This window comes from Tursiops truncatus, chromosome 6 (genome assembly GCF_011762595.2).
Source record: "Tursiops truncatus isolate mTurTru1 chromosome 6, mTurTru1.mat.Y, whole genome shotgun sequence".
NCBI classification, from domain to species: domain Eukaryota; kingdom Metazoa; phylum Chordata; class Mammalia; order Artiodactyla; family Delphinidae; genus Tursiops; species Tursiops truncatus.
In genome coordinates, this window is record NC_047039.1 from 8,146,366 (window position 1) to 8,288,606 (window position 142,241).

General features: G+C 50.8%; 2 protein-coding genes across 5 annotated transcripts; one reads left to right on the forward strand and one right to left on the reverse strand.

Moving 5' to 3' along the window:
- Window positions 1-15,622: 15,622 nt before the first annotated feature.
- Window positions 15,623-64,060, reverse strand: BLK (BLK proto-oncogene, Src family tyrosine kinase). Of its 2 annotated transcripts, XM_033857566.2 has the most exons (13): window positions 63,895-64,060; window positions 38,259-38,367; window positions 35,911-35,965; window positions 34,336-34,429; window positions 33,308-33,406; window positions 32,178-32,281; window positions 27,689-27,835; window positions 27,095-27,247; window positions 25,658-25,837; window positions 24,454-24,530; window positions 21,781-21,931; window positions 20,544-20,675; window positions 15,623-19,845 (listed from the first exon to the last, which is right to left on the reverse strand). In XM_033857566.2, exons 2-13 carry the CDS (start codon window positions 38,364-38,366, stop codon window positions 19,640-19,642), a joined length of 1,506 nt encoding a protein of 501 aa, XP_033713457.1. In that variant the 5' UTR covers window position 38,367; window positions 63,895-64,060; the 3' UTR covers window positions 15,623-19,639. The 2 variants fall into 2 exon arrangements, with proteins under 2 accessions (XP_033713457.1, XP_033713458.1); XM_033857567.2 differs by lacking the exon at window positions 25,658-25,837.
- Window positions 64,061-83,284: 19,224 nt separating this feature from the next.
- FAM167A (family with sequence similarity 167 member A) lies at window positions 83,285-118,381 on the forward strand. 3 transcript variants are annotated; one of them, XM_033857568.2, is made up of 4 exons: window positions 83,285-83,485; window positions 89,264-89,363; window positions 99,095-99,874; window positions 115,258-118,381. In XM_033857568.2, the coding sequence occupies exons 3-4, from the start codon at window positions 99,506-99,508 to the stop codon at window positions 115,519-115,521; spliced, it is 633 nt and encodes a 210-aa protein (XP_033713459.1). In that variant the 5' UTR covers window positions 83,285-83,485; window positions 89,264-89,363; window positions 99,095-99,505; the 3' UTR covers window positions 115,522-118,381. The 3 variants fall into 3 exon arrangements, 2 of the variants coding, with proteins under 2 accessions (XP_033713459.1, XP_019787946.1); XR_004526881.2 differs by lacking the exons at window positions 83,285-83,485; window positions 89,264-89,363 and having other exon boundaries at window positions 98,532-99,874; window positions 115,258-116,585; window positions 116,806-118,381; XM_019932387.3 differs by lacking the exons at window positions 83,285-83,485; window positions 89,264-89,363 and adding an exon at window positions 98,532-98,777.
- The last annotated feature ends 23,860 nt before the right edge of the window (window positions 118,382-142,241 follow it).

The following is a 142,241-nucleotide window of genomic DNA, read 5'->3' on the forward strand; positions in this document are numbered from 1 at the left end:
CTTAGACATTACTTAATTTTCCTTGACGTTTGTCAGATGTGGAGTATGACCTGCCAGTGGGTTAGAGACTACTCCACACAAGATCTGTGGAGGCAAGTTACACTCATGCTACTCCGCCCCAGAGACAAGGAGTAAGACCAAGGGGTAGATGCTATGGAAAAGCAAATTTTGTTCTGACCCAGGGTGAGCTTTACAATAATCAAAGGTGTCAAAGATTTATGGTAGTGAGGTCTTCGTCACCAGAAGTATTCAAGCTTGGGCAGATGATTCTTTCTTAGTGATATTGTAGAAGGTCCTCAAACATTAGGTGAGGTTGGGTTAGGCGGCCTTTCCAACCCCGGGAGCCTTTCCTGTTATTTTACTAAAGGAAAATGACGATAAGGTCTTGAGCTCATTGAAGGAAGCAGTGTACCTTATTTGCCAGTGACTCACCTGTCCCTAGAACATATAGGCACATGTGATAAATATGTCACTAGATACGGCAGCCTTATTAAGCAAACGGGGGCCAGAGAATCGGGATCAGAGCTGCTGTTAGCTCACCTGAGTAACTTATGAGGCCCCTCACCTGGCTGATGGTTAACGAGGACCCTTCCCACCTCCCCGATGGTATCTTACCCCCTCCCCAATCTCTCTGCTGGTTGCCATGTCTGTGCTACCATCTTGAAACTTCGGGTGAGCATTCAAAGAACCCCACCTCCAAACACCAGCTCCCGGCATCCACCAGGCGTAAGGTGGTAAGGGCAATAATCCCTGTCATTTTTCCTCCGTCCCTCTCTCGGGAGGTGGAGCCAGGCAGGAGCGACACTGCCGCTTTGTACCCGTCTGGGGAGCTGGCCTAAATCCAGCTGAGAACTCAAAGTGTCCTAAAAATACCAGTCCCCACCCGAGTGTCCAGTCCCAGCCCGCACGTCCAGAAAGCCCTGACAGTAACCATATGCCACCACCAAGTCAGTCCAGGCAGCCTTGGCAAATGTCAGCCACAGTTGCTCGTAATCTTCCGGGAGGGAGGGCGGGGCCAGAACTGACCGGTTTCTTTATCCGCATCACCCAGATATAAACAATATCGGGGAGCTGTGACAGGGAGCCCCCCTGAACCATTTCTCCCTGAGCAGAGTTACCCTCAGGCTCGGGGCCCTAATGGCTCCCGGGATTTCGGCTTATGACTCTTATCTGCTGGAGGCAAAAGCACCCCAGCGAAAGACATTTTTGGTGTCCTGTTCTGGATGGCTCGGTAATCCTCTCATTTATGTACGCAGACAAGGAGATCAAAGCCCCCAGGGATGCATAAAACATGTCAGGGCTGGGAGTTGTACATCCATTAAAGCTGACAAATGCTTTGTCCAGCTGATGGGCGGTCAGATAGCCACTCCGGGGGGACAGGAGAGCTGCGAGGGTTGAAGCAGAGGAGGGCGGCCCCAAGCAGGGATGGGGGCGGGAGAGGCAGGGCTGAACGCAGAGCCAGAGCGGGGCACGCGGGGTGGGCGTGGTACCCAGGCCCCAGCCTCCGGCAGCGCCCCAGTCTTCCATGTGGATGGTGGATGATTTCTCAGTCTTATGACAAGTGCTGTGCAGAAAAGGAGGTTCAAGATGCCCTTCCAAGAACCCCCAGGGTCTTCTGTGTGGACATGGCGGGATCAACAGACATGGAATAGGACTGGAAATCCTGAGAGCCAGGAGGGCAGAGAAGAGGCAAGAAAGAAAAAGGCAAGGAAGGAATGTCCTCAGTTCTCTTTTAAAAAAGCACGAGACTGAAGTGCTCATCTGTAGCCCAACCTGTCACCTCTGCGGTTGCCATCGTGTCCTCCAATTCTCTGGCTCAGGCAGGAGTGTGCTCTCTGGGGTCCGCGGGAGAGGGAGACCTTCCTGGAGTTCCTCCTCAAGGGAAATCGTCAGTTTCCCTCGGCTTTCAGGGGGCTCATTCTGCAAACGGTGGAGTAAAGCGTCCCCGAGGGTGGCAGATGCTCTCCTGGTCTGTGGGAGAACACAGGCCGTGTTCATGCCCAGATAAGGAGAGGTCTAGGGCAGAATGTGCTTGGGTCTGTGTGTGTGTGTGAGAGAGAGAGAGGGACAGAGGGGCCGAGACCTGCACCAGGAGCTCTGGCTGCTGCTGCGCCCCCAGGACCGTGGCACAGAGGTCATTCTTCATAGGTGCAGGAACCCATGATTCGAGCTGCTGAGCTGTACCGATGCCTGCAAAGATCATTGTTTTTTTCCTAACTTGTGGGCCTTCCAGGGGAGCCTCGTGGCAACGGCACAGCCTGTGCTGGCTTCTCAAGGGAAGTCTCCCTCCCTGCACAAGTGAGCAGGTGGGAGCGACCCTAGGAACTGCCAGGGAGGCCTTGTCTTTAGTTCTGAGAGATGCTCTGTACAGTTGCTAGGAGAGAAACTGGTTCTCACAGTTGCTCTGGCTTTGCTCCTCTGCCCCCGGGTCCGTTTGTCCAGTGCCGGGCTCCTGGTTGTAGTTCTAGAAGAAGTGCAGTCAGTGAGCCTTCCCTTTCTTGTGTAGGGATCTGCTGTCCCCATCACACCTCCATTCGTCCCCGTAGACCTTGTCTCCACCTGGACGCTAAGGAAGTGATGCTCCAGGGAGCCCCTACTTATGGATGGGTTTGTTTGGAAATAGTAACACACTTCCTTGTGGAAACAATGTAATAGTTCCAATCCCCTACCCCACCTCCCAATCTATTTAAACCCATTGTCTAAAATGATGTGTATTTGCAACAAAAAGTAAATGCTCTTGCAAACTCATCATTTACATGAACAAAATAACAGATTCAATAAAGCAATCATTTTCCTTTCCTAAATGCTAGTTCTTGAGGAGACATAGAGTTTTAATCAGAAGAAGGTGGAGAAATAGATGGAGACTTTTGCATGTACCCGAGGGCGCTCCTGAGTATCACCTACGAGTACTGTGCTGTAGACATTGATAACATTGCTCTGCTTTTTAAAAATTGTGCTTAGTTTCAAACCTAATGTATTTTCCTTCCATTCATACAGATCCTTTGCTGTCTTTTATTAATGGTGACTGGGGTCATTTAAGGAAATCCCCCCTGTCCCAAAACAAAATTCAGGAAAGAAGAAAAGAAAGCAAGATAGGAAGGGGGAGAGGTTTCCCCTGAGAACGCTGGGAGTGAGCTAAGGCAGAGATGCAGGAGTTAAGAGGGAACATGTGAACAAGTGTCTGATCTGGAGTGAACTAAGTTGTGCACAGAGAACCACAGAACGTTGTAAAGAGGTGAGGGCAGAGTGTATGTAATTCCTTCAAAGAGAAAGGGGAGATGCCCACCTAGAGATCTGTCTCTCGCTTTTTCTCTCTAGCCACCAGAGGGCAGCACCAGCCCAGAACGCTTTGGTTGCTTTGGGCAGCGAGTCTGGTGGGTGAGACCTGCACCGGCAGCTCTCCGGCCCGGACCTGCTTAGTTCTCAGCTCCCCCGCCTCACAGCGAAGACCACTTCATTCCCACCTTCACTCCAAGCTCTGAGACAAATCTTGATGAATCTGGTTTTCATGTTTATTCCTGTGTCACCGAAGCTTTGATTTTTGTCCCTGGCATCAAATTCTCACTTGTACCCCAATTCCCACCGCTCCCTTTTACCTCCTGACCACTGCTTCCTCTTAAAAAAAAAAAAAAAGCTCTCCTAGATCTTTATACCTCAATCTCCTCTCTCCCCTGTGCCCCCAGGATTAGAGTCCTGTCCCCCTGCCTCACAGAATTTCCTGACTATGCAGAAACCGGCATCCACTGCAAGGTTTCCCACTGCTGACGTATCTGATAAAACTGCTTGCCGGGATGTTGCCTTTGCCCACGATGGTAGGTCCTGTCTGGAGTCTGTCCCATCCCCTGTGCTGGGGTTGCCTCTTCAGCTCTGCCCCTCCTGCCCGGCCCCCAGGCTACTGAGGTTAAGTTTCTCAATCCAGCAGTATCAGGAAGGGAGACAGCCACACGCTTAGACCCTCCATGGTGCACATGGTTTAGGACAAAGCCGACACTCCTTAAGACGGTAGATTCCAGGATCCTTCCCCATCTTCTTCTCCAGCCTCTCCTCTCTCATCCCTTTATGCACACCTTTTGCTCAGTCATCCCCTGCGTAAGCTCTTTTTGTTGGTGTTTCGAAGTCCCTCGTGGGCTTTTCCTTCTTTCTAAAACAATCTTCTCCGATACGAGCCTGGCTAACTCCTCAACTTGATTTAAAGCTCAGCTCAAGCAGCTTGTCCCATGGCAATCCCTCCCCGATGCCTGAGCTGGGGTAGGTGCCCTTTCCCGGGCATCTCCAGACCCTACTCTGCCCACTATTCCAACTCCTATTCAGTGTTTTGTGGAATTACACAGCCCCTGCGAAGCCAATTGACCATGGTGTCCCCCATACAGTGTACGTCTGGTGGAAAGGGACTGCACTCATGTACTCTGCATTTCTGGTGCCTGGACAACACGGGTCTTTGTGAGCGAACATTGACTGTTCAATGAATCGTGGGGTGAGTCAAGGGTATTTGAATGATATACTGAAGCATTTTCCTAAGTATGTTCCTAGAAATTCTATTTCCACAGAATGACAGATATTAGTGGAGAAAGGTTTTTGTAGAAAATTACTTGGAGAAATGCTAGATTAAGCGAAGTAAAACAGACTTCTTTTTTGAAGTATTTTTCACACTTTAAAGTATGCAATATGTGTTACTATCTCAAGGAGTGATTACATAGAGCTGCCGGGCGCATCTCTGGGAAACTCTGCTGTAATCCTGTATCGGTTCTCATATGAAGCACAGGGAGAGACAGCACTGTGATCTCTCTTGTGGGAATAAGTCATCACGGCCATAGTAACAGATATCCTGCTTCCATGTTTAATTAACCAAGTATCCACTACTCTATCTTCTTATACTAGTAACACTGTTTTTTCATAACCTTATAAGATCTGTGGAAAACTGATTGTACATCAGCATTCCATCCCAGGAATGTTGGGAGGTAAGGCCACTTCATCATTTCTTTATATCTTCAAACCAGACGTTCCTTTAGTCAGGGACCCTCTCCCTTTTCCTTACTGGATGGAATTCATTTGCCTAATTTGTGAGTGTTGACATTAGTTGTGCCCTTCTGCTGCACAATTACTTCCCTGGGTTTCAGTGGGACCCAGCAATCGGCCACCATTGGCCTCTTGGAGACACACTCGTCACAGAGAGTCTCCAAAATTCCATTATTCACCTCTTGGCTGTTGTGAATAAGGCTGCTATGAAGTTGGATGGACAGCCAACTTTCATTTTACTTTAATGGTGTAGGCAAGCGTCATTTCCGGGAGGAGAAGGGGGAGAGGGTGGCATCCCTGAATCACACCAGGCAAGTTAGGATGTCATGCATCTAAGGTGCCTGGCTACACAAGTGTTTTGTGGCCGTAGCCTTATTCCAACAGATCTAAGAGGCAGGAAATAGAAGGTAAGAGACTCCAAGGCAGATCCTGAACTCATCTGAGGTGGATCTTTGCAAGTTCAGGGGAAGAATCAACCTAAGGAAGGAAACGTGAAGCAGAGCGTGAAATGACCCTGGGGGCTCTCCACCTCCTCTCAAGGTGGGTGAGGCCAGATTGGCAGGATAAAGAACGTGAGCTGGCAGGCATGTGCCAGACTTCCCTTAGAGACCGTGCTGTAAGTGGAAGTGTGGCATCTCCCTGGCCCCAGAATTCTTACACCCTGCGGTCTGCACACCCACTAGCCTGGCCAGGGTGGGTACTAGGAACTCGGTCCGGACGGTTAGCTGGAGATTCTTTGGACCCCTCGTTTTCCCCTCCTGGCATATCCTGCCACCACTTCTTTGCTGCTTACTTTTTTTTTTTTTTAAACCAGTAAAAGTGAGTTGATTTGAGAATAGCCAAAGGAATTGCAATTCAGGAGGCATGAACTATGGAGGCCCATAGGCAACTCCAGAGAACAAGGAAGGGAAGCTTAATTTTATAGGGAAAAGGGAGGGAGTTGAGAAGGGCTGCAGGAACCACAGAATCTATTGGAGGAAGCTGAGTCCAAAGTATTTTGCTGCTTACTTTAAGGCACGTGTAGAGGAAAAGAATGAAGAGGAAACGTAAGTCTTTACACAGATTCTTATGAACGGTCCTGATCAGGGAGAGGAGATCGCTGTCAAAGTGTTTGCAGTATCTGAAGATGTCAGTGTATTGATCACTCGCTAAGCAATTATTTCCTGGCCCTTCAGTCCTCCGAAGCAGGTGGAGGCTGAGGCAACGGGCCGGGGATCCTGGGTCTGGTGTGGCGGAAGTTCAAGGTGGGGGGAGGTGAGGTCATGTGAGGCACGCTGGGAAGCCAGATGGCGTGATGGGGAGAGGGGAGGAACCAGAGTGACCCAGAACAAACATGGCTGGAGGAAGACAGAAAGGATGACAATTATTTAAGATGCTGAGCATTTACTGTATGCCACACTTCATCCACAGGACTAACGGGGAGAATATCTAGAAAGAACTGTAAGACGAAGGGCAAGAATTTTGGTGTCAGAAGGACCCAAGTTGTGATCCAGTCTCAGCTGATTGTTTGCCTAATCAGTTCTCAGTTTTCTCATCCATAAAATGAGAATAAGACTAGAACCCACTTCATAAGGGCAGAATTACATAATAGGACCAAACTCTGAGGGTGTAGTAAGCACTTGGACATGGGAAGTACTTAATAGATGGTAGCCTCCATTATTTTTGTGGTTTTGACTATAATTTATTCCCCTCTCAGGCAGGGTCCGTGCCTGCCTGTGTGTCCCTCGAGTTCAGTGCCATCCCCGGCACATGGGAAGCCGGGGCATCTGTACCTCAGGGATGATGGGGGACGATGAACAAGCCAAGTGTGTGGCGGGCCTGACCCACAGCGAGCGGTCCCCATACAGCAGCTACTGGTATTGAATTAGGACCCGCGGTGCTGGAGCCTGGCTTTAGCCCCGGGCTGTTCGGCCCAGACCCCGGACTGGCCGCCTCTGTGGACCAGGGAAGGGAGGAGGCTTAGGGGTCAGGCCTGGTGAGACTGACTCCCAGCTAATTTGGGGAAACACTTAGCTACGTGAGCCTCTGAAAACAGTGCAAATAACTAGTGAGACGTTTTCTCATGCCTCCCCTCATCAGCAGAGCGGACATAATTATCACCCCCACGTTAGGACCTGGATGCTGGTGTTCAGGAGGTTGAGAGCCTGCTTGAAGCCCACACACCTGGTGAGTGGAGGTGCCACCTGAGCCAGCTGACCACAAGACCTGTAGCCTTCACAAAGGAGAGAAATGTGACTGGGTTTGCCCAGCTCTGCAGGGGCCTTGCAGCTTCAAAATTCTGTGATTCTATCTCCATGTTCCTTCACTGACGGATGTCACAGACCACACTGCCTCTTTGGCCCATCCCAGGGGCCTTAGCATCTTAGGAAAGGACTTCTGGGGAGGGCAGAACTCATAGCGGGAAGGTGCTGACTGATACTGAGTGCTTCTCTGTGTCCGGACACTGCACTGGGTACCGCACAATCTGATGCTCACAAATATTACAGGCAGAGCAAGAGGAGGCATTTTCCTCCATTTGCAGAAGAAGAGACTGAGGTTCACAGTGGTCCCATGGAATGCAAAGGAGTATAAGGGGGTATGCCAGGAGTAAAAATGCCAGAGGGGCAGTGTTTCAGGAAAGGGGGCCTCAGAGAAGGCCCATCCCTTACCCCACCATCTGCACAAGGTACCTTGGGCATACCTGTGGGCACTGGGTCTTTGGGACAGGTCCTCCTAGGCTGGGATGCTGCTTTTTCGGCCAGGACCCCCTCCCCCCAGGCCTGTGGCTTCCGGCAGAGGGAGAGATGCTTCCTGGTTCATCCAGATTTGCTGCGGTTGCTGTCGTGTTCATCTCGGTGTTTACACCAACGTCTCTGAGAGCCTCAAGCCTCCGACACAGCCCCCCATCAGCAGGGAGCGTGGAGAGATCCGGATGCCTGAGCAGCTGCTGGCCCCAGGCTGACCCCCATGACCCCAGAGTTATCGCAGGGATTCAGTGCTGCGGTGGGCCTGAGACCACCAACGACGCAGCCAGGGCAAGGCGGGGTGGAGCAAAGAGGGAAACTAGGGGAGGGTCCCTCAGGCCCCTGGACCAGCCCTGGCTCCACACGGGTGCTTAGTAAATGCACGAGGCTTGCAGGGACAATAATGCAAACATTGGCTAGCATCTCCTGGGAGCGTTACAGACACTACCTCACTCACCCTCACCACAGCCCTCGAAGTAGGTACCGGTGCTCTCCAGATTCTGTGGCTGAGGAAGCCGAGGTATGTAACAGAGGTGGGGTAAATGCCTTTCCTGGGGGCACTCCCCACCTGGGAAGTGACAGCACTGAGATGGTAATCCAGGTGTGTCAGCCCCAGAACCCCTGCCTCACTCTACAGCCCTGGCCTGAAGGCCACTCGAATTCCCACCAAGCCTTTACATCACCATCTGGGATCCGGAATCCTTGTGGGACATAAGGAACTGGGAGAGATGGAGGAGACGGTTGGGGGTTTCCGTGTCAGTGGGTAGATGGCCTGTCTTATCCTAGCCCCATTCCCAGGGGATGCGGCCATCGACCCACAGCACGTTAGCCTTGGGGCTCACCAGCCATGGGAGAAGGGGCTTGTTCAGGACCATGCAGCTGTCACCTCCCCTGGGTGGGTGGTGGTAGTAGAGCATATAGAATCTATTGGGTCCCAGCCATTGCCCCAGTAAGGCTGACCACACTTGCAATTAAACTCAAGGGACAAATCATAGAACCCTGAGGCAGAGAGAGGTCATTTCCTCTAGCCCTCGGTCTCCAGACACTTTTTCGTAAGGTTGTTCCGTACTCTTAGGTGGAACCTATGAAATTGGTAGTATTCAATTATTTTTGACCAACAAAAATGGCAGTTTCGTATGGTCTAACTTACTATTGAGAGGGTCGCACTGACCCAAGAGAATTTGCTGGAAAGACCCAGATTGGAACTCTGATATCCTGCTTTACTCCAAGTCCTTTCTCATCCAGCAGCATGTTCCCGGCACAATTTATCCAGAGCCCACTGGGTTGCAAGCAGTCTGGTCCCCATCCCGCAAACGTCACCAGCTGAGGAGTATGGATAGGGGACTGGGCTGGAAGTCTAAAGCCGTGTGAGTTTGGGCCATTCACCCACCTTCTCTGGGCCTCAGTTTCCCCATCTGTGCCTTCTCATGGGGTTTTTACCGTTAGACAGAACGATACATGCGAAGTACCTAGTTCCAGGCACCCAGTCAGTGCTCATGCAGTATGTGCTGGGTGAATCTGAGTCCCCAGGATCAATGTTCGGCTCAGAAAGAGTCCCCACAAAGACGCAGCTGCCACTTGGGCATTGGCCACCCCCAGCCCAACTCCACTGCGGAGGACGCCCTGCCTCCAGCCACTGGTGGCTGCCACCGGTGTCCCCGTCAGCCTCTCTGCATTCACATCCCCTGCCAGCTCTGTCTGTTCTACCAGCCTGCCTGGGTGCTGTTTTCCCAGAAGATTCACAAACATGTTCCGACCTGCTGTTGGGGGCTCGGGGTTCAGGAGACTCTGCCCTCTGCTCTAGCTGCGCCCGAGACCAACTACACAATCCTACCAGCCTCCCTAAAGCCCACCCGTTATAACGTCCCCAGACCGTGGCACCATCCCCCTCCATAGCCCACCAACCCCCATGACACCCTACACTGCTCTTGATTTTTTTCACCCTGGACCCTTGGGGAGGGGTCCCCAGCACTTTCAGTCAAACTGGGAAATGATACTGGAAGAATGGAGCAGAGTCACCATGGGCCTCAGAGAGAACCAAGAAGTTGATGTCATTTCCCCAAATCAGCTCCCCTGAGTCTTGAGGGGGGTCCTAGAACCCTAGGACACAGGACGGGACGAACTACAATTTTCCCAAGAGAAACCGGAGGCACAGAGAATTTAGGTGACTTGCTGGAGAGCACACAAAGGTTGGACCCAAGCAGGGGAGATTAGGGGAGCTCTGAGTCTCTCCAGGTCTGATGGTCTAAGGGTCCTTTCTAGGCTGAGGCCTGGGACAGCTTCGTCCACTAAAAAAATAGCATTAGGACCCAGAGGGAGCTGTGGCTGCGAAACCAAATAGGGATGGAGCTGGGAGCAGATGGTAAGCCTCTGAAAATCCAGGTGGCTGCTTCAAAGACCAGAGATTCCTGCTCTCTCAACTCATGAAGGGATTTTATCCAGAGTTTTTCCAAAGCTCCCCAGATCCCCGGCTCCCGCACACTTCCCTGAGATGCCACAGCGCCGGGGTCTCCTCCCGGTCAGCCGTGCCAACCCTTCTGAGTGGGGTGGAGGTGAGCCTGACTCTTGGAAGCTCTGTGCTGGAAAGTTGAAGATTTTAAAAGTAAGGCTGTCCTGATACTTTCAGGGATGTAAAGTAACTTGACGTAGGGCACTGCCGGGGAATTGCTTCCAAAGAGTGGCAGATCTGTGGTGAGCACGCTCTGTAGGTTTCCGGAGGTCCTTGGAAGACTCTGCAAGTTGTATCCCGGCCCTGGTGAAGGACTGGGAGATCTCTGCAGGCTCGTTTATGCTAGTTCGGCAAATCCTATTTCCTCCAGGGGGTACCAAGCAAACGTCACCTTGGCTAGCTGGGATTATAGAGAGAGTTGGCAGAAACATAAAAGATCATATAACCTTCCTCTTAATTTTTACACATGAGGAAACTGAGGCCCTGAGATTGGCACAAATGACGCTGATGATGTTGTTGTTGGTGGTGGTGATGCCACAGTTCCTGTCACCCATTTACTTGACTCCCAAGGGTGTGATCTACGTTGGTACCCCTTTTACTTGCACAGGGACTTGTACTATACCACTTTTACAGATGAGAAAAGCGAGGCTGGCCAGTGGCACAGCGGAGGTTCAGAGAGGCCTGCCAGGTCTCTGATCCTATCACGTGCTCTTTCCACCCACCCAGTCCCTCAAAAAGCCGAAAGACACAATTCTCAATTAGCAGGACTCAAGTGTAATGACGTTTGTGTGAGTCAGCTCAAAAGGAGAGGGCCCCTCACCCACGTCCAAGGATAAGGGGCAGAATGAGTCACTGCTGGGGTTCCGGGCAGCTGGGGGAGACCCGGGGCTGGAGCTGACGTGGTCCACTGGGACCCCCTGCTTTCTGGGCGCATGTCCATTCGGTGACCTGTGTCCAAATCCTGGTGCTGCCACATATTGGCTGGAGACCTTGGTCACTTAATATCTCCGAGTGTTTCCTCGTCCCTCCGTACTTCCCTGTTAGGTCTAAAGATGAAGAAGCAAAAAAGCAGGCCCACCAACTAGCACAGTGGTAGGGCCCGGGGTAGGCGTGCGATGCATTCTAGGTGCCATGACCGGTACTGTAGGAAACGAGGGCAGCCTGAGGTCTGAAGGCTGTCACAGGGCTGTCCGAGTCGTGGAGAGAGGAGTCGCTGGTGGTGGGACGTTAGGCTCCCCCCACCCCGACCCCATTAGGATGAGGAGAGGGGCTTGGTCGCCATCAACCAGCCCTGCCTGGTCCCTGGACATGCCCACCCCCCCCCCCCCGCACCCCCGGCCTCCCTCAGTGCAGGGTGATAAGCCTGATGACTGCACATTAAAGGTGTGGTGCCGAGCTGGCCTCCCCGTGAGGAGGCCGCTGATAACCTGGTGGGGGGTGCTATCTGGAGAGGAAGTGGGCTGGAATCGGGGTGGGGGTGGGGCAAATGAGGCCCAGCGTCAGGAGGCCTCTTGGAGCCCCAGGGCCGGACCCAACCCCGGGGTCACGTCACCCCGTCTCTGCCACCAGGCACAATTGCATCGCGCAATCCATCACTGACGCTGCCTGGCTTTTCTTCTCCAAGCGCATTACTGCATTCTCATCCTAAAAGATGTGAGCCGGTGGAGGACAGAGTAAACTGTGAGCCCCTCCCTCGTCCGCCTTTGTCCCATGAGCCCTCACCTCCACGCCAGGTCGTGCTGGGCTCTCTCTGGTCCCTTTGCCGCACTTGTACGTGTAAGGGTCTGTGTGATAAACACAAAATTGTGTGTGTGTGTGTTAAATCACGCCATGTGAATTTTTCTGCACCTTCCCCATCCCGACCACGCAACGTATCTTGGGCGTGTTTCCATAGCATATGGAAGCGCCCCATTCATTTTAATGACAGAATACGAGTCCACAAAATACATGTGCCTAAATTTACTTCCATCTTCCCCATGGTTGTACCTTCAAGTTGTTTTCAATGTTTGCTTTTGCTAAGACAGCATGTGGCCGCGAAGGGTATCATACACATGTCTTTGCGAGCCAGGGCTTGTTTTAGTGTAGGGTAGTTTTCTAGAAGTGCAATTACTCCACCACTGTATGTAGGCTTCCCAAATTTTGAGTGGTACTGCCAGAAATGCTCCCCAAAACGTTTTTTATCAAATTACGCTCCCATTGACACTCGATGAGGGTAACAATTTTCCCGCGTCATCATCAATATTATTGGATATTAGCAGTATTGCCATTTTGCCATTCTGATGGCAAAAACACTGCATTACTATTTAATTTGCACTTCTCCATTTACTGCTGTGACTGGACACCTCTCCCTATGTTAGTAGCTGTTTGTAGTTGTCTTTCTGTGCACCGCCCATGTCAATCATTTGTCCATTTGTCTTTAGGTTGTTTAGAAACAGGAAGGACTCCTTACTTTTTCTTTGCAGTAATCCTTTGTTATACAGCTACTGCAAATATTTTCTCCCCGTCTGACACTTACTTTTAACTTGTTCAAGTCCTTCCTGAGGCTCTTATGTCCTTTGCAGGATTAGCAGTGATCCCATCCTTTGCTTTTGGATGTTTAGCCCTCATTTCTCTTGCAAACATCTGGTACCAATAGTAACAGTTACCCTTTTATCGAATGCCTGTCATGTGCCAGGCTTTCTGTGGAGGGCTGGAGACGCACCGCCTGTATCATGCACGCAAGGTAAGGCCCCGCGTAGTGGGTGCACTTGACAAGGGAGGACTCGGGCTTGAGGAGTCAGCTGACTTGCCAAAGGCCAGCTGGCTGAACAGGACTCCAGCCCCCAGAGCCACGACCGCTGGCTCTTGTCTTTCCAGCCTCAGCCCCCTTACTGATGTGGCTCAAACCATCCTTGCCTGAGCCCTGATTGGGCGTATTGTTTTGACTTTAATATGTTACTATCTATCGGATGTGGACAAAGAGCAAAATAGCAACTTGTCCCCATTCATTCATGTATTTGACGAATATCCACTGAGCACTTTCTAGGTTCCGGGCTCTGTACTAGGGACTGGGGACACAGTGGGAAAAAGAAACAGCCCAGCTCAACAGAAGGGCTGGCCTGGCCAAACCTTTCCGCATTTGACTTTATCATTTACTCACTCACTTAATAAATACCCGTGGATCATCTGGGATTCAGGAGGCCCTGCCTATTTTTCTTAATCTCAGGTGGGGTGCACGGGGGTGCAGCGGGCCTACTGTTCAAATCTAGGGGCTAGAAATGAGTAAGAAAGAAGCAACACAATCAAGAAATAATGCCAATGGCAAAAAGCTTGCACAATTCTGGGACTGAGTCTCTTTCCCAGGTGCCCTGGCCTGGTGAGTTAGGCGTGCAGGCAGGCCTGCTGGTGCAAGCACTCATACACCCTCACGTGCACATGCCCCACCCCTCTTGTCCAGCCTCTGGAACAGAGGCCACATATTCTACTTCCCTCTGGAGAGCGGAGGGCTCGCAGGCCAGTCGGTCTGTGCAAGCCCAGTCCTGGTGGCTCATGGGAAAGGCCGTTCAGTCCAGAGTGATGAGCTGCAGAGCGACCTTGGCCCAGAGGGAACGGCTCCAGCAGAGGTGCCTCCAGATGGTACCCTTGTCCTTCCAGAAGACCTCAGGCCGAGATTAGGGCCCCCCTGTCCTCCTGCCTCCCCTTCCTCGCAGGCGATGCTGTCAGCTCACGGGCAGCTATCCCCTTCACCTCATCAGTCCTCGGTAATCTGCCTGAAGACCTCTTGGGACTGGCTCCCATCAGCCCCGACAGCCTCTGCTGCCCACGGGGGCCTGGTGGCCCAGGGGCCAAGCTGATTGGAAAGAGGAGGCAGACGGGCCCTGGGGTGGGCAGGCTGGGCTCCCACACTGACTCCCAGGTGACCCCAGGGAGATGCTGTCCAGCCTGGGCCCTGACGGGGGAGGGGCCGTGCATGTACTGACCTTCTACTGCACGTGTGACCCACACCCGAAACTTTATGCACGTTATCTCAGCTCATCCTCAGCTTCCCTGTGAGCTGGTACGTTTGTGTCCAATTTAAACATGATGGAACTGAGGCCGAGAGGGGTTAAATAATTTGCCAGGGATTCCACAGCCAGTAAGAGGCACAGCCAGGAGGTGAAGCGAACACAGCCTGGTTCCTCCAAAGCCCGTCCTTCCACAGCAGGCTCGGCAAGTGGCCAGGGAGCGAGGCCACAGGGGTCTGGGCCCAGCCCGCGGATGGGTCTGGGGCAGCTCCAGCTCTGTCTCCAGCAAAGCCGTACCTCCCTCACTCTCCCAGGAACTCCCGCAGGAGGAAGCTCTGCACGGAGGCTTGCGTCCCAGATGCCCAAGCTTGGCAGGTGACCTCAGCAAGTCAGCTAACTCCTCAAGCCTGAGTTCTCCCTCGTCAAAGCCATGGTTTTCTCATCCATGAGGGGCACGGTTTGAAACATCTAGACCAGATTCTTCCTGGAAGAATGGTTAAGAGTGGTGAGTCCTCACTCCACCATTTACCAGCTGTGTGGCCTCGGGCCAGTTACTTACCCTCTCTGTGCCCCAGTCTCCTCATGTCTAAAATTAGGATCATAGGATCTACCTCTCTCTTTATACCCAGTAAATGTTGACTGGTCATAAAGGTCTATTCAGCTCAGAATGTACATGTGGTGTCAAGGTTAGCTCTTTCTTTAATCCAGAAGACTTTATGAGCTCAGCTTGGCTGGCTGTGGGACGCACTGAACAAGCCTATGTCAGTTGTCTGTTTTCCCTGATCTGCCTGCGAGTCATGGTGGCCGCTGCCCGCAGCTCTCTCCTTGTTGCCTCTGCGGCTGGGTGCCCAGAACAGGATGTGTTTCTTCCCTGTGAACATGTTGGGGTGGAGGTCTGAGCACGTGCCCACAGATGCAGACCCGCCTGGGGACGGCTGGTGAGAGCCTTGGGCAAGTAAACCCCGAGGCAGTGCTGGGCAGACTCACCCAGGGGGAAAACAAATAGAGTCCTTTCCCCAGAATAGAGTCCTGCCCGCACCCCCACCCCAGACCTCCACCCAGCAGGGACCTCTCAGCCAGGCCCACGAAGCCCCCAACACCCAGCCTCAAACAGCAGAACTTCAGAGGCACCAGCCTGAAGGGGTTTGTCACCAGCAAATACAGGGAAAAAAACTCGGGAAACTCAGACATCAAAGAGGACTGAGGTCCTGTGGTGTCCAAAGTCACAGAAACTTGGGTTAATACTATTAAAATGACACTAGCCGCCCCAAACCCATTAGGATGGCTACTATCAAGATATCAAGTGTTGGTGAGAATGTGGAGAAATCAGAACCCTTGTGTGCTGCTGGTGGGAAGGTACAATAGTGCAGTTGCTGTGGAAAACGGCATGGTGGTTCCTGAAAACATTAAGAAGAGAACTACTAGATGATCCAGGCTTGGGTCTCAAGAGATACTTGTACACCAGTGTTTATTGCAGCATTATTCACAAAAGCCAAACGGTGGAAACAACTCGTGTCCATTGACAGATGGATAAACAAAATGCAATATATATAATATACAATGGAATATTACTCTGTCTTAAAAAGGAAGGAAATTCTGACACATGTCACAATTTGGATGAACCTTGAGGCCATTATGCTAAGTGAAATAAGCTAGTCACAAAAAGACAAATATTGTATGATTCCACTTACATGAGGTTCGGAGAACAGTCAAATTCAGAGACAGAAAGTAGCATGGGGATAGCCAGAGGCTGGAATGGGGAGTTAGTGTTTAATGGCAACAGACTTTCAGTTTGGGAAGATGAAAAACTTCTGAAGATGGATGGTGGTGATGGTGGTTCAACAATGTGAATATACTTGACACTGAACTTAAAAAGTGCTGAAGTTGGTCAATTTTATTCTATGTGTATTTTACCACACTTAAAAAAAAACCCCAGACAACATGAAGCCTGGGGAAACTCGAGCCTTCCTTTTAAAGTACCTAAAGGAGTATGTAGTGGACCCCTTTGTAAGATAAATCATTGGAGACAGTTGTATCCTTTGCGTAAATCTGGATTATCGTGTGTGAGTTTGCTGAGAGCTGGTCCACTTGGTTCTTCCTTATTCGTAGATGGGAAGTTTATTCACACTAAATATTCTTGTTTTTAAAACTGGTCAGTTACAAGGATACATTGACACCTACTGTACGTCTTGCACTGGGAAGGTAGAATGGAAGGTACAAAGGAAGAAATAATTATTATATTATGTCTACGTGTCACTATTTGCTATGGGCTGAATTTTGTTTCCCCTAAATTCCTATGTTGAAGTTCTAACTCCCAGGACCTCAGGATGTGGCTGTATTTGGAGACGGACCTTTTAAAGAGGTGATTAAATTAAATGAGGTTATTGGACTGGACCTTAATCCAACACGACTGCTGTCTCTGTAAGAAGAGGAGAGAAGGACCAGACACACACAGAGGGAAGACCACGTGAGGACGAGGACACAGGGAGAAGACGGCCGTCTGTAAGCCAAGGAGAGAGGCCTCAAAAGAAACAACTCTCCTGACACCTTGATCTTGGACTTCCAGCCTCCAGAGCTGTGAGAAAATAAATGTCTGTTGTTGAAGCCCCGCAGGTTGCGGGGTTTGGTACTGCAGCCAAACGCACCAACTCAAAGTCTCTTTAAATCCTGAAAACAGCCCTGCAAGGGAGTCACTGCTCTTCCCTGCCTGGAGAAGGGGAACTCGAGGCTCAGAGGACTTGAGTTACTAACTCAAGGTCACACAGCTGGAAAGTGCTGGGTAAACCCAGGTCCCTGACGTCAACACCCGGGGCCGCTCTTCTCGCAGTTCTGCCCCGAGGGTGGGAGCAGTGTGACGGCAGACAAAGAAAAATCCTAGCAACCAATAAAGAACAAAACGCTGAAGGGCACAGTTTGAAGCCCACCCTGGGAGACAAAGAGGACAGGGGACACCCAGTTAAGGCAGTTGGAGGTTGTGGATCAGGGTCTCTGAAGGCCTTTCTTTGGGGGCTGTCAAAATAATAAGAGCTTGGGCTTCCCCGGTGGCACGGTGGTTAGGAATCCGCCTGCCAATGCAGGGGACACGGGTTCAAGCCCTGGTCCGGGAAGATCCCACATGCCACGGAGCAACTGAGCCCGTGCGCCACAACTCCTGAGCCCACGTGCCATAACTCCTGAAGCCTGGGCGCCTAGAGCCCCTGCTCTGCAACAAGAGTAGCCACTGCAATGAGAAGCCCTTGCAGCGCAACGAAGAGTAGCCCCCGCTCACCGCAACTAGAGAAGCCCGCGCACAGCTACAAAGACCCAACACAGCCAGAAAAAAAGAAAAAAAAAAAAGAGCTAAAGTTTCTGAGCATTTACCATAAGACAGGCACTGGGATAAACACCCCATGTGTTCTATTTTGTCTAAACCTGAAAACAAGCCTATAACGTAGGAGTTATTAATGTGCCCATTTTCCAGATGAAGAAACTGAGACTCAGGGAAGTCAAGCAAAGTGTCTGAGTTCACACACCCGGAAGAGGAAGAGCTTGAATTTGAACCCAGGTGTATCTGATCCCAAAGGTCTTGCTGTTACTCATTTTACAGTAGCACTGCAAATGCCCTGGCTCTGGGGAGGGAGGGAGAAGGGGAAGCACAAAATCCATGAGGGGTCCGAGGCTGGGGCGTACTCCTTACCAGAGCTCTGGTTGGGGGGCAGCAGTCATAGGCTCCACTCTCTCAGGCCTGGGCCCCTTTCCAATACCCTCACACGGACAGCTTGGGGCTGGGAGAATACTACCTCCACAGCCATGAATAGGGGCTGAGGGCAAAGAGTGGGTTCAGATCCAGGGTCCAGCACTGGCCAGCTAAGAGCCTCTGGACAGGCCTGGTGTGTGGAGTCTCTGCCGGTTTCCTCATTTGGGAAAAGAGTTTAGGCATAATAATGGTGAGCCCCTGCCCGCCTCTGCATCCCTCCCGGGGCTGTTTGGGAAAGCACCCTGGAAACAGCAATACTCTGCAGATGTCTGTCCTCCTTTGCCTGTGTGGCAGCCCCTCCTTGAGGCTCTCCCAGCCCAGCATCCCCCATTCTCTGCTGCCACAGTCCAGCTGCTCTGCTTGGGGGCACATCCCTATCCTGCTACTAATGAGCTGTGTGACCATGGAAACACCGCGTACGCTCTCTGTTGCTGGTTTCTTTCTCTGTATTCCCACCTCCTTGATTGTCACATGATCAGAGGAGTCGAAACAAGGCAAGTTGGCCAGAGGTCCAGGGGGAGGGAGAGAGGAAATAGGTGGAGCGCAGAAGATGGCAATGAAAGTATTCCGTACGGTAGTATGACGACATGCGATTTTACATTCGTCCAAACCCACAGAATACAAGGCAAAGAGTGGATCCCAGCGTAAACTATGGACTGCAGTTAATAATAATGTGTCAGTGTCAGCTCATCAGTTGTAACAAGTGTACTGCCACTATTGCAAGATGTTAATTATAGGGGAAATTGGGGGTGGGGCGGGGTGAGGGGTAAATGGGGATTCTCTACACTTTTCATTTCTTTTTCTGTAAACCTAACAGCTCAAAAAAAGGAAAATCTGTTACAAACAAAACAAAAACATGACAAATGGGGAGCCTCCATGAACAGTGAGGAACCCTGGAAGCTTCCTTGGTGTTACCAGCCCTGCCTCATCAGTTTAGGCGTCTGGTCCCGGCGCCACCGGAGCCCAGGGCTGCTTCGCCTCCCCGGTGCGCGTACTGTCAGCTCTGCGCTCTGCAGAGCAACGGCCCTCCCACCCGCGACCCCGACTCAGACCTGGAGGCCGAGGATTTCTGAGGTGAGAGCGCCACCTGCTGGTCCTACTCAAGCTGCCCTAAAAGGCAGTGACTGTCGGGTCTGCGTCCTCGTCCTGGGGGGCTGGGGGCTTGACTTTCACCCAGGGCCGTCCGCGAGTCCCTGGCGGCACCACTCATGCAAACACGAAGGTCATGTATGCGATGTCCAGGCTTGTCACCAGGAACGACACGGGAAAGGTCAGATCTCGTGACTTTATTACGGAAAAGTCCCAAAGTGCTCGAGCGCAGTATGGGTCGGGTGGGAGCCCGCGGGACTCAGGTCACCTGCGGTAGACTCCTGGCTTTTGGTGCCAGCACAGGAAGCCTTACATGACATGAGGACAAACACTTACGAGTGTGCCGGACACTATTCTGAACACCTTAGCGGGTCATCCTCGTGAAGAAGATACAAGGTAGATACAACTGTGGCTCTTCCCCGTTGTGCCAATGAGAAGGCGGAGGCACAGAGAGGCTAAGTAACTCGCCCAGGGGCACACAGCCGGAGAAGGTTCGTGCTGAGATTGGATCCGGAGTCCAAGCCGTGACCCACCTGCCAGGCCGCTCTACCTCTAGTTTGCTCATCTGAGAAATGGGCTTGCCGACCCCTCCCTGCCTTTGCAGCGCATCTGGGGCTGAGGAAGCTGCCAGTTGCACACGGGCCTAGGGCTGCAGCTCGTACTGGCCCTCGGTGGCCGTGTGGAAGTCCTCGAGCACCGACTGCAGGAACTCAAAGGTGGGCCGCTCCTCAGGCCGGCTGCGCCAGCACTCGGCGATGACGCTGCTGTACAGCTCGGGTGGGCACGAGTCTGGGCGCGGCATGCGGTAGCCGCGCCCCAGGTTGCCAATGACTTCGGGGTTGCTCATCCCTGGAGGCGGAGGGGACGCGGCTGAAGGGCGGCAGGGGCCCGCCAGGCACGGACCGCCATCTCCGCCCTCGCAGCCCGGCTGGCGCCACCTTTACGCATCCCACCATTTACTTTCCATTGCTTGGAGAACAGCTGGAAACGAGGCTGTAGATTATCTCAGTGCGGGACAGTTCCTCCTGGGTGGGACCCTACCTCGCTTACCTGTGACTGCGCGGCACACAGGCGAGCATCACTCACTGCGCAGGTACTTGGTGACCAGGCCCCAGCCCCTCCCAGAGGCTGCTAAGAGGTCCCAGCCCTCCGGGCCTGAGGCTGCGGGGCTGGGGGTTGTTGACCCTCAAGATGGGGCTTTGTACACAAGGTGCAAGACCAAGGGAGGGGCCACCTGCCCTCAGGTGAGGGCAAACGAGTTGGAGGAAACCTGAGTTCAGACCCCGACCTTAACTGAATTCCAGGTCTGGGGGCTCACTGACCTCTGCTGGATGAAGGGGACACAACTCTGTTGCCAAGAGCAACGTTGAGGAAGGGGGTGGAAGCCCCGCCCCCAGAGTGGCACACTTGGGTTTCTGTTTGAACCACTGGGCTCCATTCTGACGTGCAGGTGGGCAACCCCAGGCACTGAGGATGGGACATCTGCCATCGCAGTCACGTCAGGACAGCCCTGAGCAGTAGAGTCGCTGCACGATGCAGCCGCCTACCTGGGTAGGGCACACGCCCATAAGTGATGATCTCCATGAGGAGGATTCCAAATGACCACACGTCTGCTTTGATGGTGAACACCCCGAAGTGGATGGCCTCTGGGGCAGTCCACTTGATGGGGAACTTGGCCCCTGTGAGACAGCCAAGAGCAGCTCTGTGAGGCCGTGACTGACCGCCCCTGCACGCCCCCCGACGCCCTGCTGTCCCTCCCCTCCACCCTGCCCTGCCTGGCGGAGTCAGGGCAGCTGCGCCAGACACAGATGCATCCCGGGAGTCACTCCGACCCCAGGACACATGACCAGGAGCGTGCAGACCCCGGGCGTCCGCAGCATGAGAGGACAAAGACCACCCCTGTCACCCGCTCTGGGTCTTTGCCCAGTGGGCTTCATTGGGCAACCAGCACGTGTTTCCATCTGGGATGGAAGAATCCTTTGGCACCTCCCATGAGTCTTGTTTACTAACAGGAACTCATGGCTTGGGAAAGTCATTTAACTTGTCCCTGCATTCATCCTCTCCTGCAAAAGGGAAGTGGTGACACATGACTCATATACCTCCTAGGGTCACAGTGAGGAAGGAATTCAAATCCTGCTGTCCATGAAGCCCACCGGACGGCCCTGCCCTTGATCACCTGCACCTTGCCTGGCTTTATCCCCTGAAGCTCCCTCAGGGAACGAGTCATGTCAATCCTTCTCCCGTATCAACTGAGGAAGGTGCTGAGCTAACACTGCTCACTAACTTGCTTGATGAAATGTATTTTGATCCTTTCAAATCCTCTTGTGAAGAGGGTTTTTTGCCAAAGTTTTACAAAGTAAAGTAGAGACCCGTGGAGACCCCAATTCAGGTATTAGGTTTCGCCGCTCATACTTTAGAGCAGTGTTTTCCAAAGTGTGTTCTGTGAACCCCTGGTTCTGTGGGAGGTTCACAGAAGTTACATGGAAAAAGTATTCGGGATTCCAATTAGTTTGGGAGACCCGAGGTGAGGCACAAGTACACTGTTCCTTAGCTGCAGGACTTCTCAGTGCCTTTAGTATGCTGCTGTGGGCTGGGAGTCTCCAAGGGAGGGCTGGATGGACTGGGCGGTGTCTCCAAACTTACTCCCTCGCAGAGCTATTCCTCCTGAGGCACCTGTGCTCTACAGAACACTTTAGGGAAAGGCTGGACTAGCTGGGGGGCAAGGCCAGAATTGCATGACAAGGAGTCCAAAGGGACTGGGGGGAGTTGGGAGGCTCCGCTCACCCTCTTGGGCGGTGTACTCATTGTCGATGATCCGGGCCAAGCCGAAGTCACCGATTTTGCAGCACAAGGTCTCAGACACCAGGATGTTGGCTGCCCTCAGGTCCCGGTGGATTGAATTCATCTGCTCGATATACGCCATTCCTTCTGCAATCTGAGGGAATGGGCCCCACGGTGAAGGCCAGCGCCCCTCGGGGAGAAGGACTCCGGCCGCCCTCTGCGTCAGAGCCAGGGGCCCTGCCCTGCTCACCCACCTCTCCTCTCCTTCCAAGGGTCTGCAGGGCAGGAAGGTGGCAGATGGCAGGCAGGAGAAAAGGAAGGAAGGGGCGTGAGAGGAGGGGAAGGCAGGAGGTTGGGCAGAGGGTTTCATTTCCTCAGCAAGTTGCAAGCAGTGGTCCTGGAGCAGGGAGTCCTGGATTGCAATCACTGCTTAAGCTCCTCGGGGGAGGGGGAATCACTGCCCTGACAGGGAACGTGAGGGGATGGGTCTCCAGGGCCCCAGGGTTGTGGAGAGCATTAGGTGAGACCGGTAGGAGGACCTAACCCAGCAGGATCCTGACAGAACGGAGGCAGTGAAAGAAGAGAGTTGTTTCTGTCCCAGGTCACCAGCATTGGGCCAGGAGGAGCTGTTTGTCCTGCTCTTGTGCCGTTTAGCCAAAGAAAGGAACTCAGGGTTTATTCACTGCACTCCCAGTGGATGGATGAAGAAACTGAGGCAGAGAATAGAAAGCCAATGTACCTCCTCAAAGCCAGCACTGGAATTGATCCCCCTCCTACTTAGGCTTCCCTTGCACTGGTTTATTCATTTATTCATTCATTTGTATATTCTATCTTCATATTTATTCCTTCGCTAAGTCATTCCATCATACGTATGTGTTGGTATGGTACTGCGAGGACTATAAGGCTGAATACCAAATATCTTATATCTGGACAGCATTTAGCAGTATTCACCCCATTAACAAATATGTACTATATTGTATTCACGTATATATGTACTATACGAGCGGTATTAGAAATTTTAAAAAAAGGTCTAGCAGGACCCGGATCTGCTTTCAAGAAGCATCCACCTGGCACGATGCTAGGGGAACACATGACCAAGGTGCTCTCTGCACTTTCTTGTCCAGAAAAATTGAACAGAAGTGAGCTTGACCTGGGTCCTGAACATTGATTAGGATTCTGCCAGCTGAGAAGAGAGGCAAAGGCATCCTGGGCAGAGGGGACAGTCTGGGCAAAGGCTCCCAGATGTGACAGGACAGGGGGGAGCTGCCGTGTGGCTGCAGAGTGGGGCACACGGGCTTGTGGTTGGAGGGGAGCTTGGCATTTCATGCCTTAGAGCAGGAAAAGGAGCGCCCAGGAGGCGGTGAGGGTGTGCGTGTGCGTGTGTGTGTGTGTGTGTGTGTGTGTGCACGCAGTGAGGTGTTAGCATGATCAGAATGTGGTTTAGAAGCTGCTCGCCTGGAAGGTTCTGATTTTCTTGTTTCCTAACCTTCAGACTCTTGACCACACCTACTTATAAACTCAGGTGGCTTTTCGCATCTTTTGCCTCTGGGTGACCCAAGATTTCCCAAAGGATTGACTAAGAGACAGCGGAGAGAGAGAGAGAAGGAAAAGAACGGGGGAAAAAAAGAGTGGGCAGGCTGATCGCTGCGCTGTGTTTTGAAACCGGTCACCAGCGTTAATTTTCCGAGATCACCTCACCAGCCTGTTGGACCCGGCCTGTGCTCACCTCGGTGCAGAGAAGAGGGGTGGTGACCTCAGTGCCTGTCCTGATATTAACAGCAGATAACGGTAGAGGAGAAGGTAGATGCGGGAGGGTGCCTCTCTGCAGCAGGGGTGTGTGTGTGTGTGTGTGTGTGTGTGTGTGTGTGTGTGTGTGTGTGTGTGTCTCACGGGCTGACCACAGACCAGAGCTTTTCTGCTGAGAGTTCCAGTTTTAACCTGGAGCCACCAGATGTGCTTTGCTGCCGGTTAGAACCCTCAGCTAAAATCCCCGGGGAGGAAAGATCCCTCCCCTTCCTTTTGCTCTTTACCTCACGCCGTCTGAGTCTACAGAAGGCATTTGTGGGCACCGTCTGAGGACAGGCGAGGTCACCACAAAACACGGGCCTACCGTGTGGCATGGAATTCGTGGGAACTCTCTGGGTCTCCCACACCATCCTTTCCTCCTTCTCGTCCTTAGCAATAGAACCCACCTCGCTCCTTCATGGCTGCCCAGGATAAAGACTACATTTCCCAGGTTCCCTTGCAGTAGGTGTTGGCTGGTGACCGCTGGCCAGGGGGCTGGGAGAGCAAGGGTAGTGGGTGACTTTGGGGACGTGTCTCTAAAGGGAGGGAGGTGGGCTTCCCCCCACCCGCCGCCCCCCTACTTCTTCTTGCTGGCTGAGGAGGACAAGATGCTAAAGTGTGAGCAGTCTCCCTCGGTGGGAAGACGACCTGCTAAGACCTGGAGGGTGGAAGAAACCTGGGTCCCTGCTCTGAGGAGTGGCCCCGCTGCCCGCCCCAGGCTGCCCACCTCTGGTGTTTACACATTTAAGCCATGATGACTTTGGGCTCTCTGGCCTTCACAGCCCAGCCTAAATCTAATGGACACAACCTCTAACTAGTTGATATTGTTAAGCCATGGGGACGGAGGAGAGGGTCTGGGGGCCTGGCCCGCTGCACTCGGTTCTCACAAACCTGGGCCGACATGTCGATCAGCCTTGGGAGGGACAATCGGCTACCTTCATCCGTCTTCAGGAAATCCAGCAAGCAGCCTGAGGAAAGAGAAGTTGCAGCTGCATTTGTGCAGTGACCCAACCCTGGCTGGGCCGGCCTCTCAGGGTATGGGCTGTTCCCCACCTGCGGCAGGAAGTGGGTGGCACCGGATCTCTAGTGCCCAGAGACAAACCCACCCACAGCTGCAGGTGCCTCTGCTCTACAGAAACTCCCATCTCAGCCCTCACAGCGCCCAGGAGGTGCTGATCTGCTACCAGCTGCTTGGAGGATGTTAGGTCTCGGCCAAGTTCAGGGTCATGCAGCCAGGGAACCGGAGCAGAACATGCTCATTCCCTGCACCACATTCCGAAGCATCTTCTTGCCCCCTTCTCTGTCTGTTGGCAGAGATTCTTCCTCCGAGGACCAAGGGCACAAGAAAGCACCATAACGGAGAGACCCGTCTCCTGGGTTGGTGCAGGGAACAAACGCAGCTCCCCTTTGGCGTCTAAGAGTTGGGGGATGCTCACCACAGGGGTGGCTAAGAGGTGAGCTGGGGAGTCAGGTGCTCAGCGTGGGCCCCTTCATAACGACCTTTCAGGAACTGTATTAGCAGAGCACGTTAGGATCTGACCAGAATCAGTGTGTGGTCAGGGCCACAGGAGGGGTGAGAAGGAGCCCCTGTCCCGGGAGAGCGTGGCCACACCATGGACCTCAGAGGCCATCTCGCCCAACCTCTCTTTTCATCCATGTTGTAAAATGCTCATAGGGTTGTCAAACGTTCTCTGGACTAGAACCGTCTCTGGACACCCAGCCTACTGTTCTTTGGACTTTGCCTCGCTCTGTCCTCCCCAGGGGGCATCAAGCAGTGCCAGGCACAGAAGGCGCGCTCCAAAAATGCTGGTTCAAGGGCTCCTGCACCGAGGACACCGCTCTGTGAGGACCACTTATCCGTCTTGTTCTCATCATCCTTCCCTCCGCCCCCCCACGCACACCGAACTCCCTAGATCTGAAAGATGTTGGCTAACCGATCCAGCCCGTGGCTCAGGGATCTCCTGCCGAGGTCTCCCGGCCAGGCAAGCCTATGGCAGCAGATCAGCCTCAGCCTTCTCGGGCCCCCAAGCCTGGACTCCCACCCTCAAGCCTCCCTGCCTCTGTCTGAAGGATGCAGTCCCGGGCAGGGCACCACCTCTGGCCATGTACTCGGTCACGATGTAGATGGGCTCCTTGGTGACCACGGCGTAGAGACGGACCAGCCTCTCGTGCTGGAGAGTTTTCATCAGGTTGGCCTCACCCAGGAAGGCCTCCGGAGACATGGTTCCCTCCTTCAAGGTCTTGATGGCCACCTTGATGTTGTTTTTGTAATAACCTGAGCCCCAGGGACGGAGAATGAGGAGGACATTCAGAAGACCCAGAGGCTATGGGAGGTGACCCCTTAACCAAAATCGACATAAGCTTCCAGGAGCCATCCCTGTTCTATAGATGGGGCACTGAGGCCACAGCCGCCCCCGCCCCGCCCCCGGAAGTGGTCCTGGGCTGGCATGACAGCTCCTGAGACGGACGGATGTGCCTGCTTACCTTGCGGGATGCCAGCTTGTCCCAGTCTCCCCTGCCAGTTGGGAGCGCCAGGCAGTGGAGGAACTTACCCGGCCTGGGAGGGGGCCCATTTCACCTCCTTGCCCCTACACCCGGGTCTGGGGTGCATCTCTTGTCCTTCACGTAGCCTGCCTCCTACCCCTACGTAATGAGTCTCTGCTACCACTTGATAGCTTCAGCGTGGCAGGGAGCATCACAGCCCACGACAAAAGCATAGAGAACGCAGAGGGGGCCTGGAGACTCCTTCCCCCTTTCTGCGCCCTGTGATGTTTCCCTTACAGCGCCGGCACCTGCACACACCCACCCCCACCATGAGGTCCCCATCCACACTGAAGGGAGAAGGTGAGTCATGACTCAGACTTGCAACAATCCAGGTGGAGCTCCTGCCAGGGGCGCCTCAGGCATCAGTCCTGGGTGCCAGAGGACTGCGGGGGGGGGGGGGGGAGGGGGGCAGCAGGATCCCACCATGAAATCATGCCCATAGACATGGACCTTTCCGGGGATAAACTAAAGCACCTTGTGTTCTGAGAGTGCCCATGCTGAGCAGAGGAGCGACCGTCAACTGTCATTGAAGGTGAGGCCACAGGAGTCCAGAAGTTAAGGGACTGGCTAGTCTCACAGCTGCAAGTGCTGGCTTTGGTCTGTTACCACAGTCTTGGGGCCCCTGGTTCACCGCTCACCACGGTTAACACGTGTTGCCACTCTATGAGTTAGCAAGGCGTTTCAGGTCACACACAAATCAATGGCAAAGGCAGCTCTGGGCAGCAAAGAACCAAGGAGGGACTGGGCTGAGGGGGTGGGAGAGTTGGGTTCTACTCCTGCTTCACCATCATGTGCGGAACAGCTGAAGGCAAGTCACTTTAGTGTCCTATGCCTCCATTACCTCATCTGTAAAATGGGTATATAGCCGCAGTCCCTTCCCCCTCATAAGCCTTTATGGGAAGCACGATGCCCTGTGCAAATCCCGAGACTTCTGTGCTTCGGGACGCAGGACAGGAAGAGAGCGGCTCCCGGCATGACACATACTCACCCATCCAGACTTCGCCAAACTGCCCAGACCCAAGTTTCCTGACCAGCTTGAGGGACTGCCGGGGGATTTCCCATTCGTCCTGGGCCCAGGGGTTCTGGAGAGCCAGGCTCACACAGGGTTGGGTCAGCCTCTGGCACAAACCATCCCCCTTCTCTGCATTAGGAAAGAAGAGGTGGGGCTGGAGCCAGACTGGTCTCATTCTCATGGGAGCCACATCACTCTCAGCTGCGTCCCTGCCCCCTATTGCCTGCCCTACCCCACCCCTACCCGTCGTGCACACACCACACACACACAGCTCTCTGCATTCGTTTTGCACTAAGCAAGGAATGCTATCATTGTCTTGCTGTCTCTAAGACTGAAAATACTTGTTACTCCCCGAGTGCTCACAGCCAGTAGAGGGGATGAGGGACACAGAATGTGAATCAGTATGTTGACAGTTGTCAACTCCTTAGGTCCAGCCTTGGGATAATCCTCCACCCCTCCACCAAGATGGTACCAGTAATTCACACCATCCTGAGATCTTAGTGATAGGGAGATACAAGGGCTCCTCTGGTACAAGCCCCCCACGCGCCCTCATCAGACGCCCCCTCTTACTAGAATAGTGCTGCACCAGAGCCTGCAGGGTGGGGAAGGTGTTTCGGGGGGAGATGTAATAGCCGCCTTCATCCAGGGAGCGGATCTTATAGTGTTTGATCACCTCCCCCTGGGTGGTCACATCCTTCACAGACAGAGAAAAGGCACCTGGAGGGTTAATAAAGACACATACATGAGAAGCAAGGCATAGAGGGAAACCCAGGACTGGGATTTGGGCTTCATTTCAATACCCTGGAAAAAAGTTCCCCAAATTCTGCTCTCCATTTTGACCACTTCCATCAAAAGTTATCTTTTCCTTCATCTCACCCTCCACCCTCCTGGAAGCCTTTCCTCTCAGCTCCATCTGACTCTGTCCTTGACGTTCCTCCCCAAAATCTCCCAAAACTCAGCCAGAGAATCCCAGAGCTCTGGAGCAGGCAGGATGTTATCTTAGCAATCAGGCTGTCCCCCAACTTGGGCCCTGGGGCTTGCGGACCCTTTGCCATGGGATATTGAGAAATACAGAGTTGTTGGAGGGACTAAGAGACTGACTCATTCATTCATTCATTCATTCCAGCTGAAAGGCTGACCCTACCCCACATGCAATACTAAATTACAACCCCAAGCACTCCTGTCCATGGGGGAGAACATAAGACACTCCCCAGGGGTTCTGTTCAAATCCATACACACAACTAGGTATTCTGTCTTCTAGGTGAATGTAGCAGATGGCAAGCGTTAAGAGCAATTTAGGTGGCAAGAGTTTTCAGCTGAAAAACATTCCACGAACTTGATGGTTTTTATAAAGCGCCTCTCTCCAGCTCTCTGGGCACCACACTCCTCCACTCTTATTTGGAAGATGAGGAAGCTGAGGCCCAGAAGGGGGATGTCGCTTTGCACCAGGGTCCTCCGCTGGCTAGCAGCAGGCTTGGGGGCTCCCGTGCCCTTTCTAAGGGCTCGCCTACCTCGAGCAGTACCAGCCCTCCCCGCCAGGTGTCAGGCTTGGACACCTCTTGTCCTGGGTGTGGGCGCTTGATTTTGCTTTGCGGTGTTTGTCTTTACGCGTCTTTCCTCCCCCATCAGCCCATCAGCCCATCTCAAATCTCTTCTCCCCTAACCCTTGGCCATTGCGCCTCTCTTATTGCCCACCTGCAAAAGGATGCGGAGAAGCCTTGCGCCCCGCGGCGCGCCCTGCCTCCGCCACAGCCCGCTCCACGCGCCCGACCCCAGCCCAGCCCGCACGCGGCAAACTGTGGCCCCGACTTCGCCCCGGGTGGGTGCAACGTGCCCGGTATCTCAGGAACCAGAGAGTGGCTCTAGTGAGTCCATTCATCCGCGCATCACCCTAGTGAGGAAGGGAGCTGTTCTCCCCGTTCCCTCCGCTGCACCCTGCTTGTGAATCCTCTAGATCAGGCAAGGAGACCGGGCTCTCCTCCAGCAGGGCTGCAGAAGCTCGGATTTAGGGCCTCTCTCTTGTGTGGGCTCCTCCTAGGGACTGTCCCGAATATCTATCTACAATCTGGCATTCCTTCCTCTTAAAGGGGACTTCAATCCTTGCGGTTCACAAAATCTGGATCCCCTTGTCCTGTCTCCACGCTGCGTGTGGGCTGCGCTGGGCAGAGGCAAGGCTGGGCTCCCAGACATTGAGATTTCTTAACACTGTAAGGACCACCTGCCCTTGAACTGGGAAACTAGTCAGTCCTCACACAGATACCAATTAAATGAAGCTTGAGAAGCTAAGGGATGTCCTGGAGGCCTCTCGGGGCTAGAACTCGCTCCCTGGCTTCTGGGGGCAGTGTTCCTTCCCCATCTCCCATCCTCTGTCTGTGGCCTCCAGATGCTTTGGAGTTCGGTGGAGTGTGCACATGTGTATGCAGGGATGTGTATATGTGCGTGGGGTCCTGAAGCCTCAGCTCCATCTGGCCAATCCCAGCCTGGACTAGCTGGGGAGGGGGGCAAGGACAGGAGGAGACACCCGCCACCCTTAGAGACCCCTTCCTCCTTCACACTGAGGCTGGGGACGCCCTTTCCCTCCAGGGGGTCCCTTAGCAATAGGCAACAATTAAAACATCATTTCCGGGTGAAATGACGTGATGTCTGGGATTTGCTTCAAAGTAAGAGTGGTGGGTGGCGATATACACAAAACGAGATTAGCTGGGTTGATTATTGTTAAGCTGGGTGTTGGGTACAGGGGCTCCATTATACTATTTGCTTTACTTCCATATGCATTTGAAATACTCTACAGCAAACAAAACACTTATGTCATCTCTAATGATTCCCATATTGTTTCTTGGACATAGGTGCCCTGCTATTCAGATGGAGTAGTGGCAATATCCTAATATGTACGTGTATATAATTTAATGCATCCATCGGCGCATATCCGGAAATTCTGCACAGAGCGCCCCAACGCACCATTGCATCCCTCCACCTCCCCCACCTGGTTCTGACCCTTTGAGGGGCAGTGAGCTGTGGGAGCTCCCCTGAGCCTCCAGTGGGCTGTAAGCAGCTCTCTTTGTCCAGCTTTTGCTGCTTTCGTGTTTCCACTCACTGCAGTTCTCAAGCCATGGATGGAGCTGAAGCGTAAGCCAGCGGGCGGGGGAGGGGGTGGTGCTCCCACCAGGAAAGCCCTGTCCTTTCTCTTTGCCCCAACACAGGGGGCCAGGCTCACAGCCCGGCCACCCTCTCTCCCCTTCACCTCTGATGTTGCTGCTGCCACCTCCTCTCCTGTAACAGGTCCCTCTGTGCAGTGTCCTGATAACAAAGGCTTTCTTCGCCCTGCTTGGGAAACTCCCCTCCATCCACCAGGTTAGGCCAGTTGGACACGTTTTAGAGCTTGTGAAGATTTTTGGTGCCCCTCAGATGATCTGGGCCCTGACGCTTGTTCACTGTTGGTCTTGAATGAGTCACTTCTTCCCTCAGGGAGTCAGTTTTCTCATCTTTCAAATGGGGGTATTGGCCCAGTACCTCAAAGATGGAAGACTAGTGGCAAACGTGTACCAGGAAGCATATATAGCAAGGTTCATAGCAGCACGGTCATAACAGCCCCAAACCGGAAACAACCCCAAGTCCACCAACGTTAGCGTGGAGAAATAGCAATAACTTATGGAATATTCATATACTAGATTCCGTATAGCAGTCAAAGTGAGCTGTTGCTATCCTCAACAACACGAGTGAGTCTGTTATGGGCTGAATTGTGTCCCCCCCCTCCCCACAAATTCCTGTGCTGAAGTCCTAACCCCCAGTACATCAGAATGTGACTATCTTTGGAAATAGGGTCTTTAAAGAGGTGATTACATTAAAATGAAGTCATTGGGGTGGGCCCTGACCCAATATGACTGGTGTCCTTATAAGAAGAGGGCATGAGGACACAGACACACACAGAGGGACAACCATGTGAGGACACAGGGAGAAGACGGCCGTCTACAAGCCAGGGAGAGAGGCCTCAGGAGAAACCAACCCTGCTGACACCTTGATCTCAGATTTCTAGCCTCCAGAACTGTGGGAAAACACATTTCTGTTGTTTAAGTCCCCCAGTTCCTGGTACTTTGCTTCAGAAGGCCTGGCACACGAATACAGAATCTTACAGTGTTGAGTGAAAGGAACAGGACACACACAAAAACTAAAATACTATGATTCCATTTGTATAAAGGTGAGAAACAGACAAAACATGGGTGGTAACACTATAAAGAAAGATAAGGAAGGATTTCCATCCAAGTCAGGACAGTGGTGGCTTCTCTGGCGGGTGGGGAGGTGAATCAGAAAGGGGCACCGGTGGGGCAGGGAGAGGGGCTCTGGGTGTCTGGAATGTTCTCGCTCTTGTGGTCACACAGGTGTTTACTTAGCATGACTCTATAATTATGCACTCATTTATAATTTATGCAGTTTTTAGATGCATTTTATACTTTATAGCAGAAAGAACTTTGAGGAGGAAAGACAGAGAGAAAACTAAAGACAGAGAAAGAGAGAACCCAGTGGCCTGAGGGTGGTGGCAGAAACGTTCTGCTCGGTCGGTGGGTTTGAATCTGTGAGTCCATCAGATCTCAGTGATCACTGCCCCCTCCTTGTATATCACAAACTTATACCTCACAGGCTCTTGGAAGTCTCTTGAGTCACAGCCTCTAGCTGAGATTATCTCTAAGGATTCTTTCAGCTCCCAAATCCTTTGATTCCAGACGTGGCCCTGGGTCACACCCCCTCTTCTGCCCCCGCCAGCCTCAGCACCCCTTCTGACGGAGGCAGTGCGAGACCAGCCCGAGATGGGAGCCGCTCTCGTGCTGGGCACATTTCCAGCGGGGCCCTGGGAGAACTGTCCATGTGTACAGCCTCACGCTCAGTTACCGGATACCCATGGGCTGTCCTGGCTGGCCTGATGTGGGAGGGACCCCCCGGGGTGGACGCTGCCAGGTTCTCCTGCCTAGCACCCCACACGCTGGCCCCCTCCCAACTCCCAGAAGCAAGGCTGCAGGTGGGGCTCCCGGGCTGCACAGGGAGGGAAGCGGAGGCCCAGGCTTACCTTTGCTGGTTTCGCTCTCTCTAATTAGAAAGGAGCCGGCCTTATTGATTGGAGCCAGAAGCTGCCTCTCGGCATCTCTCCGGCAAATTGATCTAAAGAACCACCTGGAAAAGAAAAGCACAAAGGCAGACAGACCTCAGAGAGTGGCCACACTCCCGGGGATACTGTCACCCAAGTCCCTTCCCTCCAGAGATGAAATGTGTTCCCGTTGCCAACTTAACCCTGAGCTGAGCCCCTCACATTTTGATACATGAAATACCCCTCGGTCCCCTTCCCTGCTGTCAGCGATGGACTTGGTGTTTTCTTGAAATGAAAGGAGAGCAGTATTTGGTGCCCTTTGTTAATTTTGCTCTGGGAGAATGCACCTGACACCTTCCCTCACAGTCCACCCTCCTTGGGTTTGGGTCTCTAGTGCCCCTTGAGCACAGGCTGGTCAGGGTGGATGTGCCCGCCCCACACTGGTCCAGGGACAGGCACAGGGCCGGGCGTGCTGGGCAAGGAGCCCTCCTGGGGGCGAGCATCGCTGGATGGGAACGCTAGATGAGGCGGCAGAGCCGTGCCAGCTTGTGAGTTTGACAGACTCTGAGCTCCTTCAGGGCAGGGGTCACGTCATAATGGGTTTTGCATCCTCCTCGGTCCTGGGCAGAGCTGGGGCTCTGGCTCTGTTTGCTCAGGGCACTAATGCTCGAGGCCCTGGCTGGTGCCGCAGGCAGGTAGGTTATGAGGATGCTGGGGTGGAGCTGTCCCTTAAGGCCCCCATCCTGTGAGTCCCCCGAGGTGCAAGCCCTGAGTCCTGTCCTGGAGGCAGGGGAGGAGGGTGGCTGATCAAGGTGGTGGGACATGGGGTCGTCTCTACCAGGTTAGCCAGGAAACGGGCAGCTCCCGTTTTACAGGTAGGAAGGGTGAGATGGGCTCCCTGAGTGACACCCTCAGTGTCACACAGAGATTTAAATGTTGCTGGGACATTAGACAAGCCTTTCCCAGAGGCACCAAGTCCCCACCCCTCTCCTGCCCCCTCTGTGCCGGGTTCACACCCTGCTCTGCTATTTAGCTACTTTCTGGCTCTGCCCTGCGCAGACTAGAAGCCCCCAGCACACGCCTCTGCTCTGAGGGGCCGTCTGTCCACCTACTTTTCCACTTCCAGGGTCTCTATTCGGGTCACAAAGTTGCTGGGCACGTAGCCTTCTCTTCCTGTGATGAGAGACTTGGCCAACCACCAGTCTCCAGCTCTAGGTGGGAAAGAAAAACAAAACAGGTAGCGGCTCCCACAAGGCTCTCTGGGAAGCTCACAGCCCACAGCATCTCACCCCTGGGAGGCAGAGAATTCGAGAGGCAGGTGGTCGGGTGGAGGGAGGGAACTGGGGCCAGGGGCTCAGTGATGCGGGCTGTCCAGGTCATTCCAACTCGCCAGCATCCGTTGGGCCCAAGATGCTCCTGGCCCAGGGGAGGAAAGGGAACAACGCAGCCTCCGGGGGGGGGGGGGGTTTGTCTCCGTAGCCTGATCCACCCACGAGGGCCCCAGTCCTCTGGTGAGCCGCCTTCCTCTCGATTAATGGGACACGTTTAGGGTTTGGGGAGTGAGGTTGGACTGGATGGGAAAGACAGAAACAAGGAGGGCTGCGGAGGAGAGGACCAACCGGAGCCCACAGATGGTCAAAAGGTCAGGGCCTTCACACTTTATCGCAGAACATTGAGAAATAAAGGAGTCCTCAGCCTCCACAGGACAAGCCCGACGTGCGACAGGGTGGCTTTAGAGCAGTTTCTGAGAAGAACCTCTGGATAAACTAAAGCTGAACTCACAGGTAGGGTCTCAGGCGAGATCTTGTCTGGCAAGGGAGACAAATCTGGACACAACAGAGTCCAGTCCGGAGCTGTGACGGAGCAGCCAGGCAAGCGTTGTGGGCATCAGGAGGGCTTCATGGAGGAGGTGACGTTAAAGGTGGGTTTTGAAGGAAGAGTAGGGTTTTGACAGCAGAGCAGGAGGTAGTGAATACGAACCCCTACTACTGAGTGACTGGGCTGGGCTGCGCTGGGCTGGGGGGCAGGGCACTGGAGAAGATATTCTGGAGGCAGCCGTGCAGGGCGGTGCATTGGGGGAAAGGTAGGTGGGTGGGGGGTGGGGTCCTGCAGTCACAGGGACGGTGTCTGGGACACTTACTCCTTCAGGATCTGCAGCTTCTCCCCCTTCAGCATCTGCAGGTCCTGGTCGTTCACGGCTTTGTAGTCATACAGGGCCACCACGAAGTGCTCCTCTAGGGTGAACAGGGAAGAGATGGTCACTGCTTGGGCTGCTAGAGCGATGGTAGGGGCTGGAAAAATCCTGAAGATCTAGGGAGATCAGCTGTGTGGACCTGAGGGACGCAGACCCACGTCTGGGAACCATCCCTTATCACTTCGGAGGCCATGACCCTCCCCTCTCTTCCCCTTCTCCCCCTGCCCTCCCTGCCTCTGTTCCAAGGGCAGTAGTGGTCTCGGAACATAGCAGCTGTAACTTTGACCTGTAACGGTACCCAGGGCCCTGTCACAGCGCTCTGGCTGGCAGTACCCAGACGAGCTGCTGGTCCCTGCAACGCAGCGGGCTCTGGAGTGTGGCCTATCGTCTTTCCAATGACCGCTGCTTTTCTGCACAGCCCTGGGGAGCGAAGACCCCCTGCCCCGAAAAAGGTCACCTGGAGACCACTTAGCGTCCCCAGAAGTAGATGACTCAGCTTGGTCACCAGAGTGTGGCTGTTCCCCTCCCCTCGGCGGGAAGGGGGGCTGGAATAGATGACAGAGGCCGCCTCCGGTTCTGAGATTCAAGGTCTTGTGCCAAAGGCAGTTGGTTTTACTTCCTTCTCCTGGACTTCCTTCCTGGAGATGCGAAGCCCCCGGCAGGAAGTAAGGATCTCCCCTGATGGTAATTAACCGTGATCCTCAGCACGGATAAGAAACACCAGGCACCAGGTGAGGCCACTAACTGGGTTGCCGCTCTTGACTGACAGACTCCGAGCTCCTTCGCGGAGGGGCCCCATCGTAATTAGCTTTGCATCCTCCGCAGTCCTGGGGCAGAGCCGGGCTCTGGGTTGTTTGTTCAGTGCAGTCGTGCGAGGGCTCTAATGCCTGAGGCCTCCCGGTGCTGGATGCAGGTGGGTTATGAAGATGCTGGGGCAGAGCTCTCCCGGAAGCCCCATCCTGTGAGCCCCCTGCCCCGGCCTGAACCCCCGAGGTCATTCATTATATCACCTCCACAGTCCGGCCCATCAGAGTGGAAGTGGAGACCGGGGGTGGTTAGAAGGCCGGCAGGGGGCCTTTGAAAGTGGGCTGGGAAACTAGATATGGGAAACTCCATATGGAACAGAGCAAGGGCTGGGACGCAGAGCCATCGGCCTTCGCCCTTGGAGGTTGGGAGCTAGAATTTTTGAAAGCCTGGGTTTGACGATGCTGTTTGTATTTGCTGTAACTCTTTTGGTGCTCGTTCATAGTTTGTAAAGTCTTTAAAAAAAAAAAAAGCCCACCCAGGCTCAGGTACACTAAATGAGCCGGTGCTTGGCTCCTGGAGGGACACCCCCCAAGGGCAGGTGAAGCCTAGGGCACCTCACTCAGCCTCCCCCCAGGCCTCCTCCTCTCCGACCCTCGAGGGCCCATCTTCCCCAGGAAGCCGCTCCCACCTCGGCCCCTGTTCCAACTGCACGAAGCCGGGGGCCCGGAGGACATGGCCAGGGGAGCCCCAGCTGCCGAAGCAGCGCCTTCTTACCTTGGTCCGGGTGCCTGGTGTCAGGAGGGGGCGGAGCCACGTGGTTAAACACGACCTAGAGCGGAAATGCACATGCTCTGTGTTAGGTCACGGCCCCGAGGCCTGGGCAGGGCAGGAGGGGTGAGACTGCTGCGTGCCAGCTGGAGGGTCTGGGGGAGCCTCTCTGCTGGCCCAGGAGGCTGCACAGGTAAATTCTACACGTGCTGCCTCAAGCCCCAGGTGCCAGTGCCACGTCCCACAAGCCGGGACCGCCTGCCCAACCACACACGTGGCTGGAGGAGGGGTACGTGGGGATGCCCCAACTTCGTAAGAGGCAGCTGTGGAACTGGGGGAGGAAGCCGTATCACCCAGGTTAAAGTCCTGGTTCTTCTTTAAAAGAGAAATTGCAAAAGGGTATTTGCTCTCAAGGGAAATTATTTTAAAAGTATATTTCCCTCAAACTCAACAGATGTATTCCCAGGTTTGTACCCTGTAGAGAAACCTTTGCACCGGAAGGCTCCCAGAAAAAAAATTAAAAAAATAAAAATCGTTGAAGTGTGGAAATCACCCTTTGACCAAAAAGATAGACGAATAGACAAACTGGAGCGAGTCATGCAACGAAACCCGGGGCAAGTTGGTGGCTACAGCCCCAGGCATCCCCGTGGATAAAACCCACAAACGTAACGGAGATCCAAAACCCACGTCTCGGACGAATACGTGCTGTCTGATTCAAATGATTTAAAGTTCACAACGGGTAAAATCAAACTGAAGAGTGTTTAGAAACACATACATATGTGATCACACCGAAAAAGCGAAGCTAAGGAATGATACACACTCTCAGGATAGTGGGGCCCGGGGTGACGAGGATAGACTGGGGGCAGCAGACAGTCTCAACCGGTCACCTTCTACTTCTGAAGATGACGCAGCTGTGCTGGCTCTTCATTCTGTTCTTTGTTCAACTTGACATATGCGTTACAAATTTTTTTTTTTTTGGCCACGCAGCATGTGGGATTCCCCCACCAGGGATCGAACCCGTGCCCCCTGCATTGGGAGCATGGAGTCTTAACAACTGGGGCCGCCAGGGAAGTCTCCAAATATTCTTTTTGTATTCCATATTTATTGAACACAATTTTGAAGTAGGATTTTGCAAAATGGCATGTATAGTGTGGTTCCATTGACAATATAAACATGTAATATAAATAACCCACAGAAAAGGGGTCTGGAGGCAGGAGCTCTGAAGTGCTAACTCCAGGTATCATTGGGCAGTGGAATAATGAGTATTTACGATTTTTTTCCATAATTAATAGATATGATGTGACTTTTAAAAAAGTTTAAAACCTTCCAGGCTCTACTACTTATTAGCATATAATGAACACAGTCGAAGTCGGCGTTTTCCCAGTCGATCATTCATTCATTCAACAAACATTTCATTGCTACCTGCCAAGCCCTGCACTAAATTGGGACATGGATAGATAAGATTCCTCTAAGAAACAGGATTGGCAATTCCCCCTCCCCTCCCCCATCAGGTCACTGTCAGAATAAAGCAATGGCCAGTCGAATGTGCTGGTGAGGGTTGGGGGACCCAGGCATGACTCCCAACTGACCCAAACCAAAAGGGGGTAGGTGGCCGGGCGGGGGAGACACAAACATCATCATCTAAAAGTGCCTCTTTGGGAATGCTACCGTCAAAGGGTGCCAACCGTTTTGTGAACAGACCAGAACTGCATGACAGGCTCCATGAGAACTTGAGGGCCTGCTGCGGAGGAGAGGGCCCCTCCAGTCCTAAGCTGCCTTATCCCAGGACGGCAAGCTGCTTGGAATACCAGCAGCAGTGCCACGAAAGGGACAATGACCATCAGGAGCTTCTGGGCAGGGGGTGGGGGCAGCAGATGTTGCTAAATGCCCCAGACCCCCCCTCGCCCCACCCTTTGTTCAAGTTGACATTTTTGATTTCCTTTCCTCTTCAAGGCTGCCTGTGTGCATTGAAAACTGGCTAAGGATTACCGGGAGCCCCCTAGGCCCGGTCCTGTGCCTTGCACACCTGCATATGGTCACGTCCCCATCAGAAAGGCATTCTTACTGTACCCATTTTACAGATGCGGACACTGAGGCACAGAGGAGTTAAGTAACCTCCCTGGAAGCACACTGCCCATAGATTTAAGCTCGGCCATCTGGCTGCTAAGCTTGGTACTATGCCACCACTGCGACGTGGGTCGTGGTGGCAGTGGGAGGGGTCTACTTGTTGGTGCCCCGCGTTGTCTAGAGATGGCGCTGGTGCTGGCTGGAGACGAGCAGCAGCCCCCGAGCCGCGCGGGGGAGCTCCGTGCACCCCTCTCCCACCCCTCCAGCTGCGCACAGCAGTCACTCACCAGGGGCGGCAGTGGTGGGGCCTCTTTGCCCTGGGTGCTGGCCTTCTCGGGGCTCCATCTGCCCTTCCCCTTCTCCTTGACCTGCCTTTTGCTGCTCACCACTCCCATCCTGTCGGAGAGCACACAGCAGATTGGCCATGTGAGTAGGTTTTCAGAGCCTCTGTGCACAAGAGCGTCCCCAAACCCCCTCCGGTTGCCGATTAGAAAGGTGGGGAAGCAGGGGGGGCAGTGAAGGTCAAAGTCAGAACATGGGGTCAGAAGGGGCTTGGGTGGGCTAAGCTTGCCTCCATCGTTTTTCCCAGAGCAGGAAGAAGTGGCCCAGAGAGGAGAGACTCCTGGGTTTAGGACACAGAGATGGTCTGGCCTGACGAAACTGCCAGAAACCGCCAGGGTGGATCCCAGGCCCCTGGGGGTAGGAGGCTTGCCGTCTAGAAAGAGGCTGACCAATGTGTCTGGTGGTCTGGGTTTCAGTCTTCACTTGGGAAAGTCACATTCCCTCTCCTGGCCCACGTTAGAACATTCTGAGGTTCTTTCCAGCTCAGATTTTCAGGTGAGATGCTGTAACTTAGGTCACAAAGATAGTACAGGCATTTAATGCCAACTTTTCAACAATATCAGGGAATCTTCTTGAGAGGTGAGTGAAATACGATCAAGATTTTTCTTGGGTAAAGAATCGTCAAACGACAGATGTGGGAAAGACCCCGGGGACCACAGCCAAGAGCATCGCCACTTCACCACCACACCCATTCCAGGGCCGGCTGTTCAAGGAGAGCTTACTCTTGACCAAGAACTTCACCTATCTTGTATCATCCTTTCAAGTCTCTAAAATAAGTGCAAGTAGGAGGTCTGAGATGTTAAGCAGCTGGTTCCCGGTCAAAGAGTTAAGCAATGCAGAGCCAACCGTGGAGCCCTGGCGGACACTAGACCACCACACTTACCCACATTTTGGATAACAGATTATGGGGCTGTACTAGGAAGCGCTGCTGACTTTTATCAGGGGACTATTTAATATCTATTTATATGATAATTTTCTTCTTTAATCTGTTGATGTAATGAGTTATGTTGATCAATTTTCTGCTACTGAAACATCCTTGCATTCTGGAATAAAAGCTATTTGGGGGCTTCCCTGGTGGCGCAGTGGCTGAGAGTCCGCCTGCCGATGCAGGAGGCACGGGTTCGTGCCCCGGTCTGGGAAGATCCCACATGCCGCGGAGCGGCTGGGCGCGTGAGCCATGGCCGCTGAGCCTGCGCGTCCGGAGCCTGTGCTCCGCAACGGGAGAGGCCACGACAGTGAGAGGCCCGTGTACCGCGAAAAAACAAAAACAAACAAACAAAAAGCTATTTGGTTACAGTGCCTTAGTCTTTTGGATACACGGATGGGTCCTATTTGCTAATATTTTATTTTGAATGAAAATCTATATTCCTGAGCATGATTGGTCTATAAGGAATTAACCTTAAGATGATTCTGGCTTCATAACATACCGGGAATCTCTTTGTCTTTGTTCCTATGATCTTGAATCGTTTAATAACATTGGGGTTATCTGTTCTTTAAAGACTACATGGAACTCAGCTGGTAAGTCATCTGTTCCTGGGACCCTTTTAATAGTAGATCTCTAAATAAATTTCCAGTTTCTTCCACAGGAATTTGTTGCCACTTTTCCTCCTTCTTGCACCACTTTGATAATTTATATGATTTATAGGACATCTTTGATTTCCTCTCCATTTCCAATTTACCATGAAGTTTACATCGTATTGTTTTCTAATTATTTTCATCTCTTCTCTTTCTTGATTATGACTTATTTGTTGTTCCCAATATAAATTAAATGTACTTTCAATAATTACAATTTTTAATTGGATAACATTATCTGAAGGTTTCTATGACCAAATAAAGTCCTACCCTAGCTTTAAAATTATGAAAAAGGAGAGTAAAATCAAACCTGCCTGAAAGTGGAATAGGAATAGACATATCATCAGTGACGCATAATAATTAGAATGCAAACAGATTCCAGTACGTATGGAAACTACATATATGAAAACAGTGGCATTTTAATTCAGTGGAGAACTGAGGGTTTATTTTAATAAAAGGTATTGGGGAAATAGCTATCTACCTAGAACAAAATACAATTGGATGCCAATCTCACACCATATTAAAAAAATAAATTCCAGGTGTATTGAAAAAATATATTAAAAATTAAACAATTTTAATTGGAAGAAAATTTAGGAGACCATACATATGACACAGAGCTTGGAGATATCAATTGACAAAGATGGAATAGCTAGAAGCTGAGAGAGGACAAAAAAACATGCTCATAACAAAAGGACAGATTCATAAATGTTAAAGGTACTACACAGTAAAAGAAACCATCATGAAGATAAGCAATAGATTGGGGAAAAGATTTGCAAGGCATATGGCAAACAAATGTCCACTTATACGCAGAGGTCATGAAATTTGGCCAGAAGTATGGGTTTAGCATATAATCTACTCGATAGAAAAATGAGTAAAAATTATAAATAGACAATCCATCCAAAACAAATCCAAATCACTAAATAGGCATGTGAAAAATGTTGAAATTACTTACCAATTGGAAAATGCAAATCAAAATAACAAGAACGTTGCATCAATAAGATGGGGAAATATATAAGAGGAATGGTAGAGGGAAGAGATATGGGAACATATGTATATGTATAACTGATTCACTTTGCTATAAAGCAGAAACTAACACACCATTGTAAAGCAATTATACCCCAATAAAGATGTTAAAAAAAGAAAAAAAAGAGGAATGGTAATACCAATTGTTGATGGTAAAGAAAAGGAAAATTGTGTTTTCTTACATTTCTGGTACAAAAGTATTTATTATTGTTATTTCATCTGTTCTTTCCCACTCCATTTCTAAGATGAAACCTCTGTGACGTCTGGGATCTTTGCATTATACATTGTTAATCCCAATTGCTAAAACAGTGCCTGGCACAGAGTAAGTGCTTAATAAATATTGAACAAATAAAATATGAAATATTGCCAAACTTGTAGAAAGCAATCTCTCAAGTTCTATTAAAATGAAAAACTACACATACCTTTCGATTTACAATCCCACTTCCAAGAATCTCACTGTGTACTAAGACATCCTTATATAGGAATATATGAGATACAAACACGTTTATTGCCGCAATAGTTGTAGCAACAAAAAACAAAACAAAGAAACTTTGTAACTGCTCACCAACTGGGGAATTGTTGAGTAAATCTGCACTTTAAAAGTCTCTAAAATATTATGCATCTATCAAAAAGAACATGTTAGATCTTTACCAGCAAGGCTAAGAGGAATTGCTACAACATATAGTTAGGTGAGAAAAGCAGGATGTGAAAAGTGAGGCTGTCCCATATTCGGAAAAACCAAGGAATGAGACAAGAAACCCCTATGTAGGCACATGCACGTGTTTTTATATTACATGGAAATAGGTTTGGGAGGATAAACACGAAGGTGTTTACTTTGGTGACTGGTGGAGGAGGTAGAGACAGAGCGGAGGCAGAGACAGAAAGGGAGGAAGCACGCCCACACCCAACAGAAAAAACAGCAAATTTTAAAAAGTGCGTGTGTGGGTGTTAATGCAAAGCAGGACTCCAAAAAGACATTTCCTAAAGTGTTAATATTGTTTATCTCAAGTAATGAGACCTCGTGTGACTTTTACCTTCTTTCTTATGATTTTATATATTCCTTGAATCCTTTAACAGGAAACATAATCTTATTGGTACAAGCAGAAAATGAAAAGAGATGTGAATGACTTGCCAGGGACCAGAGGGGGCGTAAGGCCTGGACCCGGGTCAGGCCCAGCTCTGGAGAACGGCTGCCTGGGCCTCAGGCCTTTTCTCCCTCTCCCACCCAGCCTCCTGGCGCAATGAAGCGTCAACCATACTGCCACCAATTTTAAACTTCCTGGGCAGACCTTTATGTCCACTTAAATAGCAGAACTGAACATCTACATAACTTGACAGGAAGTAAAATTCCTCCGATTAAATCACCACTACTTACACTTCCTCGTCCTTTGACTCCTTAGCAGTGTGTATGCAGATGCTTTTCCACGGGTTTTATAAACACATCGGTTCTCTAGGGTCCCTCCACCCCAGAGGCTCTGACTGGAGCCTGAGTTACGCAGGAAGCCATGTGACAAGCAGAGCTGCGTCCGCGTGCTCGGGCTGCCACCCCGCTGTGATATTTTAGAAGTTTCGGGCTGGGTGGAGCCAGGAAACAAACGCAGCGTCCACGCAGAAGCCCAAGGCAACACGTGCGGCTCCCTGGGTGTTCAGGGGGCTTTGCTGCACTTAGCGGGTACTGGCCTCCTCCCAGCGGGGAAGGATGGATGGGAGAAGGATGTGAGTTGTGTGTGTGTGTATGTGTGAGAGAGTGCACACACGTGCACCTGCGTGTGTCTGTGAGTGCATGACAGAGCAAGCCTGTGAATGCATCCGTGTGTGTGTGTGTGTGTGTGTGTGTAGTGCAGGGGGTAGGGGTTAGAAAGAGGAGGGGATGTTGGGGGAGGCGACCTCTGCTTGTTTATTTGAAATGAATTAGACGCCGCTGCCCACCTTAACCAGAGCAGGGAGATCAATGTAGGCCCCCGGGGAGACGCTTAAAACCTGAAACAGGGGCTCCCCTGGTGGCGCAGTGGTTGAGAGTCCGCCTGCCGATGCAGGGGACACGCGTTCGTGCCCCGGTCCGGGAAGATCCCACATGCCGCGGAGCGGCTGGGCCCGTGAGCCATGGCCGCTGAGCCTGCGCGTCCGGAGCCTGTGCTCCGCAACGGGAGAGGCCACAACAGTGAGAGACCCGCGTACCGCAAAAACAAACAAACAAAACCTGAAACACAGCCTCAGCCTGGCAGGGGATGTGGCAGAGGCAGTAACTAAAAATAGAGAAACTGGAAACCCTTTATTTACAGTGGCCAGCATTTCACAGGATGAAAGCACTTGACATATATGATTCATTCAATATTCATGTAGCATCCATAGGGTGGTTACAATTACAGTAAGTCCCCTACACACGAACGAGTTCCTTTCCGACAGAGCTGTCATAAGTCCAAAACAGCCTAGGTACCCAGCTAACACAGTCGGCTATATAGCACTGTACTGTAATAGGTATATAATGCTTTTCACACAAATAATACATAAAAAACAAGCACAAAAAATAAACATTTTAAATCTTACAGTACAGTACCTTGAAAAGTACAGTAGTACAGTACAACAGCTGGCATACAGAGGCACATTCGCCTCTTTGAAAGTTCTCAGCTGGACGGTTCTCAGCTGAAAGTTCTCAGCTGGACGGCTCGTACGTAGGGGACTTACTCTATTCTCATTTCACAGCTGAGGATGGAGTGGCAAGGTGGCTTGTTAAGGTCACACTGAAGGTGACAGAGCCAGGTGCTGGAGGGGGTTCTCAGCCCCCATGCTGCCCCCGACCTCCCTGCCCAAATCAGGGACATGGGTGCCCTGCCTGGGGCTCCATCCCCTGGGCCCACAGCTCAGGCTCAGACACACAGTCCTCTCCGCTGTGGAGGCTGCACCTGCCTTCAAAGCCCTCCTGCCGGGAGGAAAACCCTCTAGGGAGCTGCTGGACAGGGGAGGTCTGGAATTCCAGGCAGAGAGCTTTGTACAGCCATCTCCCTCCTCCCTGGCTCTGGGGGGAGTGGGTGGTCCAAGCAAGCTGGGCTCAAAAGCAAGCCACGAATTGACTGTGTGAACCTGGGCAAATCACCTCATCACCTAGGCTCAGTCTCCTGACCTATAAAATTGGGAAGTATGAAACTACTCCCCGTTTTCATACATAAAGACTTCCTGAGAAAACATACTCAAAGGTGAATGCCGAAAAAAGCCAAACAATGGATTTTCCTGTTTGGGGGTGAAGGGGCAGTTCTGTTTCTGTGGAAATTAAACCAGGTTTCGGTGCACTTTTCTGCTTGCAATGCCCTATGGGTGCGATTCCTTCATCCCGATCCTGGCTTTATGGAATGCCATATCTTTAGCATGTTTTTAAACAAAAACTAATAACGTGTCAATTATGTCTTGCTTATTTGGCAAATCTTTGTCTATTTTTAGCCTTTCACAGATGTCTTTTAATTATGCACTTACCCGTGATTACAGGCGTAATTCCAATGACTACTTGTGTAAAATTAGGGGGCAGATGCACCAAAACATTAAAACACTTGTGCAAACACTATTACCCAGATGCAAATGGTTGTCCTGCCAAGACGGAGCTGTTGGCAGGCGGGTGGCAGTCCATTCACCGGCTGACGTGCTCAAGTCCGAATTCAACACATGGAAAATGTTTGGGGATGTTGACCCATAATGCACAACTACACAGGTTCTATAGAGTTCAAGGACCAACAGCCCGTACATAAATCACGTGGTTGTCATGCGGACCAAACAAGATGAGGGTCAGAAAGGAACGAGAGCAGAGAGGGTGCTAAATAAATTCTAACTAGAGGATGAACTGGGTGACAGAGGAGAGCTTCATGGTGCCCTAAGCTACCACTGGGGTCCTTCGGGATTTCCTAACCTTTCCTTTGGGGGTGAGAGCCTGGGTGGTGGTGGAGACGGTAAGTGGGGGACAGAGGCCACCGAGGATGGCGGGCTGTCGTGTGGCCCCGGGAAGTGTTGATGGCTCTGAGTCCCTCCACCTGAACTGGCTGCTCCAGAAGCAGGTTATTTGAGAGGCAGGAGGACGATGTGGTAGAAAAAATCTTCTGCGTAAAATCAACCCTGGAATGCACATGGTTGCATGACAGAAAAATCTGTTTGACTCTGGTTTACTTTTTTTAATTTAATTTTTTTAATTGAGGTATACTTCATTTACAGTGTTGCGACTCTGGTTTATTCTTTTGAATAGCAGGTACTGTCATGTGTTAAGCGGTCCCCCTGTGCCAGATACGGAGCCAGATGCCCCACGAACACTGTCTTGTTTGAGAGAGACCATGGGGCACCGTTGACAAGAATGCTGAGTTCTGAATCCTGGTTTCGCTACTTTTGCCCTGTGTGTCCTTGGGTAAGTTGCTTAACATTTCCGTCTCTTAGTCTCCAGATGGTAACAGTTCCTGCTCCCAGAGCGTGGTAAGGATTAGATTAGTTATTACATGCTACTGGAACATCTTAGAACAGTGCCTGGCCCATAGTGTTTAATAAATATCTTACTATTATTCCACATATACAAATAATCAACAATAATATTTCCTTTAGTAACTGTGGGACAGGCAGTGCTACCTTCTTTCTACAGATGAGATGGACTTGAAACTTGAAGCCACGTCAAGCTAGTGAGCTGCGGAGCCAGCCTTACACCCACCTCTGACTGGTTCCTAAGTCTGGGATCTGGAAACACTGCCATGTTATTAGCCGAAAGCTCTACCCTCTGACTTAACCTGCCAGACATGGGTGGGTAGCTTCAAGTTGGAACAGGTAAGCCTGTGTGCAGACCCAGGGCCCATCCTGGGCGTTGGACGTCGTGGTGAGACGCCAGCCTCTCATTGGCGAGTTCCTTCTGCCCTCGTGGAACATTTGTCTACTTCCAAGCATTCTGAGGCCTGCCCCCCACGAATCCACTAGTGCAATGCCCATTTCCTAGAGAGTACAGTGATGGGCCTATGACTCTAAACTAAAGAAGAGGCCAAAGAACTTGAATTGAAACTTATTTTTCGAGTCTCAAGTTCAGGATAACTAACTTGAATGACGCTACATCACCTTTGCCCATATCGCTCCCCCCACACGTGATCATGAAACAGCTGCAGTGTTGGCTCTTAGAAACTATATTCTTGTGTTCATTCAGTCACTGTCAACCGTGTACTGTGTCAGACACAGTGAAGACATAGAGATGAAACAAGGAAGGCGTCCGTTCTCGGGGGACGATTAAGAGGTGAGACATACACTTAAGTCACAACAATCAGGGTAGGCAGGTGACATACAGAAGAGAGGCCTTGTGAGCTCAGCAAGAAGAAATCACTTCCACCTGGAAGAAAACACTAGGTAGTCCTTTTTTAGATTAAAACTATTTTTAATGAAAACTTTCTAAATATAAAAATAAAGAGTATAATGAACACCTCCATACTCATCCCCCTAGATTCACCAATTATCTTTAGAAATTGTTTTCTTGATTGAAGTACTTTAGGTGTTTTAAGACAAATCATTTTATAAATAAAGGACTGAAACTTTGAAATGAAATGAAACTCATGGCTTGAAACATGCCGTGTCACCTCCACGTACTCTGCACGTGTCTTTAAAACATGGAGACATTTTCTCACAATGTCATTATCACACCTAACAAAATGAGCAATAATTCTGCGGTTTTATGTAACATCCAATCCGTAATCAATTTCCCCAGTTGTCTCAAAAATGCCTTCTTGCTGTTGATTTGTCCTATCCAGGATTCAAACAAGCTTCACACATTCTATGGGATGGTTGAGTCTCTCTCAAGTCATCTTTACTGGAACTGCCCCCCAGCCCCTGTTTAGGTTTGTTTCATGCCACTGAGTTATCGGATCCAGAGTGGTGGTCCTGTGGAATGTTCTGAGTGCTGGAGTTTGCATCCTCGTGGTGGCTCACAACCTGCTGCTCTACCTACCTCTTCCTCATACATAGAACTAACTCTGCAGGATCCACTACATTCAGGTTCATATTTCCTGGTAGGGATGCCTTATGGGGGTGACGTGAGCTCTGTGTCACAACTTATCTGGAGGCCCAACTGTCCAGCGGCACCGCTTCAGTGATGCTAAGATAGATCTGGGTTCAGGTGATGCTGGTTTGATTCTTCCATCGATCATCTCCTCATCAACATTTCAACTAATGGTTCCATGAGGGGTCACTAAATACTGATGTGCTAATTCCAGCATTCCTTCCACGCTTGTTAGTTGGGAGTTGAGAGAGTAAAGGATGAGAGCGAGAGAACACCAGAAAAAAATGCCCTGCATAATTCCACCAGGGCTGGGTAGTATCTGCATATACAGAAATGGTGCTTTCCCAAAGACGTCAACGCAAGAACCTTGTTCAGAGTTTTCCACTGGCTGGATGCTAATGCTAGAATTAGTCAAGAAACCACAGTTAACACCTTGTGCGATATTTTCAATACTAGTAGAATATTTGCCCAGTGCTAGCACAGGACCCACTGTAGAGTTGTAACTCCTGCCTGAGTATGTCAGGGCCACTGGGCGAGCTAGCAGTGGACTTGGACTTGTGTATGCCCTTGGTCAAAGCGGTCGCCAACTTAGGCCCAGTGAAGAGGAGACACACATATGGCTATTTCAATTTTGTAAACTGAAAATATTTCTGCAGTGGAAATTCACTCCCCGCAATGGTAAATTGATCAAAATGATTTTCAGGTGGTAAAACGTTAGAGGGTGCTGAGCAAAACTTCAGGAAGGAAGACAGCCTTCTTGTGACAATGTGTTAAGTAAAATATAGACACATGCTTCCTGTGTCACCTACATTTGATTCTGCTGACATAGGCAAGCTTGAAATTTCTTAGGCAATTAGGCGGAAAATGGTACCATGATGATATTTAAATTCTTGTGATAATTACTAGCTTGTGAATAAAATTCTTTTATTGGGAGACACCATGTACATTTATACTAAAAAAAAACCAACAACCACGGGCTTCCCTGATGGCGCAGTGGTTAAGAATCTGCCTGCCAATGCAGAGGACACGGGCTCGAGTCCTGGTCAGGGAAGATCCCACATGCCGTGGAGCAACTGAGCCCGTGCGCCACAACTACTGAGCCCGCGCACCGCAATTACTGAAGCCCGCACGCCTAGAGCCCGTGTGCTGCAACAAGAGAAGCCACCGCCATGAGAAGCCAGCGCACTGTAACAAAGACTAGCCCCTGCTCACCACAGCTAGAGAAAGCCCGTGCTCAGCAACAAAGACCCAATGCAGCCAAAAATAAATAAAAAGAAAATAAATGAAAAAAAAATAAGCAAACAAAAAACACACAGTAGTGATAAGTAAAACATGCTACCCGTATGTCGAAACAAACAAAAAAACTACTGGTGTATTTGGTATGGATGGGACCATGGATCTTAATCTACTTTTAAGTTTCTATTTTTTTTGCACTGATTTTATTAAAAAATTAAATCATGAGTTCACTTCCTAATGGAGTCAGTTATGATTCTTTAGCACAGTAGTTCCTAAGCTTGCATTATCAAAGCTGGGAGTTTACAGCCAGTTTGAGGCCCAGTCCCAGCAGTTCTGACACGTGTAGGTCCAGCCTGGAGCCCCAGGATCTGCATTTTTAATTACTGCCCTAACCATGCTGATGCAGATGGGTTCATCAACCCCACTTCATGAAGACCCTTTCTTTCATTTGGCTGCATTTCTGGAGTATTACTTGCAAAAAGGATTAAAAGATAGTCCTGAAGACCTTGGGTATTTCTTCATATGAGTCCCTCGTAAATAACGCTTGTAGTTTTCCTGCCTGTGATCCTCTTGTCTTTAAAAGGAATGATTTTTTTTTGTCCTCCATACACGTGTCCCTCAAAACGACCCTGTGAGCTGAACAGAAACCTCATCCTCGTCCTCAGGAGGCTGAAGACGGAGGTGAAGAAACAGAAGCAACTGGACAGGGATTTGTGTCACATCGCTGACGGGAAGCCTTGTTCTCTCAAGCTGAGGCTCACAGGTGTCTTCCCAGATGCGCGTCTGTTCACGACCTGAATTGCTTTCAAAGGCACTAGCCATCATCAGTCCTTTTGAGCCGCCTCTCCAATGTTTATTATGCACAACTCAGAGGCGGAATTTGTAAACAGAAGGGAGGCTTGTGTAGAGAAGCACCTCTACCAGGCTTGAGGGGGCGGGGAGACATTCGGACTGAAAATGCTGGCTCTATTTTATGCTTGCAAACAGGAAATTGGAAAAGGTTGAAGACAGAAAGAAAGGAAAAGAAAAAAAAAGGTCTTAGGTCCCTGACATTTTTTTTTTCCTTCGGTACGCGGGCCTCTCACTGTCGTGGCCTTTCCCGTTGCGGAACACAGGTTCCGGACGCGCAGGCTCAGTGGCCATGGCTGACGGGCCCAGCCGCTCCGCGGCATGTGGGATCTTCCCGGACCGCCGCACGAACCCGTGTCCCCTGCATTGGCAGGCGGACTCTCAACCACTGCACCACCAGGGAAGCCCCCCCTGACATTTTTTGGGTTAACTGTAATTATTGTGAGACATGGATGTCCGGCTAGAGGCACAGAGATCTAAAATTAACTTATAAAACTCTTTGTTGTAGGAGTTGCCTATCACAGGGGAGCATGAATACTAATGATTACTAGCACTGGACCTAGTATTCCTTCCTACTCAAGGCTGGACACTCTGCCATGTGCTTTACATATCGTATATCTAGACCTGACAGTAGACATACTCCTTCCCATTTTATAGATGAAGAAACTGAGGTTCAGTGAGGTCTAAAGACTTGATCAAGACCGTACACTGAGTCAGAGACTAATATTTAAAAACCAATTCTCTGGCTTCGAAATCTGGCTGAATCTACTGTGCTCCAAAGTATGTGAAGTAATGTAAATGAAACACTTGTGATGACATCTGTGAAAAACATAAAAATGATTAGAAAATTATGTATAAGTAATAAGTGATAAACAAGTAAAAGTAGATTATGGTAGGATTTTAGAACAGGATGCAGGTCTTAGAGATTGTAAACATAGCAGCAATAGAAAAAGAAACTAAAGTGAAGTGCTTTCAATAAATAAAGAGAAATAAAACTAGAAGAAGAACAGGGCACAGCGACCTGTGAGACAACTGACCACATTAAGTGGTCAAAAAACACATAATTGGATTATCAGAAAAGAGATGGAAGAGAAAAAAATTTGAAATGAAAGATGGAAATTCCAAATTTGATGAAAACTATAAACCCAAGGATTCAAGAAAGTCACTCAGCCTCATGTATGAAGAAAACCACATCAAGTTACATCATGATCAAATTGCTGAAAACTAGTGATAAAGAAAAAATCCTAAAAGCTGCTAAAAAAGATACATGATAGTTCTAGAAAAAAAATCATAGGGGAAATCTTTGTGATCCTGGCTTAGGCAAAAAAAAAATCTCTTAGAACTTAAAAGCATGTAAGCATGAAAGAAAAAATGGATAAATTAGACTTTTCCAAAGTTAAAAATTTCTGCACTTTAAAAGACACTATTAAAGAAATGAACACGTAAACCACAGACAGGGGAAAATGTTTGAAAAACATATATCTGATATGAGAGTATATAAATAACTTTTTCAATGCAATAAAAGAAGGCAAAAGTTCAACTTAACAAATACTTGAATGAAGAAGATACTATATGGGGAGTATGAAAATATTGTATCTGGGCCTTCCCTGGTGGGCCAGTGGTTAAGACTCTGCACTTCCACTGCAGGGGGCAAGGCTTCCATCCCTGGTTGGGGCACTAAGATCCCTCATGCTGCATGGCACGGCCAAAAAAAAAAAAAAAAAAGAAAGAAAGAAAAAGAAAATATCCTACCAAGGGCAAAAAGAAAAAAAAAAGGGAGAACTTTGCTTCAGTCTTTCTTGAATAATTCATTACTTTTTTGGAAAGGCAATCATGCTTTTTGCCCAGAAAACCTTGAAAGTGAATAATCTGGACTCATCTATAAGATGAGCAAAGGCAAAAAAGCCAAAAATACTTTTATGAAAGCAAGTTCCTGAATGATTTTATATTAAATAAGTTGAACTATGTAACTTACTTACAGTAGTGCCTTGACACATAGTAAGACTCGATAAATGTCAGTTATTATTATACCGTGGCTTGATAATATATTATTATACAGACCCCCAAACCATCAAGAAATACTTATGTTTGTTTGTTTAGAAGCTTGTGTGATTTGGGGCAAGATTTTTAAATCTCGCTGAGCCTCAGTTGCTTTATCTATAAAATGGGGCTAGGGATATGTTTCCTGCTTGCCTTAAAGGATCAAATGAAAATCATTTAAATGATATGTAAACTTTAAAGTACCATACATAATAAAAATCTCTGTTAAGACCAAATAATAAAACCTAAAACTTTAGAACTGTCCATCATCCAGACTATCCGCCTCCCTACTGGATCACTAATATGTCATCAGGTGGACTTCAGTGCAGTGTTTAGAGTGAAGTGTTTTTTTTAACATCTTTATGAGAGTATAATTGCTTTACAATGTTGTGTTAGTTTCTGCTGTATAACAAAGTGAATCAGCTGTATGTATACATACATCCCCATATCCCCTCCCTCTTGAGTCTCCCTATCCCACCCTCCCTATCCCACCCCCTAGGTGGTCACAAAACACAGAGCTGATCTCCCTGTGTTATGCAGCTGTTTCCCACTAGCTATCTATTTTACACTCGGTAGTGTATATATGTCAATGCTATACTCTTACTTCGTCCCAGCTTACCCTTCCCCCTCCCTGTGTCCTCAAGTCCATTCTCTACATCTGCATCTTTATTCTTGTCCTGTCCCTAGGTTCTTCAGAACCTTTTTTTTTTTTTATTTTTTAGATTCCATATATATCCGTTAGCATACGGTATTTGTTTTTCTCTTTCTGACTTACTGAGTCAAGATTTTTACATGCTAACGATGATATTGATTAGACCACATTAAGAAATGATAATAAGTTCTGGAAAAAAGCTAAGGAAACACCCAACATGATTTTCTTGGGTGTTGGTCCCTGGGTCTGATTGAAGAACTAGTCTTCATTCATGGCGTAGCCCATCCATCATCCTGCCACCCCGTTTCCATTACGTCACCCCCTCCTCTGGCCCACAGCACTTCTTACAGCACCAAACACAGTCCTTTGGGCCTTCTGTTTACTGCCTGCCTTCTAAATTAGACTTTGTGAATGCCTCAAGGGAAGGGGCTTTTTTTTTTTTATCTTTGTATCTCCAGGACCCATCTCAGCACTTGGAACGTATTCTAATATGCAGTAGAGCTTTCTCTTCTTTTGAATGAATGAATCAATCAGAGAGAACCCAAATATAAGAAAATGCCTACTTATCCACTTCCCCCTAATATCCCGCTGCCATAAAGAGTAATCAGTTTAATTTACCAGGACTATAGTAAAAAGATGCCATTTATACCAAAAGCCAGTGTTATTCTATGTACTGATTATCGATCCCTAGCCAGTACTATGTGGTCAACAAGGCACATTGATCTAATGTTTACTATTGTATTACATCTAAGGTGTCCAAAATGAAATAATTTACTCCTTTTTTATTGCATGATTATTTCCCATATTTCAGGAAGTCTTTCCCCTTTAAGGGCTGCCAATTTTCAGGAATAATAAGTGGTTAACTTAGCAGAGGTTCTCAGAGGAAACAAGGAGACCTGAGATTGAATTTTGCCCCATCTTCTTGCCTCCAGGTATGCACGCTTGTGTTTAAGGAGATTCAGGACAGGATTACTAAGAGAGAAAGGAAATCAAACACATTTAGGAAGCCAAAGTCACTTAAGGGTGCCAAATAGTTTGTTGTTACTAAAAACATCTGTTTGAAGAGAAGAGGCCCCTTGGTATTCAGGAAGTCATGGGTTGAAGTCTCCCACCCGTTGGGTTGAACTGTTGGGTTTGGTCTCTTGGATTTCAAAGTTTCTTTGGCTCCTTAAGCCTTGAGTGATAACATTTCCTGTGATAAACTCAGCTCATCTCCTATGGTTAATTAACCAACCACAAATATTTCTGTGTCAGGCCAACTCCCTGGAGAGAAATGCAAGGCCAAAACATTTCCTCTTGTTAAGAACCAAGGATGGCCATGATCATGGCAGAGTCTCTTATTTGAACACATTCGCAATTGGCTTTGGTTAAAGAAGTAAAAAGAGAAGCAACTCTCTCAACCATAAGGCACTTTAGCACAATGGGTACGCACACGCAGAGCTGGCAGTGAGACAGGCTTGGGTTCGAATCCAAGTCTCCCCAGATGGGGATCGTATGGTCACCATTCCACGCCTGGACTTTCTGTATGGAGACACAGATCTTTCGGATTCTTTTATTTCAACCCCAGACTCCCAAAAGGGGGTGGGAGGGAAGGAGAGAGAGAGAAAGAAAGGTCTGTTGTTTTTAAAAACATTTTGGGGGCCACAGCCTCCTTGGAGAATCTGACGAAGCTACAGACACCTCCCCCTGCAAACACACTTATGTGCATACATGTCCAATTGTGTGTTCATTTTCAGGACGCTTCTTCCCCAAAACCCTCACAACGATTCATGGACCTCTGATTAAGAATCTTGGTTTAGACTACGGGACAAATGAGGCCAAAGTCTTGGGTTTTGTTTCCTTATGAGTCATTTCATTTCACAGAGAGGAAAGTCTGTTTTCCGGCCAAAGACCACATCAGTAACCCTGGTCAGCGAATATAGTTGCTGACAACGAGGGAGCTAGATGAGAGGATGAAAACTCAGGCCACTATCACCACGGCTTCAAATGCAAGTCCAAGTCCACCCCACTCCACCCCCAAATAAGCATTCCGTCTCCCTATATAACTGTCGTTCCTCGGAAGGACTAGGAAAGGATACTCTTTGGCCGAGTGATGCAGTTCAGAATGACTTTGCAAGCTACATGTTATTTTGTTTTTAATCATAGCCCTCTGGGATGTTAAAAAAAGGAAACTAAAATGGCCAGTTTGAAATAGAGTTAACACAGTGAAATATTGTGCAGCTTCAAAAATGATCCCTGTGAAGACATGTAGCCATGGGAAAGATGCTTATGTTAAGATGAAAAAAAGAAAGCAAGGAAAAAGCCTCCAGAATCCAAAGGTCTCTGTCCCTTATGATTCCAGCAATGAGAAGCTGCATCGTATGAACCAAGACAAGCAAGTCTTGGGTAGAAATCAGAGGTTAGTGGAATTATTGATGGCTCATATCTATTTCCAAAAATTTTTTGGTATTATATGATTCTTATAGTTTTAAAGAAAGGAGGTAAATGATAAATCTGTACGAAATCAGCCTATTCTTCCAAATGGCTGTGGCGGATCTCCTGCTCCTAAGTGGCCCGGCCCTTTCTGTGGCTTCCCTGTGAGCAGGTGAAGAAGGAAGGCCCCCGGCGGACCTGGTCAGAGCTCCGCAGACCTCACGGAGCACAAAACCCCAGGCTGCAACTGGAAGAGCAGAGAGAGCGCATCCTTATTCCTAGGCTTGGGTCCTCATCGTCCGAGTCTGGGCTGACAGGGAGACTGGTTCCTGCAAACAGCATGAGGAATGTCACGTCTAAATGTACGTGACCTTCTGCTTTTTAGATTCCCCCCATCCACAAGCAGAGTCAGAACTAAAGGACACACCCAGGTGACAGACCACTCCCCTGCCAAGCTGGAAATAGACACAGGGTCCCCGCAGGGTCCGCATGGGTCCTGGGAGTTTAGCTACTCTCACAACAGCCACCAAGAGAAAATTGCCAAGGATCTTCCTGCAGTGCAACCAGCTGGGGGGCGGGGCAGGGAGGCAGCAGCTTCATCAATAAGGACTTGACCTCCTTAAGGTCATGGTCAGCGCACTAGTCATTAGCATGGAGGCTCCACAGCCCAGCTCTGACCTCAGGCCTGGCTCACGTCCCTCAGGCGAGCTCCTAACCACCTCCCTCTCATCTCTGCAGCCCTGCAGCCGGGGGGTCGTGAACAGCGAGAGCCGCCATCACCGCATCCTGCACATGTGGCTTTTCCTTCCCAAAGCGCTCAGCACATGCAGGGCTGCCCTCCTTCTGCAGCTCCTCCACCGAGGCTCTGCTGGCCTCTAGAGAGATGCGTGGCTACCTCGTCTGATGGCCCCGAAGTCCGTGGCAGGACCTGGGGGACAGCCCCGTCACAGACAGATCAGATGGGGTGGGCACAGCGGGTGCACATCTGACCTCACAGAGACTCTCGTTTCTGCGCCCTCGGGGCCTCGCGTGAGTCTGGCTTAGTGCACGTGGATGTGGATGCCAGGGTGTGGCACCCTGACAGCCTTGACCTGGGGCAGAGGCTGGAATAAGACATCCCAGCAGCGGCCTGCGTGGATAGAGAAGTAGGATCAGATGGACCGCCTCAAAGGCCTGATTCCCTTGAGCTCCCCACCCCCAACCTCGGACCCAACCCTGGAGAAAGGGGGAGGGTACTGAGCTCACTGGGGGTTTTTCCACTACCCAGCAGAAACAAAGATGCTCAGACTAGATGTTCTGTTTTTGCACACAGAGTGTGGCTGAGATTCATACCCTCCCACATGGGTCCACACTCTGTCCTGACCCCCCCTGAGCCCACCAGACATCCTTCCAGAGGCAGCAACACCTCCATCATAAACTTGCTCAACCTGTGCTGCTACCTTCTGTGAAGCTGGTGTCCTTGTCAACAATTTCAGAGGTTCCCCTTAGCGTCATTGTTCTCACAAGCAGGACATTCTTCTTCTTCTCTATTTGGGGGTGAGGGGATAATAAATGAGCCAAATACTGATTCCTGAGTGTTCCCAGGCTGTGCGGCCTTGGGAAAGTAAAAGAGAGTAAAGCAAGGAAACAAACTCAGCACCGCGCTGTCCTCCCCTTAGGTCGGCAAGCACAGCATGGGAAAGCTTCAAGGCAGTCTTAAGGCCAGACAGATGGAAGTGAAGAGTGACGAGGTCCAGCCCGAGGGCCAGGCCAGTCACCGATGATCTGTGTGACCTCGTGAATGGTACTCTGCTCTCTGGGTGTGTGCCTGGGAGTTGGCGATACAACTGGGGTGTGTAAATGGGACCTGGGATGGAAACCGTGCCACCCAGCTTGAAGCCCAAAGTCCTTTCTCTTAAGCTCCCTGCTGGGCTCCATGGAGGGAGCCTCTAGCCAGGCCCGGGTGGAGGGGAACGGCCATAAGAAGCTCACGAGATTTCAGAGCTGGACCTTCGAGGTCCCACAGGATCTCTCCCTGGGGAGATGGGCATTTCCAGCAGAGAAGAGGATTTAACAAAAGCTCTGAGTTGTGGTGGGCCCAGTGAGCCTGGAGGTGGACGCCAGGAGAGGGGACGGAGACCCAGACGGTCTGGTCTCTGTTCTCAGTCATCGAGAGGAGTCAACAGAGATTTTACCCTGACTGGTGACAGGGCCACGTTTGACCTTTAGAAAGACCTCACTGGCCACATGCAGGATGGACTGGCGTGGAAGAGACTGGAAGCAGACAGATGAGCTCCCAGGATGTGCAATCATCCAGGCTAGAGTAGGGGGACCTGAGCTAAAGCGATGGAGACCTGGGGGCGCATTTGAGAAAGGAGAAGTCAGTGTGATCACGGTGCTGCCCTCACACAGGGAAGCCTGGGGAGCTCCGGCCGTCCTCTGCCTTTGCTACACTCCTGCTTCCCCTGCACTTCAGGGCTCCTTTGTAGGAACACTCCACACTCCTCCCGGAGATGCCAGGGGAGCTGGTCACCTTAGCAGGGGATGGGAGGAAGGGCTGGCAGGGCTCCCAGGGATTTCAGACCCGGCCTGTCCTGCAGAGTGTGGAGTCAGGCCAAGGAACACCAGCCCCCGAGGACGGGCGGGCCTGGTACCTCCATCCTCCCCTCTGACTTGCCCACAGCCCCAGTCCCAGCCCCGTGCTCCCACAAACACGCCGGGCCTGGCTCTGGGTGGGAGAGTGGTGGTGGGTGCTCTCGGCCCTCCCGAGACCCACTCAGAGCAGAAGACATGTCTTGCCATTTGATGACAGAAAACATTGTGCGGTAGAAAATGGGGCGTGGAGGACCCTGGGAAGCTCCATCTGACCAGGAGGGGAGGGTGGGAGTGGGCGCCTCTCACTGACTGCCCAGGTGGGAGCAGCCTCAGCGGGGGTCAGGCCGCGGCAGGAACATGGGCTCGCTGAGCCCCATCCCTCCTCCACACCTGTGACAGGGCCACCGGGCCCGGTTGTCAGGGGCGACATCTGCAATCTCAGCCTTGACGGCTGGGAGCCACAGCACTGTGTCCTGCACTGAGCCCCGGTCCCCTCTAGGAAGCGTCTCCGCCCACACTTCTAGGTGACAAGAGTGGCAAAGGCCTCCCCTGCGGGGGCCACCTTGCCTCATTCTTGGAGCAGGTCCCAGGAGTACACAGAAAAGCCACCTTCACCCCTTGGAAGTCAAACAGAAGCCAATCCTTCCTGTGCCAGCAGCCCCAAACCTTCCTGAAATCTGATGAAAGCTATAAACGATCTTTGCTCAAGACCTGTCCATTCCACAAAAGCTTGCATGCAAGTTCAAGGAGGTCATAGGCTCCATGAAACTCAGCAGGGGTCCATGATCTCCAAGACTTAGGTCGCCAGCTGCAGCAACAGGTGCAGAGACACACCTGCTGTGGGGAGAGGGTCTCCATCCAGGGCCCTGCACCCCTCCTTTTTCCCTGCCACCAAGCACACGGCAGGACCACCGGATCCCTGGGCGTCTTCTGCCAGGCTTGGGACTCAGGAGAGCCCAGGAGGCAGGTTAGTCTCTACTCGGCCCTGCTCAGCAAAGCCCAGATACAGACAAGGCGCAGATCTGTACTTTGGCACTGAGATATTATGCTTCTCAGGCAGCCATGTGCTGGAGCCAGCTCACGCTGGTTTGTAAGGGCCAATTGTTAAATTTGGGGGGTATTTGTGAGCTGTTTGTTAAGTACATTGTTATTCAAAAGTAAAATGTACAAAATTAAAATTACATAAAATATAATTAAAAACGGAGGTAATACACACTCAAACCTCATCACTTCCTAGATACTTTACTCTTGTCTCTGCTCCTGAAGGTACTTATATCAGTAGTATCTGTAGGGTGGACACAGTATAACTGTGTGCTACCTCGCCTCTTTCCAGCCTCCCAGCTTTGCGTTCAGCCAAGTCATGCTGGCGGCTTGAAATCAGCTACGGCGAAAGTGTTTACACCACAGGAATAGGCAAGGGCTATACATCTGGGCTTGATCTGTTACGCTGATTTTCCCAACTTAAGACAGTGATGGAGAAAATGTTGATAATGTTGATTTCATTTAAAACTATTTGTAGCTGTGAATAGCACCCCCCAAAATGGGGAAAATTTTTAAAGTAATAAAAAACTATTTTCCAATTTAGTAAAGAAGGGGGTCACCACACAGTTCCGACACGTCTTTGTGGTTTCAGTCTGATCTTACTTCTTGGCATAAATGAAAATATCAGTGAAGTTCACGTGCATCGATGGCAACCATAGCTTGACTTTGGATACAAGGGTTTGGCAAAAGTCCACAAAAGCATTCTGTGGAGAATCAGTGGGCTATATGGTATTTATAAGAAAGGGTATTGTATATATTAATGTTTGTAAATTTTGCATCACACATCCTTCATACCAGTAAAATTGATGATTAACTTATACGTGTGAATGTGTATGTTTGCTTCCCGGAAAGCTGGCGGTTCAGCATGTGACAGCACATCCCTGCTGTCAGTCCCGAAGACTCCTATCTTAACCTGACACATCCCTGACAGCACTGACAGGTGCCAGGGAGTCTGCCAGACCGACCGACAGACAGACAGACGGACACTACAAAATAGAAATGGCTCTCATTAGGAAAAGGAGACTTCAGCCTTTCCCATAAAGCCGCCCAAATGAAATCATAAAATGGCTCATTACTTTTGGTCCTATCTTCAAATGGAATACTTTTTTATTTTTTAATATCTATTTATTTTATTTGGCTGTGCCGGGTCTTAGTTGCGGCACGTGGGATCTTCGTTGCTGTGTTCAGGATCTTCGTTGCAGCATGTGGGATCCTTGGTTGTGGCATGTAGACTCTTAATTGCGGCATGCATGTGGGATCTAGTTCCCGACCAGGGATTAAACCCGGGCCCCCTGCATTGGGAGCACGGAGTCTTAACCACTGGACCACCAGGCAAGTCCCCAAGTGCAATACTTTTTTTAAAAAAATGAATTTATTTTTGAAAAGTCCCATTCACTTTAGAAATGGTAGGAATAAAAAGAATCTTACCATGAAATAATTTTATATAATCTCTGTAACAATAGAGGCTAGAATAACTGTAAAAACAGACAGTTGAAACAGGCTATTTGTCTAACTATAATAGACTCACAGCTGGATATCTCACAATAGGTTGGTCTATGCTTTGTACACAGAAAGGGAGCTAATTCTTATTGAGTACCCTCACCACGCAGCAGGCTCTTTCCAGAACACTGTCCTGTTTTTGTTTACTTCTTTATTTATTTCCTGATGTTTCCAAAAACATTTGGGGCCACTTATAAAAATAAATATGAAATAACAGGAGAGAAAAGTAGACAAAGAAATCAGACCAAAGGGTAAGTTAGGGCAGGAAAACAAATTTGACAGTAAGGCAGGTACACAGAAATACAGACCCTGAGATGGGGCTCCCCAGCTGCTAATATGGTTAGATGGAAATTCGGCTCTAAGTGTCCTGGAGTCTGAAGCAGCGGGTGGGAAATGACCCGTTGGAAGAGCTGGTGTCTCCCGGGTCTGGAGTCTGAGAGGAATTCTCCCGAGGCTCCTTTTAGGGGGGTGCTGAGTGCCGTGGTGGGCGGCGGTCTCAGCGTTGCAGCAATGATGCCACAGTGAAGGGCCTGCCTTGTTTCTTACAGGAGCCTTTAGTATGAGCCAAGCACAGTGCGTCCTTGCCAAGCTGGGTGCACGGGCCTGATTCAGGAACGTGGTTCCCTGAACAGCCCAGGCACTGAGATCCAGACACACAGCTCTCGGCCCAATAAGCTCGACACAGGGGGAGCACCCAAGGCACCTAGGTTCGTGTTTCTCAATCTTATTAAACCCATTTCCTCTTTTGAGAAACCAAATCACGCTCTCCCTTTTCAAGATTTCAAGATAAATGTTGTGCGTACAAATCAATCTAAGAAGTTACAAACGTGAAATGTGCCTTTTCAAATTACAAGGACTCCTCTTACACGGAGAATTGATTCTTCCATGAAGCACTGAATAGAATCTAGATGGAAATATTGTCTCCTCCTCAGCCTCAATTCACCAAAGAATGAGGGCGTTGGAGTTTAATTCTTATAACACTGTGATGTGCTATTATCAACAAAGAAATGAGACTTAAGGGTATAAGTCCCCTACTGAGATAGGTGAGGCTGCCAGTATAGTGTGAGGTCAAACAGTTGTTATTTCAGGAAGACATTTGGTGACATGCCTGAGGTGCAACAGCCAGGAAGTGGCAGGACTGAACCTTGAACTTGGGCCCTCCATTCCACAAGCCCAGGCATCCAACCTCTCAGCTGTAGGACCCCTCGGCCACGGCTGCTTTGTCTCTCTCCTAGGCCCAAGTCCCTTCCCCTGCCTTGTACATACAGCACACTGAGATAAAATTAAATTATCCTTCCTAACCATCGGACTTGGTGAGTCCAAATATTTTGGGGTGGACAGATCCTTTTGGGAATCTCATGAAAGCCATAAATGCTCTTTGTAGAAGAATTCACGCGTCCACAAAGTTCAGGGAGCTCACAGGTCCCGTGAAACTTAAGAGGGGTCTGTGGTCTCGAGGTCAGAACTCCTGACTTAATCCATTAAACACAGAGCATCTCATATCCGTGCAGACATGTGAATATATTCGACCATCCCCTGCAGCTGAGCGATCCTGAGAGGGTGAGCCTCTTTAAATTCTGTACCCTCGGAGCCCCACTTGCCTCACCCTGGTCCTGGCGCAGCAGCCCAGGTAACAAGGTGTGCAAAGAGGTCAGCAGACAGTGGCCTTGACAAGGCACCCGAGATAATCTCTTTCTACCCCCATGGTTTTAGGAAGCATCGGGCCTTTGGTGAGGGGGCATGCACAAGCCACACAGTGGCCCATGGGGAGCTGAGGGGCCATGGCGGAGCCTCCATGCTCCAATCATCTTGTTCAATTTAGTTCTCTCTTCTGTACCTGGAGCTGGGTGCGACTGTTTCCCCTTTACAGAGAGCTAGGTCATTTGCTCAACCCTCCCAGATCCCCCATAAGTGGCAGAGCCAGGTCCCAGTGCAGGATTGGCTGACCCCAAGGTCCAGCACCTTCCTCTGGTCCACTCTGCCTTGCAGGAGCAGAACATGCTGAAGACCTAGTGACACCCATCTCCTTCTGCAAGGGCCCCCATTAGAGCCCCGGTGTGGCCATGGTCCCGGAGTCCACTGTGACTAAGGGTGATCGTGAAATCTCACATGCTTTTCCCCCTTCCAGCTTTCTTCCTCATGTCTTAAGCTTATTTGCCTTCAAGAACGTGTCCTTGTTTCTGTCCCTCAAGAACCACTCCACAGGGAATCCACCCTGTGCTGGGCACGTTCTGGGTGCTGGGACTCAGAGGGAAGGGAGGAAGGGCCTGGTCCCTGTCCTGGAGGAGCCCAGGTCCAGAGGGGCAGCACACCAGCAAGCAAATAGCCCTAAGCATGTGCTGGAGGCCATGGGGACACAGGGATGGGTCTGGGCACTGGTGACAGAAGAGAAGACATTGGTCTTCTGATCCTGAGAATCAGGACAAGCGGGACTTGCCTGGATGAGGGGTGGGGGGCCCAGCAGGAGTGCGGACCTGTGGAGGAGGTCCAGGAGCAGGGAGGGAGCAGGGGACATGACAGGGAAGGTAATCTCCGCTCTTTAATTTTGGTCTTCATCTAAGTGATGTGATTTTCATCTAAACGCTCTCACCCCACAGCTTCATAATTCTTTCTTCTTTCTCATCTGCTTCCGCAGCGTTTCTCTAATCCGGCTGAGATATTACCTTCAAACAAGGGCACACCTGCTCTGCCGGGCCTGTGGGGTGTGCGTGCGTGCGTGTGTGTGTGTGTGTGTGTGTGTGTGTGTGTGTGTTGAGGAGGTCAGGCTTCTCTGTCTCCCTGGTACCTTTCCAAACACCTGCCCCTTACAAGCAAGGATGCTGCCCCTAGTGGTCTCATCTGGATACTGCAGATTCTAGGGCAGTGCAGGAGCTGGCTCTTCGAGAGTCCCAGTTCCGCTCTGTATCCCTCTGGAGATGCTCCGCTCACGGGAGAGCGTCGGCCAGCACAGCTCACTGCTGCTCGGCTGACCACAGATTCTGTGGGGATGGCTGAGCTCAGGATGGCAGAGTTCAGCGGGTATTCCATGCTGGGTCTGGGCCCTCCCTGGCCTCCATGCTCGGCCTCCTACTTCCTCACTGGTGAGGGGCCAGTTGTGGGTAGCTAGGCATGTGCTGGGGGCCCAGGAGCCTGAACCAGCGCAGTGAGCTCTGCTAGGAGACAGAGGTGGGGTGTCGGCCCTAAGTCCCCTGACACAGAGTGAGGGCTCAAAAAATGTGTGCTGCATGAAAAAATAAATGAATCATGAGAAATACCATGAAGAGAGGGAAATAAGGAGCTTTCTGGGAATAAGGTGGGGAGCTCCAAGGCGATAGAGACTTCTATCCAAGAGGATAGAGACTTCCCATACATCCTTCACCCAGCTTCCCCTAATGTTGGCTTCTTTCCTAACCATGGTACATTTGCTAGAACTAAGAAAGGCACAATGATAGTCATTAGACTCCAGACTTTATTTAGACTTCACCTGTTTTTCACTGATGACTTTGAGGTTGTTGTTGGTCCGGAATCCAATCCAGCCCGGATATGAATTCTGGATTTAGTTGTCATGTCTCCTTCCTCTCCTCTGATGTGTGACGGTTTCCCCATCTTTACTCATTTGTCATGACCTTGACAATCTAGAAGGTCAAATAGTCTGTAGACTGTCCCTCAATTTGGGTTTGTCTGACGTTTTCTTATGACTAGACTGGGATTATGGGTTTGGGGGAAGAATAGCACACAGGTGAAGTACTTTCCTCCTTGCAGACAAAGTTACGCAATAAATACAATATGACTTATCCCTGGAGATGTTAACTTTGTGGCCAGGATTCTCCACTATAGTGTTACCGTTTTTCGCTTTCCATACACTCTACTAAGTCCAGTTCTCACTTAAGCTGAGGGGAATCAAGCTCCCTTCCGGGAGGGAGGAGTATCAACATATATTATATGGAATTCTCTATAACTACGGAAACGCGGTGATAACTCTTTAGTTCATTGGTAATGTGGGCAGTTGAGGCTAAACACAGCGGTGAACACAGTTGGGAAATGACTAGAAAAGTTGTCAAAATCCTAGAATGTTTAAAATCCTTTCAAAATATGTTGTCAACTGTTCTTTCCTTTTCACAGTTGGCCAAATAGATCTCTTAGCCCAAAAGGCCATCGTTAAACCTATTCCATCACCCTACCCCCACATGTCTGAAAAATGGAAAACCTTATTTAAAAAAAAAAAACCCAAAATGAAACAAAAGCAACAGCCAGTTGTTGACCTGGAGCCAGACGCTCCCATGCGTCACCGCTGGCCTCCATCAGCTCTGCACCGTGGTACCTTTACTCTCGCTTATAGGGAGGCTCTTGCCTGGAGCCCACAGCTGCCGTGAGTGCCCACGTATCTCGCCACCACCCGGCCCAGCCTCCTCCTCTCTTTCCTCTGTGGCACATTTACCACCTTTTCCAGCTTAGAAAGCCTGAGAAACAGAATCTACCCTGGATGGATGAACTTTTATAAATCAAACATCTCTCTAAAACAGAAATGAACAAACAACAGGGCAATCTGTTCATAGCTGCGGCCCGGATCCTAAGAATGTCTTCTCTCTCCGCCCATAACCCCCATAGCAATGTTCCTGCCCGGTCTCCCACCCACAGGCCTCCGGGCACTGTTGGCACCGTTTGAGGAAATGAGACGGTCGGGAAGGCAGAAGATGCATCTTACCTTGGCAATGCTCAGCGGCCGCTCACCATAGCTCTTCAGATCCCCGCGCCTTGTGGGGCAGTGTCCTTCCAGCTACAGCCAGCAGCTCGGAAGCAATCCTAAAACAGGAGTCCATCCCAGGTGTCTCAATCCGTTCAGTAGCTCGTAGCTTCCTGCTGACGATGGCAATCACCCGGCCGAGGTGGCAGGCTCCCCGGTCTGTGGTCACAGCTGCCCCCAAGGAGCCCCGCCCCTCCCGCCAAGCCCTTCAAAAGCTTCCGTGGGCTCACTGGGTCCAGGAAAAGCCTGCGAGGAAGGACCACAAGCAGCTGGTCTTTCTCTGGGCCTGGGCCGCATCGGTAACAATGTCCCTCGGCCACTGGGAAATTTTCTCATGGGGTTTTGATTGAACAACACAGATGTTGTTTTTCCTGCAGCAAAGCCTGGCAGAGTTAGTAACCTCCAAGCTAACTCGGCAAGGTACTTCGCTCTGCTTTGCAGTGTTTGTCTTCAAGGCAAGAAGGAGCCTGGGCTCTGCTGCCTTGTGCCGTCTGGGTGGGCAGGGTGGCCATTCTCCCAGGCTTGCTGTTTTTTTCTTGTCTTCCAGATAGTCCTGACAATACCTAGCCCATGGGATACTAAGAGCACAAACGACAGAATGAGTGAGAGGCGGCACAGAATCAGCTAATTCCCTCGTTTCTAGCACCCTAGCCAGTCCTTGATTTTGATCTCAGAGCCTCTTCAATTGTGCTATTTCACTCAGCTGTGAAAACTCAGAGGAACCGAGAATGATGCAGGTGATGGGGAAGGGCCCTAACACCCAGAGTGGTGAGGTGCTGTCCTGTACCACATTGGCGGAGGGACTGATGGGACCAAGAAGGTTGCTGAGATGACCTCTGGAGACTTTGCTGGTCCAGCCAGACATGGTGAGCCACTGGACACCTGCTTTCTGACGCACAGACAAAAGGGAGCCAATGGGTGGTTTCCTCTCCTGCCTTTATGTCTGGGAACCTCAGTGAGGGTGCGGCAGGGATAGAATTTAGACAGGTCTTCTTCTACTCCTGCCCTGGGACCACAGTCCAGAATTTCAGCTTCCTTATGGAGTTTCTCTCCTTGGATTTTAGGACAAAGACAGTAATTCTCTGCGAGTTCCCGGTAGGAAAGAGCTTTTTGACAGATGTTCATGGCATCAGCAGCAGAAACATGGAGTTCGTGGGTTCTAAGGCTCCTTGGAAACAGTCTGCTTCATTTCTTCCAAAAGGTTTTTTGTGAGAATAAATGGATTAATGTATAAAAAGTCTCTATTACAGTACTTAGCACGTAGTGAGCTCCAAATAACTGGTAGCTGATGTGACTATGCCTAATCTAAGTCCCAAATCTGATCCTTTAAAAAAAACTTCTTTGTCTTCTTCTATCCTTGAGAGCAAAAGGCCCAGAACAGGGCCCAGAACCAGCTGTGCTCACTGAATCACAGGTGTTATTATTTTTGTATTCACTTCCTGACACCCGAGAGTTGGACCTAAACATTTAAACACAAGTTCAAGGACTCCCAAGCTTATGCTTTAAAAGTTACTGTTTGAGATGAAATGATTCAGTCTTGTTATTTCAATTCAGTTAACACAACAGACTTTGGTGATCGTTCGCTCTAAGCACACACCAGAGGCTAGGGATACAGATATAATAGGCACGGCTCTCCTCTGAGGGACTCAGTCTAAGGAGCCTGGGAAGGGGTCTGGTAGACAGACAAGTATCATGGGATGTGGTAAGTGCAGCCATAGACGCCTCAACAAGGCACATTATTAGAACAGAGGCAGGAACAATAACTCCATCAGGGATTATTGGGGGATGTTACCAAGGGGACGGCCTTGAACATGGTTTATCACTAAGGATCCTGCAAATTCTCAGAGGCAGACACCTGGGTTGAGTCTTTTACTAACCAAGGGTCCAGTGACGCTGCCTGAATTACATCTAATTTTTTTTTTAATCTGTGGGTTTTGAAGAACTTTTATAGACTTGGACCCAAGGATACAGAGAGTACAGCAGGGAGCAGGAAATCTACCTTTCTAAAGAGAAAATCCATTTCCTCAAACTCAGACTGATCTATTCAAGGTGAGGGTGAGAGGGGATGTGAGAAGTTTGCAGGGCAGGGAGTTCAGGTAAGCTGGTTTTTACATGATCTGGGAAAAAAAAACCCTTCACCTTTCTGTCCACCCCCAACAGACAGGGGTCGGAAAAAAACCCGAAAATGTATTCCAGCAGCCACTCAGAAAAGAACAAGGAAATGACCTTGCTCTTGAGTTTCAGTTGTTTAAGCAGAAGTGAAAGTTACTTTCTGCTACTTTCATCCTGACAGAGTCACAGAATCCATGCAAAAGGCAGGGGGAGGTAGGGGGCAAGGCAGGGCAGAAGGTGGGCAGCAGCGAGATGTGTTAGGTGAGGCTAGGGGTGTCCTTAGCAGAAACATTTGTTAGAGCACCCTGGAGAGGGCTCCCCGGGCTGCGCTGAGATTAAACCCCAGCTGTGAAACCCCCAGCTCGGTGTTCAGCCTGGCTGGCTCCCCCATTTATTTTTGCACATTTAAAGTGATTTATGCAAAATTCGGAGCTATCCTTCTATGTGTTTGCACCAGCCTTCTGACATCAGTACATTTCTGAAAAAATCAAAAGCTGTGGGCAATAGAATATTTGAAAGGAAGAAACATTGAAATAATCCAGTCCAAGATTCCCTTAGGAATGGTGGTATGAGAAGCTGGTCAATTTCCCCCTGAAAAAAACAAGTATAAAAACCAGATAAAGTTGTTAAAACCAACCATTTAAAGGCACTGGAACATGACCAAAGGCAGAACAACAAATTGAGAAGTGTTTAATCTTGAAAAACTGCTCTTGCGTCACAAATTGAGAAGTGTTTAATCTTGAAAAACTGCTCTTGCGTCAGAATGGCCATGAGTCTGTGGTCTTCTTGCGTGGAGTTTCTATCCCTCGCTCCCACGCCTTAGATTGGGTGATGAGAACCACAGCTCTACTCGTGGGAATGATGGACTTGTTTGAGGGCTGTTAGTGAAAACCAACAGCCAGGTGGAGGTGACAGATCTGATCTGGAACAGGGAGGTGAAAACCTGCCATTTATGGGTTAAAAGGTCATGGAATCCGTTCAAGACCAAAGTGAAAAACTGCAGCTTTTCTGGCTTGAGAATATAACTTCTGTCCAGAGTGGCCTGCAGATCACCCAGGAATGTAATGGGGGTAAATCCTGGGTGTAAGTTAAGAGAGCCCCCAAAGGGCTGAAATAATAAACTCCCCACGTGTCCCTCACTGACTCCTAAAATACACACGAGGGCTTCCCTGGTGGCGCAGTGGTTGAGGGTCCGCCTGCCGCTGCAGGGGACACGGGTTCGTGCCCCGGTCAGGGAGGATCCCACATGCCATGGAGCGGCTGCACCCGTGAGCCATGGCCACTGAGCCTGTGCGTCCGGAGCCTGTGCTCCACAACGGGAGAGGCCGCAACAGTGAGAGGCCCGTGTACCGCAAAAAAAAAAAAAAAACACACGAGTCACAGAGACCAGAAAGAGTCCAGCAAAAAATGAAAACCAAAGGAAACCTAAGGACTTACTGTAGATTTGAATTTGTTCCTCCAGCCATACACAGCTTGGGCAGCGGAAGGTAGAAGGCTCACATGTTCAAGGTTGCTGAGCGTAACCTCTCTCCAAATTAAATAGTGCACAAAAAGGGAATACCCTTAGGGAGCCAGACTAAAAAACAAAGTAAATTACTAAAAGTAAAAACTACACGGTGATATCAATGGCTGCACACCATGGAGGAGACCACCTTTGCAATTCAAGTGCAGAAAAGTTAATAAAAGCAAAACACACCTTTCAGCCAAAAGAAACAGAATTCAGATATAAAACAATTTACGGCAATGTCCAATTTTCAGCTAGAAATTACTAGACACACAAAGAAACAAGAAACTCTGACCAGAAAAAAAGCAACATTATGATGCCACATGGACCCAGATGCTGGATTTAGCAGAAAAAAAACTTCAAAGCAGCTCCTATAGTTATGTTCTAGAAATTAAAATAAAATATACTCAAAGAATTAAAGGAATTTATGTTAAGAATGTGTCAACAATAAGGGAATCTCAACAGAAAAATGTAAGTTGTAAAGAAGAATCAAGGGCTTCCCTGTTGGCGCAGTGGTTGAGAGTCCGCCTGCCGAGCAGGGGATACGGGTTCGTGCCCCGGTCCGGGAAGATCCCACATGCCGCGGAGCGGCTGGGCCCGTGAGCCATGGCCGCTGAGCCTGCGCGTCCGGAGCCTGTGCTCCGCAACGGGAGAGGCCACAACAGTGAGAGGCCCGCGTACCGCAGAAAAAAAAAGAAGAATCAAGTGGAATTTCTAGAGTTGAAAACTACAAAAACTGAGGTTGAAAATTTAGTAGAGAGGCTCAACAACAGATTTGAGATGGCAGAAGAAAGATGCTGTGAATTTGCAGATAGAGCAATAAAAGTTATGGAATCAAAAAAAAAAAAAAAGAGAGAGAGCAAAAAGAGTTAAGAAAAATGAACAGAGACTTAGAGACCTGACAAACGATGTAAAATGTTCAAATATAAATGAAATAGGAGTCCCAAAAAAGAGGAAAGAAGAAAAGACACAGAAAAACTATTTGAAGAAAAAATAGTTGAAAATTCCTCAGTGTTAGTGAATGACATTAACTTAAAGGGTCAATGCTATGGTCTGAATAGCATTTTGGGTGTTCCCCCAAAATGCATGTGTTGAAACCTGATGCCCAATGTGCCCAACCTAATTAGGAAGTGGAGCATTTGGGAAATGATTAGGCCACGAGAGTGGAACCTCATGTAAATTGGATAGAAAAAAATTCCCCCACTTTTATTTATCTGGAAAAGAATAAGAATTAGTGCCCTTATAAAAGAAGCCTGAGAGAGCTATCTCCTCTCTTCCACCACCTGAGGCTCGAGCAAAACGATGGCCATCAATGAAGCGGGTTCTCACCAGACACCAAATCTGCCGGCACTGTGATCTTGGGCTAGCCAGCCTTCAGAACAGTGGGAACTAAATTTCTGTTGCTTAGAAGCCACCCAGTTTATGATATTTTGTTATAGCAGCCCAAACACACTAGCACAATCAGAAAACGGAATGCACCCAGCATAACATAGACACAAAGAGAACCATACCGAGACATCACAGTTATACACTGACAACCAAAGAAAAGAGATGATCTTGCAAGCAGCAAAAGAAAAAAATGATCCATCATATTTACGGCAACAACACAATTAATGGTTGACTTCTCATCAGAAACAAAGGTGGCTGGAAGGCAGTGAAATGCCGTTTTTTTAAAAAAACCATCTTTATTGGAGTATAATTGCTTTACAATGGTGTGTTAGTTTCTGCCTTATAACAAAGTGAATCAGCTATACATATACATATGTCCCCATATCTCTTCCCTCTTGCGTCTCCCTCCCTCCCACCCTCCCTATCCCACCCCTCTAGGTGGTCACAAAGCACAGAGCTGATCTCCCTGTGCTATGCGGCTGCTTCCCACTAGCTATCTATTTTACATTTGGTAGTGTATATATGTCCATGCCACTCTCTCACTTTGTCCCAGCTTACCCTTCTCCCTCCCCGTGCCCTCAAGTCCATTCTCTACATCTGTGTCTTTATTCCTGACCTGCCCCTAGGTTCTTCAGAACCATTTTTTTTTTTTTTAGATTCCATATATATGTGTTAGCATACGGTATTTGTTTTTCTCTTTCTGACTTACTTCACTCTGTATGACAGACTCTAGGTCCATCTACCTCACTACAAATAACTCATTTTCGTTTCTTTTTATGGCTGAGTAATATTCCATTGTATATATGTGCCACATCTTCTTTATCCATTCATCTGTTGATGGACACTTAGGTTGCTTCCACGTCCTGGCTATTGTAAATAGAGCTGCAATGAACATGGTGGTACATGACTCTTTGAATTATGGTTTTCTCAGGGTATATGCCCAGTAGTGGGATTGCTGTCATATGGTAGTTCTATTTTTAGTTTTTAAGGAACGTCCATACTTTTCTCCATAGTGGCTGTATCAATTTACATTCCTACCAACAGTGCAAGAGGGTCCCTTTTCTCCACACCCTCTCCAGTATTTATTGTTTGTAGATTTGTTGATGATGGCCATTCTGACCGGTGTGATGTGATACCTCATTGTAGTTTTGAATTGCATTTCTCTAATGATTAGTGATGTTGAGCATTCTTTCATGTGTTTGTTGGCAGTCTGTTTATCTTCTTTGGAGAAATGTCTATTTAGGTCTTCTGCCCATTTTTGGATTGGGTTGTTTGTTTTTTGATATTGAGCTGCATGAGCTGCTTGTAAATTTTGGAGATTAATCCTCTGTCAGTTGCTTCGTTTGCAAATATTTTCTCCCACTCTGAGGGTTGTCTTTTTGTCTTGTTTATGGTTTCCTTTGCTGTGCAAAACCTTTTAAGTTTCATTAGTTCCCATTTGTTTATTTTTGTTTTTATTTCCATGAAATGACATATTTAAAGTGCTAAAAGAACTGTCACCTAAGAATTTGCTATCCAATAAAACTATCTTTTAAAAAAATGGAGGTGAAAGAAATACTTTTCCTGATAAATAAAACAGAGAATTTGTTTCTATCTGACTAATACTACGGAAAAAACTAAAGGAAATCGTTATAACTGAAAGAAAATGATACCAGATGGTAACCAGTTGACAAAAGGAAATGAAAAGCACTGACAATGGCAACCATGTAAGTAAATTTAAGAATATATAATAATAAAAAAAGAATATATAATGATATATTATCTTTTCTTAACTTAAAAAAAACATATGATTGCTCAAAGCAGAAATTATAACATCATCCTGTGGGTTTGTAGCACATATAAGTATACATGCCAATAATAGTACAGAAGAGGGGGTAGTGAGAAACGGAGCTACATTGTACAGAGTTTCTTTTTTTTAAAATTTTATTTATTTTTTGGCTGCGTTGGGTCTTTGTTGCTGCGCACGGGCTTTCTCTAGTTGAGGCGAACGGGAACTACTCTTCGTTGTGGTGCGCGGGCTTCTCATTGCGGTGGCTTCTCTTGTTGCAGAGCACGGGTTCTAGGTGCGCGGGCTTCAGTAGTTGTGGTGCGTCGGCTTAGCTGTTCTGCGGCATATGGGATCTTCCCAGACCAGGGATTGAACCCATGTCCCCTGCACTGGCAAGTGGGTTCTTAACCACTGCACCACCAGGAAAGTCCCCAGAGTTTCTTTTTGTCACCAAGAAATCAGTATTAATTTAAAGTAGATTGTGATAAATTGAAGAGGCATACTGTAATCACTAGAGCAAACATTAAGGAAAGAAATTGAAGAAAGTTATAAAAGTAAAGAGGAGAAGTGATCTCAGCAAGTTAGCACACTAGGAAGTCCCAATGCTTGTCCTTCACACACACACACACACACACACACACACACACACGCACACTAATAAAGAACTACAAGCAGATGAAATAGCATAGCACTGGCAGAGCTCTGAATGAAAGAAAGAACTTGCAGCCACTCAGTGGAGCACAAAACCCAAGGATGACTGCATAGAAGATCGTAGGAGGCATCTTCCTGGGATCACCCCATCCCCCAGTCTGGCACAGCTCAGTGGCAAGAGGGATGCCCTCAGCAGGACCTTCCCACATGGGGGAAGGGAGATCAGGAGGACCACAGCAGCCCTTGTCACCACTGAGACACCAAAAGCTTTCACCACTGAGGACTTCCACAGAGTTTGCTGACACTGACCCCAGCAAACGGAGATGCTTGGAATCCACACTACTGTGTCTCCCTGGAGAAGAAGCCACTGTTGTCCTCCCTGCCTTGAAAGGAGCTGCCATTGCATCCCCCCCAAGGGCCAGAGCTGCCATGTCCCCACACCATCCTCCCCTCTCCAAAACAGTTGTACCCATGGCCAAGACCCTAGCTCAGAAGCCACTCTGTATACACTTGACATTGGCACCACCAGCACCACAGCAAGTTCACTGTGCCCTGAACCTCAGAGCCATAGTCACTCCATGTGCGCCTGCATCTTGGACACCGGTATCGTTGTCACAGCAAGCATGCCTGCACCCTGGATCTGGAGGCCACAGCCGCTCTGCACGTGCCAGACCTGGTCCTACAACCACGGCACACATGACTGCACCTCAGACTCCAGTGCCACCATGGTAGTGAACATGCCTTCATGCCAAATGCAGCACCGAGAGGGATCTTCTTGACCACAACATCCTCCTGCGGGGAATAAAGAGAACCAGAGCATCCCAGCAGCCTTCTCCAAAGAGGACCCCAGCCAACTCTCACCACCACCAAAAACACCCACTGAGTGTTCAGCATGAGGGATAAAATCAAGTATACCACTGCATCATAGAATTTCAGAACAATGAAGTAAAGAGAATACCCATCCACAGGCCTCCAGAGAGAAAAACAGGGGACAGAGGACCAGTGACCTCAAAGTAATCATGGACGCTGGAAAATAATGGAACAATATCTCCAAAATTCTAAGGAAAAGTTATCTCCAACTTAGAATTCTGTCTTAAGCCAAACTATTAATTAGGAGAGAGAGTAGAATAAAGACATTTTGGGGCAGGCAAGGTCTCAAAACATCGGTTCCACGTTGCCTTTCTCAGGAAGGGACTCGGAGATGTGCACCACCAAAACGAAAAAAGAAATCAAGGAAGAAAAAGACTTGAGATCCAAGAAAGAGAACAGCCAAGATGAGAGAGGGGAAAGAGATTCCCAAGAAAATAATGAAGAGAAATCTCAAGAAAATAACTGTGATGCAGGCTTAGGAACAACCCATGCATTTTGGAGTAGGTCAGAAGGCTCTAGGGGATTTCTTCGAGAAGGTGATATTATCATATTGCCCAATATGTTCGAATGTATTAAGAAGAGACTTACACAACTAGGGACAACTAGCTTGGAGGGTTGAATTAATGATAAACATATAGATAATTAAGCAAATGAAAAATTAAGTCAATTATATCCAGGGAAAGTTTATTATTGTGTTTGAAAAAAAAAGTGTAGTATGCTATATGGCTCAGCTGCGAGTAGAATTTATGTAATCATAATACAGACACTGAATACTTATAAAAATTACATGGCTCTACTGGAGAGATGGTGAGATAAGGAGGGTGTGCTGGAGAGATTGAGAAGAGCTAAATTTGCTTCATAATAAGAAATCAAAAGGTCATGTCTGAAACCGAAAAAAATCAAGAAGTAGCAATCTAAACCTGCTACTGATATTTGGCGAAATGGGGGTAAATGTCACAAGCATCTGTTGAAATTTCTGAAAGTATGGAGTCTGGAGAGCAGAAGAGAGCCGGCAGCTGGCAGAGGCAAAGGAGCCTCTCTGAGTCTTCAAACTACATACATGTATGACCCTGAGAGACACTAAAACTAGATTTAAAAAAAAAAAAAGGAGAAAGAGAGAGAGAGAACAGGATGACACAGGTTATGGGGCGGGGGGTAGGGGGCGGGGCAAAGCTTCTGTACTCACAGGTGGACTATTGCCCAGAAGCAAAGGGAGATTCTGGGACAGCAACCCTGAAAAAAATCTTGAGGCAGCAGGGAAATGTGATCTTTAGCAGTTATCCAGAAGTTCACCAAATTGCACTTATCCCTAATCCTTGGGAACTCCAATAGGAAAAGGACTTGTGTTTTTGTTTTATTTATTTATTTATTTATTTTAACATCTTTATTGGAGTGTAACTGCTTTACAATGGTGTGTCCATTTCTGCTTTATAACAAAGTGAATCAGGAAAAGGACTTGTTTTTTCAGAAATAGCTCCGTTCAAAACTGGAGAGGGTACAGGGCCCATCATTAAGGTTTTGAAAGTCATAACCCCTGGGCCCTAGAGGAGGTGTCTGCAGACAAAAGGACTGGAAAGCACACAGCAATGGCTTGCCGAACTTTTTTTTTTAATTGTGACCTGCAATTTACATTACAACCCAGTACACACATGTAAATAACTCAATCCAAAGTTTCACCCCAAATTACCTATTCTTACCTTCCATTTATTCTACTGTGTTCTATTCCTAACCCTTCCCCTTTCTTCTGTGTGCTTTGTTTTATTTCATTTTTTAAATGCTGGTTTTGACCTACTAAATGTCCAGCAGGCATCCTCTCCATCCCTTTTCCCCAGTCACAGTGGATCCTACGTGCTCCGTTTCCACGAGATCTGGCATCTGCCCGCTCACGACCACCTCAGTGCTCTCACCCCGCACAAGACATCACTGGCCTGGACAGTGGCGTTCTCTGGACACTCCCCCAACCCCGGTTCTCTCCCTGAGTCACCCTGTTTTATTTTTTGGATGGTACTTATCCGTAAGTAAAGTTACCGTGTTGATCGGTTTATCTGATGGCTATTGCCCGTCTGTCTCCTGCGCTGACTAGAATACAGGTCAGCCCCACAAGAAAAGGCCTTACCGTTCTCGTCTGTCACTCCGTCCCCAGGGTCTCCAGCAGTCCTCAGCACACCGAAGGTGCTGGGTCATAGCTGGTGAATGACTGAAGAATCCTCACCTGGGTCCTACCGTCCCCATTTTCCAGGGTTCACAGAAGGAAAGAGATCTGCTCGGGCTGCCAGCTGGCGCGCAGGAACACGAGGACTGGATCCCGGGGCTCCTGACCCACAGGCCAGTCCGCTTTCCTCTCCAATGTGCTGCCTCCTGGAAAACTCTTCCCAGACCTCCAACCCACAAGCCCGCTAATGACCGGCTTGAGCTGAGAGCAGCTGTTCTGGGAGCTTCAAACCCTGAAGGCTGAGCTGCCGCAAATCAGACTTTCTCCGTAGTTTAAAGAGAGATCGGCAACGTCTGCAGCTTGGCAACTCTGGGCCCTCCCTGGACCCCTGAGAGGCCGCCCCGGCCTGCTGTGGCCACCCCTGATGGGACACGGCCGAGTCAGTGGAAGGGCTTTTGGGGCTGAGTGCCCAGGACGGTCCTGGGCCCCATGCAGGACAGTAGCAGAAGCTGAGACCAAGCCTGGTGACTCAGTGGAACCCAGAGCAGAAGTTCGAAGGCCCAGAGCACGCAGGGAGAAGGCACAGGCTGCCTGGGTCTTTGGGGCCTCAGCTCTCCTCTCAGGCTCCCAAGAGGGGGGTCACCACTGCTCAGCCCTCAGTACCCTCCATTTAACTCATTTCTTTCCCCAGACTCCGGTCCTGCCTCAGCCCTGCCCCACATTCCAGCTTAAAACAGTCTCCCAAACAGGACACACTGGAGTTTCTAGCCTACTTGGGGGCCTACAGCCAGAGCGGCCTAAGTTCATGCTCCCCTGCTTCAGCATTGGGAGGGACCACCTCCACACACAGGACTGAATTCCAGGCCCGGAAAGGTACGGGGTAGGGGACCGCTTGCATGGCTCTGCCCCTACTCGGGTCACACACGTTCCAGGTACCCAGGTGCAAACACCTCAGCCCCCTGGGCCTTGAGGGAAGGTGGGGCAAGTTGTGGAATTTTCCCAAGTCATAAATGGAAAACATTTTAATGGCCCGAGCTCAGCAGTCAGGTTCCCATGCAGGCTGTGGGGCACTTAGAGAAGTGCTCACTCTCTCCTCGGCCTCTTCATCTGCAGAAAGGACAGAGCAAAGTTGACCCTTCGCTGATTTCCTGCAAAAGGAGACGGTATCATCTACTACCCTCTTTTAGCTCCTGAGAAAAGAGGGTTGATCACACAGACCCTTTAATGACAGGGGAGAGAGAGCCCCTGCTGTCTTTCTGTAAGTCAGTGTCAGGGAGGCTAGTGGTGGCCAGACCACGTCCCAGGTGAACCAAGGGAGCCACGTCGACTCGTGCCTAGGACGGGAGAGGACAGACGACCCAGCTCTCAAACTACCCACCCCATCACCAGCAGCCCATCCGGGACACTCTGGCATCCCTGGCTTAGTTTGTTTCCTTCCATTTCTTCTTTGGCAGAGGAAACTAGACACAAGGTGGTACATTCAGACCACAGAACCATTCTGAATATTTTCCTTCTCTTCTCTTTTCCTCCTTTCTTCTCCCCCCTCCTCCCTTTTCTTTTCCTCTCTCTCTCTCTCTCTCCCCCCTCCCCCTCCCCCTTCTCATAAGCCTCTGACATCATCACAACAACAATTTTCAAGGAGGGCTGATTCTGTTTGCTAAACATTTTGATCCTATCATGAAACATTAACCTGAAAGTGACTCACAGGGGGTTCTGCAGAAGTAATTTCTCTGTGTGTTCACCATCTGTCACCCGTCCCTTGGTCTCCCACATCCTTGAGAGCATCAGCAGGCCCATCTCAGGGTGCTTCTCCCTGTCTGCTGCCAGTTCTGTCCTTGGACCAGAAACAGTCCTAGTCATGAGATGGTAGTCAGGGTGGTGGCAGGCGACCCTGCTAAGCGCTGGCTGCGTCCCCGCCAGGAAGCGCCCTGAGTCTGTGCCTGAGGACTGCGGCTGAACCACGGGGTATGTGGCTCTGCTCCGTGCTCTGTCCTATTTTCCTAGTGTCGGGTTCCAAACAGCTACTTCATGTTCAAGGAAGACAAACAAGGCAGCTAAGGCACTCGGGAATCCTGCCGGCTTGATCGTTTCATGTTTACTCACGCTGCGGTTTAGGCTAGAAAGAGCCACACGCACGACCCTTCTCAGATGGGGCACAATCGGAGGATCAGTCGGCGCACAGACATGGTAAAAAAAAAACATCGTTTACTGGGTTCCTACTCTGTTCCAAACTTCTGTCAGGCGTTTTATAGGCATTGCTTCTAATCCTCACAACGACCCGTAGTGGGAGGCACTGTCATGTGTAGGTGAGGAAACTGAGGCTCAGAAGGGTTAGATATTTGCCCAAAGCCGCCCAGCAGCAAGTGGCAGAGCCAGGATCAGTCCCAAGGTCCCCGAAGCCCGAACTGGGCACTCAGTACACTTCGTCCCCTCCTGGCTGGTCAGGATGGGGTGGGAGAAAGTGTGTATCCCATTTGCTTCAACTTCTATGGGGGCAGTCAGTTTGAGTTGATCTGGGGAGAGCAGTTAAGCATAAGGGAGATTAAGGAGGTCTGTCCTTGCGGTACAATTCTTGGAAAGGGGTGAACATGAAGACCCACAGACTGGTTTCCCCCAGAATCCCTCCCCAGTGATGGATAACAAGCATGCCGTGATCTTTTTTGACTTGGCCCTGTTTCTGCCTCTAAAGCCCATGCTTATGGTCTAGGTTTTCTTAGTGATAGAAAGATCAACTTTATCCCTGTATGTGACAACTTCTCCTGACACCCATCCTTGGCCTCTGTATCATTAGAGATTGGCTGGTGGATATGAAAAGAATAAAGTCATCGGCCGCTAGGAGCGCTGCTGAGCTCGTGAAGCAACTGGGAGTCGGCGGCCGTGCTTCCATCAGTCGGGAGCACCTCACCCCACCCCACCCGCCAGATTAAAGCAAGGCAGAGAACAAGCAGGCGCTACCCAAGATATGGGGGTACAGCCTCGTCTGTGAGTGTCTCACCTGCTGGCTCTCACCCCAGCCTCATTGCAAACCCACAGGACTCTTTCTCTCTGTCTAGCTGGCCTTGACCTCTTGCTGACCCAGACTTGAAGTATCTGCCAGGCCCTCCCATTTTGCAGCTTCTGGTCCTGCCTTCTGCCCAGCATGATACATTCTATTCGGTGAGTGGGGAGCATCATGGAATCCTGGGTCAGAAGGTGCCAGAGCTTGAACCTCTCGTTCCAGTGATTTGACAAAGATCTAATTAGTAACAGAGCCAGGACTGGAGCCTGGATCTCCCGGTTCCTATCCAAGACTCTTTCCATCTTTCAAAGGAGGTGAGATGATGCTTAAAGGCTCTCCTCTGACCATCAGGGCTGCTTCACCGCCATCATTAGTGGCATCATTTCTTCTTTCCTTCCAGAGTTGGGAGTGCCAGGGAGGCCTCATTCCAGCTGTCACTCAAATGTGCTGGTGCTGGGCCTGGAAATACTCTGCAGCATCTTCTAGATGGTGAGTCTTACAAACGTCCATAAGATAAAAGTGCAAACTCTGCAGGACAAGCCACGGTGGAGAGGAGAGTGACCGGGTGACAAGAGTTCACACTTGCGTGCAGTGTCCTGGGCTTCTTAAACAAACCAGCAAGCCGGGCCTGTAATCAGGCCCACCCTCAGTGTTTGAGAGGTCCAAAGCCAACACGTAAATGGAGGCCCACGCGCCATGTGTCCAAATATTTGAGAGCTGTAAACCAAGCTAACGAACTGTTAGACAATGTTTGTTCTTTCCTCTTGCCTGGACAAACATATCTTTATAACAACCTCAAAGGCAGGTTTCAATTCCAAATCCTTGGACTCCTGCAACGCCAGGGGCAGGGAGGTGAGGTCTCAGCCCCACCCGTGGCCTTCCCTCTTTCCTTTCTGACCTGAGGGCCCTTGCGCTTATGCAGGAGAAGCCCCATCCTGAGGGTCCAACCTTCACCCACACTCCGGAGACCAGGAAAGAGGCCTGCACGGGCCCAGATGCTGGCCATTCGGGCAGGAAGTTCCTGGATCCTGGATGCCTAGAGCACAGAATAAGGAAGGAACGGATTTGGAGTGGGCACGTTCTCTGGCCTCATGGCCCCCTTACCTGGAGGAGACCCAGAGCAGGGCTCTCTAAAGCGTGGGGTCCAAGGCAGGCCCTCTTGCCCATGTATAAGGCTAGTACTACTAAAATGAGTTCCATTGTACAGATGAAGTAACTATAACTAAAATTTGAGTGATACCATACAGGCGCACGCCAGTCACAGAAGAGCTAGGACTTCAACCTGAGCCTGCCGGCCTACAGATCCCCTGCTGTGCCCCTTCCCCCAACACCCCGCGGTCCAGCATCCCCTGGGAAACGCAGTGAGCCACTCCCTGCCAGACTAGTAAGATGGAAACCATCTCTTTATTGGTCTCCTTTCCTCCTGTCTTGTCCCGTCATCCATCCAGGTTTTCTAAGACACAAAAGCCGTGACACTCATCCTTCTTAACCCCCTGCCTTCAGAGTCATGTTCAAAGACCTCACCTTGGCCCGTCACGCCTCTCTTGCATCCTCTCAGCCACGGTCAAGCCCCTTCTGGCCTGAACACACTCTTGCAAACGCTCTTCGTCTCCTGCCACGCTCCTTGTCAGGCCTTCCCGCTGCCTCTCCTAGCCAGCTCCCTCATCTTCCTCAGCTGAGCTTAGACGGCATCTGACGCCTGCCCAACTCCAGTTCTAAGGTAGACGCTCTTTGTTAATTACTTCCTACACCAATAAACGGCAGGCACCGCACCCGATACTTAGCACCGGCTGGTACGGAGCGAGCCGCCCATAAATGCTCATTGACCGCCCCGCCACCCCGGGCTCCCTACAGGATGGCAAGCTGGTCCCCCACCTCCCTTCAGTGCTTCTGCCTGAGTCAACCTCTTCTGAGAGATAAGGGCAGCAAAGAGCCATTATCCTTGCCAACATCAATGCCTCCAAATGACAAACACTTCCTGGATCCTCTTAAAATGCTGGACCCATGATGGAAATGTCCCTCCCAAAGGCAGATGGTAGAAACTAGAGGACTCTGGCCGGGGACCGCGAGTTCTAATTGGGGACGGTGTCCGCACCCTCCGTGTCTTCCGGAAATAGAGCCAAACAGAAATTTCTTCTTTCCTTCCTTCTCTCATCCAATGAACAGGGACCAAATTCTCATCACCAGGAGGGATACCCAGGAGCCTTAGACAAAGGAGTTTGTCCGTGAGTAGCTTAAAAAGGCTGCTGGGAACAGGTAGGACTAACTTAGACAGTGCTTCGGGCTGTGGGAGCTGAAGACAGCAGAGACCCATCCCAGGTGCGCATTCTTTGCATTCCCGGGGGGAAAGGCGAGTCCTTACAGTGGTCTGCCAGGTCCATGGGATCTGCCAGCACCCCTGCCCTGTCACCATCCTGGCATCATCTCCCACAACTCTCGTCACCCACCCCTCACCCCCGCACTGCACTCCCGCATGAGGCACCCCTGCTCAGGCACGTGTGTCCACAAGGTGCCTCTGCATTGGCTGTGCCCTCTGCCTGGAACACCCTTCCTCCCCTCCCCTCCTGACCAACTCCCTCATCTCCGGCAAATCTCTGCTCACAAGTCACCTTATACACGAGGTCATCCCCGGCCGTTGCACGTGGATCGAGCGCATTGTGGTTACTGAGGCTGCCCTGTCCATTGCTTGGAGGGACTACGGGGTCAGTGCGCTGCAGAACAAAGGGCTCTAGATTCGGGGTCAGACCAGCTGGGTGACTTTGAGCAAGCCCCCTAACCTCTCCAAGTTCGGTGTCCTCACAGGTAAGGTAGGGAGAATAGTTCTTGAGTGACCTATTTCACAGGACTTCTGTAGGATCAAAAGATGCCTCACTCATCTTGCCTCTTGAAAACTAACTTGGATCCCTAGGATTGATCCAAAAGGCAACTTTAGAATCAGTGTGCTGTCACCAAGTCCAGACGTACTCTCCCAGGCTTGGCCCAATGTTCCCTGATCCAAAGGGCCACCGGAGGGGAAGAGCTCCCAGGTGGCCCGGCTGCTCTGGGCTCCAGCCCAACCTCACAGCACCTCATATAAAAGACAGCTCCATTCAGAGCAGGAGACATCAGGTATGTACCCCAAACACGGGGCCATCTTCTCTTTGTCATAGTGTCTCTTGACATTGCTAATTACAAAAACTATTTGCTGCAGAAAATGTAAAAAATTAATGCCAGTCTGTAGAAGAAATGTAAAGTCCTCTGTTATCGCACCATCGAGAGAAAAACCACAGCTAATATTTGCATATACCCTCCCAATCTTTTTTCTACACATATAAGAGAATTAGATATTATTAGAATTAAAGCTTTCATCATGTCTTGTTTACTTTGACACTGGATGTTCCAGTCTTATTTATTTAGCATGAGATCATTAGCATTTTCCTACGTCATCAAATTTGTTTTGAGAATGTTATTTGGATGGCTACATGCTATCCTGTGCCAGAGCGCGAACTATAACTCAGTTGACCCCGTCCTGTGGTTAGGCGGTAGACGCGAGACTGTTCCAGCAGAGGTCGGGCTCTACTTCCTCTTTTTCCCCCGTCTCTGCCTTGCTGACTCTCCTGGATGAGGATCCAGGCCTGTATGTACCAGGCAGAATGGGAAGCAGGGGGCAGAGACCCTGCCTGCCCTGGACAGGCTGCCTGTCTGTGTGAAGACAGAAGACAATGTACTCACAAGAAGCAGGAGCTCCATGCCGAATGAGGGGCTGGGAGGGTGAAGATGGGAGACAGCATTTCCAGATGGGGTGGGACGGCTCCACTAAGGAGAGCATTTGCCACATGCTGGGGCCGGAATACGCTGGTGAGCAGTGGTGCAAACGCTGAGTATTCTGCCAAGGACAGCCAGCCCAGGAGGATGCCGAGTTCCTGAGCGGGACCACGCCTTCTGCCTGCAGACATGATTCCTGCCCCTCAAAGCCTACAGCCTCAGAGGGAGACAGATACTAATCAAATAGGCTCACAAATGAAGATAAAATGACAACTGGCCCAGGAAGGAGAGGATCACCTAGGTTCCCTCAGGAGGCGGAAGTGCGGCCCGCCCCCTGCCGGAGGAGCAGGTGTGAAGAGCATCGGTCTGGAGAGCAGAGCGTCAAGCTAGGCCAGGCCCAAGAGGTAGGCAGAGCCAGGCCACACGGCCCGGTGGCCATGCTGTTTTTTGTTTTTTGCGGTACGCGGGCCTCTCACTGTTGTGGCCTCTCCCGTTGCGGAGCACAGGCTCCGGACGCACAGGCTCAGCGGCCATGGCTCACGGGCCCAGCCGCTCCGTGGCATGTGGGATCCTCCCGGACTGGGGCACGAACCCGTCCGTCCTGCATCAGTAGGCGGACTCTCAACCACTGCGCCACCAGGCAAGCCCCGTGCTGGGTTTTGACCCTGGAAGGGATGGGAGCTGTTGGGGGTCTGTAAACAGAGAGAAGCCAGGATCGGCTTTCCATTCTGCGTCGGCTCCAGCTATGGAGGAAAAGCTGGCTCAGGGGAAGAGGTCGGGGGCCAAGGGCGGGTGCAGGGCCGTGAGCAAGGGGCTGGTGCTGGAGCTGGGCCGAGCTGACGTGAGCCAGGGCAGCGGCACAGGGGACGGGAGGAAGTGGAAGAATTGGGTCCGTATTTAGGAGCTAGAGTTAAGAGGTTGGGTCAATGCTGTGACTCCCCAGAAAGCCCCTGTTCGGGCACACTTGCTGCTTTAGCCCCACCAGCCCGTTCGCATGAAGAGGTGCCCCCATTAGTGGGATGTCTCCTTAGACAAAGTCCTTAGCGGATGTCCTAGAGAAGAGGGAAGGAAGGAAGTGGGACCGGGCCCAGATGGGAAGTTGCAGTGAAGGACAAGGGGACAGCACAAGTGTCTCAGGCACAGTGGGGGCCGAGTCCCACAGAAAACAAGGCCAGCCACCTTAGGTCAAGTCACTTTGCAGTGTGTACACCTACCCTGGAAATAACGACAAGTGCCCTGCACCCCCAGTGCTGTTGTGAGCATGGCAGATGAGATAACTTTGAAGGACCCTGCAAACCCCAAGAGTCTGGGAAAAGAACTTGGCCATGTCTAGGCTGCCGCAAGAGTAAGGCAAACTTCCAGTAGTCAGCCCTGGGGGACAGAGGTCCCAGGAGGAAGCAGAACACTCCCTCACCCCCTCCCTCCCCTACCCCCATCTGAACTGGAGTCCCCTGTCTGCCGTCAGAACTGATCCCAAAGGCCAAGCTGTGGTTAGTGGAGGAAACACATGGTCTGGGACAGGCCCCCCTGGGCTACTCCCGTCTGGTCTGGGAGACAGATCTGGAAGAACGTCTGTTTCTACTTCTCCTCTCTGAGCCTCAGTTTCCTCATCTGTAAGCTGGGGATGCCCACATCTGCCCCACCGAGTGGCTGTGACAGTGTTGTGACACGTGCTAGGCACTCAGTATGGGCCTTGCTGCTGGCAGCTGGAACTCAAGCCGCTGGTGGGTGGAGTGTAGGCTCTCAGCCTGCCGATACCGCTGGAAGGGGGTTCTCCTGCCCCTCCACGCAGGCAAACTGCTGACAGTGGCGAAGCCACGTGGCCACGCTTGGAGGAAAACTGCCTTGGTTTCGGTTTTCTGTGTTTTCGCTTTGTTTTGTTTTTTGTTTTTTTAAAGCCTATTTGGGTTTGGTTTCGTCTAGGGTTTGGCCATCGCGTGTGCTTTGCTTCTACTTGCGGCAGAGCGGCTGCTCGGTTCGGGTCCTGGCCGGGAACGAGCCGCTGGAAGGGCTTTAGGACCCGGCGCGCGCCTTCTGGCCTGGCGCCTCCCCGTCCCCGGAGCCGCGGGCGGAGAGACTTGAATGAGAGGCTGGAGGGGATCGCGACTGAAAGGCTCGCGGTGGAATAGCTCCGCCGTCGCCAGGCAACCGCCCTGACGCAACGCAAAAAAAAAAAAAAGAAAAAAATCCCTTAAGAAAAGAATAGTGCTGAGAATTCCCAGGAGCGAGAGAGAAAGGGAGGCAGAAGCCGGCTCAGCCTCGAAGCGGGGGCCTTGGGCTGCGGACGAGCGGGAGCCCGCGTCGAAAGGAGGAGGCGGGGACCTCGGTGACACCCCTGGAATGGGCCTCGGAGCGCCCCGGAAGGTGGGTTTGCAGCAGGGCGGGGACGCTCCCAGGTCTGGGGGCCGGACTGGGGATGATGTGTCTGTGGCCGGCGGCACTGCCAGGGGAGTGCACTTGCCAGTCGGGGCGCCGCAGGTCCTCAGAGCTGGCAGTGGCGGGGAGCAGCCCAGTCCGGGGCTGGGGGAGCACGGACCCCAATGCGCCCTGGAGCGGGCACCGCCCCCCACACACACCAGCCCGCAGGAGATGAGGTCCTGCCTCACCCGTTCCTGGGGGCTCGCTCCCCTCAGGGGGAGCGGGACAGCTCGGCTGGACTCCATCTCCCATATTCCTGGCTGGCCCCTTCCAGGAATAAGATCTGGGTGGAGATGTGAGGTTTGAGGTCTGAAAGGGAGGAGCCCCACTCAGTCTCTCCGGGTCTACTCCCAGACCGCTGGTCGCCTCCAAGCCCACCTGGTCCCCTCTGCCTACTTCAGGCTCAGCGATGTGGTTATTCCTGCCCCCAAGGACGCAATCCCTAACTCAGGAGAAGTGACCCAGGGCACTTGGGCCCGAGGGTGCTCTGAAAGGCTGAGGCCAGTGCGATCAGAGGGAGCTGTACAGCCAGAAGGGCCCCTGGGAATGAGAGGGTCAGCCCTGCGGCTGGGCACCCAGGTCACTGGGAGAAGGCGGGAAGGTCTGTGGCCCGAGGCCAGGGGGCAGGTGTCTCTGTGCACCAAGTCGGGTTGTCTGTTCTGCTTTTTAAAAAATCCCTTATTGCTGTTTTTCATTCCCTGCCCCTCTGGAGAAGATCTGGAAGGTGAGTTGCTTCCAGGTCGGTGGATCACGGCCACTGTCTTAAACCCGCAGGCGCGTTCTCCCAGATTAAGTTTCCACCAGCTCCCAGCGGTTCCTGGTGAATCCCAGGTGGAATGAGCCCAGGTCCCACCAATAGGGCAATCCCCAAAGTGCCCGAGGGAGGCGTGGCTCTAAGCAGCTTCCTTTCCGATGCCCCAGAGACAGTCTTGCTGATGGAGAGTGGAGAGCTGGGCAACGTCCAGGGAGAGCAGAGGTGGCCTGACCGCATCTGCAGGGTGGGAGCTTCTGCTAGCGGAGTTTTAAGGGGCCTGGTAGAGCAGCTACAAGCTGTACTGAGTGCATAAGGGTGACGGCTCTTCTTTCCTAAGTGCACTTGCCAGCCGGGCGCTGCTTGAGAACCCTTCACATCCGCTGGGCGTTTGACCCTCACGATCACCCTTCGCGGGAACAGTATACCCCCATTTTGCCAATGGGTCTCCGAGAGATTCGGTAACTTGGTGCGGCTCGTGGGGCTGGTGAAAAGAGCAGAGAGGTTCAGCTAACGTGCTGACTCCTAAGACAGTGCTCTCAAAGGAAGGCTGCTTTTGGACATCTGATCAGAGAGGCCAGAGAGGGGGAAGAAACCAGTCAGACCCAGACCAAAAGAGAGCTGCAGGGCGGGGCTTGTCCTGTGACCTGGGAACGTCCCTGGCACCTCAAGGGCCCTGTGGAGCCAGGAAAGCAGCCAGGCTCTGCATTCGACCTGGCTGGCTTCAAACTGCTCCCCTGAAGCCGGGAGAGAGAAGGGTCCTCCCTCACCCCCCTTTTCCTCCTTGCCCCCTTGAAGACCCCCAACTTCTCATGCACTCGCTCCTGTCTTGTCCTCCCAGTTACATGCATGGATTTCCACTAAATTAACAGTCCCACCTCCGTGTCTACCCGCTTGGTCTCCTTCCAATATGGACGCTGGCCGGGAAGTAAATTAAGGCAGTGCCTAACTATTGCTGAGAGACTTCCACCGAGCCCCAGGCCGACGAGGAAGAAACTGCTTGTCGGGCTGTTCACTCACACACGCAGGCGGCTTTCTTTAGGTAAATTTTGCCCATGGATAACTCCCTCAGCCCTACAGGAGCGTCTGGAATTCCCAGCACCCTCTGGGAGCTGCGCTCTCCCCAGCAATCGCTCTTTGCCTGCCTGGGGCATAGAGCTATTTGCAAAGGTGGAAGATGAATGATAATGGAAACAGCTTGCTCCCTGGTTTGTAGACTAGGCGGGACAGAGTTCTCACTCACAAATCGGAGACCCTCTAGGATTAACCAGGATGGCTCTTAATATGCGCATGTACCCTGGGATTTGGACTGGGGCGAGGAGAAAGGAAGGAAAGGCAAATTCTGAAGAAGACCTCGAAGCGGCGAGCATGGGCTACATGGAGGGCAGTGGGCATGCGGACCCGGAAGGATCTGGAGGTGGGCAAGGGGTTTAGAAGGAGCTTTGCCATCAGCCTGTAGAGTTTGAGCCGCCACAGGGGGTCAAGTTGCCGACAAGAGTTATGAAGACTGCAAATGTCAGTTTCTATGTGGCTAGGACAGCTGCCCCGGTGCATGAAAGCCTGGTGCTTCCACACTCTGCCCCCCAGCCCCTCCACGCTTGTCTCTGGAGAGGTGTGGGAGCGGAAGGAGACAAGACGACAGAGAAATGGAGGGGAGAAGTTACAAGTGTGCGCTGCCTCACTCCTGGCTCCTTTCCTCCTGAATGCTACCCGACAGTCCCCGCCCCCCCATCCCCCCAGCTATGCTCGCCCATGAAAAACTTCTTAAGGGAGGGAACGCAGAGCACAGCAGCTGGTCTCCCTGTGGGCACACCCATCCAGGAAGGTAGGGGGGCAGTGAGCTCCCCAGCATCAGGGGTCGCTTCACTCCTGGCCCCTGCCCAGCAGCCTTTGCAGAGCCCTGGGGAGGGGCGGGATTCAGCTTCTCCTGGGGCACAGACTGAGCTCCCGCTTCTTCAAGGCCATCTCTCCAGTATGGCCAGAAATTCCCCTCAGGTATCCTGATCCAGATGTGGGAGCTGGTCATGGGTTCCCAGAGACTTTGTCATAGGGTTCGTCCCTTGGGACCTGGAAGGCCCAGCCCAGAGCCGATTTCCAGGTACATAATGGGCCCAGACGGTGACCTCCACGGAGGCCGCAGCTCAGGGCCCACTGAAGGCTGAGCTGTTTCCTCATTCCAGGAAGCCAGCAGGGCCTGAGTGTGAGGCAGGTACTTCAGCCCCAGAAGGCCAGCTGAGGCGGTCCAGGGTGATGATTATGCAGGAAGGTTCTAAATCAGGATCCTTGAGCGGGAGGCCACTTCGCGCCCTGGTCGCCCCTGTCCATCATCAAGTCAAAGTGACACTACCTCCCTCGTCCTGGGAGCATTTCCATGCGCGTCACCCTGGGGCACCGCCTTACTGTACACTGTCCTACTAGTTTGGTCCAAATTCTCAGGTTCTGTTGTGTTGTTGTTTGTTTACTTGTTTGATGACAGACACCGAAACTTTGAGGAAGGTGAGAGCAAACCTCTCTATCAGGCCGGTTGGAAATAAGCCTCAGACTGGATTCTGCCACACACCTAGACATTTTTTGAACACTGTTTATTTGCCAACGGGTCCAGCAGAGTTCAGACGGCCTGCTCTGTGGGCTCAGTGAGGTCACAGCCATCTGTCTCTCTAGGAGCCCCGACCATACCTCCCCCTGAGGTCTCACCAGATGCTTTCACTCTGCTCCTTCAAGAGTCAAGAGTGTCTCAAAATTCGTTTGGCCCGCATGTCTTGAATACCTCTGTTTTCACCTAGGAGAATGCGCTTCTAACGTTTACCCTGCGAGTTCTCAAATGTCTCGTGCTGAGCGGTAAGAAAGACAGCCAGTCGCTTCCCAGAGCCCCCTCTGCAGAGGGGGGACCCTACACCAGGCTGCCAATGCCAGCCGGGGTTGGGGTGTCCCTCGTTGAATGTGGCTGGTTGCAGCTGGCCCGGTGTGATACCACACAGAACATCTCATGTCTGTGAAGGGTTTTAAGATCAATCATGGACATCCCACCAAGGAAGCAGGACAATGGCCCTGTCCTCAAGGAGGTGCAGTGTCTGATCAGAGCTGCCGACGAGAAAAGACCACTTGTGCAGCCCAGAGTCCTGGGCAGGCAACAGCGTGATGTCCTGTGCGTTCTGGAGCGCACAGAAACGTGTGGGCTAACGTTACTGGTTCTGCAGCCAGGAGAGGTCCAGCCAAGCACTGTTGTGGGCGGGAGGTGACCGTCCTGTTAGAGGCATAACTAAGAATTCACATACACTCTATCTCATCGGATCCTTCCAAGGCTTTGCAGTTGATTCCACTATGATCCCAAGGTCATAGAATTAGTAAGTGTCCGGGCTGGGCTATCAACCCACGTCCACCAACACGCAGCCCTGTCCCATCCCTATAACCTGCTGCATCTCTCTGTCCGGCTCCCGATTCCTGCCCTCTGTGAAGTGTGAACTCAGGCAGCTCAGCAGCCCAGCTACGTTCAGCTCAACTGACCTGAGAAGGGAGCAGGGGCACACACCCTACTTTCTGTTCTCCCTGGGCCCCGGAGGGGGCGCAGGGCTGCACTTTGGATGAGCTGCAGACAGAGCTGGAACGGCCCCTCACTCCCACATCCTTACGACAGGCCCTGCCCAAACACAGGGCAACTCTGAGGGCCCTCCAACCCCCTGAGAGGTCAGCACGCCCAAACAGACTATGCAGGTGAGGTGCCCTACATAAGCGAGTGAAACTTCTTAGGAGGTCCTTGCCAAACCACTGGGCTCTGGGACTTTCGATGCAGAGTAAAACAGAAAACCAATCGTCCCAACACTCTCCCATTTGAGCCGGAGCTGGTTGTTTCTGCACATTTGAAGCTGGAGCCCGTTATTCTGTGGACTCGGACAGTCCTAACTCTGCCTTGGATGGGGGCTGAGACAAATGCCAATTAGGAGACACTTTGGTGGGGCGGACGTACCCCACGGGGGAGGATGTGTAGCCCCAGCGTCTTTAGCTGTGAAATGGTGCCTGAGTTTCGCTCAGCTGTGAAATGTTCCCTGTTCTTAGAGCCAGAGCACCCGCCCGAACTGCCTTCTACTTTGATCTCTGCAAATTGCTTTAAAGGCCACTCTGTGTCTGCTTTCTCCCCCCTAATCCCCGTTGCCATGGCCTTTGGCCAGAAGAGTCCTGCGGTCACATGCAGCAGTTGGCTGGGCGGCGACAGGCTGCCTCACCCCTCCTGAGCATCTCTGCCTCGTCAGGGTTCTCACGGAGGAGAATCTGCGCTTCGGACTCTGCATTTCCCATGGCTAATCCCCCCACTCCCCCCGTGGGACCCTCCGATTCTCAGGCACCTTTCTCCCGGCCTGTCGGGGTGGAGCAGCCCTTTCCCAGGGCCTCGCGGCCTTGGAAGGGACACGGCGGCGACGCCGGGTGACCCGGCAGGCCCCCCGCTCCTTTCAGTGAGGCAGTAAATTAGATCTGTGGCTCCTGGGAGCCAGGGCCTCTTCCCGACCCACAGGGACGCACAACTCTTCCTTGGCGGTTTTCTCAGCCACCTCTTTCACTGGGCAAAAAACGATAGGGAAGTTCCGCCTATCCCCAGCCTCGCGGCAGGAGGCCTGTGTGCTGTTCTCCGCGGCAGGGGGCAGGGCCCATCAATTATTCAGCGTGGACCGAGCACTTTATGCAGAGGCCTTAACAAGTATTTTTATAGACTCTTGTCTCACGAGGTCCCAGAGAGACAGAGCAAGGTTTCTAGACAATGGAAGCTGCACTGGGAGTCCAAAGACGCGGGTCTGAGCCCAGCCAGCTCCCTGAACAGAGCTGTGTGACCCCAGGCAAGTCTTGAAACGTCTCTGGTTTGTGATTTCTCTGGGGTCTAACTCTCAGGAAGGCCACTGCAGCCCAGGCCATCGAAAGTGGGGAAAACGTTCGTAGGCTGCAGTGTGATTTCCTAATGTTTGTGATTGCGCCTGTGATTCCAGGTGTGGACGCGGGAGCGCTGAGTGAGAAGCTGAGCCGTGGCCATTAGCACAGGACGTTGCAAACCGAACTTCACTGGGAGGAACGCCTGAGAGAACACTGGTGAGTGGGTCCCTGTGCCCCCTGCCGGTGCGATTTCATGACGAGGTGACAACCCCACCGGGTGCTGTGGTCTAGGCTCTGTGCTTATTGGTGAGGAAGGAAGTGTCAAGGCCGTTCCACCCGAACCATGCATTTGGCAGGGGAGAAGCAGAGCCCTGAGGGGAAGTGAGTGGCCGCAGGCACTGGGGCTAGGGGTGGGCATGGGGTCCCTGGAGCTGACGCCCCGGTCAGGAACTCCTGTTTCCCATCCGGGTTGGACCTGTCCAAAACGGTGGCCCCATTCCCCTTCCCTAGCAGCGGTGCTGGGACTCCTGGAGCAGGCAGTGAGGGAGCGAGGATTGCAGCCCACCGGGCCTCTCACCCCCAGTATAGAGGACTGTAGAATAAGGTGGTGTTTGAATTAGGCTCAGAGACTCATCAAATTCAAACCTGAGGCTACGCGGAAAGGCCAAAACATCAAGTTGAGACCAGTCTCCCAAACCCACCCTGGCCCCCCAACTCAGACTCGCTAGAAACATTCTGACCTTGAAGCTGCAGGAGGTCTTCTACTGGGCAGGAAACCATCTGGAGGTGTGAATTTGTTCACTAGCTCACAGCACTGCCGTCCTCAGCATTTATTGAACGTCTGCTGTTTGCAGAGCCCTGTGCTGAGGACACAAAAGAGAAAGGAATGCCCTTCCCATCGAGGAGCTAGACAGTGGTCAGGGAGCCAGACACTCCCACGGTTCAAGGTCATACAGGCCAGGGTGCCGTGCGTGTGACAGAGGCCAATGCCGGAAGCCGTCAGAGAATGGCCTGGAAGGTGGGGTATCCTGGAGCGTTTTGGCCAGCCCTCAGCTGAGCTTCAGAGCAGAGCTGTAGACCCAGTGAGAAGGGAGTTCCCTGAAGGGGCTGTGATGGACAAAGGGATAAAACCGACTGCCCAGAAAGTCCTCCTTCTTTCATTCATCCAATCACTCATTCACTCATCCAACAAGTTTATTGAGCACCTACTATGTGCCAGGCACTGTTCTGAGTGCTAGGATCACAGCAGTGAACAAGAGAAAGTCACTGCCCTCAGGGGACTTACATTCAACGTGCAGCATCCTAGTTCTGTGAGTGAGGAGAGCTATGAAGAAAAAGGAAGCAGGGACATCTCAGTGGGCTGGTCAGAGCTGGTCTCTGTGGAGGTGATGTGTGAACGGGCGCGTGAGATCAGGCGGAAGTCAGTTGATGGCGCAAGGCATGAGGGCAGGAGCACAGCCTCAGGCTCTTAGAGGAAATGGCTGGAGTCTCACAATGGTTTGTGGCAGGAGGAGTGACCCAGGCAGCAAACGGGTGGCTTCCAGGAAGTGGAAAGCGGAGGGCTCTCCTGGTGGCAGCTCGCAGCCCCTGTGGGCGTGCCTCCCCCTGAGGGGTACATCACCGGTGCATGGGAAGAACCCAGGTACCACTCCACTTCCCTCACTAGCATCCCAGAGCACACACGCAACAATAAAGCACCCCCCCAACACACACCCACACACACACACCCCCTCCCAGCTCAGTTTGCCTCCGCCATGCACGCACAGTTTGTACCCAGGGTCCTGTCTCTGCATCTTGTCTTCCCCCCCATCTCTGGCACTCCCAACACCAGCTCTGACCAAGACCTGGAATAAAGATGAGCTGGGAAAGATGATCTGTGAAGGGCCAGACCAGCGGGTGTCCCCTCCTGCTCCGGTCACCATGGCAACCTCAGAGGAGGCGAGAAAACACGTTCTCTGGCAGCTCCTGGAAGCACCCTGGTGACCATGGGCCACAGGACTGTGTCCCCAGCCTCTCAACCCTGGCCGTTAGGGCTCCCTGAGTCTACAAAGCACAGACGGGATTTCACAGCCTCCATCGGCCACCGGAGGTCAGTCCTGAGGCCCAGCCCTGTGCGCTCAGTTTAAGATAAACATCAGGGTTTTATGATTAAACCTAAAAAAGCCTGCCTCGTCCCAGCTGCACTTCCTTGTCCCAGACCTACCGACCTGTCACCCACCTGGAAAGAAAAGGGACTCGCTGCTTTGGGAAAGGAAAGAAAAAGTTCAGGTGTGAGCCATGGCCTGAGCCACGCTGAAAGCTTAGAAAACTCAGTGCAGATGCTGGAGCCCTTTCCCCCCGACTCTGTCCTCAGCCCGGCGGTGGCTGACAGGGTGGACGCTGCAACACCTCATTTCAAAAGAGGGGCCGACTGAGACCCAGACAGGCGAGGCGAGGTGACTCCCCAAGTCTCAGAGCTCCCGCTGGAGAGGGGCTCCGGTCCCAGAGGACAGACCCGCAGCCCGCGAAGCAGGGGTCCCCTTTGTCCTCAGCCCTGGCAGCCCCTGACCCGCCCTCAGGTCACGGCCTGTGGGGAGAAGGTGGGGATGTGTGGCCCTGCTGAGAGCTGGCAGGCAGGCCTGGCCCGGCTCAAGCCAGAGTGGGTGTCGTCCCTCCCTTCCTGCAGCCCCTGCTCCCAAGACGCTGGGCGGCCCCTGAGCCCTGGGCCCGAGTCCGTCCAATGAGCGTTTTAGGCCTGGTGACACATGTAACACGCCCACAGGGCGGCTCTCTTTGGGGGACTGATGGGTTGGGCTCATCAGTCAGGGGCCTGAGGCCCACAGAGGTAGAAGGTGGATAAGCAGAGGCAGCAGCAAGCAGAGCCAGCGGCCCTGCCGTCACACCCCCGCCCCCGCGAGCGGGCCCCGCTACTGGGTCTGTGTCCTGCGGGGACACTTCTGCAGTGAAGAATCGGCTACACGGCGGCTGGGGCCCTCACGGGATCTGAATTTCCTCAGCAAGGCAGGTCTGGCAGGCATGGGGTGTCTTAAGGGTCCGTTCCTGCCTTTACCAACCCCGCCCACAACCCCTGTGTGTTACCCACCGCTCTGCGGCTGGGGGCCAGGGCCGGGCTGCACGCGTGTGCAAGAGAGTCTGCGCTGCGTGTATCACCAAGCCTAAGCCCAGAGCGTGTCAGCTTATGCACGAGGACCCAGGGGCGGCACTTCTGCTGGAAGGAGCAGCATACGTGTCAGTTTATCCCTGTGGAAAACTGTTACTACATCCTCATCAAGCACTGCCTGTAGTAGATCGTAAATTAAGAAACATATGAGGGGCTTCCCCGGTGGTCCAGTGGTAAAAAATCCGCCTTCCAATGCAGCGGACGCGGGTTCCATCTCTGGTCCGGCAACTGAGATCCCACCTGCCGTGGGGCAACTAAGCCCACGCGCCACGACTACTGACCCCACGCGCCACAACTAGGGAGAGAAAACCCCCATGCCACAACTAGAGAGAAGCCCACGCGCCGCAACGAAAATCACGCGTGCTGCAATTAAGACCCAATTCAGCCAAAACTAAATAAATAAAAAATTTTTTTTAAAAAAAGACAAGAAACATATCAACTATGAATGCGGATGGACTCTTGGTAAAAGCTTCTTTGAGTCCACAATGGTCATCCGCTCTCTGGTTCTCAGCTGGAGGTGGCACCCTCTAAGGGACACGTGGAAATGGGGGGAGGGAGCCTCTCTTGGTATTCAGGTTGTTTTATGACACTGCTTAGCGTCAGTCATATGCTTTGCCTCCCCCTCATTTCAGTCAGCGCTCCTGGTTATAAGCAACAGAAAGCAGTGTTATTGTAAGGTGTACACAGAATTGGCAGGAGGTAGAGACCCAAGAGAGAAAACAGGCAGAATCGGGGCAGCTCAGAAAACCGAGAGGCGAGAGGGCCCATAGTGATCTGTCTGAGACCCACTCATCGGGGCACTAGGTTTTTATTCACACAAACACCCCCTCCCGGAACACTTCTGACACCAGATGTGTGAGTTTCCCACCCCAAACAACCCTCCAGTTCTCTGCAGACACCAACTGGGTGTTCTACGATTTAACTCAATTTTGACACTATCCACCTAAGGGTAGCATCAGACCCCACAAGTTAAGGGCTCAGTCCCACAAGACTGTCCCCCACTTCACACACCAATTGCAAGTCCCAGGTTGTCACCTGAACTTCTGACCAACTGGCTGTAAACCAGGAATTGCCCACAACCCCTTCCTCAGATTCAGTCATCTGCTTAAATAGCTCACAAAACTCAGGGAAGAATTTAGTACTTGTATTTACCATCCAAGTGAAGAGGTCCATAGGGGGAGGGGTGCAGAGCTCCCATGCCCCCTCCAGGCGTGCCATCCCCCCAGTACCTCGGCGTGCTCACCAACCTGGGAGCTCTCAGAACCCCTTCAGTTGGGGTTTTATGGAGGCCTCATTGCAGAGCCATGATTGATTAAATCATTGGTGGGTGGTGATTAGGTCAACCTCCAGCCCCTCTCTCCTCCCCAGAGGTCAGGGATGGGGCTGAAAGTTCCAACCCTCTCATCGCGGGTTGGTTCCCCTGGCAACCAGCCCCCATCCTGAGTGGTTTCCAACAGTCACCTCATTAACATAAACTCAGGTGTAGTAGAAGGCGGCTTCTTGTTAATAACAGATGACCCTCTTTGCACCTGAATGCCCTGGAGCTGTTTCAAGAAGTGGGAACAAAACTGAGATACTCTAACAAAAAATACTCTTACTGCTTTCATCATGTAGAAAATTACAAGAGTTTTAAGAGCTCTGTGTCAGGAACCAGGGATGGAGACCAAATACACATTTCTTATTATATTACAACATTACCCTCCCACAGTCCTTCAGTAAGGATGGTTTGGCTAAGATGACGCCACATCCCCTGCGCTTGACATCTTCCTCCAAGGTTCAGCGTCCCTCCGTCCTGGCCTCACATGCCCCAGACTCAGAATCCTGGACCTGAGCAACTGATTGGCCAAGCTCAAGCCTCATGCTCAACTGTCAACATCCACTGAGTCATTTTATGTCCTTTGTCCAACACACGCTTATGTTGGTTCCAAGTGTCAGGAACCCGCTTCAAAGTAGGAGGATATATCAAGGCTCTATAATCAAGGTCAGGTGGAACTGCTTCCCACAGGGCCCACTTGAGGGCCTCAAGCTACCTCATCTGCTTGGCTTCGCTTGCTAGGCAGACCCTCGCCCTGTGGTGAGCAGTGGGGCCACGGCCGGCTTCTGGGTGGTTCTGACACAGCCACCCAGGGGGGCTCTGACGGGCCAGTTTGAGTCATGTGGCCACCCTGAGGCGAGAGCTGTGACTTCCTTCCAGGAAACAGAAATGCTCTTTCCAGGGGAGGGAGGGGACACTGGGCAGAAGTCCCCTCACCTCACGATGCTGGGCCTGACAGCCTGTATCCAGGCGCCCGAGGTCAGGGCAGGTCTTGCGAGGACAGGTGGGGGAGCCCAGATCCCCTCTGCTTCTCTGAGCCCATCCAGATGCGGGGGGAGAGGTGTCCGTGCTCTTTGCTTGTTCATTCACGAACATTTAAAGAGAGCAGCTTGGCCCTAAGGGCTGGGGGTTCCAGGGTGCAGAGCCTGGTCCTTGCCCTCCTGAAGCTCAGAGCCCGACAGAGGAGACCATGCAGAAAGTTCCTGGTAGAAATGCTGTGGCCCGAGAGGGCCGCTGAGCCCAGCGTTATGAGCCAGCCTGGAGCCGGACTGCAGGGTTCCGAATCCCACCTTCTCACTTAGTTCTGTGACCCCGGGCAAGCTACTCAACCTCTCTGTGCCTCAGTCTGCTCATCTGGGTCACGGAGACAAGAATAATATTGCCTCATGGGGGTATTGTGAGGATTGAATGTGTTCCTGCACATTAGCTCTTAGAACAATGCCTGGAATGACCTGCTCTGAGTAAGCGTCAGCTAATGTTGGGATGACATAATTGTTTGCCCGATGTGGTCTCGTTGTATCCCCGGGGGCACACACAGCTTGGGCAAGTCAAGAAAAACTTGAAGGGGAAAATCCCTGAGAACTGAGGCAGAGAAGGGAGGGAAGGGCATTCTAGGCCGAGGCGACAGCTTGTGCAAAGTCACGGGGGCCGTGACAGGGCCTGGTACTCGGTGTTGGAAGGATTGCGTATCATGGAGAAGAAATGAGAACCCCGTAGTGGAAGGAGCAGGCCCGAGCCTGGGGATCCACACAGGGAGAGAGTGGCTTCGAGTTTCTTAGGAAAACGTAGGGCAAGAGGGAGGGAGGGAGGGAGTGTCCCTTGAGAGAGGGACGGAGAGACAGAGAGAGTGAGAGAATGGGTCAGCGCATCCTTCCCTGCCCGCAGAGCCCATCTAGGAAGTGGGTTTGGAAGTTGTCCAAGTGGACAGACTAGGTCATGATGAGATGGGGTGTTGGCCGAATGACTGGGCTGCGCCCACCTGGCTCCCCCAGCACCTGGGGGAATTAGCTCACGGCTGGCACGGCAATCTTCGTGGCAGCAACCGTGCGCCCAGAGCGAGCCAGGAGCGTGTTTGAACAGCAGTCCTTGTGTGCTGCGTGGGTCCCGAGCGCTGGCACGTTGCTGCTGTAGGAAGGCTGCCGTGCCCCCGGGGGTTGTCTTCTGCTTCAGGAATTTCGTGTTCCCCTGCAGCCCGGTGGCCTGCCTGGCGGGGCATGCCTGGGCCTGGTCAGATTACCACCTGGCCCTGTTTTTCCAGATGCCTCAGGCCCCAGGTCTGGCAGCCTCCTGTGGCTTCCCTCCTCGGGCTCTCTGCCTTTGCCACGTCCCCAGTGAGTGTCACTTTGTCTAGGGCTTACTGTAGACCAGGCACTGTTAAGGACTCGATATTTGTCACCTTATGTAATATTCAAAATGACCTGTGAGGTTGATGTTATTACCCTGGGGCTGTGGCTTCATGAGCCAGGGACCTGGGCAGCCCACAGGGCCCTTGAAAATCTTTTTTTTTTTAATTAATTGATTAATTTATTTGTGGCTGCATTGGGTCTTCGTTGCTGTGTGCGGGCTTTCTCTAGTTGCGGCGAGCGGGGGCTGCTCTTCTTTGCGGTGCGCGGGCTTCTCATTGCAGTGGCTTCTCTTGTTGCGGAGCACGGGCTCTAGGCGCACGAGCTTCAGTAGTTGTGGCTCGCGGGCTCAGTAGTTGTGGCACACGGCTCAGTAGTTGTGGCGCACAGGCTTAGTTGCTCCGTGGCATGTGGGATCTTCCCGGACCAGGGCTCGAACCCGTGTCCCCTGCACTGGCAGGTGGATTCTTAACTACTGCGCCACCAGGGAAGCCGGAAAATCTTTTTAGTTAGTACTTTTTAATGAGGCGCCCTGATTGCATTTTGCACCAACCCTAGCAAATTACATAGCTGGTCCTGGTTCTTCCCACTTGTCAGGAGAAGACACAGAAGCACAGAGTGGTCATGAAGCCACATGACCAAGATCACAGAACTGGGACCCTGGGGGACTGACCCCAAGGCCTATGCCCTCTGGAGTAGAAAGAGGCTGACCCGAGTCCCTCAACCTTCCCAGCCTCGATTTTGCCATTCTCAAAATGGGGTGACCCCTCCTGCTTCTCAGGGCAGCTCTGAGGCTGGAGAGAGAGGACGTGCACACTCACTAAAGCTCAGCTGATCAAGGGTCAGCACGGCTGATTCTCAGCGCACTGGCGTTCCCGCCAGTGTTTCCAAGCCATCCTGACGCCTTTGTGCCGGTCTTCTCTGAACTGATTTAGAAACCACTAATTAAAATAAGCTCCCCCACCCCCCACCCCCTGCCCAGGAGGCAGCTACAAGAAGGCAGTCGTAACTGTCCCCTCCACACCGCCCCCTACCCCGCGGCGCCGAAGGAAGACCCTTCCTAACAGGTCCTCCCTCTGCAGGCAGGGTGCAGGTGGCGGAAAGGGGGAGGGAGACAGACGTCCCAGCAGCTTCTTCTGCTCACAGATCTCAGGGCTCATCTGCAACTGGATCCTCTCCAAAAAGCTTCGCTGGAAATAACCAGCGCTCCTGGTCAGTGGAGCACGCCCTGTAGGTTCACACCACCCCGGCACACTCCAAACAGACTCTGGCACCTCAGCAAAGAGGCAGACGGCGCCTGGGAGGGGCCCCAGACTGCGGCTAATAGGTCTTTAGATTTGGAGAGATTCTTAAGAAGCCTGTGTGACGGTGAGGCTGCACAGAAGACCCCCATGAGAACACCCCAGATTTGCAGGGCATGCTAAGCCTGCAGCGGGTACCTGCAAACCTTAGTTGTGCCACTCCCCCAAACCTAGTAGGTTGGTATTATCACCCCCATTTTACAGGTGAGGAAACTGAGGCTCAGCTAGCCTGGCAGCACCTACGGCCAGACTATCTGATCCCAAGTCTAGTGTTTCTGTCTCAAGACCAGCGGTTCTCAACCCTGGTCATCTCAGGTCACTTGGGGAGCTTTAAAATATGCTGATGCCTAAGTCCAGCCACGGACTTACTGAATCAGGACCCCTGGGATGGCCATGGGACTTGTGTTTGTGGAGGTTCCTCAGGGGATTCTCATGTGTGTGGCTGGAGGCAAGAGCTAGGTTTCCCTGCCGTTGGTTGGGGTGGAAGATTTCTTCTCATTCCCGGGCCCAGGCTCAGAGCATCCCTCTGGTCAGATGTCACTGCAGGAAGGGGTTGCAGGAACCATCCGGAAAGACAGCAAGCTCAGCTCTTCTTGAGTAGCTCCAAGCCTCAGTGAGAGAGGAGCCCACAGTCTCCCTGGTGGCCCATCCTGCCCACCATCGCCCCATGCTTGGTCCCCGTCACCCCAGACAAGCAATCACAACTCTTAGTTTCAGCTTTTCTCCTCAGGCACACACAAGTCCATAAAAATCTCTTCCTTCCCCGCCTCTTCCACACCAAGGGCGGCATCCTGTCCAGGCTGCGAATATATATTTTGTTTCATGTACGCTTTATCTTGGACATTGTTCCAGACCGATTCAGTCTTTTTCACGGCGGCCCGCCCTCAGCACAGATTTTTAAAGCTCACCCTGAAAGCCAAGGGCTCCTCTCCTTGGCCCAAGTCAAATGTCTCCTACTCTGATGGCCCATCTCCACCTGCCAGACACCGTGGGATATGGAGGCTGGGAGCCCGGGGCCTGATTCTGGCTCAGAGCTACTTCTCTGCCTTGTGACTCCAAATTATGGGGCAAGGGCCTGGCTCACACCTCCTCCCTGGGGGTGGGAAGGCCAAAGCGGATCAGAAGACTGCAGCCCCGGCAGGGGAGGCGCTGCCGTGTGGGCCTTTTAGGTGAATGTGAGAACCGTCTTTCTAGAAGGTGAGTCACAGCCTCGCTCTGTTTAACAATCTCCCTCAGCTGCTGCAGGTTTACTTTCTTCCTCCTCTGACGAGCTGAGAGATAAGGTGCTGTTCTTGGGGAAGGAAGCTGAGAGTGTGCAGGAGGACTTGCCCCAGAGGGCTGGAGCCTAGGACGGGGTTGTGGTGGACGGGGCGGGGCGGGGCGGGGTCAGGGGGTGCCTGGACCCAAGGCTCACCCGCGTCTGCATGGGGACCCCCTCCGCCCCTCCAGACAGCCTGCGCTCAGAGAGGCCTGAGACCGGCTCTGTCCTTGCCGATCAGCGAGAGCTCTTGGGTGAGTCATTTAACCTCTGAGACTCAGGCTCCTCTGCGTAAAACGGGGACAAAAAGAAGTAATTACAGACTTGCAGTGAGGAGTAAATGAGATAATAGAGGTGGAAACATTTCATACATGGTGAGACACTGTACAAAGTCAACGCTTTTATGATGAACTTTTTTGCATGGACTTAGGGCGTTGAAGTAGCCTCTCTTCCAGTCCTGAACTAGCAGTCAGCAGCCCCGTGTCTGAGCCTCTCTGAGCCTCAGTGTCGCCTTCTGAGGCCGCCTCAAGGGGAGGGGTCAGCACTGACATCGTTCCAATCCTTCCTGCAGGCCTCACACCAGCCAGCAGCTTCTCACCGCCTGCCCTTCCCCGTGAGGAGAGGGCTCTGTCCCGCATCCGCTCCGGTCTTCAATCTGCCTTCACCTCCAGCACTGATAGATCTTCTTGGCAAAGCTGCCTCCAAAGATTCCTGCTAACGCTTGTCTGTTCCTGCATCTTGCAAAACATGGCGCCCACGGCATCTTAAACCCAGATTGTCTGCAGCTGCTCCGGTGGACACTGCAGCTTCGCCCTCCTCCCTCTGGACTCCGGGAGCTGCGCCCGTCCTAGCGATGCCCTCGAGACCCTCGGCCCCAGCTGGGTGAGACCCTTCCAGAGCAGGACCCGACCTTGCCACCCACCAAGACTCCCACGGTGCCCTCCACCACCTCCCATGTCTGGCTGCCCAGGCAGGTTCTAGAATGTCTGTGCCCCAGAGCCGAGGAGAAGACGCAGCCAGTGGGGAAGAAGGGCCGGCAGGCGCAGCCCTGCCTCCCGATGACCACCTCCGGAGCCTGAAGGCCCTCACGGAGAAACTGAGGCTGGAGACCCGCAGGCCCTCCTACCTGGAATGGCAGGCCAGGCTGGAGGAGCAGACGTGGCCCTTCCCGAGGCCGGTGGCCGGGCAGCGGGCCTGTGTGGAAGAGGGGCCCCCAGGCCCCCCAGAAGCGCCCAGGCGGCATCCTCAACCTCATGGGATGGCCAGCCAGGATGATGGGGCCCCGTGCACGGGCAGGCTGGAGGGCTTCGAGAGCATCGATGAAGCTATAGCCTGGCTCAGGAAGGAACTGGTGAGTAAGAGGCTGTCCCTCCAGGAAGCCCCAGAAAAGATGCCATTCTCTCTCTGTCTCTGTCTCTGTCTCCACCCCTCTGTCTCTCTGTCTCTCCCCCATCTCTGCCCCTCCCAACGGCACATTTTCCTGTTTAGTCAAAGCTGGGCCTCATTACTGTGTGGGTATATGTGGTCCATGTGCCCATCAGCCCCCAACCACAGGTGCTTGTGCAGAGCCTGAGCCCATGTTTTTTATTTTTAGCTTGTTGGCCACGCCTTGCAGCATGTGGGATCTTAGTACCCCGACCAGGGATGGAAGCCTCACTCCCTGCATTGGAAGTGTGGAGTCTTAACCACTGGACTGCCGGGGCAGTCCCCCTGAGCCTGTGTTTTGAAGGTGTCCCCAGCGCCACTCCTGGCATCAGAGTCCCATACACTCCTTCCTGGACTGTGACTGCCCCTCTTCCTCTCTGAATTCCTGTCACCCTGCCACCTGCCCAAGCTGCTGGCCGCTCCTGTGGCCCTTCATTCAGCAGCCACCCCCTGCCCCACGGCGCCGCTCTGGGCAGCGGGGCCGCGTGAGGCAAGCACAGGGCAGCGCGGGCGCTGCTGTAAGCAGCTCGGGCTCAGCCCAGCAGCGCTCTGCCCACACTGACGGGTGTACAGGGAGCTGCCCAGGGGCAGCGTGGCTGATCAGGCCTGGCGGGGGTGAAGGCTTTGGGCTGAGGCTCGGGGGCTGAGTAGGAAACTGCCCAGACGTGACAGCTGGGAGGGCATCCAGGTGGAATAAGTGTGAGCATTGGGCGTGCGTTGGGAGCCGGGGCCAGCAGCTCGACCTTTTTTCTGCCCACGGGCACGGCAGGCTCCCATCAGGGGCGTCGCTCAGCACATGAGAAGGGGGTTGGTGTGCAGAGCTGTGCGCCCGTCGCCCGGGGGAGAATCACTGGTCCTGGGCATGGTGGTGTCTCAGCAGAGCCAGGTGTGACGCTAATCGTGTGCTTTCAACTCCTGCCCCACCCAGCCCGTCACCTGCGGCCCAGGTCACAGCTGCCCAGCCGGGCCACTCTGGCCACAGGTGAGCCAGCAACCGAGGGCCAACCGCCTTCCAGAGCCTCCAGTAGCTCCTGGTCCCGCAGGGTAGGCAGAGGCCTGCCTGGTTTGCTGGGCAGAATCCTGAAAAATAAATCCCCTTTGGGGCCTGGAATTCCTTGTGAGTTAAGGTAAAGAACTGGGGCCAGGAGGGCTCAAGGACTCAAGTATCTGATTAATCAGACATCTTTTTCGGTTTTAATCTTTGATGTTGAGACTGTTTCTCAAAACACGTCTCCACTGGTAACTGGAGTGTTAGTTGCTTGCAGAGAAGACGCGGCCGCTGGGGATTCGCGCTGCGTCTCCAGACTCCCCAGCGCCACTGGGTGCTCTCGGGGCATGTAAGAGGCGAGGACAGATGGACACGAAGCTGCTCTTTAAATCCTTGAGGCTGCACTGCTTTGATTTGTTTTCATAAAGAGGAACAAAAAAATAGTCCCATCAGTCAAGGATTCAATTAGCTGGCATTGGGTTCATTTGAGGTTTGATGGCTTCTGGGAGTGGAGACTTTTACTTCTAAGTAGGTTAGCATCCCGCACGGGTCCCCGTTGGGGGTGGAAATCAGAGAAGGAATTTCCTGGATGTGAACCAGTAGGGCATTCTCTCAAGTTGTCCCCCACGTCCGCCGGAGGAGAGCCGCCCCTCAACCCTGGCTGTATGTTACACTTACCTGGGAAGCCTTGAAACCCCCAAATCCTAGACCACACCCCAGACCAGTCAAACCAACATCTGGGGGTGGGCCCGGGCGTCAGTAGTTTTTCAAGCTATTCTCAAAGTGCAGCCTGGGTTGAGAACCACTGCCATAGACCTACAGGCCGTGCTCATTTTTCTTGCCAAGCCCATTGCAAGCCAAGCAGCGCGAAGTGCCCCGGCCGGAGTGCACTGGCTGAGGGGAGGAAGGTGGATCAGGCCAAGGGCACCCGGGGGTGACGTATGGAGTCATACTCCACAGGCAGGGAGAGGAGCGTTAATCGTCAGGACTAACGTGGGTGCCTAAGGCTGTTGTAAATAAGTACAGTGAACATCGGCATTATTAATAATGCTTTATATTTGCGTATTTTCCCCCTTTCCATGCCACTTCTCTGTGCTGCCAAAGGTGGGTAATAAGCATAATAATAATAATAATATCAAGATTTGTTACCAACTGAGTGACTACCGTGTGCCAGGTGTTTCACATGCATGACTTAGCTCTTCTGAGTGTCACATCACCTTCCTGTTGCCCCATTTTACAGAAGAGGAAACTGAGGCTCAGAGGGGAATGTAGCAAAAAGTGAGAGGGTAGAAATTTGACCAGTGGCCTGTCTGGTTGCCTCGCCCAGGCTCTTCTTAGCCACTGTACTACACAGTGTCTTCCAAAGGCAGTTGATTTTGTGCCATGACTTCACAAAGATGTTGGCAGTCGATAGGTGAGGCAGAGGGAGAAACAAAATTGAGAGTCCAGCCCTCACGCTGTGGTCTCTTTTGTTCCTACAGCAGACCTGTGCAGTTGCTGTTATGTCTCCATTATACAGATGAGTAAACTGAGGCTCGTAGAGTCAGACGACCTGCCTAGAATTATATGACTAATAACTGGTGAACTCAGCCTTCACCAGTGAGAGTACAGCTTTGGGGAGAAAGGCAGGGGGTGAGAGGTGTCCCTCCCACAGGGCCCCATCGGGCAGGCCTCCTCCAGCTGCAGGTAGAGAAACTCTCAGAGCAAAGACTCTCCAACTCTAATGGGAAGATTCTGATCTTGTTAAAATGAAGATTCTGATCTTACAGGTCTGGGATGGGGTCCATGATTCCAAATTTCCAACAAGCGCCAAGGTAGTGCTTGCTGTACTGCTGGTCCACGGACCACACTTTGAGAATCAAGGACTGAAAGGCAGGCAAGACTGGGGTCAGAGAACCAAGAAGGGTCCTCAGAGGGAGCCCCCAAGGGTCCCCAAGCCTGTGCCCTAAACCCTGTCCCTGCTGTAACTGTCCTCTGGGCTTGGGCTCAGCCAGTGGGCTCCGGGGATGAAGCCACATCGTCCCACACCGAATGGTCCAAGAGCTGAATTAGTTCAGAAGACTTTAAGTCTGAGGTCAGAGCAGCCCAAATGCAGACCAGCAGGCAGGCCAACTGAAATGTGCAGTTCTGCCCGCTTCTGAGATTAAACAGTAACAAAGGCGACCTATAAAATCCTTTGACTGACTTGAAAACAGAGTCGAACATTTGATCAACACGCCCACGCTCCTGTTTTGACTCTCAGTCGAAACATTAAACTTCAGGTCATTGTTTTCCCTAATTCATCATCTGTTAACTCACTGAAGGTGTCATTACAAATTAACCTGTTTTTTAAAAATAGTGATTTCAAAAGTGGTTTCAAATAACCTTTGTTTTATTTTAAGCCCAGAGTCAAGTTTTCTCTATACCGGGGCAGGCTCTCTCTACCAATTTATCAGACCCGTGTGCAAATTTGTCTTTTCTCTTGGTGTGGCCAAGGAAACGTGAAACATCTGTAATTCAGTCAACTGTGTAGCTGTTTGCCCCACATGATGCCGTACTCAACTGGCTGGGAGTTCGGGGTCAGTCGTGGGTTTGTGCCCTGAACAGGTCTCTGACCATCAAGGGCTTATACCGGAGCCGTTGATGAAACCAGCGAGGTTCTTGTTGACAGCGCTGACCCTCCTAGAGGCAGGCGATGTCGGGTCTGGAAGGATGGGCGGTCCAACCCTATCTCCTAGGAGGTTAGCTCAAAGGCAGAGAGTGACTGCCTGAATCTCGGCTTATTTCCAAGGCCAGAGAGGGTCCTAGCAGCTCCCTCGGGGTCCACCCTTCCTCTCAGCTTTCACTGCAGGGAAAGTGCAGTCACTCCTGACACCCCCAGGGACCTGCACGTAGAGGGTTTTCCTTCAGAGTAACATGTTGGGGGTACAAGGAAGGTGGGAATCCTTAAGCCCTGTTGGCAGTGCTCCTTCAGCCAGGAAGGCTTGACCTTCAGCTCCCTGTGTATTCAGGAAAGGTGTCACCATCCGGCCACGGCAGGCAGGGCTGCCGCCTCTGTGCTCGGCAGCTTCGGGCCGCCTGACTCCCCAGGCTGAGACCCAGCATTGTTTACTGGGGAGACCGACTCAGAGCCTAGCGAAGTGGCCCTCTGCAGCTCTGCTTGATCCAGGCTGCTCCCGCTGCCCGAGGCCACAGCCTCCAGCTTTCCACCTTCAGGTGGCCTCACTAGGTCCAAGGGGCCTGGAGTGGGGCTGGGGCAATGCTTCAGGAAGGAGTGAGCTAGAAAGGATGTGGCCCTGAAGCTGTGGGTCTCAGCCCTCTAGCTGAGCCTGAAATTCAGAACAGGTCACAAACCTCTGATTGCGTTGGGCCCCAGAGCTTGCAGCCCAAGAGAAAGAGGGACACTCCCTTCTGCCTCTCTCTTTAGTCCTGCTAAAACGCTCCCCTTGCCAACTTGAAGGATAAAGAAAAAGGAGAAATCGTCTACTTGGCCTGTGCGGTGCCAAAACCAAAACCAAAACAGAACATTCCAGCTCCCTAAGGCGTTGTCTTTGCGGCGAGAATCCCCGGCGTCAACAGGTATTTTTCTTTTAGCCTCATGCAGGTGTTTGATCCCCACAGACAGAGCCCCCCGCCAAAAAGGTGTTCATGGTTGTTAGAAAAAGGGAAAGGAAATCTGACAAGTTTTAATTATTCTAAGGCCTGCCATGGCAGGAGGCCCGTAGCCCTGGACCCAGCTGGCCTCTCCGGGTTAACCCTCTCTTGCCTGTGCCGCCCGCTTGACAAGCACGTGACTGGTGTGTCCGGGCACAGCCCTCTGAGGCCAGTGTTATCCACTGCTGCTGAATGACAGTTCGAGCTCACTGAGCATCTTCTGATGGGGATGGAGGTGAGAGGCGTGAGGGTGATAGCCACGTTAACCCCGCCCATCTGGGGGAGCATTTTATGGTCCTCAAGGCACGTTTACATACAGTATCTGAGTGAGACGGCTTGGAGGTATTTGCTATTCCCGTTTTACAGATGAGAAAACTGAGGCTCAGAAAGATGATGAGCCCGAGAGTCAGAGAGGTTAAGTGACTTGCCCAAGGTCACATGTAAGGGTGTGGCTAAGCCAGGACACAGACCTGCATCTCCTGGCTCTGGACCCAGATCTCTTTCCTTTGTACTGGGTACAGGTGCTCACATCAGATGTTCAAATCAGTGGGCCCATGAGTTGTCAAAAAGCCTGCATTTGAAACTCTGCTGATTTCAGAATGGGGGGACTTCCCTGGTAGTCCAGTGGTTAAGACTCCTACCCTCCAATGCAGGGGGCGCAAGTTCAATCCCTGGTCGGGGATCTAAGATCATGGCACGGCTGAAAAAAAAAAAAAATCAGGCCTTGATTTTAGAATGGGACATGTGTAAGGGGTCACAGAGAGTTATTAGCAACGCCTCATAACAACCCTATGCCAGGGATGGGGGCAGCCATGCCCGGTCCATAATGAGGATAATACCTTGCTCAGAGCTACCCAGGGGGCTGCTGGCTGAGCTGGGGTTTGATGCACTAGAGTTTCTAGCCCAGGTGTCACTTTGCCCGAGGCTAGGTCTCCTCTGCATAGCAGGGGCTTTCCACCCATCCACTCCTGCCGGGGGAAGCCTATCTCGTTAATCTGGCCAGATACCGCCCTTTAGCAGTTACTAAAGAATTGCTAAACAAAGGGGCCTACAAAGGAAATACTCCAAAACATCAATGACCTTTATTTCTGGGAGCTGATGTTATCCTTTGGACTTTTCTGTAGTTTCTGAAATTTCTAAAATAGAAATATATATGATTAGGGAGAAAAAAAGATTATAAAAGTAAAAGACAAAAGACGGGAAAGAACTAAGGTCCTCTTCTTGCCAGTGTAATTGGCACACATGCCTCCCCTCATAGCTTCCAGGTTAAATAAGGCATCGGATCTCCTAGAAAAAGATAAAAAATGGGATCTGCCATTGCTAGACATCCCCCACTCGGCATTAGGTGGGACCAGTGGGATGAAGGTGGCTCCGAATCAGGAGATCCTGCCTGCTTTCCATCTCTTGGCCACCTTGCAATGCAGAGAAGAGGATGGGAGAGGGCAGGGCCAGAGGCCTGATGGCCGCACTTAACCAGAAGAACAGCGCGAGGTGGTCCTGGGGCTGTAAGAGGCAGGCGGGCGTCCTTCGATCCAACTTGTTCGTTCAGTACGAGCTGTGTTGACCAAATGCCTGGGCTTAGGTGCTGGTGCCGGTGGGGACAGGGCCCTTGTCTTTATGGGGCCCCCCCTTTGTGGATGAGACAAACATGTAAACAGTGACACCGTGAGACAAGAGCTATGCTAGAGGAACAGTAAATGTAGTCCCCAAATGCTTTGGGGTGTGAGGCCCATGTGGAGCGGTCACCGAGGGCCAGGTACGGTGGACTTTGAAATTAACCAAAGGAAGTACACATCCCTAACTTCCTTAGCAACCAGATCCACGTCTCCAAGGCTTGACATTAGCCTTCTCCTTATTCCCATTCCCATTGTCCTGTGATAATTAAAACCCAGCTCCTCGGAGGGGCACCCTCCCAGCTGTGGTAACCACCCTCCAGGCTAGTGTGTAGTAACCGCTGGATCAGGCTCCCAGCCCTCTGTGGAAATTCAGATGCCGTAAGGCTGGGACTTCACATGTGCCTGCAGGTGATTCTAATGTGACAGGGCCCGTAACTGGTCACAGGTGGAGTCGGCAAAGCATGCAGTTTGTAACTAGATTAGACGTCCAGTCAAGTTCTACCTCATCCTGGCTGTGTGAGTTTAGGAAACCCCGTTAGCCTGGCCCTCGGTTTTGTCATTGTAAAGCGGAGATTATACATCCTACCCGGCAGGGGGTTGTGACGGGACAGCGAGGCGGGCACAGAGGGCAGAGGGCACCTGCTGGGCTCCCGAGGTGGGCAGGCACTATGCACGCACATCCATGTGCCTCTTCTATGCTGGCACTAACACCACCCCGATTTTATGGGTGAGGAAACTGAGGTAAAGTGACTCGCCTGTGGTCAACCAGCAGAGCAGGGATTGGAGCCCAGATCTGCCGGCCTCAGAACCCCTGCTGCCCAGCCAGGGGCTCCCGAGGTCAGAAGAGGTGAAGGCGCATCGTGCTTCACGAGGCTTTGGGCCGTCAACACCTCAGACGTAGTTCATGAGTTGAGCAGTCAACTCGCTGTCTCAACTCCTGGAACTCTGGGCCGTCGTTCTCCAATGCTTCCCGATTCTACACTCTTTCAGGCACTCTCCTGCCTCTGAGAAGGACACTCGTTATCCTGACACAGAGGGTGGCACACAGGGTCTTGGGACTGTTCACGGCCGAGGTGCCCCTGGGCTGGACTGTCTGTTTCCGAGGGGTGTGTTATTTTACAGGCTCTGGACCCACCCTTGCCCCAGGGCTCCTCCAGGGGCTGAAAAGCCGGCACTGCCCCGAGGTGTTGGCCGCGTCCCCAGGCTCAGGCGTGAGCCAGACTCAGCCAGCAAGCTGACAAAAGCCAGGGAAAGGCCACCGAGGCTCCCTCCAGGTGGCTAAGCCCTCGGCAGCCGGGAGATGGTTTCCAGAGCTGCACCGAGGGTCTGGCACTCGGGGGGCACCGCTCCCGACCGCTGGCAGGGCCAGGCCAGGCCCCAAGGTGCCCAGGAGCCAGGGAGGGGCCCGGGTGGCAGGCGGCCCTGGCTTCTCTACCTCCCACGTGGCTCCCCGCAGGCCGGGCTCCCCACCCCACCCCCGGCACAGGGACTGAGGAGGACAAAGCCTCCTCCTGCCAGAGCAACTGCTTCGCGCAGTGCTGGTTACAACTATGGACGGAGCCATCGGTGCTCAAGCAGGAAGGAACCCAAGGGGTGGTGAGCCTTCATTTTTCAGCCAGAGACGGAGATGGGTGGAGAGGTCCTGCGAGTGTCCACTAGCAGCTGCTGCTCGGGGGCTCCCCCTGCCCTCTCTAGCCTCTCCCACGCTCGGCCGGCGGCCCCACGTCGGTGCTGGACACACTGCATGGCGCTTAGCAGTTCCCACGTTTTCCTGAGCACCCAGGGTGTACTCGGACTCACCCCCTAACTCTGGCACGTGAAGGGGAGCCAGGTCACGGACGCCCCACGGGCACAGCAGACACCCTCCTGAGATGGGCTCTGAGTCCAGCCCAGCACTGAGGCTGCTGTGAGGCCCCTCCGGGGGTGAAGCCCAAACCATTATTCCCTCTAAGGAGGCAGGTTCCAGGGTAACGGAGCGTGAAATGACTTGGGAGAGCTAATGGCCTTGCTCACACTTGGAGAGAACAGATTTGCTTCACTTCCTTTGGAAGGCACAGGTGGGAATCTATATATAGAAACTGCAGGTGCAGGGGCACCTTAATCACTCATAGGAGACCTAGTTCCACAGGGCTCGCTTCCTGACTCTTGGGCAGTGAGGGTTCCTGGCTGGTTCCTGGGCTCACTTGGTGTCAGACGTGAAACTCCCAGCCCATCCGTTTCCAAGCCGGGGAGCCCAGAGCCCAAGAAAAGTCTAGAAGTCCCCACACAGGTGCTCCAGGGGTCTTCTGGGGGCTCCCTAAGGATGCCAGGCACCTCAGCCCTGTTCCATCACATTTGACAAGGGCCCTGGCTAGAGCTGATCTCCACGCAACCCCTTAATGAAGTGCTACTCCTGCCTGTGCTGGTGGGCGCTCCCTGCAGGTGGAAGTTCAGAAGGCAACCCAAGGAGCTCACGGCAGAGCAGGAAGTGCGGGGGCGGGGGGGTCTCGTCTCTGTCTACTCTCTCGTCTAGAGACACCCTAGCAGGAGAGGCGGGGGGCCAGCCCTCCCTGCAGTCTTGCTTGGGGCTCAGGGGGAATAGCTGTGCTGTGGGCCCCACTCCAGCAGCCTGGCACAGGGGAGCACCATCCTGGGGCTAGCCGTTGCCCAGCAAGGCCCCCACTTGCTGTCCAGGGCAGTGGCAGGGAAGTTGGGGAAGTTCCCAGCCCACCCTGCGGGCCTGAACCCATCGTGTCCAAGCTGAGGACACCCCTGCCTGGGAGATGCCTCCACGGCAAATGCTGAGGTGCTTCGGTGTTCCTGGCTCTGTGACTCTGGACAGACCACTTGGTGACGAGATGCCAGTACTGCCCTATCAGCCCAGCCGGCCGTACTTGGTATTGATAACAATGGGAAGGGCGACACAGGTGTCAGGTGTGAGCAATCACCCCCAAAGTGTGTGGGAAGCATGGGCTGGTGACTAGTTCTGCTCCAGGCAGTTGGGGAACAAAGGAGAATCACGCTGTCCTCCAGAACTCCTAAACCTAGTAGGAGAGATAAGAATGTCTTATGGGAAATAAGAAAAAATAACTGACGGCTTAGCTCTATGAAGAATGGATAAAGTGGAACTAATATTTGTGGAACCCCGTGTCCTGGACCAAGTGTCTTATATATGTTTTATTTATTTAATTCTCAGAACAGGCAGGCATTATTATTGCACCCATTTCACAGATGAGGAAATTGAGGCTCAGGCAGCTTGAGCAACTTGCCGAGAGGGGCACCTCCAGTGAGTGGTGGTGAAGGACTTTGGACCCACAAGCCGATGCTCTGTTCATTCTACTCGAGGCCTCTCCCCAGGCCTGGAGGGCAGCCTGGGTGGGAAAGTCAGGGATGGTGTCCTAGGATTGTCCCACCTGTGTAAAATCAAGACCTGGCTCTAGGAGAATTGAATTCATTCATTCATTCATTCGATCAATGCCTTTTTTTTTTTTAACTTAAAAAATATATTACTTTATTCCAACTTGTGTTTCCACCTCAGCCATGCCTTTTGAGCACCAGGCCTGATCTCTCCTGCGTGTTTTACTGTCTGGTGAGGAGACAGGCAATGCTGTGTGTAGGTGTTGCCGTAAGAGGTACCTACGGTTGGGGTGTCACCCAGCCTGCAGGGTTGGGGGGCAAGGGCTGAGCTGGGCACGTGGATGATGGCGTGGGAAGGAGTGGTTCTGGGGGAGGGGACACAGACCCAGCGTGGCTGCCACAAGGCACCAGGGGCTCAGAATGGGAGTTCAAGGCTGGAGAGAGCAAGGGAGCCAGGAGGGCCGGTTGTACCTTTGAAAGGTTTGAAGAAGGGGAGAAACCTGGCTGCTGGCCTCTTGGCTGCAGGGCTGAGTGCAGAGAGTGGGAGGGGGGCAGGGAGGCGTGAAAGGATGCTGAGGTGCAGGCTGACAAGTGAATGTGGGTGTGCTCATCTGGGCCTGTCTTTCCCGTCTCTCCCCTCTCACAAATTCCTTTCTTGGGTGTACGGCTTCTAGGGCTCCCTCATGTCCAGGATGCAACCTTATGAGGTGGGGGGAGGTGACGAGCATCCTCTTTCCACAAAGGGGTCACATCTCCTGCCCCGGGCCACTCGTCTCCTTATAGGCTGGACTGGGACTGTCTTCATCCATTCAGGCCGCTGCAGCAAACCATCTCCAACGGGGTGGCTGATAAACGACTGACATTCAATTATCACAGCTCCGGAGGCTAGAAGTCTGGGGTCAGGGTCCCAGCATGGTCAGGGGAGGGTCGTCTTCCGAGTTAAAGACTTCTCGCTGGGTCCTCACATGATGGAAAGGGACGAGGGGACTCTCTGGGGGTCTCTTTTTTTTTTTTTTTTTTTAATGCGGTACGCGGGCCTCTCACTGTTGCAGCCTCTCCTGTTGCGGAGCACAGGCTCCAGACGCGCAGGCTCAGCGGCCATGGCTCACGGGCCCAGCCGCTCCGCGGCATGTGGGATCTTCCCGGACCGGGGCACGAACCCGTGTCCCCTGCATCGGCAGGCGGACTCTCAACCACTGCGCCACCAGGGAAGCCCCCTGGGGTCTCTTCATAAGAATAGTAATCCTATCGTGAGGGCTCTACCCGCATGGCCGCATCACCTCCCAAAGGCCCACCTCCTAATACCAGCACATTGGGCTTTAGGGTTTCAACATATGAATTTGAGGGGGACACAAAGATTCAGACCAAAGCAGAACCCAGAGCCTCTGGGGGCAGCCCTGGGGGCCTTCAGAAGGCACCACCCTGTCCTTCCCAAAGGTCAGCCTCACCTGTGCAGGCGGCAGCTTGGCCTAGGACCTTCCAAGTTTGCAAACCGAAGACTTTATCATATAGTATGTAGAGCTTGACTCTTGCCATTGGCGACGGAGAGTCCCTGCTGGGGCCTGAAGCACCCCCTGCTCTCTGTCCTGGCTCTGGGGCTCTGCTCCGACTTTCCCTCCCAGCAGACAATGGCTCCAGGGGCATCAGGAGAACCCAGATTCAGCCTGTCCCTGCCCCAGCGCCAAGATTGGGGCTGCAGAGCAAGCGGAGGCCGAAAAACATGTTCCAGCCTCTGCCTGAGTCAACGGCATCCCCTGGAAATCAATTCACAAACCCAGTTTGGTTTCTAGGACGTATTTGAAAAAAAAAAATTAAATTTTCCCAGCATCTGAGGTTGTCATCCAGCAGCACACCTCAGTGACAACCCTCACGGTCTTTCCTCACAGCACGTCTCTGGCTCTTTCTCAGAGGCCAAACCCAAGATCAAATAACGAATCATGGTTTATCCAGGCTTCTATTTCTACACAATGCTGATTAAAACAATAACTGGACGTTTAGTTGAGCTAAGTCATGAGACAGGTTATGAAAACTCTTTCCATGGTTCAAGATGAAGTCTCATAGAGAAGGAAGCATGTTCCGAGAAAACGGCCTGGATTTTATACCCAGTTTCTCTTCAGCATCGATCAGAGGCTCATTGTGGCTGTTGGGCTGGGATAGCTTAGATTCCAGCCTCAGAAATCGGGATTGAACAAAATGCCCTTGATCACCTTGGGATTTTTGTTTTCCTGTCTGCCTGGATACTGTCCATTCCAAGAGCTGTAAGAAGCAAATAGATCATAAGTAATGCACCATATAAACAACAATATTGGCCAAAGAAAAGTAAGAATTTCACCATGTAGGACCTTTCTCTCCAGGCCTAGGTGCAGAATGTTGAAATTGGGCAGGGCCCAATAAAGTTTTGAGCCTTTATTAAAAAGACTTAGATGCTGGCCCTAAAACCTGGCCCTGGTGACTCAGCTATCAACATGAGTTTAATGCTCTCCCTGGCAAAGGCTCAGCTGTGGGATATGCCGATTTCAATCCCCCCTCCCAGGGTGGCCTGTTGCCTCTGCAGGGTAAAGTTACTTGTAGGATTCTCAGAGGCGCTGCCTGTAACTCCAGCAATCCTCTAATTGCGGTATAGTATTTGGTGAAAGGGTGTGTTGCCACGGGGTGAGAAAATACACACACCACGGGGGTGGCAGCTGACCCGTGGCCCTGTTGCAATAGCTTGGCTGTAGCCAACGTGTTTGATTCTCTGAGTCAGATAAGAATGGCTCTTAGGAGAGGCTGGTTGTTTCTAAGGTGGAAGGTGAAACCCCAAGGGAGGGAAGAAGTAACTAAAGGTGGTCATCAAGCTGCTCTGCAAGAGGAAGAGGGAGATTTCTTGGGTTTTGCTTGAAGGGATAAGGAGGCGTGAGGGGCGGTGAGGCTCTGAGAGTGGGGAGGGGCTAGAAAGGGGGCATCAGGGAGGGTGGCGGTCGGGAAACTCAGGACAGAAGAATCTAAGTGTGTAGGTGGTGTCTCTTTATCCGAGTGATGTCTCTTTATCCGAGTCCCATGGATCACTAGTGATTTCCTGGAGAATTAAAAGAGGGGCTGACTCCTGCCTCTGGACTGGCTGGAATAAAAATATTTACTGGCTGCAGTAAAATGGTGCAGAGAACAGTATGGCGGGTCCTCAAAAAATTCAACATAGTATTAGCATAGGATCCAGCAATTCCACTTCTGGGTATACTTCCAAAAGAAGTGAAAGCAGGGACTTGAACACGTACTGTGCACCTGTGCTCATAGCAGCATTATTCACGAGAGCCAAGAGGTGGAAGCAGACCAGACATCCATCCATGGATGAAAGGATAAGCCAAAGGCGATGTATACGTTCCGTGGAATGTAATTCAGGCTTAGAAAGGAAATTCCAACATGTGCTACAACGTGGATGAACCTTGAGGCCATTATGCTGAGAGAAATATGGCAGTCACAAAACGGTAAATACTGTACTGATTCCACTTACACAAGGTAATTGGATAGTCAAACTCACAGAGACAGAAAGTAGAATAGTGATTGCCAGGGGCTGGGGGGAGGGAAAATGGGGAGTTATCATTTAATGGAGACAGAGCTCCAATTTTGCAAGATGAAAAGAGTTCTGCAGATGGTTGGTGGTGACAGCTGCACAGCAACGGAAAAGTACTTAATGCCACTGAACTGTACGCTTCAAAATGGTTAAGAGGGTAAAATTTTATGTTCTGTGTACTTTGACACAATTGAAAAAATCCTGGGGGGAAAAAAGCCTCTTAGCCCTGTACGTTTTGCTTAGGTTTCTTCGGGGGCTGAGAAAACTCATTTCTATATGGATTTGGCTTGACTACAGTGGAGTTACCTCTTAAGCGGGGACTCAGTTTAGGGTTTAAGTGTGGAGTCCCCCTTGGAAAATTCCTGTGTGGCCCACAGAGTAGGTGGGAAGGGGGCCAACGCTGCTGCTTTTCCTTGTAGCCCTGGAACAAACACTGTGTCTTTGAGCATCAGGTGCAACGTGGATTTACATTCATGAGTCATAACGAAATACGTCTTGCAAGCCAGTCCTAGGGTGGGCTGCTCACGCTGTGGTGGGCCCTCAGGACCAAGCTTAGTGAGGAAACAGAATGATCAGCCTCTTCTGGTGTTGGGCTCCAACAAGTGGAGGGACATGCATCACCTTCCCCACAGGAAGCCGTTTCCTTCCCCTCATGCAGAGGCGAACGCCTCCAAGCTCAATGGGCGTGTGAGGTGTCTCCACCGAGGTGGCCTTTGTCCAGCCCAAGGACAGACAGATGCCTTACTATCAAACCACCCCCCACACACCTTTCAGCTGACTCTGATGGGTTTTCAACACTAAATTGTTCTCTGACCTTGGACCAGACCTACTGGCCATAGAAAAATGGCCCCTTCCCCCCACCAGGCCTCCCTGCTGACCACATCTCACAGGTACTTCCAGACACCTGCTCAAAACTGAAATTCTCCAACTTAAAAGGATCTTTTCAGATTGAAGATGCAATCCCTGAGGCCAATGCCTTGGTTCAGATCCGAGCCGTAGGGTTCCTAGCTTTCAAAGAGAACCATCTTCAAATTACAGGATACCCCAAAGAGAAGTGGTTCAAGGCAAACTCACAGAAGACCATATTAAATAAAGCAGTGGTGTGAGCCGGCACTGGCTTTCAGACGAATTGGACCCCCATCTCCTACAGAAGGGCTTAGGCAGCACCTAGCCCAGTTCTAGGCATGGCTGGAGGCTCCAAATAAGTGAATGAATGACCAGCTGCCCTCTGGTGAGCCCGCCAGCGTTGATTTGGCACTATTCTAGATCAATACAATTTCTGATTGGCAATACATTTGGGTTGTGATGCCCAAGGATTGAGAAGTAAACTAATGAACAGGACGCTATGAATTTTAACCCCGTTTTCCATTAAACACTTTGCTGATCCCCGGGCAAGTCTTTCTATCTTGGTTTTTCTCACCTATAAACTCTGTATAAGAGAGATCTGTAGAAGTACATCAAAACATGGAAGAGAGAAAACAGAGCAATGAAATGCTTACTGGTGAAGTCGCTAATTTTTCTACCCCGAAATGCACTTGGTTCCAAGGCCGAATTCTTAAATGTTTAAAATGCATTTAAGACAGACATTCTTAAGAATGCAGACATTCTTAAATGTTTAAAAAACAATGTGACGGCATACCCACCACCCAACATAAGATACAAAACATCATCAATAGAGTTGAAGCCCCTGAATACCTTCCCCAAGTTCAGTCACTGCTTCCTGCCCAAAGGCAACCGTGCTCCTGAATCTGGACAAACGTGATAACCACTGCGCTACAGAAATGACGCCTGAATTTGGTGTTTATCATTCCCGTGCAATTCTTTATACCCTTACTCCATTTATATATATATATATCTGTAAACAGAGAGACAGCTGGAAATACCTTTAAGCCAGGACTGACACGCATGTCTTCCAGAAGGATTTTGACACAGTATCTAGCTTAGCACAAAGGATTGTTTGCCAAGCACATCCTTATTTGTCACCTCACTCTCTGTGTCTTTTCACCTCCCTGAGCTGGGAACGGGCTACTCTCTCTAGGTGGACCCCAAATGGTGATGCAAGCCCTTCATTAGGTCTCCTGTTAACGGGCCTGGGCCCGTCCGGGACTATGGAGCTGAAGCACCGACCCCCCACCCCTCTCCCCGGCCCAGCTCGGCGCTGATGCCTCCCCCATCTTCCCTTGCAGACGGAGATGCGGCTTCAGGACCAGCAGCTGGCCCGGCAGCTCATGCGCCTGCGCAGTGACATCCACAAGCTGAAGATCGAGCAGACGTGCGACCTCCACCGGCGGATGCTCAACGACGCCACCTACGAGCTGGAGGAGCGGGACGAGCTGTCCGACCTCTTCTGCGACGCCCCGCTCGCCTCCTCCTTCAGTCTCTCCGCGCCACTCAAGCTCATTGGGGTCACCAAGATGAACATCAACTCCCGCAGGTTTTCTCTGTGCTGAGAAGCCCTAAACGGGGCGGTGGAGCCGGAATGAGGGTTTGGGAGGTGGACGGTGGGGGGCGGCAGGGGGCGGGGCGTGGGAAGGAAGCTGAGGCCCAGCTACCCGAGCGGGTCTCCCCGGAGGCAGGGCGTCCCCGGGACCTGTGACACGTGCTCTCAGGGCCCAGCTGTGGAGCTCAGTGTCCCCATGCCTGGCCCTGGTTTAATACCCAAAGAGTCCTGCAGAAGGGCTGCCGCATCCGCTGTTCAGTGAGACCTGGGTCCCCAGGGCACACGTCTCATCCTCCCCTTAGTGACCCACATTCCTGTTTCCGGAATCACTGGTGCTATGACCTGGGAACCCAAAGGGGGACCAAAGCTGTGATTCTTGCAGAAGGCTTCCCCAGGTGCACCGACCCCCAGGGGGAGGTGATTAGATGTTAGCCGCGCCCATGTCACTGTTGCTGTCCTCTAAGTACTGGCTCAAATTCACCCTAAGTGGGTGACTCAGCAGCCTCGACAGGGACCCACCAGCAAAGGAAGACCAAAAGGAGTAACACGTGGAGCTCGGGGAAGCAGGCGCCAGAGCCGCAGCCAGTGCCCTGGATGAGGTCTCCGACCTCGGCCCTACAAGTGCGGGGTACACTGTTTCCAGTGTGTGTGGTCCCACCAGTGTAGCTGGGGGGGAGCAGGCACACCCGCCCTCTGCTGCCCGTTCTGGCCACGCACACCAGTCCCAACCTCCAAAGAGCCCCTTTGCTGCCACGCTACAACCCTGGGGAGCACCTAGGAGTGGATTTCCCCGGGGAGGGGGGGGCAGCAGAGGCCTCCTGGTGTATTCCGACGGTGTCACCTCCGTCACCTTCGTGCCCTCCCCAGAAGCTCGCCCTGAGCCTCCACTGAGATTCTGTGCCTGACTTAAACAACTAATTTTAATTGAATCAGACTGTTACTAACCTGTGGCTAACTTGTCAATAACTGTTTGATTTTTGTCCAAATGGCGAAGCCAGTGGGTAGGTCAAGTACAGAGGTTCAGGGTTTGATTTTAGAAGATTCTCCCTCAAGACAAGTGGGAGGATCGGCAAGGTAAGGACTGAGACCTCAGCAAGTTAGGAAGTTACCCCAGTAGAACGCCCCGTGCGGGGGGTGGGGGGGTGGGCTGACCTTTGACCCATCTAGCCGAGCCCTCTGCGTCATAAGGGAGTGAGGCCGGGGAGGGGAGTGGTCTCCCTCGGGCTCCGCGGCTCTTTAAAGGCTGTAGAATATTGATGTGTTAATAATAATCATTGTTAATTACGCTACACAGATCACGTATCCATGAACTTGAACTCCAAAGACGGTACTAATGCTTTGCCAAACCCACGGACTGCCAACTGCCACTCTCCACTCACTCAGCGCCGTCACCGCCCCCGCCCCCCCCCCCCCCCCCCCCCCCCCCCCCGCCGAGTTACCAGTCCTACTGCGTCCGGGTTCCACTGTCGATGTGAGGCGTCCTGTTGCTCTGTCTTTCATGCTTCGTCTTCCTGTAGAATTTCAGTGGGGCCCAGGCATGCTCACACACACACACCGTGACCCACACTGGGGAGCGGTTGCTTTTCTCTTGTGGGCCAGGAGTGGGAGTTTGTGGATGGTCGGTCCCTAGTTAGAAAAGAATTTGGTGTTTTCTTGTGGCTTCCAAGAGCCGGAGGGTTTACGCTTCCTTCAAAGACGTTATTACCACGTAGCCAAGATCTGTTTTTCCTTCGGCTCTGAGCAGTGGCAGAAGTCTGAGGCGCAGAGCATTTGTCCATGAAGAAGCCCTCGGTGGAAGGCTAGGCCTCCTCAGGCCGGCTCCTCCCCAGGCAGGAAGGAGGGAGGTTTTCTCTAGTTAGTTGATGCCTCTCCTCAGGGGTTCTGTCTGAGCGCTGCCAAGTCCTACAGAGGCGTGCCCACCAGCCGTCCTCCAGAAGAACCCTTGAGGTCTTGAGGTGGCCGGCCAGCCTGCACACACGCTCACTCTTCAGAGACGTGCACATACACACGCTTGAACCCACACAGGCAAGCGCATTCCACAACTGAAAAGAGGGCCAAACTGATTAGTTTTCTTTCTAGGAACCAGTCATTACAGTAACTAAAAAAGCTGGGTCCGGCCACAGCTGAGTGGTTTACCTGAATTTCGTCAACCCAGTTGAGTTGGAGTCAACTGGGCAATTTAGTTGCTCAGTTGACCTAATGATTCTTTGAGATCAAGAACACTTGATGGAATAGGTTTTGCAATAGGCGCACTTTTTGGAATAGGTTAGATGTCTCAGCTTTTGTGCTTAGTTCATGCCAAGGGAATTTTATTTTGGGATAAGGGGGGAGGAGAAGTCAGGAAGAGAAGTGCGGGGAAAAGACAGGTGTGTTTTCTTACTCACTGTCCAGTGTCTGTTAGCGTCCTTATTTCCATGGCGAACACAGGCAACTAACCAAGTCAGTTCGGCTTTGTGAAGTCCCTGCCTCCTGTGGGTCAAGAAACGTCTGAGTCAGTCGCAGCCTAACCTGCGTGCCCAGCTCCCCAGGGCAGCCTTCCAGCTTGACCACGCGTATACGATACTGTTGCAGTTTTACTCATTATCTACCCGTCTCCCTGCCATCCCTCAAGGACCCCTGGGTGTAAAACTCGAAGTCTCCATGACACTGCCTCGCAGGGTGATGTCTGACGCCTTCGTGGGCTCAGCAGTGATCACAGGCCTGGGGAGCCCGGGCAAGCTTGAGATGACCTGACCCAGCCTCAGGCCTCCTCCCTGTAGCAATACCAAGTGCTATTACGTAATCGATGGACAATTTATAATTTTATTTTTTATGATTGTTTGTTTCTATATTGCTGTTAGAAAAAGTGAAATTAAAATATTTCAAAAGAATATATTTATAAAGAGGAGAAATGTGCTTCCTTTTATCTTGTTCCTGTTACAGCACACACAGGGCCCAGCACTAAATTGAAAGAGAAAGAAGTGGGAGGAGGGAGGGAGGGAGGGAGGCCTGGAGGGAGGAACAGTCACCTGAATCACTCTTCTTTCTTTATGGTACCTTCCCCCAAGGAGGGCTGCTTGGTGGTGTCGCCGTCAGGAGCCTCCCGGTGCGGGCTATGTGAGCTCAAGATGTGAAACTGAGAGATGCAGGCATTCATGATTCCTGAATTTGACCAAGGCCAGAGCCGCTCTTACATTAGCCACTTCCAAAGGTGACTCATTGGATTCAGAATATATGGGTCCAACTCAGAGCCCTGCTGGATAGCGGACCCACAGGACATGTATTTCAAATCGCAGTTCTATCATCCAAGTACGGGGCTTAGCATTACTGTCCTGTGTGGAGAACTCGTGTCAAACTTTTTGAACATCTTAAGTGGCAGTGCTCAAAATGAAGGCTGCGTGAGGGTCACCTGGGGCACCTGCTGCAAATGCACATTCCCAGGAAATTCCTGGGCTCCACTCAGAGGTTCTGGTGTGCCGCTCTGGCACGGGGCCTAGGAATCTGTTTTTAACGAACACTCCAGGAGACTGACACAGGTGGTCTACAGACACTTGGAGAAACCTTTAAAGGGACAAAGCAGGCAGGGAAGGCATGTCTTGAATGGCTCCTGTCTCTCATTCCCGGGAGAAGTCCATGTCTGCAGGTCAGAGCAGGTGTCAGGAATCCCATTCTGTAGAAGGAACAGCTGGAGAGAAGCACTCTAGCCGTCCCTTGAGATCATATCACCTGCTTACACCAAGCGGATGAGTGACTGGGATCTAGTTCCTGCAGAGAGCTCCCAGTATGAATTGGCTGCGTGGAGCACAGGTCATGAGCTGAGGGACGGATGGGCACCTGGAGATCTGCCATCACCATCGGCCGTGTAGTTCAAAGGGCACTCGAGAAGCCGCTGGGCCTTTCCACCCCTGCAGATGGGACTGCACACTTTTTCAGCCCCAAGGGAAATGACTCTAATTTGGCCTCCAAACGAGTTAAATACTTTTAAGTGCCACAGAGAAGGTAAAAGGTGACGGCAGTGTCCTGCCTTGTGGGGGAGGGCTGCTTTACCACGTGGTCAGGGAAGGCTTCTCTGAGAAGGTGCTATTTCAGCTGAAACTGCAGCCGTGCAAAGATCAGGAAAACGAGTGTTCTGGAGAGAAAAACAAGGACCCAGATTCTGAGGCGGGAGGGAGTGTGGTGGGCAGTGCGGCTCGAGTGGGGTCAGCCTCGTAGGTCAGAGTAAGGAGTCTGGGTTTTACTGGGATTGGGCCAGAAGTGTTCTGAGGTCTTTGAACAGGGGAGTGATGTATGATCTGATTTAGGTGTTAGCAAGATCTATGTAGAAAGTCTGGGGGAAGTGGGGCAGACGTGGCATCCACTGGAGGTCAATTACAGTGGACGCGAGTGACTTGGACGCCCGTGGCAGCTGTGGACAGGGTGACACACGATCCGATTTGGGATTTACTTTGGGACCTAGTGTGGGATGTATTTTGGATACTGTGGAGGTAAAGCCAACAGGGTCCACTGGTAGCTTGGATGTGGAGTGTGCAGGAAATAGAGACTAAGGATAGCCCTCTGGCCAGCAGCTGGATTGGGGGGCGGGGGCTGTACTGAGATGAGAAAGTTTGAGGGGAGCATGAGTCGGGGAGACTGTCTCAGCCGTGTTATATTTAAATGTCTATCAAACATTCAAGCAGGAAGTGAGTAGGTGGTTGGCTATAAGGACCCGGACTTCAGGAAAAGGCCAATGTTAGAGGCGTAAATTTAAGAGTGTGGATTTGGGTGTTTGGATGATATTAAAAAGCACCATACCTGGATAAACTCCTCTAGGAAGAAAGCGTAGACATAGAAGAGGGGGCCAAGTACAGCATCGTGGGGACTCCGGCACCTAGGGGTCTGAGAGAGAAATAAGAACAGTCACAGAGACTTAGAAAGACCAGCTGGTAAAGTACAAGGAAAACCGGATGAAGGGGGCATCGGGGAGCCTAAAAGTAGAAAATGTTTCAAGGAGACGGTCGTCAATATCAAATGCTGCTGAGAAATCGAGGAAGAGGTGGACAGAGATAAACAGTGTTTTCAAGCAAGATGGAGATCATCTGTCTTTTATTCCAATGGTCATAGCCCTTTCAGTCCAGGGGTAGGGACAGAAGTCCAGTTGTGTGGGTTGAGGAGAAAATGGAAAGTGAAGAAATTGACTCAAGTCAGTTTGCTGTAAAGCGAGCAGAGAAATAGCAGCTGGACAAAGTCCTAAAGTCAGGGAAACAATTTTTGGCTTCCTGGAAACAGTGTATAACAAAATAAATACATAATAGAGTGCATTGTATATTAACAATGTATCAAATCGTAATACAAATGTATAATAAAGGTGTCAGCATCTAAGACATGCGAAGGGAGAAACTGAGGGTGCATGAGAGAGCAGAAAGTAATTGTAGCAGTGAAGTTCTTGAGGAGGAGAGAGGGGGCTGGGAGAGGAGTAAAGACACCCCTTCCACTGTAGCGAGAGGGAAGGCGGAAGATGAGAGGGTTAGGGAATCTCTGGTGGGAAGAGGAGGGTCCCATTGGATCCTTCCTATTTTCTCTGTGAAATAGGAGAGTGACTTGGAGGTGGTGGAGTGTTGGAGGTTTGGGAAGAAAGAAGTTTTGAAATAATTATCTCAGCGAATGGGCATGTTCATTTATTAGGAAGGGTAGTCAAGTCACCCAGGAGTGCTGGCTGCCCATTTGAGGCTTGCGGTCGTTCAGTGTGATGCAAATCCAGTGAATGTGGTTGCGTGTATTTTTCTTTTGGTTTTTTGTTTTTCCCTCCAGCAATGGTTAGATGCCACAGTGCGCACGCAGGGCAGGCAGACGGTGGCAAGGGGATATGTCAGGCAGGTACACGGGAGGACAAGGAAGCGGAAGTTAAAGTGTTTTGCAAAGGAGCAACCGTAGTGTTGAACCAAGGAATCCAAACCCAGTGAGGAGGGGAGAGGGGACATGGGGACACGGGGGCGGGGGTGACAGCAGTGCTAGAGCGGTGGGGTCCGTGGTTGGCGGTCTCTGTGCCATCTGGGACTCGCTGAGTGACAGGGCTGGTGGGGAAAAGCTGAACAGAAGGTGATGATCAGAGTATGGGGACAGCAGAAGTGACATTTTGGGGATGGTGCAGCTTCTTCCTTCCGAGACACAGCCTGATGCTACATTAGCTGCCTGGTGGCCTCAGTAAGTGTGTACCTCATGCACTGGTGCCATCAGTCAAGACTGAGACTGCCCCGGCCCCTGCAGATCTCACCCGTCTTATTTAGAAAGGGCTTTTTACGCTCTGTCGACAGCATCCTCTTTGGCTTCTTGGCAAGAGCAGAGCATCTCCCGCTTCCTAATGCTCTCTGTCAGAGCCACGAGTCTGCAGTTGAGAAGAAGAGACTGGAGGAGGACAGTCGTGTGGCCCTGCCAGGACACACAGGCCAAGTACAACCGTGGGCCTATCTGATGGGAACCGCTCAGGCACACTGAAGCTTTCAGATAAGGCTATTTTTAAATACCCTGTTCGCAGGCTCAAAGCAAACAGCGGTGGAGACACCTAGGCAGTCTCCGAGGGAAACCGACTCAGGAAGAGAGACCGCAAACATTGGGGGGCTCTGGACGGCAGTCACCCACACTCACTGCGAGGAGATAAGTCCGCGGGGGGCATTTCCTGGCTGGCAGGGACAGGTGCCGGAGTGGGTGGAAATTCCCTGGGAGATATTCCGGTAAGGCCTGGTTCAGCTCTGCAGGACTGGAGTGTATTTATTTCCTAAACCATTCTGTCAAACAGGGAATCCCTCAATCCAATAGCTTCTTCTTCCTGCCCCCTCCTCCACGTGGGGACAACTGGAGCCTGAGAAAGGACCACTTGTCGGAGGACATCCAGGGTCCCAAGGGACTCTGCCTCCTTCCAGAAACTCCCCTTCCCAGGGGGGGCCAGCCTGGGCACCACCCACTGCCCCGAGAGCCTCCCCGGGATCGGACGCCCCTTCGGGGTGGCACAGGGCTGGGGGGCAGCATAAGGGCTCTCTGTGCTGTCCCATTGCACCAGGCGGGGTGGGCGGGAAGTGGAATTGTTCCAGCATCCCAAGCAGGGGAGGACCTGACCCAGGGCATCCAGGCTTACGAACCACTGGGAGAGTCAGGGAACGTGATTCTCGGAGCTGTGCTGGATCCCAGCAAGCTCGGCAGGCGTCGTCTGGGGCTTCTGGCAGCACCTGAGCAGGTATTCCCAAGAGGTCTTCTGTCTGCCTGTCTGCCTTCCGCCACCACTGGGTTTTTACTCACACAAACACCCCCGCCCAGAACACTCCTGACACCAGATGTGTGAGTTTCCCACCCCAAACGATCCTGCAGTTCTCTGCAGACACCAGCTGGGTGTTCTACGATTTAACTCGGTTTGACACAATCCACACACAAAATGTCGTCTCCTGTATCCCGCATCCCCGCCCACAGTGGCCTCTGAGCTGGGCTCCCTGTACCCCTCTCCAGGAAAGACAAGACTGAATGAGCCATCATGAGGATGCAGCATGGTGCCCAGGAGGTAAAAAGCGACGCTCTGAAAGCAAGTTTCTGTTAAAAGTTTCCAGCCACTTCTATTTCTAGCAGAGGAGACAGTGAGTCTCCCTGAGAAAAACCGTAGGAGTGGTTCCTTTCAGGGAAGTGGATGAGAGGGGGTCAGCCGCCATGCCCCTGGGGGAAGGGAGCCAGAGGGATGGGCAAGCTGCATCCGTGCCAGAAGCCTTCCCAAGCAAACGACCTTGACTCCTTTATGGATTCAAAAGCACCTCTGAGGCCCAAGGCCTTACTTCTTCAGGGGATCACAGACGTGCGGGTGAGAACGCGCATCCTAGGGGCTGGGACACAGGGAGGAGGTGATGGTACCCACTTTAAGGGACAAAGCAGAGGTAAAGAGCAGCCTCTGGGAGTGATGAGTCTCAGGGAAGAAGGGAGAGGACAGCGACTCACCCTGATGAAATGGGGCTGGAATTAAATCATATAAAATAACAAAGGAACATGGCTTTTTATGGACCCCAAGCTGCAGGTGGGACACACCGTATGCTGTCAGAGTCGGGTGGCTTTACCACTCAGAGTACGATTTTTTTTTTTTTTTTTTCCTGTTGCAAACAAAGAAGCAGTTCCAGGAGCTGGAGTGGCTGACCACGGTCACCGTCCGGTTGGTGCAGAGCTGGGACTGCACCGCGGTCTCCTAACTCCTTATCCTGGCTCTTCCCAACGCCCTCTCTTCCCTGGAGCCCTCCCACCTCCGAGTTCTCCCTTCCAACTCCACAGAGAAGGAGGTCTGAGAAAACAAATCTGAGAAGTTCTTCCCCCTGTAAACAAAAGGTTTTTTTCAGACTTTATAACGCGGGCCTATTGAGTGAAGGAAAGCCTAAAGTGCCCCCTGCTGGACAAACAGAGGAATCTACTCACATGTGGATTGTCTTCCAGATGCTGTAGCAGCGCCAAGAACTTACACCTTAATATTTGCTTGTTTTCTTGGCATTTGTGATTGTCATCACTTTCCATGTTTGCTGGAAAATTCAAAGTTCAAATGCTATTTCCACCACTCAAAAACTGAGATCTCTAGCGGGAGTACCCTGTCACAATTTAATTAAATTCTACAAATACTTTTTAATATTTACTATGTGCCAAGCACTATGCCAATTCTAGAAAAGCAAGGTGACTAGAAGCTGAAGGTTTATACAGCACTTTGGTTTCATTCATGCCATCTCAACTGAAATTCATATTTTATGTCAGTCGTGGCATGCAATCCTTTATAAAGAAAATAAAATGGCCATTAACTTGAAAATAGTGTGATATGTTTTAAAATCTATTGTTTAATGTGGTGTTTTCATTCTCATTTTTTTGGTTTTTTTTTTTTGCGGTACGCGGGCCTCTCACTGTTGTGGCCTCTCCCATTGCAGAGCACAGGCTCCGGACGCGCAGGCTCAGCAACTATGGCTCACGGGCCCAGCCACTCCGCGGCATGTGGGATCTTCCCAGACCGGGGCACGAACCCGCGTCCCCTGCATCGGCAGGCGGACTCTCAACCACTGCGCCACCAGGGAAGCCCCCAACCTACTTTTTTTAATGGGCAAAAAATATGAACACACCCTTCACAGAAAAAAAAAAAACAAATGGCCAAGAAGCACATGAAAAGATGCTTAACGTCATCAGTAATCAGGGAAGTGAAAACTAAAACCACAGTGGAACACCACTTCACACCCATGAGAATGACTAAAATGAAAACGACTAGTGACACCAAGTATTGATGATGTGGAGCAAACTCATATATTGCTGATGGAATTGTAAATGGACAGTCACTTTGGAAAACATTTTGGGAATTTCTTATATGGTTGAACATATACTTAGCATAGGACCTAGCATTTCTAAGGTATTTCTCCAAGAGAAATGGAAATAGATGTACACACACAGACCCGTATACGGATGTTTACAGCAGCTTTATTCATAATAGTCAAAACCTGGGGGAAAACCTAAAATGTCCTTTAGTAGGTGAATGGATAAAAAAATTGTGGTATATTTATACAATAGCATAAATCTTCCTACTCAGCATAAATATTCCTACTCAGCATAAAAAAAAGGAATGAACTACTGATACGTACAATAACATAGATGGGTCTTGAAAATACTGAGCGAAATAAGTGAAATACAAAAGAATAAGTGTACAATTCCATTTACATAAAGCTAGAAAAAAGTCTTATTTAATTCACGGTGACAGAATGCAGATCAGTTGTTACCTGGGGCAGGAGCGGGGATTGACTGGGGGTGAGGCCTAGGGAACTTTTGGGGGTAATAAGGAATATTCTGTGTCTTGAATGTGGTCGTATGAATATGTAAATTTGTCAAAGCTCATCAGAATGGGTTTTGGATGCATAATAAATTATACCTGAGTAAATTACACCTCAATAAAGTTGATTAAAAAAACACCTAGGGCTTCCCTGGTGGCGCAGTGGTTGAGAGTCCACCTGCCGATGCAGGGGACACGGGTTCGTGTCCCGGTCCAGGAAGATCCCACATGCCGCGGAGCGGCTGGGCCCGTGAGCCGAGGCCGCTGAGCCTGCGCGTCCAGAGCCTGTGCTCCGCAATGGGAGAGGCCACAACAGTGAGAGGCCCGCATAATGCAAAAAACAAACAAACAAACAAAAAAAACACCTAAGCAATCTGGGAAAAAATAAGGCTTAGAAAACACTAACATAACAGATGAAAAGGAAAATCACGACTTTATGGAGTCCTAGAGATGGGGACCAGAAGACACAAGAGGTAAAGCAAGTGAGATTCTGTGAAACACCTTTCCCTCTCCTGGCCTCAGTTACACCCATGGTACAGTGGACAGGATCCTGTGCGCTGTCCCCTGTAAGTTCAGTTGGTTATTTCTCTGAATCAATTGCCGGCCGTGCCTACACACAGTTATAATCATCATTACAGAGAGCCTTTCGTATCCGCACTGGATTTTATGGTCTGTGGCCAGACCTCTTCACAACCCTCACAGCCACTCTTGACTTAGATACTATTGTGGTATCCATTACTACAGAAAAGGAGACTGAGGCTCAGAAAAACCAGTGATTTTTTTTTAAGATCACACGGAAAATGATAGACCTGCGATTCAAGTCCAAGTGCCAAGGAACTCCAATTTTCCAAACTCTCTCACCTCCCTATCCTCCTGTCCCCCAGGAAAAGTCACTCAGTTATTATGTAATTAATTGAAATCACCATGAGCAATAACGTATCAATAACAACAGTACCAGAGCTAAGAAGTAGAACTAGGATGTAACATTCATTTTCCGGCTCAGACCAGTCCACATGTGTTTCTCAAAAGAAGGAATGACTATAACGGCTGATGGTTGTGTTTAATAATGCTTTGCTTATTAGTATCTCAATTCAACAAATACTCTGTGGGGAAGGCATTGTTAGGAGCAGGGCATTCAGAAAGGATTAAGGCACAGTCCTGGCCTTCCCAGACCTTAAAAGCCGGTGTTACACCCTGTTCAGCTCAGGACTGTTTTCTCCCACGTGTGGTCCTAACACCAACAGTTACCTCCTACCGCAATCCCATCAGCTCCCACAGTGACTCACAGAATGGGCGCCAGATGGGGCACCATGTCCAGATTGTCTGTTTTCCAAGAAGTATTAACGGCATTTTCCAAAGTCAAATGGAGGGATCTGACAAGGGCACTGGGGCCCACAGTAGGAAAGAGCAATTTAAATCAGACCTAGCTTGCGGAGTCTATAACACAGCACTGCTCTGAATAGGGCTGTAAGCCTCCGGCCCAATAGCCCCAAGCTACTTGAGAGCTGGTAAAGTTACATTAGAGTTTTCAGATGCTTTTTAACATAACTGTCAAATATGGTAAGTCAAGCAAACATAGGTTTTTGGTTTTATTTTTTGTCTTTCCTTGCATATTTTAAAACGGCTCTTTTACGTATTATAGCAAATACCTCAAATTATAAACATTTCTCTGGGAAAGAGGTGGTATAGGGTGGGGCACTTCTGTGAGAAGCACCATTCCCTTTATTTATGTCCTGCCTTTTGAGGGCCGTGGAAGGAAAGCAGAGATTGTTATTCCTGTTTTCCATGATGAGAAACTCCACTGGGAAGCACCCCTTGGTTTTGTGCATCTCAATCCTTTTTAAAGTTTTGACATATGCACGCTTCCTTTTCTGATGCCCCATTACACACATTCATTTGAAAAATTAAAGTGAACTACACCTAACTTTTTTCATATTGTAACATGTAAAATTAATAACTTTCATCGCATTTTCTGTAACGTGGAACACATAAGGAGCAGAAAGGGTGACACAAACCTGATTTTTGGCTTCCTCAGACACCTGTTGGCCTCCTAGGGGACGCATCCTTGTTCACGGCACACAGAATAACCCTAGCCTGCGTCTCACGGTCAAGTGCGGCAAACATCAACCCGTAAAATACTTTCTCCAGTGTGTCAACCTGGTCAGGACTGGGGTGTCCCGTGGTGGTAGGGATTTATATAAGTTTTATTTTATTTTATTTTGGCCACACTGCGCAGGATGTGGGATCTTAGTTCCCCAGCCAGGGATCAAACCACTTCTTACTACCCCCGAAGGGGAAGCACGGAGTCTTAACCTTCCCTGGACCACCAGGGAAGTCCCTGTATAACTTTTAAACACAAAATTGTTCAATTTTTTTAAACTTTTATTGAAGTAGAGTTGATTTACAATGTTGTCTTAATTTCTGTTGTACAGCAAAGTGACTCAGTTATACACATATATATTCTTTCTCATTTTCTTTTTTTTTTTTTTTTTTTTTTGCGGTACCCGGGTCTCTCACTGTTGTGGCCTCTCCCGTTGAGGAGCACAGGCTCCGGACGCGCAGGCTCAGCGGCCATGGCTCACGGGCCCAGTCGCTCCGCGGCATGTGGGATCTTCCCGGACCGGGGCACGAACCCATGTCCCCTGCATCGGCAGGCGGACTCTCAACCACTGCGCCACCAGGGAAGCCCCTTTCTCATATTCTTTAAAAAAAAAAAAATCCCTGTGTACGTGATCGTTGTCCTCAATGATGTAAGATCCGTGAAAGGCAGGGTCTTTATCTTTTTAGCTCCCTGCCTTATTCCTAGCAGTTAAGACAGTGCCTGGCACACAGGTGTCCTATAAATATTTGTTGAATGAATGACGAGTAAGCTTTCCCTGTCCACATGTGACTGTCCAATGAGCCCCCGTATCAGTTCTTTCACGTGTCCCTGCTCATGTTTATGGGCTGAAACCCCCTCCCAACTTATCAACTGAAACTCAGCTGCAGCCTCTCCTCCATGAAATGAGCTCCCCACGCAGCTGTGATCTGAAAATAGTGAACAGCAGGAAGGATCATGTAAATCAAGTGCAAATCAAATCAGCAAAAATATAGTCTATTTCATATTGAAATAAACTAAATTACAGAGCTACTACCATGACTTATCAAGGGATAGAAATGATTGAGAAAATAAATCAATAAACCATTTTAGCAGTTTCCAAATCACGTATTGATCTTTTAAAGTTTTTGCCATGGTTTGTTTTTTTTTTTTTTGGCTGGCTAGCTATCACCTGCTAGATGAAACCGTAACCGCCTGAACCATAATTTGACTTAGAGAATCACATCTGGCTCTCAACAACGTTCCACATTCAGTCGATATTTGGCAGGTGACTTTTGTCTTAAGTAAATGTCTCTTAGCATCAATGCTTTAGTTTTTGGTGCTGAATCTTCTACTGAACTAAGGAATTTCACTAAAGAATTTCTTAGCCCTTATAGTCCTGTTTGATATTTCTATTTATTTAATATTTCTGATACCAACTAAGTCATAAAAATGTTCATTGAAATGTCCTGTTAAAGAATTGGTTTAATTTTATCAACTTATGTTCACCTGCAACCCATGAAGCTTTGTGAACATCCATCAGCCATATGGAAGGAACTTAAAATCTGTTATGGTTTTTACTTTTCTCATCAAACATGCATCTATAGATACTTTATTTAAAAATTAATAACTTTTCTCTTGTACTTGATATTTTATTTTAAATTCTTTATTTTTTCTCATATACATCTTCATTATTTCCTCATTCTCAATATCTTCTGCTTCTTTCTTATTTTCTGTATTTAGATGTATAAGTGTAATGACTATCATTCATCAGAATAATCTATCAGCTTTAATAACAGAAATATTTCTTTCTTGTAAAACGAAACAAAGTTTTGAGGTCTGTTAGAATATTATTTACTTAAGCCAAGTCTCTAATTTAAAAAATTTCTTCTGGGAGTTCCCTGGCAGTCCAGTGGTTAAGACTCCACACTCCCAATGCAAGGGGCCCAGGTTTGATCCCTTGTCGGGGACTAGATCCCGCATGCCACAGCTAAAGACCCCCACAGGCCACAACTAAAGATTCCACATGCCTGAGCTAAAAGATCCCACATGTTGTAACTATAGATTCCTTATGCCGCAACTAGAAAAGATCCTGCCTGCTGCAACGAAGATGCTGCAGCAGCAACTAAGACCCAGTTCAGCCAAATAAATAAATAAATATTAAAAAAAAAAAACAGACTCCACCCATCCAATGCAGGAGGCACGGTTCAATTCCTAGTCGGGGAAGTAAGATCCCACATGCCACGCAGTGCAGCCCCCCCCCAAAATTTTTTTTTCCAAACATTTATCTACTCACATTTCAGTTTCATGCTTTATAGGAATTGGGTAATTTTCACATTTAGATCTAAAGTCCTCAACTATTTAAGCCCCAAACTCCTTTCCCTCTGTAGATAGTCTAATCACCAAGTAATACTCAGAATCACAGAGCCAGGCCATCTGTACCCATGGCCCTTGCTATGGGCACTGTGATAATGGACCAGTGCTAGGTGCCCAGCACCTGGATGTGCCAGCCCTGGGCCTGGTTGCCCTCGGATCTGTTCCTCATCCTTTCCCTGCTCTGCTGTATGTTGAAGGGGCAGCCTGCAGCCTGCAAGCCCCCTTCTCAGTGAGGTCTCCAATGGGAGGCACCGGTGGGGACGGAAAGGCAGGAGAAGAGAAGACAGGGTATTCCTCTCATCCCTCTCTCCCTCCGCCAGCATCTCCATCTTGTCTGCAGTTCCAGCACTGCCGTACAGGCCCTCTGTGGCCCAGGTTCTCCCAGGGGACCCCAGCCCCTGGCTCTGGGACTCACCATCACCTCCTTCTCTCTCTCAGCCCAGGGATGGAGGGTCTTCTCACCGCTCCTGGACTTGCATTGTCCCTGGTTGATTCCTGAGCCTCTCCATCCCTTGGGGAACCAATTTCCTGCATTAAACCTCCTTTGCTATCTAGATATGTTTTCCTGGTTAACCTCTGGCTGATGTGTTGCAGTTTCAACACCTGGTAATAACATCCCATGGGGAGGCTCTGCCCCTTCCCCCAGTGGCCTTGGGTTCTCCTTTCAACACCTCCCAACGCTTGGGTCTGCCCGTTGCCAGCTCTTCCCAGCTCTGCTTTCAGCAACATCTTGTTTGTGGCTTGAAATCTCGTATGGAGGGAGTCATGGAAATCTGCAAACACTACAAATCCTGCTCACCCTGCCCATCCCCACTCCACCAAGGGCCAGCTCTTGAACATTCACCAGCACGCCACTGGTGGAGATCTGGGTGAGATCCGCAATGGACACTTGTCCATTAACTGCTGGCAGAGCAGGGGGCTTCTCTGCAGAGGTGGGTTTCCAGCTCACCCCACCTCGCCTAAGAGGAGAACTGGCCCCCGCATGAAGACAGCTGTACGTCCCCAGAGAGCCTGGCTAACTGCTGTCTCAGGGCTGGCACTAGGGTGATGGGGGGAGGGACTCACCACGGGTACAAAATTTTAGGGGCATCGGGGAAACTCAGTAATCAAGACAACTTGTATTTTCGATGCAATATTTTTAAAGATCAAAATTAATGCCCCCCACCAAGCCCCATGATGAACAAAATATCAAAATTTTAAGGAAAGACAGGGTTGGACAAGGCTGAGATCACGGTGAGATGAGGAAGGTAAGTCATGCGAGATTCATCTTGGTTAGATTTTGATAGTTTGTTCACATGGATTTTTTTTGCATTAATTTTGATATTTTAAAATGACTGCATTTGGCCATGATTTCTTGGCTATGACACCAAAAACACAGACAACAAAAGAAAAACAGATAAATTAGAGGTCATCGAAACGGAAAATTTTGTGTGTCCAAGGACACTATCAACAGATTAAAAAGGCAAGCAGAATGGGAGAAAATATTTGCAAATTACATATTTGATAAGGGATTAATATCCAGAATATTTAAAGAGCTCCTAAAACTCAACAACAAAAAACCCAACAACCCAATTTAAAAATGAGCAAATGAGCAACTATACTCCAATAAAAATTAATCAAAACTAATAAAAAATAGGTGCTTCCCTGGTGGCGCAGTGGTTGAGAGTCCGCCTGCCGATGCAGGGGACGCGGGTTCGTGCCCCGGTCCGGGAGGATCCCACATGACGCGGAGCGGCTGGGCCCGTGAGCCATGGCCACTGAGCCTGCGCGTCCGGAGCCTGTGGTCCGCAACGGGAGAGGCCGCGGCGGTGAGAGGCCCACGTACAGCAAAAAAAAAAAAAAATAATAATAATAATAAATAAAAATGAGCAAAGGACTTGAATGGATTTTTCTGCAAGAAGATATACAAATGGTCAATAAGCACACAAAAAGATGCTCAACATCACTAATCATTAGAAAAATGCAAATGAAAACTGCAGTGAGCTACCACCTCACACCCATGAGGATGACTATTATTAAAAAAAAAATAACAAGTGTTGGAGAGGATGTGGAGAAATTGGGACTCATGCATTACTAGTGAGAACGTAACATAGTGCAGCTTCTGTAGAAAACAGTATGGCGGTTCCTCAAAAATTTTTAAATAGAACTACCATATGATCCAGCAATTGCACTTCTGCGTATATAACTAAAAGAATTTAAAGCAGGAACTCAAAAAGATATTTGTATACTCAGCATTATTTATAAGGGCTACAGTGAGAAATAACCCAGGTGTGTCCATTGATGGATGAACACGTAAACAAAATGTGGTCTATGCATACAATGAATATTATTCAGCCTTAAAAAAGGAAAGAAATGTTAGCACAGGCTACAACATGGATGAACCCTGAAGAAAGTATACGAGGTGAAATAAGCCAGACACAAAAGGACAAGTACTGTGTGATTCCACTTTTATGAGGTACCTAGAAGAGTCAAATTCATAGATACACAAAGTAGAATGGGGGTTGCCAGGGGCTGGGAGGAGGGAAGAATGGGGGGTTATAGTTCAGTGGAGAGAGTTTCAGTCTTGCAAGATGAAAAAACCTGGAAATGGATGGTGGTGACGGTTGCACAAGAATGTGAATGTGCCTAATGCCGATGAACTGTACGCTTAAAAATGGTTAAGACGGCGAATTTCATGTTATGTGTATTCTACCAAAATTTTTTTAATTAGGGGAAAAAAGCGAGGTGCAAACCAGTATGCAATCAGTTACTTTTATGGTAGAAAGGGGGGGCGGTTAGACTCTAGTACTTTATTTGCTTGGATATGCATTTTTAAAGCTCTGGAAAGATGCATAAGAAACTAAAAATAAACTTTACCTTGGAGGGGTGGGGTGGGAACTGGGCAGAGAGAGGGCAAGGGTCGGTGTGACATTTGTCATGTATCTTTTCTAAGAATTTCTAATTTTATACAAACAGGTCTCAGAAATTCCCAGCTGCTTATGGGAAAGCAGAAATCAGATTCGAGTGTTGCCTAATGGCCATGTGGCCGCCTCTGAATGATAACCCTTTCTGGCGGGGTTCACCTTGACCTGCCATTGATCGGCGCCTTGTTATCTGTCTTACCTCACCTGAAACCCAGCATGAACCCTCAGACCAACCAGCAGAGCGTTTTCCTCTGGAAACAGTCCAGCTCCCTTGAGAGCAGTGGACCCTGAGGGCACTGGAACCCTTCCCTCTGGGGGCAGGTCCATCTTTCTGCTGGGCTTTCTGTCACCTCCATGGGTATTCTTTCGTTGGTGATCCTGCACCCTCCAGACCTGCTTGCCAAGCTCTCTCTCTAGCAGGAAGACTCAAGGGCGCCCCCTGCTAGCTTTACTGAGGGGTGACCACTCCGGGCACAGTCGGGGGACCTGAGGACTGACACCTGCGGGATGGGTTCCCCCTTCGCCCTTCACCTCTCCTCTATCCTCCCCTGCTCAGGGAGCCCTGTCCCCGAATCTATTCCCCCCGCCGCTGCTCACCTGCCCTGGGCCTGCCCCTCCAGTCCTGCCCCCCACCTCCGCCCCCATGCAGGAGCCCTCCCCCTTAGCCCCATCCTGCAGTCAGACACACATAGGTTTGAATTCTGACTCTGCTGATTATGAGCTGTGTGACCCTGGGGAAGGTAGTTAACCTACCTGAGCCTCGGTATCCTACTGGGTAAAATAGGGACACGAAGAAAGACATAGGGACACGTGCAGTCTCCTGCTGGGAGGCCATGGTCCACACCGGCTTCTGGTGTCGGCGTGGTTCTCCCTCTTGAGCTGGCTGGTGGCCACACAGGACTTTGCTTTATAATTATTTATTAATAATTATAAATTAACTATTTATATAATTATTATTATTTATAATTATTTATTAAACGGTACGTTTTTATTTTATGCACTTTCGTATATATATGTTCTATCATACAGTTTCCAAAAAAAAAAAAGCTTTTTAAAAAAGTAAACCTATAGAAAACATATCAGGGGCTAAATAAAGGCTAGTTTAGTTACCCCCCAGTAACTAGTCCCCACTGCCAATACCATTTCAGTTCTCTCCTCAGCCTCGAGTTCTCTCCTCAGCCTCGTCCTGGCACAAGGGCACATCCCAGGTACAATCCCAGGTGTGAGGTTCTGTAAATGGCCCAAAGCAGTGTCACCTGCCCTTGCACTGGAATTATCTGGGAGCAATTCACCCACCTGAGGAAAGACATCCCTTCCTCTGCCCCACCCCTGAAGAATCTGCCAGGAAGAAAACTCCAGAAAGAGAATCCTTACCCACCAAGCATCTACCACGCGCCAGGTACTTCTCATACACCAGCCTATGTAATTCGTCTCCCAGTCCTATGAAGCTGGTGCTGTGACGGTCCTCGTTTTGCAGGTGAGGCACAGAGGAGGTGACTAACTTGCAGTGGGTCACATGGGCGGGACGGTGGAGACAGTATTTGAAACCACGACTGTGGTTTCAAGGGGCTCCCTTGGCCATGCCTTTCCTGAGACCACTCTTCCATACATTGCTAACTTAGTTTCCGGTAGTTTCTCCAAAACGTTCATGTGCACGCAAATTACCTGGGCTCTTGTTAATTCTGACTCGCAGGTCTGGGGTGGGGCCTGAGACTCTGCATTTCTATCAAGTAGGTCCTCAGCCTGGAGGTCCCCTCACCATATTGCCCAATCAGACACAAAGCCCAGACCTCTGCCTACTTATCACAAGGACCTGGGACCTTATCATTATATTTGTGATGGTGACCTGTGATCAGTGATCTTTGATGATATTACTACTATGACTCATTGAAGCCTCAGGTGATGGGTAGCATTTTTCAGCAATAAAGTTTCTTTTAATCAAGGTATGTAAATTGTTTTTTAGATATGATGCTATTGCACACTAAATATAATATAGTATAAACATAACTTTTATATGTACTGGGAAACCAAAAAATTCGTGTGACTCGCTTTACTGCGGTAATCGCTCTATTGTGGTGGTCTGGACCAGAAGCCGCGACATCTCTGAGGTCACCTGTACCAGTGTCTCCCCACCTTTTCACCTGTGGCATCCAGAGAAGGTGATAGAACTCGTGGCCCGTGCTGGAGCACAGGAGACGGTGCTGCCACTGGGGCAAAGCCCTCGCCCGAGGGTCCCCACGGGCCAAGGGCATCAGGTTCTCTGCACACTTGTGTTGTACCCACAGCACCCAGAGAGAAGCCCTGGGTGGAGATTCTTAGACTCCCCTTCGGGACGCTCGTTTCCCACACATTCTATTGACGCTCTGCTCATGTGTTTTGTTCACAGTCACATTTGCATATTAGTTCAGGGTTCAGGTTGTTTTCTGACCAGAGGTGGGTACCCGGTGACCCCGGCTCCCTGGGACTCGGCCTGTTCGATCTGATCCCAAGTAGCTGGGTCGCATCCACGGCACCTGCCCCCATCCCGTCAGAACCGGTGCTACCCTTTCTGACCTAGTTATTTGGTCTCATTTCCCAATAACCACCAGCGTGGCCTCCTTCCCTCCCTCTTGTGAAATTAGTTGCACAAAGAATGAGAAGTGGGGGCCTTTCATGTCTCTAGGTTCCTCAGGTATGATTTTTGCCACACGTCACTCCTGCAAACTGGCCCAGCCAGCCTGACGCGCTTTCCAGAATGCGCAGTCCACACTTCCCGGCAGATGCCTTTCGCGTCTTGACCATGTACAGAACTTGCTTCTTTCTTCCGGGGCTGCAAGGCAGGAACAGTGGTGTGGCATCCTTGCAGATCTCCGTAGTACGACATGGAGCTGGCACAGAGCTGGAGGCCCCGGCAGCTTTGACGGCGCATAGAATTCCTGCACACGCTCAGCTGATCGCCGTCTCTGCTCCACCTGTGCAGCCTGCCCTGTCACGAGCCAGGGACACTGACCAAGCGCAGGTTCAGAGCTTCCTGCCCAGGGATGTGATGCTGTACCCCTACACGTGGCTCTGGTTTCTGGAAGCACAGGCCCTGCCAGGGTTCCCGCCAGTGAGAATGAAATGTCCATGGGGCCGAGATTTGAAGAACAGCGGATCTTACTTGACAACAGACCCCAGAGGACCCTAGACAGGGAAGAGTTGCTGCCCTTGGATCCACTGACCCAAGTAAGTACTGCGGGGATTCGGGAGGAGGGGAGATGAGGAGAGACATCAAAGGGGCCTGTTGAGATGAGGCCAAACACACCTGGCACCTCTGCGATAAGGTGGCATCCAATCCCCTCTCCGGGAGCACTGCCAGCTTCATGTGCCCCGGCAGTGTTGACTCTGGCACGAGGGGAGGATGCTATCAGCTCACAAGGTCTGAACCAAAGGAGCCTGTCAAGATGAGGGCCAAACACACCTGCTGCCTCAGCGACAACGTGGCATCCAACCCCCTCTCCAGGAGCACTGCCAGCTTCACGTGCCCCGGCAGTGTAGACTCTGGCATGAGGGGAGGATGCTATCAGCTCACAAGGTCTGAGCTTCAAGGCAAGGGCAGAGCGGCTGATAAGCAAAGCAGAGCCTGAGAACCACACCAGGCACAGGCACACGACCTACCGTGCTATTCTGTGGCCGACCACAACTGGGGCATTGGAGGATTGCCCGGCTCAGGCCTGGTACCGCCGGCGCGGCCGGGGGGTGGGGCCAAGACGGCCAGCCCAGCCCCCAGATGTGCGCCCAAACGGGAGCTGTCTGCATTTTCCTCCAAACGTACACGTGAGGATCCCCTCACACCATGGTTCTTTACTCTTTTGGGGTAGAGGGGGACACTTTGAGAATCTGATAAAAGCCAGCACCTTTTGCCCTGAAAAATGTAGCATCCAATGGAAGGCTGAGAGTTTGGCTTTCCATCCCTCTGAAACCTGGTTGATAGATAGATGGGAGGATGGGAAAGCTACTTGGAGTGTGGGGAGAGAAGCTGTCTCTGAGGCCCCAGAGGAAGGGAGGGGAACAGGGAGAAGTGTTAGCTAAGGTTAAACTCTGCGGTGAAAGAAAAGACGGGAAGCATCGTCTCTCAGAGATGGCTGATGGAGTAAAGGATGCCACATACCAAGTGGGTGGAGTCAGATGTTAGCAGAGCGTCTTCAATAGTCCCGACCTGATCACCTGGCCAGGCAGAAATCCAGCAGGGGCCCAAGAACGTAATTCATGGGAGGCTTTGGGAGTAAACTGCAAGTCTCTCTTCACCCTCGTGATATAACACATCATGATGAATTCAGGGTGCTGGACAACCGTCAAACTTGGTCATTGTGGCAGACTCACAGTCCCTGCCTCTTGGTGGTCACTCCTCTGGGGATCCCCTCCCCTTGGATGTAAGCAAGACCTTGCCTCTAACCAATAGAATATGGCAAAGATGATGGAATGTCCCTTCCTTGGTTGGGTTATGTTATGTAAGACTCTGTCCTGCTAGCAGATTCACTCTAGAAACTCTCCTTGCTGGCCGGATGAATTAAGTGACCATGATGGGAAAGCCCACGTGGCAAGAAACTTCCAGAAGCTTCTAGGAGCTAGGACTGACTTCTAGGAGCTGAGGGCGACTGACGGCCAACAGCCACAAAACACCAGGGCCCTCAGTAATATAACCACCAGAAAACGAATCCTGCTAGCCACTTGAGTGAGCTTAGAAGCAGTTCTTCCCCAGGAGGGCATCCAGATGAGAACCCAGCCCTGGACCACACCGTGATTCAGTCACATCCTAAACAGAACCTGCTTAGGATCTCCTAGGATCATACCTGATCCACAGAAGCTATGAGATGCTTAACGTGTGTTGTTTTAAGCCACCCTGTTTTTTACACAGCAATAGATAGCTAACACAGCCATGGAGCGAGAAAGGAGCTCAACGGCTTTCTCAACCTGTGCTGTGGTCAGGAGTGTCCGTGTTGGTAGACAGAAGCACAGAGGTTCCAGGACAGGGATAAATGGTTTCTCCATTTCATCTCAGGAATCACTGTGTTTGTTGTAAGTTTAGCTTTTATAAAGTCCTTCACATTGTGCTGGAAGACGTATTCCTTTTATTCTGTGAACTCATTTTATAGCTAAACCTTACCCCTGGAAACTGTTACCGTGAGCCGTCACCTAGACTTCAGAAGACTCATATTTGCTTATTTTTTTTATTGGAGTATAGTTGCCTTATACTGCTGTGCCAGTTTCTGCTGTACAGCAGAGTGAATCAGCCATACGTATACATCTATCCCCTCTTTCTTGGATTCCCTTCCCATTTAGGTCACCACAGGGCACCGAGTAGAGTTCACTGTGCTATACGACAGGTTCTCATTAGTCATCTGTTTTATACATAGTAGTGTATATATGTCAATCCCAATCTCCCAATTCATCCCACACACATCCCTCCCCGCTTCCCCCTTGGTATCTGTACATTGTTCTCTATGTCTGTGTCTCTATTTCTGCTTTGCCAATAAGACCATCTATACTATTTGTCTAGATTCCACATATATGAGTTAATGTACGATATTTGTTTTTCTGACTTACTTGACTCTGTATGGCAGTCTCTAAGTCAATCCACGTCTCTGCAAATGACACAATTTCGTTCCTTTTCATGGCTGAGTAATATTCCATTGTATATATGTGCCACATCTTCTTTATCCATTCCTCTATTGATGGACATTTAGGTTGTTTCCATGTCCTGGCTATTGTAAATAGTGCTGCAGTGAACATTGGGGTGCATGACTCTTTTTGAATTATGGTTTTCTCTGGGTATATGCCCAGGAGTGAGATCGCCAGGTCATATGGTAGTTCTATGTTTAGTTTTTTAAGGAACCTCCATACTGTTCTCCATAGTGGCTGTATCAATTTACATTCCCACCAACAGTGTAAGAGGGTTCCCTTTTCTCCACACACTCTCCAGCATTTATTATTTGTAGATTTTTTGATGATGCCCATTCTGACCGGTGTGAGGTGATACCTCATTGTAGTTTTGACTTGCATTTCTCTTACAATTAGTGACGTTGAACATCTTTTCATGTGTTTGTTGGCCATCTGTATATCTTCTTTGGAGAAGTGCCTATTTAGGTCTTCTGCCCATTTTTCGATTGGTTTGTTTTATTGATATTGAGCTGCATGAGCTCTTCGTATATTTTGGAGTTAAACTTTTGTCATTTGCTTCGTTTGCAAATATTTTCTCCCATTCTTTTTGGGTTGTCTTTTTGTCTTGTTTATGGTTTCCTTTGCTGTGCAAAAGCTTTTAAGTTTAATTAGGTCTCACATGTTTATTTTTGTTTTTATTTCCATTACTCTAGGAGGTGGGTCAAAAAAGATCTTGCCACAATGTATGTCAGAGTGTTCTGCCTATGTTTTCCTCCAAGAGTTTTATAGTGTCCAGCCGTACATTTAGGTCTTTAATCCATTTTGAGTTTATTTTTGTGTATGGTGTTAGGGAGTGTTCTAATTTCATTCTTTTACATGTAGCTGTCCAGTTTTCCCAGCACCACTTATTGAAGAGACTGTCTTTTCTCCACTGTATAGTCTTGCCTCCTTTGTCATAGATTAGGTGACCATAGGTGTGTGGGCTTACCTCTCGGCTTTCTATCCTGTTCCATTGATCTATATTTCTGTTTTTGTGCCAGTAGCATACTGTCTTGATTACTGTAGCTTTGTAGTATGGTCTGAAGTCAGGGAGCCTGATGCCTCCAGCTTATTTTTTAAGTTATGAAGTCAGTCTGGGTTCCCTGATATTTGTTGTGAAAAATGATAGCAAAACAGCACTCACTAAAGTGAGTATTAACATATAAAATAAAGGACATTATTTATTAGTGCAAAGGAATCTTCTCAGGGAGTCGTAAATTGTCTTTAAACAGAAGTGTTGAAAACAGTTTCCATACAATTATACAAACTACCGGATGACCAAAATTCAATATGAACAGGGACAGTTTTTTAATCTTTTACTAAAACAAAAAGATTCTAAAAAATCACTTCTCCCCTTCAAACAGAATCCCATCTGTTCAAGACTGAATAAATATGTCCACACAGCAGTTCATTTCCAGAGTTTAGTAAACATTGCAAACTTAGTATCAGAGCATATGGGAGATATTTAGCAAAAATTCCCCCCCCCCAAACTCAATGACTTAAGGAGAAAATGAGAAATTTTCAAACTGTTGCCATACATATATTCTACCTATTTCACTGACTGGAAATCCACACTTCAGCTTTATATATTCTTCAGCAAGACAACCAAATAATTTTGCTTTAATATGAATGTGCTGAATAATTTTAAGGAAAGTATTTTTTAATTTAGGTATTTTGATAATGGTTTATTTAAAGGAGAAAAGGGAACAGAAATATTGATTCATCTTCCATTAGAACCTTAATGTCTCACCAGTGAAGTGAGGAAACAGACTGCCACGTCCAGCTCTAATGAGCAAAACTGCACAAGAGAAGGAAAATGTGGGGTGGGTGGGAAGGGGGCCCATGGGAACGGGCAGCTCCTGAGCACAGTTGTGGGTTTATGGCAGTTGGTTTCTTCTTTCTTTTTTTTTTTCTATAATTTTTATTGGAGTCTAGTTGATTTACAATGTTGTCTTAGTTTCTGCTGTACAGCAAAGTGAATCAGTTATACATATACATCTATCCACTCTTTTTTAGATTCTGTTCCCATATAGGCCATTACAGAGTATTGAGCAGCGTTCCCTGTGCTCTACAGTAGGTCCTTATTACTTATCTATTTTATATATCGTTGTGTGTATATGTCAATCCCAGTCTCCCAATTTATCCCTCCCCTGGTTTACCCCCATCTGGTTTTCTTATACTTCATAATTTACATGTTTACAGATATTCTTTCAAACGTACCCCATGTTACTTTTTCAGAAAACATTTAACTATGGGCATGCGTTTAGTCCCTCGATTAAAATCACACCTTTGGAAGGCGGGGAGGCAGCAGCGCAGCAGGGCCAGGTTCATATCGTTTCTCACGGGTGAGGAAGTAGAGACCCAAGACAGGAAGTGACTTGGTCAAGATCCACAACCGGGGGGGGCAAAGCAACAGCCAGAACTCATTTACGGAACAAAAGGCATGGGTCACCTCAGGGACTATAACCCTAATGTGACTTAACCCCCTGTTGGGCTGCCCCCCGCAGGCCTACAAGGCCTGCACTTGCCCAGCTTCAAGATCAAAGGAAGAGCCCAGAGTCAGTAAGAGAGACATGAGTGGTTTAATGGATGGGGGAACTTACACGTTTGAAGCAAGGTCCTGGAGCGACACCCCACTGTGTGCATCGGATGGGCGGGCAGGACATAGCAGCAGTCTTTGCTCCTGGGGCAGGGCAGGGGTGGGGGGTGGGAGATTGCCAGTTATAGGGGGATTGAGGCCAGGCGGGCTCATTTGTTACCAGGGAAACTAGCAGAGGGGCACGCCCCTCACAGCCCCTTAGATAAGAACAATCACTAGCTGGGGTCTGGGGCAAGGACATAGGAAGATCAGTCATGTGCGTAGGGTGTAGGTGAAGCAGCACTGGTCGGGCAGGTGATGTACAGAGAGCAGCATGACCACACAGCCCCCATTAGACAACCTGCTCTTTCCCTGAAGTTCTCTCCCAGCGGTTCACATCTCCTCTCCTCCTCCGCAGGTGTACACATCCTATCACCCTCAGCAACTCATCTAGCGCCCACCGGATCTGTTAACCCACCAGCGATGCAAAAGGCAGGTGGTGAGCCCAACAGTGGCCCAGCTGCAGGGCTCCCCCTGGCCCCGCCACGTACAAATGCAGCCCCATCTCGATATGTACACTCAGACTCACATGTTCTTCACACTCAAACATCTTTGAAATCAGGCTCCATTGCACAACCGCTATCGACCAGGGCGGGCAATTGGAATAGTGTCAGTATCACCTACCTGAGCACCATCAAAAACAGCATCAAACCTGCAGGGTGGGCGTCAGCTTTTCAACCCCTAGGAACCAGAGTTGTAGTTTTAGGGTGAATCCAGTACATTTAGCCACATTCCTGAAGCAGGTGTTAAAAGTAGACTAACTTGATATCCTTGTAAAGCTGGTTTATAGCACCAATGATTTTGTTTTTATAAATTCTTTTAAGAAATGCTCTCATCCACACACTTATTGGCACAGAGAATAACACTAAGCAACTAAGCCCGTGTGTCACAACTACCGAGCCTGAGCTCTAGAGCCCACGAACCACAACTACTGAGCCTGCATGCCACAACTACTGAAGCCCACGCACCTAGAGCCCGTGCTCCGCAACAAGAGAAGCCACCGTATTGAGAAGCCCATGCGCTGCAACAGAGTAGCTCCCACTCGTCACAACTAGAGAAAGCCCGTGCGCAGCGACAGAGACCCAACGCAGCCAAAAATAAACTAATTAATTAAAAAAAAAACAAAACAGATTTGCTAACGCTCCCTGAGATCATAAAGCTACAATTTCAAGTGTTGGGTGTCACGATTTAAAAAGCACGGAAAGCAACACCGTAGGCGATGCGTAGCAATCACAGGATGGATTTTGAATGTTCTGGTGTTATGCGCAGGGGTCCTTGTGGTCTGGGATAAAATTTCCATTAACAG

Coding starts and splice junctions, on each gene's coding strand:
- BLK (XM_033857566.2), bottom strand. CDS start 38,366: ATGGGAGTGGTGAGCAGCAAAAGGCAGGTCAAGGAGAAGGGGAAGGGC. Junction 32,282..33,307: donor GAGACCCTGGAAGTGGAAAA/GTAGGTGGACAG, acceptor TTTCTTTTCCAG/GTGGTTCTTTAGATCAATTT. Junction 21,932..24,453: donor TGATCGACATGTCGGCCCAG/GTTTGTGAGAAC, acceptor CCATTCCCTCAG/ATTGCAGAAGGAATGGCGTA.
- FAM167A (XM_033857568.2), top strand. CDS start 99,506: ATGTCTGTGCCCCAGAGCCGAGGAGAAGACGCAGCCAGTGGGGAAGAA. Junction 99,875..115,257: donor CCTGGCTCAGGAAGGAACTG/GTGAGTAAGAGG, acceptor CTTCCCTTGCAG/ACGGAGATGCGGCTTCAGGA.